The sequence below is a fragment of the Camelus dromedarius genome, chromosome 24 (genome assembly GCF_036321535.1).
Source record: "Camelus dromedarius isolate mCamDro1 chromosome 24, mCamDro1.pat, whole genome shotgun sequence".
NCBI classification, from domain to species: domain Eukaryota; kingdom Metazoa; phylum Chordata; class Mammalia; order Artiodactyla; family Camelidae; genus Camelus; species Camelus dromedarius.
In genome coordinates, this window is record NC_087459.1 from 21744711 (window position 1) to 21877873 (window position 133163).

Consider the following 133163-nt stretch of genomic DNA (forward strand, 5'->3'; position numbering starts at 1 on the left):
ATGACAAGCTGATCTTAAAATTAATACAAAAATACAAAGGATCTAGAAAAACAAAAATAATTTTGTAACAGAAGAACAAGTTGGAGGACTCACAGGTCCTGATTTTAAAATTTACTACCAAGCTACAGTAAGCAAAACAAATGTAGCACTGGCATAAAGGAAGATCGATTTATCTATCTATCTAATCTATCTAATCTAATCTATCTATCTATCTATCTATCTATCTATCTATCTATCTATCTATCTATCTATCTATAGGGAATAAAATTGAGAGCCCAGAAATAAACCCTTATATTTACAGTTAGTTTATTTTCAACAAGGAAGTCAAGAGAATTCAATGGAGAAAGAGCAGCCTTTTCAACAAATGGTGCTGACACAATTGAATATCTACATGCAGAAGAATAAGGCTGGACCTCTACCTCAAACCATACACAAAAATTAACTTGAAATGGATCAAGAATCTAAATGTAAGAGCTTTTAGCTATTAAAAACGTTCATAGTTTATAAAAAAACTTTTATCCATTTTACACTTATACATTAATAACTAAGTTATAAACTTTCTAAGTGTTTGTAAAACTCTTGGATGAAAATACAGGCATAAATCTTCATGACCTTGGATTAGGAAATAGATTCTTAGATATGGCTCTTACAGCACAAGCAATAACAACAAAAATAGACAAATTAGACATCATCAAAATTAAAAATGTTTGTACTTCAAAGGGCACCATCAAGAAAGTAAAAAGACAACCCACACAATGGGAGAGAATTTTTGCAAATCATAAGGAACTTGCATCTAGAATACATAACTCTTACCACTCAACAGCAAAAACTTAACCCAATTAAAAAGTGGGCAAAGGATTTGAATAGACATTTATCCAAAGATGGTGTCTAAATGGCTAATAAGCACATGAAAAGATGCTCAACATTATTTGCCATCAGGGAAATGCAAATCAAAAACCACAAATTAACACCTACTAGAATGGCTATAATAAGAAAAAAGACAGATAATAACAACTGTTGGTGAAGATGTGGAGACATTGGAACATTCATACCCTGTTGGTGGGAAGGTAAAATCATGCAGCCACTTTGGAAAGCAGGCTGACAGTTCCTTAAATGGTTAAACATAGAGCTACCATATGCTTCAGCAATTCCATTCCTAGATATATACACAGAGAATTGAAAATATGTCCACACAAAAATGCACATGAACGTTCATAGCAGCATTACTCACAATAGACAAAAAATGGAAACCCGAATGTCCATCAGCTGATGAATGGATAAACGAAGGTGGTATATCCATAAAATGGAATGTTGTTTGACAATAAAAAAAGAATGAAGAACTGATCAGGCTACAATATGGATGAGCCTTGAGAACATTACGCTAAGTAAAACAATCAGTCACAAAAGACTACATATTGTATGCCTCCATTTACACGAAATGTCCAGAATTGGCAAACCTACAGAGACTGAAAGTAGATTAGCCATTGACTAAGGCTGAGAGAGGAGTTTGGGGAGGAACTGGAATCAATAGGGAGTGACAGCTAATAGGTATGGAGTTTCTTTTGTGGAAATGAAAATATTCTAAAATTAGATTGTGAGTATACTAAAAACCACTGAACTGTACACTTCAGACAGGTTAATTGTATGGTATGTGAATTATATTTTAATAATGCTGTTAATTTTTTAAAAAGTCAGACTGAGTTCTCAGGGAGCAGGAACTAGGGTATGGGATGCTGATGGTGTCAGAGAAGGGGGACCAAAATCAAAAATCAAGTCAGTAGTAAACAAAAGTTCTGCTTCCAACCACCACTCCCCCAGTCTGGTGTCTGTTTCTCTCCTGGAGCCCTTACTTTTAGACTTTGGTCCCAACCTGGACAGGAAGGAGGCCTGGGGTCTGTGCTTGTCCTGCTATGGGAATGGGTATGAGCAGTGAGTGTCCCTGGTCAAACTGGTGCCCTCTTCCTGCAGCCATGACACCCTCGTCCCTGCTGTTGCCATGTGCACACTTCTCACCTTGTTCTGCTTTGGAGAACCAGCATGAGGGCCTGGACATGACAACACTGTGTGAGGCCCCTGACACCAAGGGGATACCTCCAACTTCTGCTCCAGGTGCTACCTGGTGTACCAGTCCTGGGCTATGGCCAGGTACTTCAGAGTCCCCCATGACTGGCATGTGCATCTGGAGATGGGCTGCACATGGACACTTCCTAAGGCTGCCAACTTAGTGGCCTCCAAGTCCACAGATAATAGGATGGGAAGGAGAATATGGTTCACTCTGATTTTTGGCTCTGTTTTGGCCCTAGTGGCTGGAATTTATAGTCCAGAATCAGTTCTTGGGTATCCTTCCAGAAATATCCTATAGGAATTTGAGTACTTATGAGTAATTCAACCCAAATAGGAGCATACTCTACAGTACTTTGCACTTCAGTTTTTTACTTGACATATTTTTTGGATATTGTTCAACAAGACAGATTGATAAGCCTCATTTTTTAAAAACAGTTAAGTAATGTATTTTATAGTGGCTTCATTAAGTTAGTCCTTTGCTAGTGGGCATATGGGGTGTTCACAGTTATCACAAATTTTGCTGCACCGAACAATCTTTTATCTTCAGTTTTGTCACAGAAGTGGGAAAAGAAATCTGTGGTGTAAATTCTTTGAGGTGTACTTGCTGAGTCAAAGAGTTTATGCATTTAACTATTTTTTAAAATGTGTGTTTGATTACTTTTTTTTCCCTCTTCCAGTTTTATTGGGATGTGACACAGCACTGTATGTTTAAGGTGTACAGCATAATGATTTAACTTACATACATCATGAAGCATTTAACTTTTGATAAACATCAAATCATCTTCCCAAGAAGCCATACCAATTTATACTAAATGTGGGGCCTCATTTTTGTTTTTTGAAAAATTACTTTGCAAGGTATGTAGCCATCCAGAGTATGGATATAACTGTAAAGTTATTTAACAGCCTATCCTTTTCCCACTGATTTGAATAATCATATTTATCATAAAATACATTCCCAGGAATAGGGCTGTTTTTGAAGCCTCTCCCTCACTTGGCTGATTAACTTACTCTTCTGTCATTATTTTCCTTTTATTCCAGTGCTTTGGTGTTTGATTATATAGTGTGTCAAATACATCATCACTACTGTTGTTTTTTTTAAAAACATATTGTACAGGAATTTAGAATTTTTATGTTCTGTTAAAAAGTCCTTTTGAATGGCAATGAATTTAAGGATTAAACTGGGGAGAAGCAACATCTTTTAATAATCTTTCCATTCAGGTATACGATATATCTTCATTTAGTTAGGTCTTGTATCCTTCAGGACAGAGATAGCATTTTCTTCATATAGATTTTGCATGTTTTCTGGTGAGGTTTAGTCTTTTGTAGTTTATGGGTTTTGTTGTTATTGTGAATGGGACCGCAAGTATATTTCCTAATTTGTTATTGCAATTTATAGGAAATATACTAACTTTGGGCCTCCGTTTATTATTTGTAAAAGGACAAAAGTAGAAGTACTTAGTAAAAGGTCAAGTATGGACTCAACAAAGTTAGATAGATTTGTTCATTACAGGACTTATCAGTGACTTTAATTACTTTGATTACCAAGAATCCCCAAGAAGGGTACAGGAATTTCCTGTACTTACTTAACCATGAAACCCTTGTCACAAGACATTCTGAAACATATTTGGAGAAAATGATGCACCCCAAAGACCCTTCTAGTTTCTAATTTGTCAGTCCAGGGATCTCCACTGAACCTTATCTAATGCCCAAACTCCCACTCACTTAGCCCCAACCAGAACACAGAAGACAACCCAATGTCAAAGTGAATACTTTAATGAATGCTGCTCAGAGAGCCATGTCTCTTACTAGCTGCTGCCAGCCTCCACTGTCCCCAGCTATTTGTCAGGAGGGTGAGCTAGCTGCCTGGGGTGCAGAGATGGATCTGGAGTCTAAAGAGCGAGCTGGGACAAAGGGATGTTCGGGAGGCACCCTGTAGGGGCTCAGCTCCCAGGAGTGTGGCGGAGGGGGCATGGGCCTCAGGCTGGCCCCTCTTCAGGCATTCCTAGCAAAGCCACAAGAGGCTCGAGGGGTGTGGGGGTCCCGATGGGCACAGGGTGGGTGCGTTCGTGCTTGCGCAGGTCACTGGCACTCAAGAAAGCCTTGGGGCAGTGAGGGCAGGTGTAGGGGCGCACAGAGCTGTGGGTGCGGCTGTGCTTGCGCAGCCCAGCCCGATCTGAGAAGCTCTTGCCGCACTGTGTGCAGGGAAAGGGCCGGAGCTCTGGGTGTGAACGCTCGTGCCGTCGCAGCAACGTCAGCGTGGAGAACATCTCCTTGCACTCCCGGCACACAAACTGTGGTGGTTTCTCGTCCACCTCCTCACCCCCGACCTCGCCTGCCGCCCCCAAGGGACCAGGAGCCTCCCCAACCCCAGCATCTTGGCACTCCACGTGCTCCACTGTCATGCCCACAACTTGCCACTGGGTGGCCACCACACCACCGGATTCTGAGGGCAGCCCCAGCAGCCCAGCTGGAGGGTCTCCTAGCCCCGTCCCTGCTGCCGGGGCCGTGGAGCCCTCCCCTGCCACGCTGACGGGCAGCGCCAGCCCCACTACCAGCTCCTGTTGTGGGGGCGCCCCTGCGGCCTCGCTACTTCGATGGGTCCGCTCATGCTTCCTTAGGCTTGACGAGACCACGAAGGACTTTCCGCAGGCGTTGCAGTGGAAAGGGCGCTCACCTGAGTGCACCCGGCTGTGCTTCGTGAGACTGGCCCGCTCCGCGAAGGCCCGCCCGCACTCTTCGCAGCGGAAGGGCCGTTGGCCCGAATGCACCAACGCGTGCCTCTTGAGGTCCCAGGACGCCACAAACGTCTTGTCACACTGCAGGCACTTGAACGGCCGGTCGCCAGTGTGTACCCGTCGGTGCATTGCCAGGTCGGCCGGCTGCCGGAAGTCCTTGCCGCACTTCTCGCAGCGGTAGGGCTTCACGCCCTCATGCGCCCGCTGGTGGCGCCGGAAGCTCGAGGGGTCGGAGAACATGCGGCCGCAGCGCGGGCACAGGAAGGGCTTCTCGCCCGAGTGAGTGCGCTCGTGGCTCTGGTAGGAGCTAAGCTGAGTGAAGCCCTTGCCACAGGCCGGGCATCGGTAGGGCTTCTGCGCCGCATGGATGCGCTGGTGGCACGTAAGCGAGGATGAGCGGGAGAAGCTCTTCCCGCACTCTGAGCAGAGGAAGGGGCGCTCACCCGTGTGGGACCTGTGGAAGGGCGGAGGCCCAGCATGAGGGTGGCGGCCCATCACCTGACCCCGCTACCTGTCTGCACGGTAAGTTAGGGCCCCTTAACATCGCTGGGGCTTTGGCCTAATCCCCTAAGGGCCACAGGGCTGTGCCCCAGAGTAAGATACCTTCAGGCCGGGCGTCTAGGTTCCAGACCCATCTGTACACACAACACATCAGGCCCCACTCGCTCCTCCTGGACTCCATTAGAGACCCTCTGAGCCGCCCAACTTCAAGCCCCGCCCCCTGTGGTCCAGGAACCCAGGCCAATCAGACCCTAGTTCCACCCTCCCCTATAGTCCCGCCCCACTCATCTTCCTATTGGCTCATTCTGCTCTGTGGAACTCAATGCCTCCACCCTATTGGTACACGCAGCCCAACCCCTTCAGCCGCCCACCACCCAGCCCCACGCCCTCACCGCTCGTGGTTGCGAAGGTCCTTGAGCTCAGCGTAGGCTTTGCCACAGCGCTCGCAGCTGTACGGCCGCAGGCCGGCATGTGTCCGCCGGTGCTTGCGGAACACCGAGGGGTCGGCGAAGCTCTTGCCACAGTCGGCACAGGCGTAGGGCCGCTCACCCGTGTGACCTCGCTGGTGGATCTTGAGCTTGGAGAGCGCGCCATAGGCCTTGGGGCAGTGCGCACAGCGGAAGGGCAGCTCACCGGCGTGGGAGGCCAGGTGCACCCGCAGGCACACAGGCTGCATGAAGCGCCGGCCGCACTCAGGGCAAGGGAAGGGCTTCTCACCTGTGTGGCTGCGACCATGACTGCGCAACTCAGGTGCCGTTTTGTAGGCCTTGGGGCACAGCGGACACGCATAGGGCCGAGGCTTAGCCGCTGCACCTGACACCTTGTCCCCACTGGCATCCTCCACTTTGGGGTCTGTCTCTGGCTTCAGCTTCACCTCGGCCACCTCCTCTGCGCAGTCTGCAGGCCCATGTGTGGCAGCGTGGCGTGCTGCTCGGGGTGCATTCGGAAACGTCTTGGTACAGGACAGGCACTTATAGCGGCGGCCAGCGCGTTTATAGCCAGGGGCTGGGGACCGGTCCTCCACAGACTCTACCTCCATGGCCTTGGTGGGCGGGGCTTCTGTGAGAGAGGCAATGTTAGGCAGAAGCCACACCCCTTTCCCATTCGCCAAGGCCGATCTCCTTACCAAAGCCCTCTGAGGCCTCAGAGAGAACTCTGTCTTATCTGCATTCCCCACACAGGATGCACATCCTTCCTTACAAACATTCCTGCCTCTCTGAGCTCAAGTTTCCTCTCCAGTCTGTTCATTGATGAAAGAAGCTCCACCAGGTGACCTCAGAGAAGCTAAGAGAGGGGGCTGGTGTCTTCAGAAGGTTCACCTGAACTTCCCTCCCCCGCCTCTAGGCTTTTCCAAACCCTGTAGCATTCCCAGAAGGCCCAGGCTCCATTCATCTCACCATCTTCCTTCTTCAGTTCAGAGGCCAAGACCTATGCAAGGATGCAGACACGGAGGCTACCCAGATGTGGATCTGGGCTGAAGGTCTCCAAGTGCCCAGGGAAGACAGAGGTAGGTCCCGAAAAGGGCAGAGCCAGTGGGCTAAATGTAGTGATTAGCACCATCTGTCTGGAAGGGGTAGGTCCCTAGTGTGTATATTTTGTCTTTTCCTTCTGGTTGGTTAGCTTTCACAGGCAGCAACTGTTCACACAGAATTCTGGCCTTGCACAGATGTAAGGTACTCCACCCCAGATAGGAATCCTGGTCCACCCTCTGCTGTGGAATGGCTGTATGGTTCTTGCTCCCATAGCTCTGGTAATGGGGAGCTCAGTTACTCTCAAGGCAGCTTGAGCCATTGCTAGCAGAAGTTAGAAGCCTCTGACTCATACTCAATGCATCTGCTCTAGCCTGGCCTCCTGGGACACTGGCCCTAGCTAAGGCCTCTTCTTTCTCGGTTCAGAGCCCAGACACCCTCCACCCAGCTGCTCCTGGGGATCATGGCTGGGAGGAAATAGGATTAACGGCTGCATTAGTCTTAACACCAGCTCATCCTCCCTAGGGGATGAAGGGAAGAGGATTATGGCAGATCCACTTAAGGAGTGCTTGCAGCAGCTGCTGGGGGCAGAAGGGTGGGGGGGAAGGTCAGTGTTATAGAGAGGGGAGGGGAGCCAGGTGTGCCCAGAAGCTGAGCTGGGAGGCATGAGGCCTGGATTCTCGTGCTCCTTTTCAGGCCTGTTTCTTCATCTGTACATATCAGGGGTTGGTGGCTTCTAAGTTATGACCCAGGAAGGACACAGGAGCCCTTGGGGTGAGTGGCAAAGGCTGTATCATTAGAATCAAAATCCTTCTGCCTGGTGGCCCTGCCTCAGTCCCCCACCCCTACACACACAATCTACTGTGCATAGGCAGCCAGAGTCTTCTTCCTGAAGTACCATGTGATGATGCTCTGTCCTCCGCTCAAGAACTTTCCATGGCACCATCTTATCACGCAAGATTCCAGGCCCTTCCTGGCTGTTACAAATACTTCCTTTGAGCCTCACTTCCCAAAAGAAGCTCTTCTTTCTCCTTTGGTTTTGTGGTCCCCTTCCCACACAATTCTTTTCTACCCTCAGCTTGTTTTTTTCACTTTTCCTACTAAATCCTGAGGCTGGAAGATAAGTTGAAGGGCTTGAGGCCCAACCTTCCCCATGGCTTGAATTCCCCCTACAGTTTCTAGGGGACCGTTCCCTATCTCTGGATGAGGCCCTCACTACCTCCCTTCCAGGCTATCTCTGGACAATCTGACAGATAAAGTTTTTCCTCAATAAAAATGGTAGCTCACATTTACTGAGCACCTACCTGTTAAATAACAGGCTATATCCTGAGTCTTTACATGTATTAACCCACTTGATCTTCATGTCAGCACCATGAGAAAAGTTCTATTATCACTCACTTTCATTGATGAGGGAACTGAGGCCCAGAGAAACAATACAGCATTGTAGTTAAGTGCAGTCTCTGAAGCTAAACTGCCTGGCTTCCAATCTCACCTCCCTCACAGAAAAGCTGTGACCTTGTGTAATTTCCTTCACGCCGTAGGAGCTCAGTTTTCTCATCTGAAAAATGGAGGTAATAATAGTACTTACTTCACAGGGTTGGGTGAGGGCTGAGTGAGATAAGAATAATTACTGCTCTCAATTACTGAATCTTCTCAGAGCCAGACACTCTGCTAAGTGTGCTACCTTATTCTCTCATAGCTTCCTGAGATAGGGATTACTGTCCTCATTTTACAAATAAACTGAGGTTCCAAGGGGGTCAGTGATTAACCCATGATCACACAGCTAGTACGTCATGCGGCTGGGACTTGAATCCAGGTGTTTAATTTGCCTGGCGTTATTGGGCCCTCCCAGACTTGTCTGCTGCCTGGGCTAGTCCCACAGTGACTAGAACCCTGAGCCTTCAGGGTTTCCCCGCTGCCTTCTCCCATGGGAAAACTCTTTTGCATCCTTCAAATACACCTTCAGGTTACACTTTTGCCTTCTCTCATCCCATAGAACTGCATGGAAACCAGAGCCATCATCTTTATGTTTCTGTTTTCCTCTCAGAGGGCTGGACCCATGGGTTCTGAGCTCTGGGCCACTGTTTTCTTACCTGTGAGCCAGAAACCAGATAGCTGAAGGGGTAAATCCCTCCTCTGAAGGCACTTCCTAGGGGAAATGGTAGGGGAGTCCCAGGTTGGTCCCAGCAGGCCCCAGCTCCATGAAGTAGAGGGCCAGGTTGGTTAGGGCCCTGTCCAAAACCCCACCATCAACTCCTCACTTCACTGTTCATGAAGGAATCTTCCACCCACCCACCACTCCCTAGAGTGATTCTGTGAACTCCCTGCGTGACAATAATCATCCAGGGAGTGTGGGGTAGGACTCAGAAATCTACTCTCTGGGTCATTCCAACCAACACTCAACACTTAAGAACCAAAGTTACATCCTTAGGTCTTCACAAGCTTCTAGGAGAGAGGCATTTTTACTAAGTCTCTTTTTCAGATGTGGAGATTAAGGCCCCCATAAGGGGGAAAAAACTTGCATTAAGGATACATAACTAGTCAAGGAGCCCAGACTCAAACTCAAGTCTTCAGGTCCCTGGGATGGGCTCTTTCTTTACTAGCCTTCATTTATTTAAGGTTTATCAGCCAAATCATGAGCCTTTCCACTGTTCCTGGGGACAAAGACCAGTATCTTTTTTCCGTGGCCAGCAAGGCTCTGAACTACAACTCACCTCCCACTCCTCTCCGCCTGGCTCACTACGTTCCACTCACACAGGTTCCCTTTTTTTCCGTCAAAGACCTAAATTCCTTCCCATCTCAGGCACTCTGCACTAGGAGTTTCCTCTGCTAGAAAAACGATTCCCCAGTTATCTTTATGTCGCTATCTCTCTGATTTCATTTGGGTCTCAGCTCCCTGCCACCTCCTTAAAGAAGGCTTTGCTGACCACCTTTCTTAATGCTATCTGCACTCCTGCTGATCACTCTGTATCCGCCTCCTCTTTAATTTCCTTTATGTTGTTCAACTGGATAACAGTCCTTGCAAATTTACCTTGGCCCAGGTATCATTCTAAGCATTTTATGTGTACTACTCAAGCTAAGCCTCACAACCGTCTGGAAGTCTGTTATGGACTGAATACACGCATGCATGGAAGGAAAGCCATGTGAGAACTTAGAGACAAGGTGGCCATTCAGGAAAAGAGCCCTCACCAGGAATTGAATTAGCCAGCACCTTGATCTTGGACTTCCTAGCCTCCAGAACTATAAGAAATAAATGTCTGCTGTGTCTCCCAGTCTGTTATGGTTTTTTTGGTGGGGAGTTGTTGTTGTTTTTGTGGTAGCCCAGACTAAGTTAAAGAGGTCCCCCCCCCATTTTACTGATAAGGATACTGAGGCACACAGCAGTGAAGTAACTAATCATGGTCACAGCCAGTATTCAAAGCCAGGTGGTCTGCCTCCCAAACATCTGCTCTCTGTCCTCTGATTATCACTTTGCTAGTACTTAGACATTTTGTGGTTCAGTTGTTAATTTTCTGTCTCCAGCCCAAGAGTCTAGGCTGGCAAAGAGCCAAGAACCTTTATTATTCTGTACCCTTTACACACAGAACCATGCTTGGTGCCCCAAAACAAACTGAGACGGTATTTGAACCCAAGTCTATAGCCTCTGCCTCCCCCATAGTAGGAGTTTGTGAGAATGTCGGTCAACAATTATTTATTAACTGAATTTCTCTGCCTCTCCCAGTTCACAAAGTCCAAAAATCCCCCCTGTATCCCACAATGGATTCATTGCTTTAGTGAGGGAGACTTGTCTTTGGTTTACTATTGGGCTCTTATGAGGGGAACGACGTCCTGCTGTCTGAATAGGCTCTAAATGCCAGGGATGCAGAGATTTACTTCCCAGAGAGTTTAGCCTAGAACCCTGTGGCAGGGATGAGGTGAAGAGCCACTTTTTATCCTCTCTGTTCCTCGGTCTCCCCATGTCTAAACAAGTAGTCACCAATAGGTCTCACAGGCCATGAGAGATCTGGTGAGATGGCAGAAGGGAACTGTGAACTATGCAGAGATGACAGCTAATCATCTCCTAGGCATCCAATCTGGTTAGTCCACAACCTAATCCCAGTCTACTTTTCCAGCCTCACCTCCAGCGGCAGGGTGCCGCTCCTGACAGCGACCTTAGCTCCAGGCACAATTTTCAAACTTCCCCACCTAAATGCATCTCCACAGGTAGTTCTCATTGCCTTCTCCCGTGGGAAAACTCATTTGCATCCTTCAAATACCTGCTTCCCCAGTGCCCTCAGGAATACTTAATAGGCAGTAGAGATAAGGGCGCCACGGCGCTCTGAGCCTGTTTCCTTATCAGTAAATTGGGGTCTCTGAGGGATGCAGGAGTTTGAAGGGCGTTAGGGTCGAGAGCTGCGGAAACCCTGCCCTTCTCGTTCCCTGTCGGCGCCCCCGCCAGACAGACAGCCCCGCAGGGCAGGGCCCTGGCTGACTCTTCTCGAAGAAGGCCCTTCATCGGAGACTGTGGCAAGAAGGAGTGAACGAAGAATGACAGAATGAACAAATGAATGGACCAAAGGCCGACTGTGGACAAAGGCCTGCAAGATGGCGTTCTCTAGGACCGCGGGAGGGGCGGCCAGGACCTCGGCCGGGGAGGGGGGCTGCAGGCGCCGAGGACCGTGCTAGGCGGGCCGCGCGCCTGGGACAAAAGCCCGCAACATGGCGTGCTCTAGGACCCCCGGGCCCGCAACGCGCAAGGCGGGCAGCCGTGCCGGCGGAGGCCAGGCGTCCGCTGCAGCCGGTCCGCCGGGACAGCCGGCGGGTTCTAGGACCCGCTGGGCCCAGAGCCCGCCCGCGCCCTCCCGGGGCCGCACTCCTCCCGCCCCGCCCGCGCCGCTCGCGCCAGGACAACCCCATCCGCCCTCTGCACCCACAGGGAAACTGAGGCCCGCTCGGGTTGCGTCCGCATTGGGGCTGCCCGGGGGTCCCTGCGGCTTCCCGCCAGCGTTTCCTACCTGAACGGACTTGGGCTGGCTTCGTGGCGTCAGCGGCAGCTCCTCTCATCGACGGATCCCGGGACACAACCAGGGAGGGGCAGGCGCTAGGACCCAGCGGGCGGGGTGGAGGGTGAGGGAGAGGAGGCGGGGCCGGCGAGCGGAAGTGGAAGGGAGCTTTCCCGGCTAGGGAGGAAAGCAAAGTTTCCGAAGCACTCCCAGTTGAAGGTGGCGGAAAAACAGCTTGCAAGGGGGTCTCTGTGGGTGCTAATGACAAGGTACACCAGACAGGCTTACGGGATGCAGCAGCTATTGCTAGCCTGGGGCTAGATCTCCATGAACTAGAAGGTGGGAGGACAGAAAAGCCATGCTCAAGATTTGTAGTACCGAAATCAGCTTATATTCCACAACATTTCCCTTAAGAACAAGGAGTGACTGAAGCTTCCTACGTCTGTCTTGGGAAGTTTTTCAGGCAGCCCCCCACTTTCGTGCAGTGTCTCTAAATTACTGAGACCAGGTCTGCAGAACCCTTTTTTTCCCCTCTTCTGCGCTCAGCCAGCATGCACCGGAACGATTTTAGCGGCTCTTCCCGGAAGTGTGGCTAAGGTTAGTGCAGAAACAACGCAGCATTCTGACCTACGTGGGCGGGGTCAGAGTCGCGCGTCAGCGGCTTTTTACCCAGCGCCGGAAGTGTGTTTGTGTGGAACCGCTGCTTGGAGGCGGGACAGAAGTATTCTCAAGGCGGAAGTTTCGCGGGGAAGCTTTTGAGGCCAGGACACTTCCTGTTTCCTAGTAACAATAGGAAGTGTCCGCGGAGCTGGGGGTAGACTTCTGGCTCGTGCCAGCTGCGTCCTCTTTCCTCTACCTCCTTCTTTCTCCCCCTCTTTTATCCCTCTTTACCTCTCCTCCCACCTCCCAGGAGCCCTGGCGGAGAGTGCGTGTGTGGGAGCGCGAGAGACCCCCACAGCCACCCCTGGGGCGCGCGGCTGCAGTTAGGGTGAGGGTCCCAGTGCGCAGGCGCACTCCCGTTCGCGGTCCCCAACGGACGCACCCGCGGCGGGAACGAGAAGGGGCCACTGGTGCGAGGTAGGGGTCCTAAAAGAAAATTGGCCAAGGAGATAAGTGAGGCAAATGGACCTCTTTGGTGGTTGATTAGGAGAGGGGACTCTTGAACGAAGGACCTTTGTGAGGTGAGAATTATGGGAGCAGGTTCAGTAAGGGGTTTAGAGTCGGAGATAGGAGTTGTATTAGGGACCCATGGATATGAAGAGTCAGAGTCAGAGAAGGCCAAGGTGATGTAGGAGTCATGGGGGCCTGTTATGGAAAGAGCAAGGGCTTTGGAAAGATTGAGTCAGTGAGTTTGCTCATATGTAAACTGAGATAACAGAGACAATTGCTGTGTGTTGTGAGGATTGACACAACGAATATTCTTTACTTAGCATAGTGCCTGGCACTTGGTAATGCTTAGGTAGCACAGGCTGCTGTTGTCATCAGTATTATGAGAGGAGGTAGAAGGAAAAATGAGAAGGGATGGTGGGGGTAAAGCATGAGAAAGAGAAAGAAAGGAGGTGAAGAACCAGAAATGGATGGAATTTCCAAGATGGAAAATAGTTTGGGATCCAGGGAACCCAAGAGAATCTTTCAGAAAGGAGACTTTGTGGCCTTGAAAGGAGTAGGGGAGGTTGGGAAACAAGCCAGCCCTTCCTCTGAAGGTGGCCTCCTAACCTCACCGCTCAGTTCCTTCAGCTGTCAACTGCAGAAAGAAGCTGCTTTTTCAGTGCCTCTAGGCTACTCTGTTTATTTGGGGAATGAAGAAGGGAGGCTTGGACTTATTGAAAATCCTAGAAAAGGCTCAGGTTTCCTTTTAAGACGTCACAGAAGATAGGTTGTTTGTTTCAGGACTACAGAGAGCAGAGAGTTAGGGACAGTAAGACATTTTTCAGAATAGGTCTGTGATCAGAGATAGATTTCATTCCTCTAGATGTTAGTTTCCTCATCTATACCTCTCTCTAGGGGTGAGTTAGGTCTAGGGGAGCTTCCATATTTGGGGAGCTTGTGTGCAGGGAAGCTTTAAATGGTGGTGCTTCCAGAACAGATCTAGTAGGAAGCCAGTCTCTGGGCATTGCTGCATAGGGGACCTCTCTGTGACCTCTGGTGAACTTGTTGCTCATAGAACCAAGAGGCAAAGTTAACTCAAGCCTTCTTTCTGACCACTACCTCCTCTTCCTAGGCCTTGGACCATCCACCAGAGGAAGATGCTGCTGCCACCTGCCTGCTCTTCCTGAACCTCCAGGTTTCTGCCACACTGCCCCATGGAGGACACGCCCACCTCACTTAGTTGCTCAGACTGTCAGCGCCACTTTCCTAGCCTCCCGGAACTGTCACGGCACCGCGAACTGCTCCATCCGTCTTCTAATCAAGACAGTGAGGAGGTCGACAGCATCCCTCGGCCCTACCGCTGTCAGCAGTGTGGGCGGGGCTACCGTCACCCAGGGAGCCTGGTCAACCACCGCCGAACCCACGAGACTGGTCTTTTCCCCTGTACCACCTGTGGCAAGGACTTCACCAATCCCATGGCCCTCAAAAGCCACATGAGGACTCATGCTCCTGAAGGCCGCCGCCGGCGCAGGCCCCCCCGCCCCAAGGAAGCCACTCCACACCTCCAGGGGGAGACAATGTCCACTGACTCCTGGGGCCAGAGGCTTGGCCCTAGGGAAGGCTGGGAAAACCAGAAAAAACACACTGAAGAGACACTTGGCTCTGAGTCTGGGCCTGACCCTAGGGCAGCTCTGGGCACTTGGGAGGATCCACCTTCCAGACTAGGAGAAGGCTGGGAAAGCCAGCCAGATCCTGAGGAAGGCGCAGAGGGCTGGGGGCCCACCACCAACTCTGCCAGAGACCCACCACTCCCCACCCCAGCTAGCAGTCTCCTTAGCAATTTGGAACAGTATTTGGCTGAATCAGTAGTGAATTTCACTGGGGTCCAGGAGCCCACCCAGTCCCCTCCTGCTGAGGAGGAGCGGCGGTACAAGTGCAGTCAATGTGGCAAGACCTACAAACATGCCGGGAGCCTCACCAACCACCGCCAGAGCCACACCCTGGGTGTTTACCCTTGTGCCATCTGCTTCAAGGAGTTCTCTAACCTCATGGCTCTGAAGAACCACTCCCGACTCCATGCCCAGTATCGGCCTTACCAGTGTCCCCACTGCCCCCGCGCCTTCCGGCTCCCCCGAGAGCTGCTGGAACACCAGCAGTCACATGAGGGTGAAAGTCAAGAGCGGCTGTGGGAGGAGAAAGGGATGCCCACCACCAATGGACACACAGACGAGAGCAGCCAGGACCAACTCCCTGGTACACGGATGCTGAATGGCTCCAGGGAGCTGGAGGACAGCGGCCTGGAGGAGTACCGGCCTTTCCGCTGTGGGGACTGTGGCCGTACCTACCGCCATGCTGGAAGCCTCATTAACCATCGCAAGAGCCACCAGACAGGTGTCTATCCCTGCACCATCTGTTCTAAGCAGCTGTTCAACGCAGCTGCCCTCAAAAACCATGTGCGGGCTCATCACAGACCCCAGCAAGGAGCTGGAGAGGATGGGCAGCCATCGATGCTGCCAGCTCCCCTGCCCCTGGCTGAGACCACCCACCAAGAGAAAGATGTACCCCCTACCACTGTGGACCACCGCCCCTATAAGTGCATTGAGTGTGGTCGGGCTTACCGCCACCGGGGGAGCCTGGTGAACCACCGCCACAGCCATCGGACAGGAGAGTACCAGTGCTCGCTCTGTCCCCGCAAGTACCCCAACCTTATGGCCCTGCGCAACCACGTGCGGGTACATTGCAAGGCTGCCCGCCGCAGCGCAGGCTCAGGGGCTGAAGGTCCCCCCAGCCACCTTAAGGTGGAACTCCCGCCCAACCCAATGGGAGCAGAGGCAGCCCCACACACAGATCAGGGGCCTGGGTGCAAACATGAAGGGACGACCACTGATGTTCCCCCAGCAGCAGATCGGACTGCACCACAGATATGTAGCGTGTGTGGAATGCTCTTTGAAGACCCTGAGAGCCTTGAACGTCATGGCCAGACCCACGGCAATGGGGAGGACAGCAGGACGGAGACCAGGGTGTCGCCTCCTCGGACATTTGCCTGCCGAGACTGTGGAAAAAGCTATCGCCACTCAGGCAGCCTCATCAACCACCGGCAGACCCACCAGACAGGAGACTTCAGTTGCGGGGCCTGTGCCAAACACTTCCACACCATGGCTGCCATGAAGAACCACTTGCGTCGCCACAGTCGACGGCGGAGCAGGCGGCACCGGAGGCGGGCCAGCAGCACCAGCGGCAGTGGGGGAGAAGCCAAACTCCCGTCAGGTGGAAACTGGGCAACAGAGCTGGTGGAAGACAGTGAGGGCCTGGACTGTCCCCGAGACCCTCTGGGGGAAAGTCCTAGAGGAGTCGAAGGCAACATGAAAAGTGATGGGGGCTGTTTGCCGGTTGCAGCTGAAAGGGACGAATGTGGGCTTGAGAGGGATGAGGCCTGTTTCCAGGGTGATAAAGAGAGCAGAGGCACTGAGGAAGGCCTGGAAAGGAAGGAGGCCTGTTTCCTTGACAACTTGGACATCCCAAGCGGTGAGGAAAGCAGTGAGACTCGCTTCTGTGATGGCCTCCCTGGGGTAGAGGAAGATCAGAAACCAGCCACTGGCCAGTCCAGCTCCCCTCCCTGCTCTGCCGAAGCCGCTGATGGCTGGCAGGCTGAGGTCTCCCACACGTGTTCTGACTGTGGGCATTCTTTCCCCCATGCCACCAGCCTGCTGAGCCACAGGCCCTGTCACCCACCGGGCATCTATCAGTGCTCCCTCTGCCCAAAGGAGTTTGACTCCCTGCCTGCCCTGCGCAGCCACTTCCAGAAACACGGGCCTGGGGAGGCAGCTTCAGCACAGCCTTTCCTTTGCTGCCTCTGCGGCATGATCTTCCCTGGGCGGGATGGCTACAGGCTTCACCGGCGCCAGGCTCATGACTCTTCTGGCATGACTGAGGGCTCGGAGGAAGAGGGGGAAGAGGAAGGAGCAGCAGGGGCAGCCTCCACCCACAGCCCCCCACTGCAGTTCTCGGAAGCAGAGCTGCTGAATCAGCTGCAGCGGGAGGTGGAGGCACTGGATGGAGCCGGTTATGGACACATCTGTGGCTGCTGTGGTCAGACATATGATGACCTAGGGAGCCTGGAGCGTCACCACCAAAGCCAGAGTTCTGGAAATACTACAGATGAGGTTCCCAGCTTCATTCATCACCCGGGAGAGTCAGGTGATGCCACAGGGATGGTTGCAGATGGCGTCTTTGAGGGCACGGTGACCTCTCTCTCTGGGGAGGGTGAAGACACAAAGTCTGGAGAGGGGGTAGGTGCTGCGCTTGCAGACAGCCTTTGTGCACAGGGTGGAGAAAGTTCTCTGGAGGCCCAGCCCCGCCCCTTCCGCTGCAACCAGTGCGGCAAGACCTATCGCCATGGGGGCAGCTTGGTGAACCACCGGAAGATCCATCAGACCGGAGACTTCATCTGCCCCGTCTGCTCCCGCTGCTACCCCAACCTGGCTGCCTACCGTAATCACCTGCGAAACCACCCACGCTGCAAAGGTTCTGAGCCCCAGGTGGGCCCCATCCCAGAGGCAGGAGGCAGCAGTGAGCCCCAGAACAGGGCAGAGGAGGGCCTTGGGCAGGTTGAAGTGGAGAAGTTCCAGAAAGAACTTAAAGTGGAGCCCCTGGAGGAGGTGGCAAGGGTGAAAGAAGAGGCCTGGGAGGAGACCACTGTGAAGGGGGAGGAGATGGAGCCGAGGTTGGAGACCGCAGAGAAGGGCTGCCAGACCGAGGCAAGCTCTGAACGGCCCTTCAGCTGCGAGGTGTGCGGCCGGTCCTACAAGCACGCTGGCAGCCTCATCAATCACCGACAGAGCCACCAGACCGGCCACTTTGGCTGCCAGGCCTGCTCCAAAGGCTTCTCAAACCTCATGTCCCTCAAGAACCACCGGCGCATCCACGCGGATCCCCGGCGCTTCCGCTGCACCGAGTGTGGGAAGGCCTTCCGCCTGCGGAAACAGCTGGCCAGCCACCAGCGAGTCCATGCTGAGCGTGGTGGGAGTGGGTGCACCCGAAAGCTGACTCGGGAAGATCGGCCCTTTCGCTGTGGGCAGTGTGGGCGGACCTACCGCCACGCCGGCAGCCTCCTGAACCACCGGCGGAGCCATGAGATGGGCCAGTATAGCTGCCCCACTTGCCCAAAGACCTACTCCAACCGCATGGCCCTGAAGGACCACCAGAGGCTGCATTCGGAGAGCCGGCGGCGGCGTGCTGGGCGGTCCCGGCGGGCAGCTGTGCGCTGTGCCCTCTGCGGCCGGGGCTTCCCTGGCCGGGGATCTCTGGAGCAACACCTGCGAGAGCATGAGGAGGAGACCAAAGGTGGTCAGGGAGGCCCAAATAGCCCAGAGGGCGGTGACCAGGGACTAGAAGACAGACTGGGTGGTACTGATTCGGTGCCCCAGTTGGAGGATGTAGCCACAAGGCCAGTGGAGCAGACTCAGAGCCCCATCAGGGCAGCAGGTTCAGAAGCCACAGATCCAATGTCCTGGGGCCCAGGGAAAGCAGATGGGTGGCAAGGAGACGGGGGATCCGTGAATCATGATGGAGACTGGGTTCCTGGGGGTCACGTACTGACCAAGCCAGAAGACAAGTCAGGGTACGGTGTCCCCAGGAGTCCTTGCCACCTTGGCAACAGCCAGCCCAATGGACCTAGTCTGTTTCCCATGGATAGCTGGGACAGTGGAGACAGCAGCCCTCAGCCCCAGCCAGAGAGCCACTCCTTTTCCTGCAGCCATTGTGGCAAGTCCTACTGCCAGTCGGAAGGCCCCTTGAATCATAACACCCACAAGACAGACCATCACTATTGCCTGCTCTGCTGTAAGGAGTTCCTGAATCCTGTGGCCACTAAGAATCACAGCCACAACCACATAGCTGACCAGACCTTTGCCTGCCCTGATTGTGGCAAGGTCTTTCAGTCCCACCATGAACTAGCCAGTCACCTGCAGACTCATGCTAGGGGCCTCAGTCAGATGCCACCCCAGATAGAGGAGGCCAGAGGTCCCAGAGCTGGGGCTGTGGAGGATGAAGTGGATTTCCCTGGTCAAGGGAAAGCCCAGAAGTCTCCATCAGAACCCCCTGGTGCCCCAGGAGAGAATGCCGGGAGAGCTAATGGAGGCCAAGGCATAAAGTCCACAGGGGCTGAGGATGAGGAGCGGCCCTTCCGCTGTGCCCAATGTGGGCGCTCCTACCGCCATGCTGGGAGCCTGCTGAACCACCAGAAGGCCCACACGACTGGACTCTATCCCTGTTCCCTCTGCCCCAAACTCCTCCCCAACCTGCTGTCCCTTAAGAACCACGGCAGGACCCACACGGACCCCAAGCGCCACCGCTGCAGCATCTGTGGCAAGGCCTTCCGGACAGCTGCCCGACTGGAGGGCCATGGGCGGGTCCATGCACCCCGGGAGGGGCCCTTCACCTGCTCCCATTGTCCTCGCCACTTCCGCCGCCGCATCAGCTTCCAGCAGCACCAGCAGCAGCACCAGGAGGAACGGACAGTGGCCAGCTCTGGTACGGGGGCATGACAGGGTGTGGGCATAGGATTGAAGGGTCCCAGAGGAGGTGGGGACACAGTGGAGGGTTAAAATTGGTCCCAAGGTGCGGGGGAAGCAAGTAGCAAGAGGATCACATGGGTCCCAGGGAGTGGCAGGGGGCTGGGATATGGAGAAAGCTAGTTTGAGGATGCTACCTTTTGAGCGGCTGAGATCTGAAGCCCTGGGTCAGGCGAATAGCATGGTGGGCTGGGGCAGTCGGGGGTGGCAGGGAGTGGTCAGGAGCTGCCCAGGCTCCTCTGCCTTGCTGGAGCCAAAGAGGAATGGTCTGTTTGGGGAGGGGAGGTAGCTGGGTACCATCTAGCTGCTATATCTGGAAACCCTCCTGAACCAGCCAGTTAAGTAATAACTTCCAGAGGAAAAGATGGTCTAGGGTCTGCTCCTTCCTAGAGTAGGCAAGGAGGCAGGGAATGAGGAACAGGGCATGGGAGTCCCCAGACTGGACTGCTTTGTGGCTTCCACGCCGACTTGGTCAGGGAAACTGGGTGGCTAGTTGGCACCCAGCTCCCTGTCCCTCTCCCTGCGTCTTATCTCTGCACCTCCTCTTTTCTTGGCAACTAGACCCTTGGCGCTTTCCCACCTATGTTGCCCCACGTCTCTTCTCCTTCCTGTTTTTCAATCCTCCTCTTCTTTCTTTGCTGCATATTTCCTTTTTATGATCCAATCAAATCACCCTTTTTACCTGCACACCCTGCTCCCCATCAGCACACCTTTAACTGGAACTGAGTCACAGATAATTGTTTCTTTGAAGCCAGGCTCAGCTGTAGTAACAGCAGTCATTAGCCCCTATCTCCTGTCCTCTATCAAGGGGACTCCCCACGAAAGGCACCTCGGCCCAGCCTCCACAAGGCTGTGGAGGAGTGGGACAGCCTGTTCCCTCAGCAGGTCCTGGTCTCGCTCTCCACCTCCTCTAGGGGCCCGTAGCCCTTCTCCCAGGGCCCCTTCCATTTAGTGGCCACCAAAGGTGGGTGTCCCTAAGATGGTGGGCCCTTGAAGGGAGACTGTCAGGGAAGGAGGGGACAGTGGTGAGATGCCCCTGAGAGCGCTGACAAGAGGACTTTCAGGATAAAAGATTTTTTGTGACCCTAAGGGAACGAGCGAGGAGCTAGTTAGCCAGGTCTGGGAAGATAATTGGGAGTTCTCATACAGGCCTCAGGGGCCATGGGCGATGGGGAGTGGCCTGCGGGGCTAGGGATGGGGGTACAAGTTGTATGGAGTTTGCCCCCTCAGTCAGTGACCTCCTCTCTCTCTCCCCAGGATCCCCAGAGGCACCAGCGGCAGGCAGAGGGGACCTGTCATTGCCCCCTCCACCCACCCCCACAGCCCCACACCTGGACCCTTCACCCCAGTGGCCTGCAGACCTAAGCTTCTCCCTCTGAACTTCAGTTCTCCAAAGATCAGAATGTGGGGTGGGGGGCAGGTTTGCAGGGAAAGGCTTGATCTCCTTGTTTTGCTCAGGAGTAGTTTGGGCATCCCCAGCTCTTTTCTCCTCTCACCTGGCGAAGAGGACCCAGATCTGGCTTCTTTCCCAAGGAGGGGGTGAGGTCTTCCTCCTGTCCTGTCCTTGAAGGACCCCCTTTCCCCCAGCCTTTGTCACCACCTTCTTCCCTGTGACCAGCTCTGCAAGTAACCCAGTGGCAGGCTCGGCCATGATGCTGGGCCCCCCTCACCAGCCAGATTCCAACACCAGGGAGAGGCAGATTCAGAGAGAGCCGCAGGTGGGAATGTTGCCTGTGGAAGGGGAGCCTTTTACTACAATTTGTAACTTATTTTCTAAAATCTATTTTGTAACAATTTATTTAAGTTTAAAAAAAAAAACAGGAAAATTGCTCCCCCCCAAAAAAGAAATTTTCAAAGTATGAGGCTGGTGTGATTGTTTCTGAGGGGATGAGGAATAGGGAAAGCTGGGGATGCCTGCGTCGGACTGCAGAGCTGGGTGTGGGGGAGCACCCACAGGCCTCGTCTCCCTGTCCTGCAGGGTGGGGAGCAGGGGCAGCTGCGGGTCGGGGCAGGCTCCTTCCTAGAGCCCATTGTGCCCACCTTTGGGCCTGCCTGGGTGTGTGTGTCAGGGGGATGGGGTAAGAGCATGGGAAAAGAGATGTGGGAATTGCTTCCCTGTAACTGCGGCGTCCCAGAGCCACCTGTCAACAGCCGGCTGGTTGGCCTGTCAAGGAGAGGAAGGAGGGTGGGGTTGATCTTGTCCTCACAGCTTCCCTCCCTCCCTCCAAGGAAGAGGTAGGCAGTGCTCCTTAGGCCCCATGACAGATGGGAAGAGTGAGGTTTGAAGAGGTCAAGAGGCGTGCTTCAAGTCAAACAGAGACGAAGAGCCAGGACTTGAATCCAGATAGGTCTGTCCTCTACTCCACCCCACCCAGGGAAGCTCCAGGTGGGTCAGGACAGATCCTGCCCTAGATCGAGGGAGAAGCGATCTGGAGAGGCAGATGTTGACAGGGAGGCCCCAGGGCCACATACTCGTGTTCACAGGGCAGCTTCCAGGCTCAATCTCAGGCTCTGGCTCCTCAGCGAAGTAGACCTGCCAGTCCAAACTGCTGACCCAGTTCTCATAGGTGGGGAGCGCCGCAAAGACAGCAGGCCTTGCAGGGCCTTGGCAGGCATCGCCAAAGCTGTGCAGCCCAGCCAGGAACCACGTGCCCCTCACCTCATGCACCAGCGGTGCCCCCGACAGGCCCTGTCAGGGGTTAAGGGACACTGAGTGACTTCCATTTCTCCCCAGGTAGCTGCAGGGGGCAGAAGGGGCCTGGGCTGAGGCTCTGGCTACTTGGGAGCCAGATGGCAGAAAGGCTGATTTAGGTGAAAGGTGGGTCTGAGCGTGAGCATGGCAGGAGGTCTGTTCATGAGTGGCAGCGTGAGGGGTCTGTGGAGTGAGGTTTGGGGGACTGGGGCTCACCTCGCAGCCAGGCGGCTCACCCACAACACTGGTACACACCATCCCTGACAGAATGGGGATGCTGTCGCTCCCAAGGGCCGCATGCAGGCGGCTACAGGCCCTGGGCCCCAAGATGGTCACAGGCACCGTCTGAGGGGAGCTGGTGCCTGCAGGACGAGGGAGAAGACCCAGCTGCCTCCATGGCCTGTAAACTGGATGCACAGCTGCTGGTGGCCCTGACCTACCTACATACCTGCTCCTTGGCGGGCTAGCCCCAGGACCCAGCCGCGTTCCCCATCAGGCAGGCGGTGGTCATCATAGGGCAGGCATAGGGGCCGCAGGCTGGGACCTAGTGTTACGGGCTGGGCCAGCAGCAGGAGGGCCACGTCGTAGCCCCCTTCCGGGTGGGTATACGCCCCATGCAGGATGACTTGCTTCAGGCCCCGCTCCTCTGGTTCAGCTGCCAGGCCTACAGTCCATTCCTCTGGGGTCTGGCGCCTGTGCAAGGACAGAGTTGACAGCACTGGGTGGCAGAGCTGCCGGCAAGGGTGCAGGCACAAAGATGAGGGAGACAGGGCTCACCCAATGAAGCAGTGGGCAGCAGTCAGCACCACCTCCTCTGACACTAGGGCTCCGCCACAGGCCAGCTTCCCTTGGTGCTTCAGCCTGGCGTCCCAGGGCCATGGGGAGGGAGCTCCTGCCCGAGGGCCTTCTCTCCTCAAGGATCCACAGGCTGAAACAGACAGATTACATCATCTGCCTTCTTGCTAAGTGCTCACTGCATGCCAGGCTCTGAGCTAAGCGTTTCCCACGTGCTATCAAATATCCTCACAATGTCCTTTTAAGCTGAATATTTGTTACCCTCATTACCAAAGTTATCCAAAGTTTCAGAGAGGTTAAGTGACTTTCCAGCTCAGTAACCACCGGCAGGTAGCCGACTAGGGATTCAAAACCCAGGGCCTAAGCTTTTAACCCCGATGGTCCAGTCTCATGGGAGTGGCCTGCTCATCCTTCCCCCACCCCACCTGTCTGCACCCCTCTGGGCTTGGACTGGCCCCAGAACTCCTGGCTCATTAGTGCTTCTCTTACCATCAAGACAGAGCTTCCTTCCTGGGAATTACTTTACATGCAATTTGCATGTTAGTCACTTAATGCCAAAATTAATGCCCGACTGAGCAGGAGCCCTACCCTGTCCAATCTTGCTGAGTCCCTGCTTGGAAATATGTAGCTTACCCCTAAACCATCAATCAGATCTCAGAAATCCCTCCTTACCCAAACTACAAGTGGATAAAGTTCCAAGGCGTCTATGCCTCTTAGCCTCAACGGGGCTCTTCCCATCCTAGGGGTGGAAAGGGGCCTTAAAAGCCTCTTCGTTAGCCCCTGGCAGTGTGTAGACACCCTGTACCAGTTCTCTATTCTGAGCTGAAATTTGTTCCACTGTGGCTTCCACTCACTGCCCGGAAGTCCTCATGCAGGCCTGGGGAAGGTCCCCACATGTCCCATTCCTAACACCTGCTGCTCATACCTACACAGCTGTCCTCATCACTGATCTCCGGGGTCTCAGGGTCCTGAGCTAGGAAGGCTGCCCCCTGAGCTCGAGCCTGCAGCCAGGAGCTGTGAGTAGCCGTGTTGGTCAGCAGCACAGGAGTGTCTTCCTGGGCACAGCTTGATGCGAAACTGATGATCCCAGCTTGAATCCAGTGTCCATCAGGTTCGCGGCACAGCACTGGGCCCCCGGAATCTCCCTGGAGCCAGGCAGTGTTGTCAAGGGCAGACACCTGAGCACCCACCCTGGGTGGACACCCTCTACCTGCGGTCCTCCCACCCGTCCCTGTGGATTGAGGCTAGGCTCCCTCCCCTTCTTGTCCCCTGTCATCCTCCTCAGACCTGACAGGGCCCCTGCACCCCGGGCTGGGGACCCCCACACAGCATCCCAGACCGGGCCGGGCTGGCCAGCAGCCGCTGGTGCAGCCGATTGTAGAGACAGTTACACGTAGGGCGGCTGATTAGACGCAGGTGCAGATTCCGTAGGGTCCTGGGAGCTGGCAAAAGAGAAGGGGTTGGGACCAGAGTGGGCTCTGTGGAGCAAGGGAGACAGGGAACAGGGACATTTGGCAGCTGAAGCTGTGTGACCCTGGGCAAGTTCCTCTCTGGGCTGTAGTCTGGGCCAGCACTTACCATCATTGGTGTCCTGATCCCAGCCAGTTGCCCAGCAGGAGGTCCCAAAGGGGAAGCGATGGGCAGGTTGGGGCAAGCAGATGGGTGTGTGGGCCACGGGGTGGGCAAGCTGTAACAGGGCCAGGTCTGAGCCCTGGCTATAGTGGTTATAGGCCCTGGGCAGCTGCAGAGCAGTCACCCCCACCTCCTCAGCCCCTGGGCTTAGCCCCTCACGCTGCAGAGATCCCAGAACAACTGACCAGGAGTTCAGTTCAGTCACTGCCGCCCTGGAAGGGGAGGGACAAGACCCAGGCATTGAGTGCAAAGGGGGACACCATGGGAGGCAGCACAAAGTAGGTGAAAGAGGGGCCAAAACCTGTGGCTTTAAGCAAAGTCTACCCTTCTCCCAACCTGTTTTCTCATTTGTAAGGCTTCTACCAAAAAGGTTGTTAATAGTTGTTGATAGTATGTACCTAGCACACAGCGTGTTTTTAATAAATGGTACTTCTTTATTCTAGGGGCAGGGCTCAGTCTTGTGGGGTTTGGGGACAAATCACCCACCCTGAAAGCCAGAAACCCTGTTTGACCGCAGCCATGACTCACTTTTCAAAGCAGTGGGCTGCAGTTAGGACCCAGGTGTCCGCCACCAGGGAGCCGCTGCAAATGTGGACCCCCTGCTGCCTCACACTGGCCTGCCACGGCCACTCGCCAGCCACCGTGTTGCCCTCCTGAGGCTCGGGGGGGCCGGGGCCACGCTGCCCGCATGCTGTGGACAGGTGTAGGTCAGGCTGACAGCAGGCCCCTGTTCTGCCCTCACCCCAGGCCCAACCCAGACCCGAGTATGACCCAGGCCCCATGGCCCCAGAGCTTACCACGCTGAGCTGCTAGAAGACCTGGGGAGAGAGCGACACAGGTGAGACTTGGGGGAGGGAGCCTCACCTGCCTGGCCCAGCCTTGGTGGAGGGGACAGGTTTGGGGGACTTGCCTGGGTCCTTGCCTATGACTCTGGGGCTACCTCACCAGCCCCTCCCAGAATGAAAATATTTATATGAGATCAAGAAACAGTTTTTATTGGAACCTATTCAGAGTGTACACTCAGTAATTAGTTCTCTCTTCGCTGTGCTCAGCACTCTTGGGCCCGAGGGGCAGGGCCTGGGGTTCATCTTGGGGCAAGGCCAGCCCTCCTCCAGGCTTCAGAACCCCCAACTCCTGCCCCTGCTGCTGAGTCAGGGAGGCAGCCTGTGCATGTGGAGAGCATTAGCTTAATTGTGCCCTTGGCTGTGGAGGCCTAAGAGGAAGGATTAGAGGCCTGCGTCATGTCCAAGTTGGGGAGGGCGCCGAGAGATTGAGACTCACCCCACCCCTGTTCTGACAACTCAGACTCCCCCACCTTTCCAGAATCTGCCAGAGACTCTACCAAAGGGTTCCCTGCCCTGCCTTTTCCCCATCACAGACACACACAAACATGCCCATTGAACATCTGAGCCAGGAGAGGTGGGTAGTAGGTAAAGACAGGGAGACTGAGGCCAAAGGGCCCCAGAACTTGCCTAACGCCATTCTGGAAGTAGAGAGGTAGACGGGGGCACAGGGTGCACACAGGCGTAATGACAGTTCCCGCACATGTAGACTGTAATCCAGCTCAAGGAAGTCACACCCCTTTGGACACAGGTGGCCATAAACACCTCCCCATGCACAGCCAGACACAGTTATGTGCCAAACTGTCACCCCACAGGCAGGCTCCCTTCACACACCTGCAGGGGCTGCTGGGGCAGAGGATGGCTTGTGAACCCCATACCACTTCCCACCCACCCAGATACGGGTGACTCACCCTCTACGAGGACCACCATTCCCAGGATGAGCAGCCTTGGTCCCCAGCTCTGCTTCATGCTGCTCCAGGGCACTCTGCCGCCTGTGCTCTGGTTCCTGGAGAAGCCACCTGGGTCTTCCTAGCTCCACCTCTGCTCCACCCCCAACTTGCTACGACTCAGGTGTCATTGCTTTTCTTGGGCTGGAAGGGAGCCAGCAGTTCCTAGCTCTGGGGCTGTGGCTGTGACCCTGGGCTCTTCACCACCTCTCCCTGAGCCTCTGCCATGCCCAGACTGGGTTCAAATCCCAGGTCCCCCACTGACTACTTGAGTGACCTTGGACAGCTAACCTGCCTGTGCCTTATCTGAAAAACTCAGAATTGTTGAACATAAAGATGCTTAGACCGAAGCCTGGCAGAGTAAACTTGCTCCCAGCATGGAAGCTGTTCCCCAGGAACAGGTGAAGGACCCTCCCAGTTCTCACTTTTCATTTCTGCTTCCCTGCCTCTCTCCCAGGCCTGGGTCCAACTGGATTTTGCATACCTTCCCCTGCTACGTTGCTTCAGAGGCAGGGTGTGCAGGGCTATATCGAGGTGCCAAGGCTGTTTCCTGCTAGGTATGACACCAGCAAATCTCAATGCCTCTCTGTCACCTTCCCGGGAGACAGGGTTACACCTCATAGGTGCTGGAAGACTCAATTAGGAGGGAAGAACACTTGGCGCACCCTTTCTCCCTTCCTGGCTTCTGACTTGGGACAGCCCAGACTGTTCAGGAACCCTGACCCCAACCCAGAGGCAGCTGTGGCTCCAATTAAGAGTACAGATACTGAAGCCAGATGGCCCTGATGGATTCAAGTCCTGAGGGCTCCCTAACCCCCTCCCCAAAACAAGCTGTGTGATCTTAGGCAAGTTACTTAGCCTCTCTGTACCTCAGTCTCCTCATCAAGATAGGGATACAGTCGGTCCTCTGTATCCACAGGTTCTGCATCTGTGGCGGATTCAACCAAACACAGATCAAAAAAAAAAAAAAAAAATCCAGAAAGTTCCAAAAAGCAAAACTTGAGTTTGCTGCATGCCAGCAACTAGTTACATAGCATTTACATTGTATTTACAACTATTCACATTGTATTAGATGTAAGTAATCTAGAGATGACTTTAAAGTATAACTTTAAGTATATGGGAGGATGTGTGCAGGGTATATGCAAATTCCATGTCATTTTCTATAAGGGACTTGAGCATCCTTGGATTTTGGTTTAGGGAGTGGGTAGGTCCTGGAACCAGTCCCCTGTGGATACCAAGGGGTGACTTTAATAATAATACCTACCTCATTCCGTTGCTATAAGGATTGAATGAGTCAACACATATCATGTTATTAAACAATGCTTCACATGTGGATGAGTGCTTAGTACACATTTGGAGAAACAAAACAAAACAAAACAAAACACTCACAACCTGCCCCTGGCCCTCTAGGGCCATCAAGACTGGCTTGAGGTGGCAAATAAGGCAGCTGGAGGGATTAAATTTAGACTATAGGAAAAATTTCCCAGCAAGCATGCACAGAATCAGAAGCGCAGCTCACCCTTGCAAATGCACGCTTGGCCCTCCCAGAAGACGAGGCCTGGCTTCTGTAGGCAGCAAGGACAAGCTGCCAGCCTGTTTCCTGGGGGTGGGGGCTGATGGCACCCCAGGTCTTGCTGACTCCACATCCTGGAGAAGGGACTAACCATCCTTCCCAGGTGGGCCCTCCTCTCCCTCTGACTCGTATTTTCTGGTCTGGTCCCAGAGGAGGAAAGACTGGAGAAGGCCCAACGCTAAGGTCCCTGGCCAACAGATGGCTCAGACTTGATTAATTAAGAAATTTTATTGTTCTGAAACTTCCCTCCTTGGGCAACAGCAGGAGCTTTAGAAATCAGCCCTTGGGGACAGAGCCAAAGGCACTAACATGGAGGAAAGAGTGTGGCATGATTGGTCCATTGTCCTGTGGGGGAATATGGTGAGGGCAGGCTGCAGACTCTTCTAAGGACCCAGACCTGGCCCCCTTGGGCAAAGGTCACATGCCAAAGCAGAGCAAATGAGATCAGCCTGGCTTGGGGTGAGGGCTCAGTGCCCCTTGACTTTGCCCTGGGGTCTCTGGACCTCCCGGAAGCTGAGCATCATCAGGCCCACATTGATGGCATAGGTGGTGATGCAAACGATGCAGAAATCATACAGCACGAAGAACAGGATCCAGGCCAAGTAGACAGAACCAGCAAGAGACACCAGGGAACTCAGTACCAGGAGGATAGATGCCCAACGGCCCTGTAGGCAACCTGCAAGGCAGAAAGGGGTCAGTCATGAGCTTCAGGGACTGGCCACCTCTAGAACACTGCCATGACTCCCTGACAGCCAGGGCTACTGGGGAAGAGTCTCTAAAATGAGAGGCTCCCACAGGCCCTGCCAAGGCCTTGGTTCTCTTATCTGTTTACCAAACCCTGGGACCCAAATAGTGAATTTTCCTGCTGAGCTCTACATGAAATGAAAGACAAGCAATCCTTGGATTCCCCCAGAAAGGAACTTCTGAGTCTTTTCCACAAAACTGGGCTCCTAGGAAGTCTTTAAGGTCCCATCTAGTTCTGACAGTAAAGATTCCTGTTAGTTCTCGCCTCCAGGGTGCTCTTTGATGAGCAGTTGGCTGTCAGATGTCTGGGTCACCAAGATTGCGAGGGATGGGCCTGGGCTGGCTAGGAGGGGGGGAGCCTGTCATGAGAGGGTGGGGGCCACTCACCTAACAACAGCTGTATTGTGTAGAAGATGCAACCGAATATGCTGTTGGATTGATTGAGGTTGCTGTCCTTGCCCAACACGTGTTCCACCAGTCCAAAGCCCTGGCCCCACCTAGTAGAGGGGAGGGTCCAGGTTAGGAGTGTCAATACAGTGCCGTGAGCCTTGTCCCGGGACGGTGATTTCCAAGAAGCCACCTGGGCTGTCCTTCCCTTTCTCCCCCTTCCCCCAACCCCCATGAGTCCAAGGATCAATGACCTCCTGACATAGCCTCCCTTTGGCCACGTCAGGATTCCATGTCACTGCTCCTATCCCCACTTCAGGCCTGGCCTTGGCTCCCCCATAGGCCCCTCTTTTCATCCTAGACCTTCAATAATTAAGATGTTTTGCTTTGCATAGTTACCAGACACTGGGAAACCAGGGCAGTATCTCTCCCGCCTGGCCGCTGCCTGCTCCCTTCCTCTGCTTTAGGTCATCCCACTACCTAGGACCCTCAAGCATAGCCTGACCTGGCCACCCTATCCCCAGGCACGGCGGCCATCCTTAAGAACATCATCAGTCCCTATATACGGCCCCAGCTCCCTGTCCTGCCCCGTCATTGTTATTCCTTGTCATCAGGATCCATGTGCACTCCCCTGAATAACCCCAGTTCCCAGCACCACCTGCCCCCCTTCCCCACACTCATACTTCAGAAACACCCGTTTCGCCAGGCCACGCCCCCTTGAGCAGCCAGGCCCCCGTGGGTCAGCTCCTTGGGCACCCCGATCTCAGACTCCAGAATCATCTGGCAACCTGGTCGCCATGCACACTTGGTCCACTTGCACCGCTCCTACGAGTAGCTGCTTCCCCCTAAGCCTTCCTCTCCCGCGCAAACCTGGAGGAGAAGACGCGCGAACAGCTGACCGCGGTGCCCACGTCGCAGAGAGCGCGGTAATCCCGGTCTCGGGCGCGCGCTGCCTTCACGTGCAGCGCGTAGAGAGAGAGCACTAAGCCCGCGAGGCAGAGCGCGAGCCGCACCCATCCAGGGCTCCGCCAGGTAGTCCCCATGTCGTCTGGTCCCACCCGAGGCACCAGCGGGAAGGGAACCAGCCACGCAGCAGGCCCCAGGAGCTAGAAGGGAACCTGCCAAATCAGGCCCGGCCTCTCCCGCCACTCGGACTGGGCGATTGGCCTGCTAATCTCGCACTCCCTGATCCAATTGGTTGTTTCTAGGACCTGGCAGGAGTGCTGCCTGCGTAGGAAAACAGTTGAGGAATGCTGGGACTGGAAAACCAGCTTAAGAAACGTGGGTATTTACGGCTTTGGCGGCCTGCCGGGAATGATGGGAGTTGTAGTCAGAGCGGCCGCAATGCCTCAAGGGTAATGGAGTTTCTGGAGTTTTAAAAACTATATTAATCTCAGAGTAACAGGATATAACGCTGTTCTATGCCAAGCCTTGTTCTGACTTTGGAACATCAGGACCTAGAGACCAGCGGATCAGGGAATTTAGCGAATACTGTAATCGCATCAAGAACCTAGCATTTCCCCTGAAATTATTATCAGACACTACTACGGCTATAACCTCCAATCAGCCTAGCTTGCTCAGCCTTTCCCTCCTGCCACATCAGCGCCTCCTGCTGGCCGATCTCTCTCTCTCTCTGTTTCTCCCCTGCATTCCCAGCTCCATCACCGTGGCCATACCTTGAGGGTATCATAACCTGTGTTCCAGTGAAGTGGCGCCTGGCAAAACCTGAGCCCTGGTCAACCCAACTGTCCGTCTTTCCAAGCCTTCCGTGAGCTAGCTGAGCTCTCCCCTTCACAGACATCGCATCTATTGATGACCCATCTCACCCATACCTTTCCTTCCTTCTCATCTGCATCGAAACTTTTCCCCATTTTGGAAGCTGCCACAAATACCCTTTCACATTCAAGTTTTGGGAGGAAAATTTAACGCTCCCATCCTTTACTTCCTTGCTGCCCAGCACACCATAAACTAGCTCCTGCCCCCTAGTACTCTCCTGACAACTAATAGCTGGTGTTAATATAGGGAAAATGGGGCACTAGAGGATGGTCATGTCCCAGGTTTCTGGGATGCTCCCTGCCAAATGAGGGTCCTTGGCTTCACGCAGGAAGGAATTCAAGAGCGAGCCATAGTTGGGTAAAAGTTGATTTATTTAGAAAGATGCACACTCCATAGACAGAATGTAGGCTGTCTCAGAAGGCCAAAGAGGCCATGAAGCGTGGAGGGATGTTAAGTTTAAAGTAAAAGTAGAAGTAAAAGTAGATACTCCATAGACAGCGTGCAGGCTATCTCAGAAGGTAAGAATGAGAGAGGAGGTGCGGGGTTGTTAGTTTTTATGGGCTTGGTAACTTCATATGCTAACAAGTGGGAGGATTATTCCAACTACTTTGGGGAAGGGGATGGGATTGCCAGGAACTGCGCCACCACCCACTTTTTGACCTTTTATGGACCTCCGAACTGTCATGGCGCCTGTGGGAGTGCCATTAACATGCTAATGTATTACAATGAGTGTATAATGAACCTCAAGTTCTACTGGAAGCCAAATCTTCAATTGCTGTGTCATTCCTTTAATGGTTGCACCCTGCCCCCTTCCCTCCTGTCTCAGTGTCACTAGGATGCTAAATTCAGTGGATATTTTTCAGTTCTAATCATGCTTTTATTAACAGTATTAGTCACTGTTGGCCACTCATTCCTGGGAATTCTCTCTTCTTCTGGATTCTGTGATATTTCACTCTCCTGCTGGCCCTCCTCCCTCTCTGGCTGCTCCTCACACCCACTCCTCTTCTTCCAGACAGGGTGGTCAGTGGAATAATGGTCCCCAAAGATGTCTGTGTCCTAATTCCTGGGGCCTGTGAACATGTTACATGGCAAATGGGAATTAAGGGAGGAGGATATATTCAAGTGGTAAAACACATGCCTAGCATGCATGAGGTTCTCGGTTCAAACCCCACTACCTCCTCTAAAAATAAATAAATAAACCTAATCCCCCCCCCAAAAAAAGATGGGGAAAAAATGGGAATTAAGTTTGCAGATGGAATTAAGGTTACTAATTTGCTGAGTTTAAAACAATGTAATTACAAGATTCTTTAAAAATGAAAAGGGCAGCAGAAGGGTCAGAGGGAGGTGTGACTACAGAAAAAAATCACTGAGAGATGCAATGCCTGCTGGCTTTGAAGATGGAGGAAGGGGGTGATGAGCTAAGGAATGTAGGTTACCTCTAGAAGCAGAAAAAGGCAAAGAAATGGATTCTCCCCTAGAGTCTCCAGAAAGGAACTACTGACATCTTGATTTTAGCCCAGAGAGACCCATGCCAGACTTCTGAACTACAGAACTATAAGATAATAAATTCATGTTGTTTTAAGCTACTAAGTTTGTGGTAATTTGTTATAGCAGCAATAAGAAGCTAATACAGAGGACTAGGACTTAGGCTAGTTTCTTACCTCTTCCCACAGTCTCCTGGAATGTTGCTTTTATCTATGGCTGACTTCCCCAGAATGAGTGATCTCAGAGGGAGCAAGTTGGAAACCACAGTGTCTTTATGATTTAGCCTCAAAAGTTACACTGTCACTTCTTATTACCCTATTGGATTGGGTCAGCCCTGTTCAATGTGGGAAGAGGCTTCAGAGTGATACAGCCCACCAAGAGGTGGGAATCATTGAGGATTTATTAGTGTTTGGCAAATAACCACAAACATAATGGCTTAAAACAAAAACAATTATTTTCTTTTCTCTCACAGTTTTTATGGATTAGAAATTTGGGACAAGCATTTTGGCTGGGCAGTTCTGGCTCATATCACTGCAGTCAGATGATGGCTAATGCTGAAACAATGGGAGACTGATAACCTGGCACCTCTCTCCTTGGGGGTCTCAGGGCTATTCGTGAATCCATGTAGCCTCTCTATCCTGATAGAGGCTAGTTTGGGTTTCCTCATAGCATGGCACCCTCCCAGGCTACAACAGGCAGTTTCCAAAATTGTCCTCAATGATTTTCACCTCCATACCATTGTGTAGTTTATTCCCATACTAAATAGGACTGACCTGACCCAATAGGATAATAAGAAATGATGGTTTGTGACTTTGGAGGCTAAGTCATTAAGATATTGTGACTTCCATCTTGCTCCCTCATAGATCACTCCCTCTGGGTGAAGCCAGTTGCCATGTCATTAGGACACTCAAGCAGCCCTAGGGAGAGGTCCACTTAGTGAGAAAGTGAGGCCTCCGGTCAACAGACAGCACTAACTTGCTGGGCATATGAGAGAACCACCCTGGAAGTGGATTCTCTCGCATCAGTTGAGGCTTCAGGTAGTTTCGGGCAGCATCTTGACTGCAACATCATAAGAGACCCTGAACCAGAAACACCTTGCTCGGCTGCTCCCAGATTCCTGATCCAAAGAAATTGTGTGAGATAATGTTTATTGTTTTGAACTGCTGTATTTTTAGGGTAATTTGCCACACAACAATAGATGATTAATATAGGGCAGTCAGATTACTTACCTGGCAGCTCAGGGCCCCAGTAAAAATGCTCTAGGGAGCCAAGTGGAAGCTTTTATGATCCAGCTTCAGAAGTTATCATATAGTAGTCCCTCCACTGTAATCACAAGTCTGCTTAGTTGCAATGCAAAGGAACAGAGAACTCCACTTCTTTTTTGTTTTTTTTTACATTTTTTTATTGAGTTACAGTCATTTTACAATGTTGTGTCAATTTCCAGTGTAAAGCACAATTTTTCAGTTCTACATGAACACACATACATTCATTCAGAACTCCACCTCTTGATGCAAGAAGCAGCAAAGTCATATTCTAAGATGTTCATGTGAGGTGGAGCATCTTTGGAAAATACAGACTGCCACATGAGGCAACATTATTTCCTCCCATGTCTTCTCTTACTCCCTACAGGTCACAGCTTCTGAGCTCTGACCTGAGCCCAGATGTCTCTCCTGGGCTCCAAACCCGATGGTAGAAACATCTCTTAAACGTCACCACCTGAATGTCTCACAGACCAATCAGATGGGATACAATGCACCCAAAACTGAACTCCTTACCTTCCCCAACCCCGTTCCTTCTCTGGGGTTTCCCATTTTAACCAAGTCCCCCCACCCCAATCCACCCAAGTCACTGTTCCTGGACTACTCTCTTACTCCTTGTAATCTATGCAGACCACTACCCTGGTCACCATCATCACCTCCGACCTAGATAAAGGCAGTGGCCTCTTCACTGGTCTTTCAGATATATTTGTCCCTCACCTCAAGATACATTCTCTATACAACAATTGAAATGCTCCTTTAAAAATGTAAAGATGTAGTATTGTCACTCTGCCTTTCAATAGCATCCCATTTCAATAGCTCAGAGGAAAAAGCCCCAAATTTCTTTCATTTGTTTAACAAATGTTTATTGAGCACCTGTTATGTTCCAGGGATTGTGTTAGAAACTCAGGATTAATTGGTAAAGCAGACAGATATTCATACTCTTGTCTTTCATTTTAGGAAAAAAAAAAGAGCAGTTAATATAATAAATACAAAAAGTATACAGTACATTGCTAGTGATAACTGCTACAGATAAAATAAAGGGTAAAACAGAGTGAGGGGAATGGAGGTGATTGCAAATTTTAAATAGGATGATCAGGTTGGGCTTATTCAGCTGACATTTGGATAAAAGCTTAGAGGAAATGAGGGAGTAAGCTATGTGGAAATCTAGGGGAAGGGTGTTCCAGGCAGAGGGAACAGCCAGTGAGAGGCCTTGAGGTGGAATGTGTCTGCTATGTTTAGGGAACAACAGTGGGGCCAGTGTGGTTGGAGCCAGGAGTATGGGGGGTAAGGACGGAAAGGAAAGAGGTGGATGAGTCGTTAAATCTTTCTGGGCCTCTATCCCCTCATCTGTGAAATAAAGATAATAATAGTACGTCTCTCAGAGGGTTGTTATGAAGATGGAATGAATACCTGTAACAAGAGTGCCTGATCAACGGTGAGTGTTCTGGAGGTGGACTCGTGGAGTGCATGTCTAATCTTCACCGCCGGGGGGCAGCAGCGAGTCCCCGTCTGGTACTTGTCCAGCGCGCAGGGTCGAATGGGGTGAGGCCCTTGCTGGATGCCTGCCGCCTCTGTGGCAGCCACAGCCACGGTCTCCCGCACTCCCCGCCACACCGCGGCCACGTGGGCGTTAGAGTCCTGGGACGCTGCAAGCACTCCTTTGCTTCTCTGCGCACGCTGGCATCCCCACCGGGAGCACCCGCCCCACTCCCTTCTTCCGCTGCTTCAAGCCCTGCCTGCCTCCCAGCCGCCTCCAGAGCAGAGTGGCCTCCCAACTTCACTCCAGGATATTGCCAGGATGTGGGGGGAAAAGGGTGGGAATGGTATGCAAAGAGAAAATCAAGACACTCAGGGATCCCCTTCCTGATAATCTATGCAGACTTTCCCCCAATTCCTCAGGCAGGCTAGCTAGTGGTGAAGGTTCTAATTCTGCTGAAGTTTAAAGATCACTTTGGGCTCCAGAGATACCGCCTGCTTCACTTACCCCTTTATTTTAAAATTTAAAGATATTTATATAGCACAAGGAACTATATTCAATACCTTACAATGGCCTATAATGAAGAAGAATATGAAAAAGTATATACATAGATATATATGTATAAATGAATCACTTTGTTGTACACCACAAATTAATGTAACACTGTAAATCGATTATACTTCAATTTAAAAAAAGATACTTAGAAAACACATAACCATGGTAAAGAAAAACCCAGTCAGTCCATATACACACACACACATACACACACCCCCTGAAAAGTCTCTCTCTCATCATCTCCTGCTTGAAAAAAGTCTTTTCACTGATCTCTCTGTATTTGGTCTCATTGATCCAATCCCTACAGCCAGAGTGTTCTGTCTAAGGAGCAGATCTATCCAGTCAAAACCCTTCAGTGGCTTCTTAATCCCTCAGGACAAATGTGATTCCTTACTGTTCAAGACCTGGTTCTGGTCACTCCATTCAGTCTCTCTCCTCCCAGACTCCACATGGTTCCAGGCTCTTCTCTGTCCTGCCATGTCCTTCCTACTCATGCTGCATCTGTACCAATGTCCCAGTCCCCAACTGATGCTTCCATGGCCTCCTGTGCTGCTCTTAGCATGACTGATGACACAGAATTTGTCTTCCTCTTTGGGACAGGGCAGGGTCTATTTGCTTAATTCAACACCCAATCTCTTCTCCTAACATAGAAAAGTCACCTAATCAGTGTTTGTTGCCAGAATGAATGAAATTAATAATAATAATAATAATAATAATAATAATAATAATAATAATAATAATAATAATAATGTGTTAATTTCATGCCTGGCACTATTCTAGGCATTCTACATATATAAACACACAACCTCAAGTTTGATACATCCTCGTTTTACCAATACGGAAATTCAAGTATTGAGCAGTTTAAGTAACTTGCCCCAGATAATAAGTGGCTGAGCAGGGGTTTGAACCAGGCAGTCTGGTTTTCCACAAATGAATCAAAGAGCTAGAAGGAAATGGACTGGACCTCAGGAGGAATCCAGGTGCGTTTTGCATCTAAGGGTCTTTTCCCATTTGTTTCCCAGGGAGCCCATTTTATAGAGCAGAAGACAGAGGCCCAGAGAGACCAGATAACTCCGGGAGCCCTGTGGAGAGAGCTGTGGTATTTATTTGGAGGGGGGGGGGTTCCTGGAGCAGGGTCATAGCCCAGGTGGGCTGGTGCCAGGGTTGCTAGTGCTTCGTTCCGAACTACAACTCCCAGGAGGCACCGGGCTCCTATAGCCCACGCGACGTCACAGCCGCCTAGGGCGCAGGCGGCTCCGCTAGCCCGGCCCGTAGTCTGTTGGGCCGTTCCGCTCGGACCCCGGCCCTGGCTCTGGCCCCGCGGTAAGTGGAGCGACCCGCGCAGATCTTCCCGCAGAGGCTTCTCAGCTTGCGCCCGCAGCCTCTGCCCTTGCGGCCCTTGCGCTGGATCGCTGGAGCGCGCGTGGACCGGGTGTGGGGGTGGGGGGACTGGCATCTACCATATGGAGGGGACCCGGGCAGAACCAAGTGACCCCGCGGAGGAGGGGACCCAGACAGGGACTCCCAAGCCCCTGCTTTCACGCAGCCGACTTCGGGTGCACAACTGTGTGATGCACGTACGCAGGCCAGGCTCCAGCCCGGGTCTGAAGGCGCCGGATTAGGGGTCAGCCCCGCCCCCTGAACGAGGGTTGCTTGGGACCAGAGGGAGTAGGGGCGAGGTTTTTAGGCTGGTTGGTTCTAAGGATCCCCGATCCTCCAGACTACCGGATAGAGCTTCAGGTTGAAGAATAAAAGCTCTGGAAAGCAAGGTTGTCCAGGCTTGGCCTGTGTTTGGGGACGTGGTTGAAGGGGTGGGCAGAGATTGTCCAGGTCTGAGGATACCAGTGCCCACATGGAGAGATCGTGCAGATTCAGATCCTCACAACTCCTCCTTACCCCGCCCTGGTAGATGGGAGCTGCTCCCTGGGGGCTGAGCTTGTCAGCATCCTCGACCGACCCGTGCCCCTGAAGTCAGAGAAGAGCCCCTGCCTCCCCGCACCCCTCTTGCCCCGATTTGGGGTCGCCTCCATCTATCGGGTCTGCAGCCCGAGTGGCCCCCCAGTCCGACAAAGGAGCAGAAGAATGATACTGGCATCGGTGCTGGGGAGCGGCCCACGGGGTGGGCCACCACTCTGGCCTCTCTTGGGTCCCGCACTCTCGCTCCGGGCCCGCTCCACATCAGCCACCGATACCCACCACGTGGAAATGGCACGGGAGCGCTCCAAGACCGTCACCTCCTTTTACAACCAGTCGGCCATCGACGTGGCAGCAGAGAAGGTGCGCAGCTAGGGCAGTGAGGCCTGGGTCCCTAGCTGGAGGGCAGTGTCCAGGGGAGGAGTGGAGCTAATGTGGTGGGGGCAGGATGTTGGAGATCTAGTGCTTAAGGCCCCTCTGCCCCTCTAGCCCTCAGTCCGCCTCACTCCGACCATGATGCTCTATTCAGGCCGCTCTCAGGATGGCAGCCACCTTCTGGTAAGCTTCCTGCCCATATTTTTCTCTTGGCCCCTGGACCTCTGACCCAGCCACTCAGGTCCAGTCCCTAACTTCCCTTTTTCTTTTTTCTAGAAAAGTGCCCGGTACTTGCAGCAAGAGTTGCCGGTGAGGATCGCACACCGCATCAAGGGTTTCCGCAGCCTTCCTTTCATCATTGGCTGCAACCCCACCATACTGCACGTGGTAAGCTGGCCTCAAGGGGACATAGGTTTCCCTAGTAGAGAAGACCTTAGATCAGTGTGCTCACCGCCCAGGGGGTAAATGGGGAACCAGAATGGTAGAGACTTGCCTACCAAAAGGTTTCAGAGCCTTAGAGGACTCAGACCCAAGCCTTCATGGAGGCTTGAGAGGCCATGATGGGGTTTGAACCAAGTGCATTGGAATGAATGGCCATCCCCATAGGTGGGCATGGGTGGCTGTTCTCTACCTAGTGCCCAGAGCATCCCTGTGAATTCCCACATCTCTCCCTTGCAGCATGAACTGTACATCCGTGCCTTCCGGAAGCTGACAGAATTCCCTCCGGTGAGGGCTGGGCCAGGGCAGGGTGAGGGGCTGAGAGGTCAGGGCTGGACCATCCATGCTCATGACTCTGGCCTGCAGATCAAGGACCAGGCAGACGACGCCCAGTACTGCCAGCTGGTGCGACAGCTGTTGGACGACCACAAGGATGTGGTGACCCTCTTAGCTGAGGGCCTGCGTGAGAGCCGGAAACACATAGAGGTCAGGGGTAGCGCGGTGGGGGCCCAGGCCTGTTGGAGAGGCTGGGAAGGGCACAGGGTTTCTGAGGCCCCACTCTTTACAGGATGAGAAGCTCGTCCGCTACTTCTTAGATAAGACACTGACTTCAAGGCTTGGGATACGCATGTTGGCCACACATCATCTGGCGCTACATGAGGACAAGGTGGGGCACTGGGACCTAAGGCCCACCTGGGAACCTCAAGTGGAACAGAGGGGACTGGGCCTGGAGCTCCCTTGGGCCGGGGACCTGGGTTGAGGGCCTGGGGAGAGGCTTGGAGCTGCTTCAGTAGTCCAGAGGTGGCAAGCATTTGGTGGCCAAGGTGTGGATGGAGGTGATCCTGACTTTCTTTTTCCTGTCAGCCTGATTTTGTTGGCATCATCTGCACTCGCCTCTCACCAAAGAAGATTATTGAAAAGTGGGTGGACTTTGCCAGGTGAGGCTAAAACAGCTAAGGGGATGGATGTCTTCGGGCAGTGAAGGTTTGGGTCTGAGCCCTTGCCCAGGGCATGGTCTAGGGCAGGGTTTTTCAACTGTGGCACTATTAATGTTTGAGGCCAGATAATTCTTTTTTGTGGGGGCCTGGCCTATGTTTGTTAGGATGTTCAGAAGGATCTCTGGCTTCTACTCACTCGATGCCAGTAATATTCTGTAGTCGTGACAAGCAAAAACAACTCCAGAGATTGTAAAATTTCCCTGGGGGGCTGGGGACAGCGTCATCTCCAGCTGAGAACCACTAGTTTAGGGCTGAACCCTTGCTCCTATCCGCAGACGCCTGTGTGAGCACAAGTACGGCAATGCCCCCCGAGTCCGCATCAATGGACACGTGGCTGCCCGATTCCCCTTCATCCCTATGCCACTGGACTACATCCTGCCCGAGCTGCTCAAGAACGCCATGAGGTGGGCTGACTGGATATGTTGGAAGGGGGCAGACAGGAACTGGGGTGAGACTGGGGTACCACCACCTACTGGTCTTTCCCCCCTGCATAGAGCCACAATGGAGAGTCACCTAGACACTCCCTACAATGTCCCAGACGTGGTCATCACCATCGCCAACAATGATATCGATCTCGTCATCAGGTTTGCCCTGACTGGGAGTTGAGGTGGGGTAGACAGGGGTTCCAGGCAGTTTCTGACTTGCTCTATGACCTCAGGCCAGTACCTGCCCCATTCTGAGATTTAGTTTCTGGTTGGACAAGATATTTTGCTGTCCTGAGATTGCCATGAGCTGGACATGAATGAATCTGGTGCCAGCTGTGGGCTCTGGGGGCTTGTCTTTGTCAGTAATGTAGGGGCTTGGAGTAGGCAAAGTGTCAGAAATAACCAATCTGTGATGCTGGGCTGAGAATAAATGTCAAGTCCTGCAAGAAGTTAGAACTAGTCAGTGGCAGAGGTGAGGATGGAAAAACAGCTTACAAAAATCAAGGCCCAAGAGTCTAGGTGACCACATTTGAACAGCAGGGTAGACCTAGCACTGTCTGTTTGGGGGTTGGTGAGCCCCACCGAAGCTGAGCCAAGCCTGTTATCGTCATCCTGCCAGGATTTCAGACCGGGGCGGGGGAATCGCTCACAAAGACCTGGACCGGGTTATGGACTACCACTTCACTACAGCTGAGGCCAGCACCCAGGACCCCCGGATCAGCCCCCTCTTCGGCCACTTGGACATGCACAGTGGCGGCCAGTCAGGACCCATGCACGGGTGAGGCCCCACCTGGCCAGAATGGAGGGGTGGGGGGCCCCAGGAGACTCAAGCCTCTGAAGCCCGTGTCCTATCTCCCTGCCCACCCCCAGCTTTGGCTTCGGGCTGCCCACATCACGGGCCTACGCAGAGTACCTCGGTGGTTCCCTTCGGCTGCAGTCCCTGCAGGGCATTGGCACAGATGTCTACCTGCGGCTCCGTCACATCGATGGCCGGGAGGAAAGCTTCCGCATCTGACCCCATAGCCCATGGCCTGCTTGCTTGCCTGGGCTGGGTCATATATCCTGCCAGGACCTTCCAGGCCAGGCAGGGTACCACCCTGCTCCACACACTGCTGCACCTGGGGTCTCAGGGCCCCAAACAGATGGACTTACATGGAGCCAGGTACCACCCTCCTCAATGGGATCCACTGCTTCCCTGCCTCCAGACCTCAGAGGGGAGGAAGTGAGAACCCTTGAGGTCTCCAGCACCAGCTCCATTATTCTTGTTCCTGGGGAACCCCCAACTTGACCTGCTGTTTGTTATTAAAGTTCACATTTTGAATGCCCTCTTGGGCCCCACATATGAGGAAGGCAGGTGAGCTTTTGTTTCTGCCCCCATTCAGGTCCCCTGGGCCCTTTGGGTTTAACAAGTTCATGTCCCAGTCTCTAACTGTCCTCAGAGCCTGTCAGACCAGGAATAAAATTGGCCCCGAGTCTCTTGCACATTAGATTTGGTGGGAGTTGGGATGACTTGGGCAGGTTGTGCAAAGACCTTTTATTCGTTTCATTTACCAAGTGTTTCTGGATCCCGGACAATATTGAAGGGCCCAGGTTGGCCCAGCTTCAGGTCGCACTTCTGACACTTCCCTTCCAGGTAGTCACAGTTTGTGGAGGTGAAGGTCAGCAGACTGAGCAAGTTTCTGAGCCACCTGATTCCTGAAGCTGAGTAAGGTTAAAAAGTGCTGCCTGCCAGCTGTGCCTGCTACTGCTAAGGAAAGAAACACACAAGATTGCGCCCTGGCAGGGAGGCCAAAAGGAAAGGGCTCCAGAGAGCAGGTGGTGAAGTAACCTCCCTGCGCACCTTGCTAGGGAAGGAGAAGGCCTGAGGGCCTGCTTGGTAGGACTGGTGATGGAGGTGGAGGATTCAGGGGAGACAGGGATTATATCTGGAGGTCAAACTCCAGGTGGTGGGAGACTGTTGTGACTTGCCAGGCTGAAAATCTGGCTGGCTGCAGCACAGAGGCTGGAGAGGTAGGCAGCAGCAAGGCTGAAAGGCCTTAAATGCACAGCCAAGAAGCATGGGTTTTATCCTGGAGGCATCAGGGATCATGGAAGGGTTTTAAGCTAGGAAGGGAGGTTTCAGGTTGGAGTCCCTAGAAGCCGCCCTTAAGCGGAGGATTTGTGTCCAGGTGATTTGTAGAGAAAGTGCTCCCAGAAGGGAGCAGGGGAAGCAAGAAAGGGAAGGACAAGAGGCCTGGCGAGAGAGCTAAGCTCCATAGTCACTGATGAACTCCTCCACTTGAAAATCATTGGTTTAATGTCTGTGTTTGAGTGGGGCTGGGGAGGTACTGAAAACTTCTGGGCTGAGAACTTCTGTTTCCAGCTCTTTTGAGGCAAAACAGCTCTATTAGCCACAGGGGCACTTCGCCAAATAAGTCTCTGGTGCTGGCTTCTTAAAGCACATCAAAGGTTACATAAACACAAAGAAGGAACAACAAAAGATTTTGGGGAATCTGAGTGAATCATCATAGTTCTAGGGGTGGGTGGAGAGTGAGAGAAGGTATAATTTTAGTTTTTAATTTTTTCTTGCCTGACTTCTGTTAATTTTTTGTTTCATATGCTGCCAGCCACTGGCATTTATTGTCCCCTCCCAACTCCTTTATTCCCCAAAGCCAAGTTACCAGCACTGCCATTTTCCACAAATACTTAACTTAGATATTTCCTCATCTGTAACCTCATCCTTAGGTCTCGAGCATTCCACCCCTCTTAGAATTGTTTCCAAGCCCAATAACCAAATTACAAGTCAAAGACGACTCAGAGTAGCCAAAAGGAATGTTTATTGGAGGTGTCCCCTGTCTGGCATTGTGCAATACACTTGTTTTATAGGAATAAGAGATAGATACATATATGGTTTCACCTTTATATAGTTATATGGCATATAGTTTAACCTTTAACGATGCTCTGGGAATGGACACACTTGTATAACCAGGGATTCCTCATTCACTAAGCCTAAGACGCTCTCCATTATATCCACTGCCTTAGGCTGATTTCTGTTCAGGGGACATCTGGTTTGGAGAGTCTGGTCCTTTCTTTAGAAAGGCTTGATTCTGTGAGAGTTATTTATTGGCTATCCCAGTACACACTCAGTCCTGATTCCCACACCCCAAATGTCTCCTCCCCCCCCCCCCGAACAAGGAGGGCAGTTTCTTCAGTCTTCAAAAACGGGGTGACTTGTATTTGGCTGAAGGAAATGGGCGGCACCGGGTGGGTGTTGATTCCAGGCTCACCGCCCTAACACTAGGCTTCCAGGGGTGCTGCTCTGGCTCCGCATCGGTAAAATAGGGGCAGCGCCCCCTGATAACTGGCACACCTTGGCTTCCTCAGGCACAAAGGCCTTAAAAAGATCGAGTTGAGGCATCACATCAAGAAAGCCTTTCTCCTGTTTTCAACTCTAGGGTGCAGCCGTAATTCAAAACGTAAAACGAGCAACTTCAGGACAACTGGCACAGTCAACGTCTTCTGCCGCGGAGACTGCCGCACTAGCCAATGAGCTCCTGCCACGTCACAGACCGCACCCTCCAGCCTGCCGCGGGCTCCTCCACGCGTAGCTGACCCGGAGCTAAAGACACTGCGCGGCGCGGGATTCTGGCGTCATTTCCATTACAGCGATGGCGGCGCAGGGAGCAGCTGCGGCGGTTGCGGCGGCGACTTCAGGGGTCGTGGGGGAGGGCGAGCCTGGGCCCGGGGAGAATGTGGCGGTCGAGGGGACCGCTCCATCCCCTGGCCGCGTCTCTCCTCCGACCCCGGCGCGTGGTGAGCCGGAAGTCACCGTGGAGATCGGAGAAACGTACCTGTGCCGGCGGCCGGATAGCACCTGGCGTGAGGGCGGGGCCCGGGGGCGGGGTTTAAGGGCGGCGGCGGGGCCGGAGTAGGGAGAACCGGGAGTTGCGGGCTCTCTCCCGCTCCGCCTACAAACCCCACCACCAGTCGCGCGTTCGCTAAATTCTTCCTGTTGTATCCAGAGCTCCCATTCCACTTCCTTGCCCAATCTTAGGCTTGATTCCCTTTTCTTGTTAACACTGCTTGCTCACTGGTCTCCCTTGTCTCTGTGACTTCCCCTTCTGTCCGTCTCCTACAGTCGCCAGCGGAGAGGACCTCCTAGAACACGAAAATGAGCTTCCCCTTCCCTATGTTGCTTTGCTTCATTTTCACATAAACCCCAAATTCCTTAGAATGGCATTGATCTTTGTGGCTTCTCTGGTTTTTAGCAACCCTAGCAAAGGTCATTGCCAGACCATACCACACTATACCCTATAAAGACTATATGCCTTTTATCGCTGATGCCCTCTGCTTGGAATGCCCTTTCTTCTGTCTCTCCTTATTCAGCTGGCTAGTCCCGCTCATGCATTTAGCATCATATCCCCTGTGATGCCATTCTTGACTCCCTTCAGGCAAAGTGAGTTGTTCCCTTCTGTATGTTCCTGCAACATTTTCTTCATACCTCAGCCACAGTATATGTACCATTATGTTGTTGTCTGTCTGTGTCCTACTTACACCATCACCGTGGGAACTTCTGGAGGGCAGGACCACTCATGATCCATCCTCTGTATCCAGCAGCAACCCAGCACAGGGTCACACATGCAATGGTTGCCACACTCATTTATTGAATGATCTGCTAATTGTCAGGTGCTATACTGAAAGCTTTAGAGGCATTAACTCACCGTTTGAGGTGGACACTGTTATCCTTATTTTACAAATGAAGAAACTGAGGCCCAGAAAGCCAGAATAACTTGTTCAGGTAGATACAGTTAGGAAGTGGGGCTCTCTGATTCCACAGCTAGCCCTTGTGACCCCTGAACAAATGAACGACGGAGTAAAGTAAAACAAGTATTGAATTTGGAACCAGGCCTAAACTCAGTTAAGTATTAGCTGTTAACACTTTTCAAATAGATGAGCCTGGCTAAACCTTAGTTTCCTCATCTCTAAAGTAAGAATAACAGCCCCAGTCTGGCTCATCTCACGGGCAGTGATTGAAGGGACTGGCAGGTATGGGCAGATGAAGTTTGCTTACATTTGGCCCCGGAATCTGGGAAACTGCTCCTGAGTGCGAAGGATCAGCCCTGCCTTCTTTCCTGGTGATCCTAGCCTTTTGCCTTCACAGATTCTGCTGAAGTGATCCAGTCTCGAGTGAATGATCAGGAGGGCCGAGAGGAATTCTACGTGCACTATGTGGGCTGTGAGTGACTTGGGGTATCCAGGTCTGGGTGGGAGGAGGGGAGGGGGAAGGGCAGCCCCCTCATGGCCCATCCTCACAGTTAACCGGCGACTGGACGAATGGGTGGACAAGAACCGGCTGGCACTGACCAAGACAGTGAAGGATGCCGTGCAGAAGAACTCAGAGAAGTACCTAAGCGAGCTGGCTGAGCAGCCTGAGCGCAAGATCACTCGCAACCAGAAGCGCAAGCACGATGAGATCAACCATGTGCAGAAGGTCCGGGTCCCTCCCCTTCCCCAGGGCCCCAGGAGGCTTAACTGCCTCTGCCAACTCCCTTGGGTCCCAGTGCTGGAACCACAGCAGCTTCCATTTCTTAAGCTCCTACAGCATGTCAGGGGCTTTACCACCTCTTCTCGTGTATTCTTCACAGACAAGAAAACTGAGGCTCAGAGAGGACAGGGGCTTGGCTTCAGTCTCACGGCCAGGAAATGGCACAGCAGGGACTGGAACTCGGGCCTCCTGCACCGATAACCTTTTTTGCCCCCCTATTGGCTGTGCCACATTGATAAATCGACTTGAAGTCTATAAAGGGGAGGAAGAGAAAAAGTGATTTGGGGCACTTGCTTTTGCTAAGCAGCTTGCTGACTACTGTATGTGTGTAAGCTCAACAGATCTTTCTTGACAACTCAACACTACAGGGATCATTGTTTCTCTGTGAGAAAAGCAGGAAGCAGGCTCAGAGAGGTTAAGTAACATGCCCAATGTCACACAGCTAGTAAAGGGGTGGGCCAAAATAAGAATAATAATGGCAAATGTTTCTTGGCTTGTGAGTCACAGTATTAGGCTGAGTATTTTAATACATGATCTCATTGAAGTTTCACAGCAACTTCACACGGTAAGCATTCTATATCCCCAGTTTATAAGGGAGATACAAATAGTTTTAGGAACCCAGTCGGGAATTAAATTTGCCAACTAGATCATCCTACCTTGGGGCACAAGCACTTAACTGTGACTTTGAAACATCCTAGAAAAACTCCTGCCATTTATTTCCAAAACTTGGATTCTTTTCATGAAGCCAGCGTGCCCCTGGTGGGTTACCTTCCTCCCACTCTGAGCCTCAGTTTCTTGATTTGTGAAATGGCCTGTGCAAATGAGAACAGGATTCACAGAGCTCTCAAGGCACCCAGTCATTTTCAACCAGGTTGCGATTTCATTCGTCTGAATGTACATCATGGGCTTTGCAGCAAAGGTTTGCAAACTGTGGGGCACAACTGTTAGGTTGCCACATTAGTTCAGTGGGTTGTGACCATTTAAATTTCAAAAATGGAAAAAATGGAATAGGACAGAAAATATCAGAGTGCATTGTACTTTATTAAAGGTAAGTATTTTCAGGACCTTTTATTTCCCACGTAAATACGTGTGTGTGTGTGTGTGTGTGTGTGTGTGTGTGTGTGTGTGTGTGTGTATCAACATGCCCATTGGTTTACAGTGCTGTGGTTTAAAAAAAATTGAAATGCCCTGGATTAGAAAGATCTCTAACATCTTAGGCAGCACTGTCCAGTTGAACATCCTGTGATCAGTGGAAATGTTCTGTATCTGTGCTGTCCAGTACAGAAGTCACTACCCACGTGTGGCTGTTGAGCACTTGAAATGTATTTTGTATGACTACGAGTGCAACTTTATTTGAATGAAATGAACTTAAATTAAGTAGCCACACATAGCAAGTGGCTCCTTTAGTGGACAGCACAGATCTAAGATTTTCTTAGCTCCCCAACCAGGTTGCACTGACAAATTCAGTATCAAAGATATACCCCTAAGCTGGCAGTCAGCAGGGTGGAGGACAATGGGCCAGTGGTGATAAAATCAAAGAATGAATAATCAGCGAGTTAACAATTAGCCAAGTTGTTCAAAACCAAATTAATGTTTAATTCTAAATAAATTGCAGCATTTAAGAAAAGTAGTGTTTTTGTAGTTCTTTACCGCATTTGCAGAAGAGGATTGTGTTTTGTGAGTTGGAAAATGTGTTTTAAAGAGACAGGTGAGGAGGGAAATCTTCCTTTCCTCATCTTTGCAGGGGTTAGGCTTGGAGTTGGACAGACCAGGGCCCCAGGCCCAGCTGTGCTGAGTACCAGTTCTGTGACCACACCTCTTTGTGCCTCAGCATCCTCTTTTGTGCTGTGCAGATAATGAGCACTCCTGTCTCAGGCTCGTTTTGAGGACTAAACTTAAGTAATGCCTCTGGAGTGAGTGCTTGGCACTCGGAATAAATGGCAGCTGGCTAGTCCCCAAGGGCAAGTGACCTCACCTCTCCCTGCCTGTTTACGTTTCTGTAAAATAGAAATAAGAATGCTGTATCTCAGTGTTGCCCAGAAGGTTTTATGAGGCCATCCAGGTGAAGTGCTACATGTAGAGGGTTCTGGGTAAAATGCTGGCTCCTTTCTCCCTTCTCAACTTAAGGGCAAGGCTGCCGTCTACTCTGGCAGAGGTTATAGGCCTTCCACTGTCAGGCTGGACTTGGTTTCTCCTGCAGCATCTGACCTAGGAACAGGGTGTCCTGTGAGTGCAATGTGACTTGTAGTCCCTGCCTTCCAAGGACTTGGAAAATAGGGGAAACGAAGGAGGGGCAATCAGAGGGCACTGTTGTTGACCACTACATTCCTGACTTGGGAAGGAATGTATTCTGCTTCGGAAGAATCCAGTGAGGGCTTCTGGAGGGGATGGGAATGGTGCTGGGCCTTGAAGGACAGGAAAGAGCACTGTAAAAACAATTACATGTGATCGCTTGCAAAGCTCTGCCTCATCACACACTCACCTGGCTCATGCTTAGGCCAGGCTGAGTAATCATTTGCTGGCAGCAGTAGGAGAGGGACGGGCATTCAGGGCGGAAGGAACTGCATATGCAAACGCATGAAGACCGGAAAGAGGAGTGTTGATAGTGGTGTGGATTTGAAGGTGCTAAGACTCGAGGCTGGGTCTTTGCAGAGGCCTGGCCAACTGTCCAGACCTGAGATGGTGGCAGTGGCTATTTGGAGTGGGGCAGAGGGACTGATTCCAGAGATGACAAGGAGGTAGAGTCGACAGGACATGACCATTTATCGAATGACAGGCTGAGAGAGGAGGAGGAGTCCTGAGATTAGGCTTATTGGTCTTGGGCATCTGGACCGAGGGTAATGCTCCCAGTGAGATGGGAGACCCAGGAGGATGAACAGGTTTGCAGGGAGGAATGGCCGAGTTCCTTTCTGGACACCTAGAGTCTGATGTGCCTGTAGGAGGGGCCTCTGGAAGCAGTCCCATGGCAGGAAAGGGGTCCAGGCACATCGGGGAGTCTGTACCAGTTCCTGCAATGGGTGTAGAAGACCAGATCCATTATTTCATCTGTCTCACAACAACTTTGGCAGAGCTGGATTGATCCCATTGTACAGCTGAATCCAAGGACTGGAACCCAGCCTCCTGATCCTGGCCCTGTTCACCCGGCAAAAGGTCCAAACTGGGGCATCAGAGATGTCTGGGTGGGTGGGCAGATGGGAGAGGACTTGGACCAGCTAGCTTTAAAACCATGTAAAACAAGTGTGCTGTTTGTATGGTGATTACTGTCATTCAGGGGACGAGGTCTAGAAGACAAGAGGGATGCACTGGGTTGTGGGACAGGGGAGGGGTAGCCTGACCACCACTTTGATTCACCTCTGTCCACTGCTTTTTCTTGCTCAGACCTATGCAGAGATGGACCCCACAACAGCAGCCTTGGAGAAGGAACACGAGGCGGTAAGCAGGGGAAGGGGTCCTAACTGTGGGCACCCCCTCCTCGCTGCTTTCCTTGCCCAAACTGAGCCACCCACTGCCTGCCACTCCCACCCCACCCACAGATCACTAAGGTGAAGTACGTGGACAAGATCCACATTGGGAACTACGAAATTGACGCCTGGTACTTCTCACCGTTCCCTGAAGATTATGGGAAACAGCCCAAGCTCTGGCTCTGCGAGTACTGCCTCAAGTACATGAAATACGAGAAGAGCTACCGCTTCCACTTGGTGAGGCTGGGCTGGGCCGGGCCTGGTGAGCTGGGTGGGCGTCAAAGCTGAGGGCTGGCTGAGGCGGTGGCGCTGGGGAGGAGAATCAGACCTGAGCTGTTGAGTCCCAGGACAGGCTGCCCCCGGGGCGGGAGACTTGGGTTCCAGGCCTGACTCTGCCTTTGCTGGAGTGACCTTGGCCCACTTGCTGACCCGTCCTGGTCCTCAGTTTCCTCTTCTGTGGGATGGGGACCCTCTGGGGTCCCTGGCTCTTCAGCACATGTTTACCAGGGCCAGGTTCCTCTGTGCAAAAGAGGAAGGAAGCCCAGCCCCGAGCAGTGGGACCACAGGGTGTGGACGGAGGGAAGCACTGGTACACAGGAGCCGCCAGGGCTGCTCAGTGGGGTGTTTCCCAAAGCGTAGACTGCGGCCAATGCATGTGGTTTAGGAAATGCCTTGTCATGGATGCCAGCCCTCCAGAGTCCTCTACAATCACTCTGATCTGGACTTAAAACCATCTAGTTGTGTGCTGTTCGAGCCACACACTTAGCCTCTCTGTGCTTCAGTTTCTCCATCTGTGAAATAGGATGTCTCCTCAGAAGGCTGGGAGGATTGGGAGAATTACTCCACATAGGTAAAGGGTGGAGCCCGGTGTCTGCTGCTGGGGAAGCAGAGGGAAGCAGAGGCCTGCTTCCAGACACACAGGGTGGCATCAGCCCCCCGCGGGGAACCTCCGGGCCTTATGCCTGTGTCTCTGCATCTCCACCCCCAGGGCCAGTGCCAGTGGCGGCAGCCACCAGGGAAGGAGATCTATCGCAAGAGCAACATCTCTGTGTACGAGGTGGATGGCAAAGACCACAAGGTGAGCCACATGGCGGAGGCGCTGTGGGAGGTGGAGGGGATGCACTGGGCACTTCCTGACCATCCTCACTGTCGCCAAAGGGTAGAGGCCAGCCTTAGCATGAGAAGAGGGCTGTGGGCATGTACTCGGCCTGGCACTCAGCCTGTGGTCAGGTGTGCAATAAACACGTGGCCCTGTGGTGCCAGCCTTGGGCACAGGGTTTCCCTTCTGTCCCCGGGGACCTTTCTTCTGATGGGGTAGCTTAGTTTGGGCAGATCTGGAACCCAGAGTGGAGATTGTCTTGCCTAAGGCTGCTCTTAAAAGCACTTTCTCTTTCTGCCTAAAGAAAAGGTGTTTGTTTTTCCTGGGAGCGAATTGCTTTGTGTGAGATTTCCTGCCTGAGAGCTCAGTGGCTCAGACAGCCAAGTTCCTTGTTCCTGGAGAGACACTTCAGTGGGGCAGGGTGGGGCCCTTGGGGCCTACTTTGCTGTCATTGAGAACTTGGCCTTTGCCTAGTCAGTCTCAGAAGGTCTCCCCAAGTGTCCCAGTTTCCCCTGGAAGGGCAGCGGAGTGTGAGACAAAGAGGGCAGGCTTCTGAGTGGCTCCTGGCTTCAAATCACCCTTGTCATTTCCTGGCTGACCTTGGACAAGTTACTTAAGGTTGTTTGTTCCTGTTTCCTCATCTATAAGACAGAAGTCATGGTAACATTTATCTCCTTGGCTGGTCAGTGGAATAAATGAGATAGCACACTCAAGTACTTAGCACAGCACCTGACATGCAGTAGGGGCTTTGTCAGCATGCGCCTTTGTTATTATTGGTGACCTCTTGGCGCGCAGCCAGCGTTGTGATAGATAGCTTGAGGAATATCCATTCTTAGCCTGGCCCGAGCCTTCTGCTCTGTCTTCCTGAGCGTGAACGGGGGGAGTGGCAGAAAGGGCTCCACCAGGAGACGTGGGTGTTCTTTCCAGCTCTACCCTCTCCAGTTTTGAGGCCTCAGGCAAGCACTTCCCAGCCCAGAACCTCAATTTCCTCCTAAGCTAACTGAGTCTAGCAATGCTGGGCTCACACAATTGTTGGGTCAAATGAGAGTGGATGGGAAAGGTGTCCTTAGTCTGTGCCATGGAGCCAACCTCAAGGTCTTCTGACGTTGGTCTCTGGCCTGGTGGAGCCAAGTGGGCCAACAGCGCAGACCTCAGTCAGGCTCAAGGGTCATCAGTTCAGCAAACGTATGCATGATTAACGTTGTGCTGGGTGCTGGAGACACAGCTATGAACAATCAGAAGTCAGATACCAAGTTGATCCAAAATCATGCTAAGGCTCCTTCCAATTCTAAACATGACAGTTCTGGTGAGGAGCCCACTTCTCACTGGCCTGGCACCAGCTGCTGTCTGGAGCTTGGCACTTGCAGGGCAGGGTGGCAGCTCCTGCCCAGGCCTCAATGGGGCTGAGTGGGAGAGTTGTACCTGCTCCCTGAGCCTGCTTCCTTCTCCCCAACCCCTCAGATTTACTGTCAGAACCTGTGTCTGCTGGCCAAGCTTTTCCTGGACCACAAGACGTTGTACTTTGACGTGGAGCCCTTTGTCTTTTACATCTTAACTGAGGTGGACAGGCAGGGGGCCCACATTGTTGGCTACTTCTCAAAGGTACTAGGTTGGGAAGCCCAGGTTGAGAGAGGGAGGGAGGACTGCGTGGGGGCTGAGCCTCCCCAGAGGCCCTGAGCGTGCACCCCTGCAGGAGAAGGAGTCTCCAGATGGAAACAACGTAGCCTGCATCCTGACCCTGCCCCCCTACCAGCGCCGTGGCTACGGAAAGTTCCTCATTGCTTTCAGTGAGTGGTTCCTGGCTTGTCCAGGAAGGGTGGCTGTGGTGAGGGGTGCCAGGGTGGGGCTGAGTCCTGAGGGTCCTCATCTCCATTGCCACCAGGCTACGAGCTGTCCAAGCTGGAGAGCACTGTAGGTTCCCCTGAGAAGCCGCTGTCTGACCTGGGCAAGCTCAGCTACCGCAGCTACTGGTCCTGGGTCCTGCTGGAGATACTACGAGACTTCCGGGGCACACTGTCCATCAAGGACCTTAGGTGAGAGAGGCATCCTGGACCCTCAAGGAGGCAAGGACTCTCCTCAGATTGGCCATGATCCCATCTCCTTGCCCCCTTTTGGTGTCCCAGCTAAACCCCACAAGAGAACCCCCTACAGCATCTGCTCTACTCCCTTCCTGCAGCCAGATGACGAGCATCACCCAAAATGACATCATCAGCACCCTGCAGTCCCTCAACATGGTCAAGTATTGGAAGGGTCAGCATGTGATCTGTGTCACACCCAAGTTGGTGGAGGAACACCTCAAAAGTGCCCAGTATAAGAAGCCACCCATAACAGGTGGGTGGGGGGCTGCCCAGGGTGTGTGTGTGTGGGGGGGTAGGTGTAAGGACTGCTGGGAGCCAAGGCCTCCTTTTTGCTGTCACCTGATCCCAAACCAGTCTGACCAGCTCCCAGGACCGAAGCCTGGGGCAGGCCACTCATTCCTGGGCTTCCCTGCCCCGCCCCCGCTAGGACTCAGCCTGCCCTTGTTCTCACCTCGGGGTGAAACCTGGCCTGGGCCCAGGGCAGAGCAGCCAGTGTGAGCGGGCCGGGCCCGGGGGCCCAGTCCTCCTCTCACGCCTCTTCTCCCCGCAGTGGACTCTGTCTGCCTCAAGTGGGCACCCCCCAAGCACAAGCAAGTCAAACTCTCCAAGAAGTGAGCGGCCTGTGCCCCCGCTGCTGGACCTGTGCCTCCTTGCCCCGTAGCCTGTAAATATGTACAGACCGGTTTCATCATTTTTTTTTTTTAATAAAGTAAGTTCTGCTGGTGGCTGTGGACTTTGGAGGTAGGAGGGAGAGGCTTGGAACCGATGTCCTTCATTTCATGTCACACACACATAGCCGGTTTATTCTCATAACATTTTACTCCTTCCTGCTTCATCTAGCCCCCAACCCCAGATGCGAGTCAGAGCCCAGTTCCGGCGGGGGCTCAGTCCTCCGGAGTCAAGGAGTTAGGGCTCAAGGGGGGCAGGGCAGCCAATGGGGCAAGACTAGGGCCTTTTCTGTCCTTGAAAACATGCTGCCCGGAGGCAGCCCCAGCCCAGAAGGCAGTATGAGGGTGCAGTGATGGGGCTCATCAGGCAGAACGGGACGTGCTGGAGCCAGCCCTTCAGCAGCAGTCGCCTGGGCAGTCTTCTAGAAACAGGTGGGCAGCCAGGGCCTGTTTTCATAGCTTAGGGTCCTTGGGGCTCCATAGGAGCCCAACCAGTAGGCTTGTGGACAGATGGAGGTGGCCAGAGGTCCTCACCAGTACCACAGGCAGGAAACTCCTGTGGTGGAGGTTATAGTCCCAAAGAACAACTCAGAAGAGTGGGTCAGAGGTCAGGGTGGTGCTCTGAGCTGCCACAGGGTCCTGGGAGGAAGGAGCGGCCCATCAGGTCCCAGGGCCAGGGCCATCCTGGGGCCAGGCATTTGTCCTCAGGTGTGATGTGGAGGTCCCGGAAGCAGCTCGGCTCCCAGAGTGAGTAGCTCAGTGCTCGTGCCATGGGCGGAGGAGGCCCAGGGTCAGACCTAGTGGCAGCAGAATGGACCACCCCCAGCCCTGGGCTGGGGCAGAGTTTAAGGCCCCATAGTTGCTGCAGAGGTCGCCATCAGGCTCGGACTCCTGGATTTGGGGCACCACTTGAGGCTGGAGCTCTGCCACTTGGTGGTGAATCCAGGAGGCATAGCTGGAGGTCAAAGTGTACACACCAGGCCTGTTGGGGGCCCCACAGGCATCACCCCAGCTTACAATGCCTGCCAGGTACCAGAGGCCCTCCACAGGGCAGGAGAGTGGGCCCCCAGAGTCACCCTGAGGAGAAAAGCCACACCAAAGCTGTTAGGACTAGGTCCCAGGCCTCTAGTCAGCGCCATCCAGCCCTCACCTCCCAAGACACACGTCTTGTCTGTTCCCCTGGACCCCTTGCAATTACCTGGCAGGCATCCTTGCCCCCGTTCACGTAGCCAGCACACACCATGTCCTGCTGGATAACGTGGGGCTCGTTGGGCTTGGCGTCGATGTTGTAAAGGCAGTTACAGGTCTCACGACTGATCAACGGCACCTCGAGTTTCTGCAGTGGCCTGGGGGCCTGGAGGCTCACTGTCGAGGCAAAAGATGCTTACCCAGGGCCTCCTGCCCTGAGGTGGCTCCCCTCTAGACCTCAGCGCCCACCTCACCTGAGGGGGCCACGTGGCCCCATCCAGTGACAGTGCACTGGAGCCCATTGGGGAAGGAGGCGTTGGCAGCGGGGAGGCAGATGGGCCGGATGTAGCGGGAGAAGGTGACGGGGCTGCTGAGCTGGAGGAGCGCGATGTCACCCTCGGAGCCCTCCTGGAGGTAGCTGGGGTGGGAAATGACCTGCGCCACGGTGCGGACCTCTACCTGAGAGTTGTAGTAGTCCAGCTCGTGGGCCCCCAGCTTTACCTCATAGTGGTCTTTGTGGTAATCCCTGCAGGCGGAGGGGTGAAGGCTGGGACCTGAGAGACCTGTCCCGGGTCCCTGGTCCCTGTTGCCTGTGGCACCCAACCTCAGATTCCGACCTTACAGGTCCCTCACTGCATCCTAGTTTTATCCTGTGACCTGTGACCTCTGGCCTTCCCTCCCGACAGATCCTTCCAGATTTTATTAATAGTCCTCGACTCAACCCAAGAACCCCAACCTCTGACCTAGAGTGACCCCCTGAACTTTCACCTCCAGCCCACTTTTGACTTCCCCACCCTGCCCGCCACCCAGCTCATACCTTGGGAAGCAGTGAGCGGCCGACAGCACCCACTGCTCAGACACGAGAGAACCGCCACACACATGGATGCCGTCGTGGTTGATGCTGACCTGCCAGGGCCAATGGCCAGGGCTTGCATTGCTACCACCTGCAACACGTGCTTGGACGGCCACGCCGCAGGAAGCTGCCGGGGAGGAAGGGGAGGGGGTCAGGCCCTCTGGGGCCCACAAACTGCGTCCTTAGCCCTGCCACTCCCGACACAGCCCAGGAGGTCTGGTTTGGAGCTGGGGAAGTGAGTTCATAGAAGCCTTTGTCCCCATCCCACGGCTCACCAGTCATGGTCAGTTCTGCCCCCTTGCTCTCCTCGACCCAGGACCTAACTAAGGTCTCATCCAGCTTCTCTCCTCTCAGGACTTCCCGCCTTCCATCTGATCCATTCCTTACAAGTCTGAAGATCTTTATGAACCACAAACCTGGCCAGGTCATACCGCTGCTTAAATCCTCCCCTTGCTCTGCACTGCCCTTGAAGGAGATTCCAGCCCTTCCATGGCAGTGCTGTCTACTCCAGCCGTCCCTCTGAACACTTGCTATCACATTGGGCCACACACTTGTTCATCTCCAGACCTTTATTCAGATCACTCTGCCTAGAATAACTTTCCTCACTCCTACTTTGCTCAGCAAACTTCTGTTTGCCTACAGAGATGGTTCAGACATCAGCCTCTCTGCAGCCTGCCTGACCCTGCTGGCTGAGTTAGGTGATGCCTTGGAGCCCTGGTCCTAGGGCCCCTGCTTCCCAGACACGGTTGTTTCTAGTTATGACTGTGCTTCAACCATACCTACTTGGGCATTCCCTAGGGGCAGGGACTAGGGCAGATCCTTGTGTCCCCAGAGCACAGCACAGGGCTGGGCACACAGATGGAGTCACGGATGTGTGTTGAACAAATGAACAGAATAGCTGGGCTCTCAGGGTGTGAACGTCTTGTTTCCAGGACAGCCCCACCCCTGCTAAGGCCGCTGTTTGGAGCAGGACCCAAATGACCTTCAAAAAGTCACCTTCCTAGAAGCAGGGAAAACCGCCCAGCCAGGCTCCTCCTCCTCTCCTCATAAAAGGAACAATAGCTACCATTTAGGGACCAATAGTTCTAGCAATGCCAGGCCCTGAAGGGGCTTTCACTTCCTTTATCTTGCTGACTACTTGGACAGCCCCAGGAGATAGAATCAACTTCATTTTAGAGGTGAGGGTTCGGGCACCAAGATGCATGGTGAAGCTGGGATTACAAACCTGACTGGCAGTGGGGAAGTGTAACAAGGAGACCCTTGGTCTGTTCCCCTCAAAACAAGCCACCTTTGGAGTCAGACCAGGATTTAAACCCCAGCTCTGTCACTTACTGGTGGCGTGCCCTTGGGCAAATCACTTCTCTGCCCGTTTCTTCATCCATAGATCGAGGGCTATAATCACTGCCTCACAGAGATCTCAGGAGACCTAATCATGTTGATCACCACATTACCCAAATCTAGGTGACAGCTGTGTTTCCTCAGGGGCACCTGATCCACAGTGGGCGATCAACGTGATAAGGCAACAGGAGTGGGCGAGACAGCTTTGCAGAGAGAGGGTCAGGCACTCAAATGCTCCAGGGGAATCTGGGTCTGTGGCCCCGCCCCTTCCCCTCCCCCCATCTCCCCCGGCAGCCTCACCTTCGGACCCTTCAGCTCCTGGAGGGAAAGAGAAAAAGGGAGGGTAAGGAGGGAAGTCTCAAGTTCCCAGACCCCTAAGCACCTGCCATTTCTCTGGAGGGCTGCCCAGGAGGCCAAAGCTGAGGGGAGAGGCCAGGAACTAGGGAGGCTAAAGCTAGAGGTTCCTGAACCCAGGATAAAGGGATATGCCCCAGAAAAGGGATAGACCCTCGGCCCCGGTGCACTACCCAGCCCCGCCCCTACCCCACGCTCCCCACCGGCACATACTCACCCATCCCATTCTGGAATAATCCAAGCAAAAGCGCGGTGGCCACAGCCTCCGGCCACCTAAGCCCCAGGCGCACCCTCTGGGCCATGGCCCAGGGACCAGGGGCCCTGGGAAGGGACCAGGCACCCAAGGGAAGGGACCTAGGGTGGGGTTGGAAGGCAAGATCCAGGTGTCGGGACCAGAGGGAAGAGGGAGCAGGCGTCAAAGGCTGGCTTCGGAGGCAGGAACGGGGCACCAAGGGAAACGCTGGGGTCTCTGCCGCCGGCAGTGAGGACACGTCTCCAGCACGTCCTGGGTCTGCAGTACACCTTCCGGAGTGGCAGCTCCCTTGGAAAGGGCACCTACCTGCCCGCCCGCCCCTCCCCTGGCCCCGCCCTCCTCGCTCAGCTTGGCTGGCTTCTTTTGCCGCCACCGAAGTCCTGAGTCCTTCCAGACACCTCGGCTGTGTGTGCTGGTGTGCGTCTGCGTGTGTTGGGGTTTGAGCAGCCCCAGGCAGGGCTGGAAACCCTGATGGCTGGACTCCCAACCCAACTGCTTTTGGGTCCTGTCTTTCTGGTCTCCCGGACCAGTTATGCCCCCCAGCGCCTGGCCCAGACTTTGTTATTGTGGGGCCACAGCTGCTCCTCCCTCCTTCCCTCCGGAGGCCTGGCATTTGAGCCCAGGACACCTGGGTCTGCCTCCGGGCTAGGGCCCTTTCAGGCCCTTCTGTAGAGCCTGCAGCCTCATCTGCATGTGGTGAAGTGTGAGAATGTTTGGCAGTGCTAATCATTCCACAAATATTTACTGAGCGCCTAGTATGTTCTGGGGCAGAGGAGACCGAGCAGACACCCTCCCTGCCTTTCCTGAGCTCATAGTGAAGTAGGGGTGACGGACTTGAATCATCTAATCACATCAGCAATTACAGAATAATTTCAAACTGGGAACTGTGGTGGAGGAAGAATGGGGGCTCTAGAAGCCACTTACAGAGCTTGACCTCGGCTGGCATCAAGAAGGTCTCCTGGGAGAGACGGTTAGCTATAATAGCTCAGTAGTAGAGTGGGTGCTTAGCATGCATGAAGTCTTGGGTTCAATTTCCAGTACCTCCATTAAAAAAAAAGGGGGGGGCTCCTCCAGGAGGTGCATTTAGAATAAGGCAAAGATGGGTAAGGGTGGTCCAGGTGAATTGCCCTCACGTGGAGGATGCAGGTGGCGCGGGTTCAGGGAAAGGAGGCCCACGTGCCTGGGTTGGGGGTCAAGTGCATCCTCTGTGAGTGTATGAATCTGGGGCAATTGAGAATGCATGTTGGCTTCAAGCTTTAGAAAAAGAGCCCCACTTCTCTACCTACCTTCCATAAGACTAGGTGTGTGGCCTTCTAAGCCAGGACTTCAGGGCCTGGGCTGGAGGGCAGGGAATTCCTGGAGTGGGAAAGGGGACAAGGCTGATTCTGGAAGGGGTCTAAGCTGGGGAGCAGGGGGCAAGACCCTGGACATTGTGAGAGGACTTGTGTAGATTATGGGGTATATTAAGAGTCTGTGGTATATGAGTGACTGACCAGGGATGGGGAGCAGGTTAGGGGTGTGTGTCCCTGTGGTGATAGGTACAGGGGAATTCTCTTTGGAATCTGGCAGCTAAAGATAAGCCTGGTCATTTAAGAACCTCTGTCCATCTCACTCTCCCTAGAACTTCCAGCTTCCCTGAAGTCTCTCCTCTCCAAACTGCTGCCTACTCAACCCAGAAATGGTGACTCCAGCCCCAGAGGAGACCCCTCTGCCACCCTCACCAGCTGGTTTCCACCCCACACGCCCCTCCTGCCCCCGATGTGTCCCCACTGCCCTTATTCTATGCTCAGATATCACCTCCTCTATGACTTTTTCCTGACCACCAGCCAGGGGTGCCCACGTGTTCCTTACTATATTGGGAGCATTTTGCAGGCTTGTCAAAGCCCCTGCTGTGCCATGACTTAGCAGTTAAGAGGGAATGTGGTTGAATTAATGCAGGGAGGTGCCCTGGTAAGTGGTGGTGGGTGAGGTAGTAGCAGATACATACAAGGGACTTTTGATGGGGCCCAAACCCTGGGGGCACTGGGCAGGATGTGGTGGACACTTGAAGGGTACAAATGTCGTGTGTGTACTGGACACTGGAGGTATACACTTTAGAGCACTATCTATAGGGTATGTAAATGGCAGTGGCTCCCTGTGGGTATAGGATACAGCAGACAGACGCTAGGCCCCCAGACTCCTGGACCCTTCCTCTGACCTTGACTCTCAGTCTTCCTTGCTCTAGGGGGAGGGGCAGCAGGGCCAAGGTGACCAGCAGGTGCTGGGGATGCTGATTCCACTGAGGAGGGGGTGACACAGAACCAGCTGTCTGCCCAACCTCCCCCGCCCTGGGGCAGGAATGAGGGACAGCTGCCACGTTATCAGGGACAAATTTCCTGGGAGCCCAAGGCCTGACTCACGGAGGCCCAGGAGGGAGGGGCCGATCCCTGGGGCTTTCCCCTGGCCCCTCAGCCTGCCCCCAGCGATGCCACAAGGCCACATGTCTGTGTTTACACCTTTATTGTCTGCTGCCTCCCACTGCCAAGGATGCCAGGGCCCAAAATAGCTGGGCTCTGAGGCCCGATTACCAGAGCCGCTGCAGTCTAGGTGGGTGGGGCGCCTTGGAGGTTCCGGGTAAGAGAACAGAGCCAGTTGGGCCACATTCCAGCCCCACTGGGCGGGAAGTGGTGGAAAGCTGGAGGAGGTAGGGGAGGAGAAGGGAAGGTGATGACGAAGGTAAGGTGGCCCAGGGACCCAGGCCCCATCAGCCCTGGATCAGGGGGGTCAGAAGCAGCAGGAAAATAGCAGCCTGAGGGGAGCCTGAGGCCCCAGCCATGTCTGGGGGGCAGAGGTCACTGCTTTCAGGGGGCCAGAGGGGGAAGCCACTGGGGGGCAGGAAATGGGCCTCCCCCACTGTCTGGGAGATCCAGGTCTCTTCAGGGCCAATGGCGGCAAAGAGCTCCCGGCTCCCTCGAATAGCCATGCCCACGAGGACCCAGGAGCCTCCCTCAGTCTGGCACAGAAGCGGAGGTGCTGAGGTCACCTGCAGTGTAAGAGCCAAGGCCAAAAGGGTCTCTTACCCTCTTACCCTTCCCCTGGTCCCCTGCATCTTTCTAGGGTCCAGTCACAAAGCACTGCTTATTGCCATCCTCAGACAACTTGATCCCTAGTCTCTCTCAAAATCCAGCTTTCTTCCCATTCGGGGCCCAGGGCCCAAGAATTCCAACCTTGCTCTCTCTCTGGGGTCCAGCTGCCTAGCACTGCCTCTCCCCTCCCTGGCCCAGGATACACAGCCCCCCACCACCCCCGTACCTCACACCTGTCCTCCTGCCCCTCTGCATACAGAACACAGAAAGTTCCAGGGGACAGAATGCCCTGATAGAGGCAGTGACAGAGTCGCGGTGTCAAGATGGAGACAGAAGCAGCCACAGGGACTAGAAAGAGGAAAGAAGATTGTCCTGGGGATGCTGGCATCCAGCTGCTTCTTACCCCCAGGACTCAGGGCTCTCACCTCGGTCCTGGGGGTCCTTCCAGCCCAGCACCCAGCAGCTGGACCCCAGGGGGATACCCCCTGGGTGAAGGCAGATGGACAAGGCTGATGGGGAGGGCTCCACCCGGGAGCTCAGCTCTAGGAGGGCCAGTGGGGGCCGAAGTCCCAGGTGCCGAGGCAGGCGGATGCTGATGACTGACCGGGATACCTGATGGCTCTGTGGGAGGGGGCTGGCCCCCGCCCGGCCCAGGTACACTTCAATATAAGGCACTGTTGTAGAGCCTGGCCTGTTGGAACAAGGTCCAATGTCACTTCATGTTCCCCCCTTGCTGATTAAATCCTTCCCAGTCCAGGGGAAAGGGTGGAATGAATCTCCAGGGTCATTCTACTAATTCCTTCATTCTTCCTCCTTCCATATCTCTCTTCTGTCTCAAAACACTTCGTAGCAGTTTCCCTGTGCTATAAGAACCCTAAAGGGAGAACATCCCACTATCATAAGAGTTCTTTGGTCCATCTCCCAATTCTTTCCTCTGGCCCTTAGGGAGATGGGTGAGACCCACCTGAGGACACAGTGAGTGGCTGCCAGGACCCAGCCTGGAGCCACGAGGATTCCAGTGCAGACATGCTCTCCAGCTACATGCACCTCTGCCAGCCAGGGCCACAGGACCCCCACTGGAGCGGGCTCTGGCTGCAGGCCACAAGCTAGGGAGAGGAGGTGACCCCCTCAGTGGGGGCCCCACAGCTGACCCCCAAAGCCTCTAACCTAGATCTAAGCATCCCCAGGAGCCCCTAAGTCCCCCTCCTCACCACCATGCTCTGTGTGCGGGGGACAAATGTGTGTCTCAGTCTCCTCCCCCTCAGGGCCCCAGTCCCAGGCCAGCTGGTCCTCCAGGTAGGCTCCCCGAGTCACATGGCTGATCCACGGGCCGTGGGTCTGCAGAGGGTAGAAGACTCTGGGACGTAGGCAGTCGCTGGGGAAGTTTCTGATTCCAGCCAGGAACCAGGTCCCCTCTTCCCGGCACAGAAGGCTCCGATGAGAGTAGTTCTGCAGAGAGTGTGTTACCAGCCTCTACGGGTGTGTGCAAGTTGATGAGGGGAAACCAAAGCTCCTGGGGCTTTCCTGGACTCCCCTGTACTGGGACATAACAAGTCCCATCTCCTCCAAGCCAGGCTCCAATACTAATCTGTGTAAGTCGGCCCTCGCTATAGGAGTCATTTTAAACCTAGAGGTAGCGAGAAGTCCCACGGTCCCCCACCGCCGGTCTCAGCCCCTCCCCGAAGTCTTTCAGGGCCAGGCCCCGCCCCCAGGGCATTCCGGTCGCGTTAACCCGGTCTCCGCCCCCCAGAGCGCGGCGCCAAGTTCCCCTTCCCTCTCAGGCCCCGCCTCCAGCCCGCCCCTCCCTCCTACTCAGGCCCGCAGGTCCCGCCCCTGCCGCTCACCCAGCAGCGGCCTGCCACCGCCTCCTCTTGCTGGTAGGCGGGGCAGAGCGCTTGCGGGGGCTCTCCCGGTGGTGGCACTGTCGCCTCCTGGCGGCCGTACAGGCAGTGACACCACCAGGTCGCCAGCAGCTCCGCCTCGAGCAGCGAGCTGGAGCCGGGTGCGGGTTCTGGGAGGGGAAAGGAGGGAACCAGCGCTACGGCGGTGTCCGGCCCGGCTTCGCCCCGCCAGGCCCACGGCGGGCCCCTACTCACCCCCGCGGCCCCAGTGTGCCAGGCGGCAGCGGCTCCCGGGCAGGAAATAGTGGTCTGGGTGGGGTAGGCACACTGGCCGCGGGGCCGCGCCCAGGTTCACGGGCTCGCGCAGCTGCAGCAGCGCCAGGTCCGAGGCGTCGTCCCACGAGGCGTTCTCGTGCGGCACTAGGCGTGCCACGTGCTCCGCGCGCGGGCGCGAGGGCAGTAGCACGCGCCAGTTGTCCAGGTCTCCAGGCTGGTGGTCTGAGCTGATGCGGCTGCGGGATGGGGAGACTGGGGACGTGGGCCGGATCCCACACACTCAGCTCAAAACCTCGCGCCTGTGGCTTAGACTCCGAATCTCTTGGCAGGATTCTACATCCCTGGCCTGAGAACTGTGCTCTCAGACCCCCACGTCCTGGGTCGAACTTACATTACCTCTCTGTTTGCCCCAGAGAGACTAGGACCCTGATTTTCTAGCTGGATCGTGCACCTCCCAGAGGAACCCCACATCACTATCCCTACCCCAACCAGGGAAGGGGCTGGGGCCAGTTAGTGTCTCAGACTGATGAATAAAGGGGCAAGAATCTGCCTGAGACTGGGTTTTCACTCACCCCAGAAAGCAGCTGGCAGGTGCCAAGACCCAGCTTTCAGACACCAGTGCCCCATAGCAGGGTCTGGATCCCGGAACCATCACCTGTGCTTCCCAGGGCCAGGCCCCTGGCCGCGGGGCCTTACCGCACTCTGAGGGGTGAGAGGCCTGAGTCAGGGGGCCTCCTGAACTCCCCAGCAATTTCTACACAAACTCCAATTTCCCATATCCAGGTGACATCCAGGGGTCCTGCTCCCCTCACCTGGAAGGGCGATGGTGCAGTTCTCATCCGTGGGCTCCGAGAGGACTGACTGGGGCTGCGGGGACTGGGAGGGAAAGGTCGGTCCAGGCTCTGAACCCATCACCTGTTCCCTTATCCATGCCTCATAGGGAGCCACAGCAGTGAAGACTCCGGGGCGGTTCCTCCGTCCACAGCCAAAGCCAAAGCTGGTGATTCCTGCTTGGAACCATCTGCCACCTTCCTCGCAGACCAGGGGCCCTCCAGAGTCTCCCTGATGATAAATAACTCAGTGTCAGGAGGTCAGCCCAGGGACACACCAGCTTTTACTGGACCACCTCTCAAAGGTTCTACACGTCTTCTTCTTGGCCCTGCATGAAGCCACCTTCTCCTAGAAACCTGTCGTTGGCTGTGCTTTGTCCTCTGTATTTCCTACAACTCTAAACAGAAGAAAGTCTTGTAAAGCAGAATGGCTAATGAGTCGCTGAAGCAAAGAGCACAAAGCTAATGCATTAAGGGACATGCCCGCCAGACAGGGCAGCAAGTCTCATTCAGAGCCAAATGATTCTTGCTCAAGAAATAGTTTAAACAAACCCTGTCTTTGGTTTCTTAGTTGTTAGAGTTCATTGTTAACTTATTAAAGCAAATCAGAGATGCCACCATTCAGGAGGAAAAGTCTGTCAGAAATAGGCTAAGAGAAGGGGGAGTATTATTAGATCAGTGGTAGACTGCATGCTTAGCATGCACTATGTCCTGGGTTCCATCCCCAGTCCCTCCATTTAACATTTAAATAAACAAACAAATAAACCTAATCCCCCCCCCCCAAAAAAAACAGCAAAGAAGAAATAGGCTAATAGAAAAGCAGCAAGAAGCGAAAGTTGAAGGCAAGTCAGGAGGAAGAACTACAAGGAACAGATACTAAAGCAATGGTTCTGGGGCCATTTAATGCTGGAGCATTGCTCCTAAGATATCAGTGTAATCCAGGCCAGGCATCTTAGTGACCTGAGGAGGGTCACAAAGAATCATCTAGAATTTGTGCTGTCCAATATGGTAGAAAACTAGCTGATTTAATTAAAATTAAATGAAATTCATCAGTCACACTAGCCACATTGGCTATTGAACATTTGAAATCACTAGCCACATTTCAAATATTCAGAAGCCTAGTGACTAGCACACTGGACAGTGCAGATATAAACTATTTCCATCATCATAGGAAGTTCCATTGGACAGCGCTGGCCTAAAGGAAGTTGAATTGTTGGAATTCAAGAAGGCAAGGATTATGTCCATATGTCCTGGAGCCTCATAATTGGGAGGGACACTGAAGACCATCTATCTTGAATCCCTATCAGCACCATGCATGCTTGAACACCCTCAAAAAGTGTCTCATTTGAAGACTATTTCTGGGGAAAAATGGTTTAGGCCTTCAGCAGCTTATCTGGAAAATTCCCTTCTCTGAAGGATTAGTTCATTTTAAAAAATACTTATTGAGTATCAACTAAGTAACAAGTACTGTGCAATAGGCTAGCATATGAAATGATAATAGCTAATACTTATTTAGCTCTTACTAGGGACCAAATTTTTTTGTTTGCTTGTTTTTTTGGGGGAAAGTAATTAGGTTTGTTTGTTTGTTTGTTTATTTTTGTTTTTAACAGAAGTATTGGGGATTGAACCCAGGACCTTGTGCATGCTAAGCACACACTCTACCACTGAGCTGTACCCTCCCTGCCAATCTTGTCCTCTTTGTGCAGACGAGCCTCAGAGATATGAGAGAGATGGGATTTGTCTATTCCTCATATTGCCTCCAATGGGTTAGGGCTCTGCCTGGCCCCTCACCTGGCAGGTGTCCCTGTGGCCCTCTGCGTAGCCAGCACACAGCATCCCCGGCAATAGCTGGAAAGTGAGATTGAAGGGACCGGGCCGGCTGTAGAGACACTGACAGGCAGCCTCTCCCAGCAGCCTTAGCTCCACCTCTTGTAGCACCCAGGGTAGAGGCAGCGGGTCTGTGGGCAGAACCAGATAAGAAATGCTGTGAGGCAGGAATGGAGTTCCCTGTTCCCCAGTGCTCAGCTTGGTCCCCTTCAGCTGCCTCCTGGACATCTCTGTCTAGATGCCCCTGGCACCTCAGCCCACCACATCCAAAACCCATCAGTCTCCTCCCACTCCTCTCTGCCCTTCTTCCTACAACCTCAACTCCAGAATGACCCCATCAAGCATCCAATGAGATCTGCCATGGATGGTCCTGTACTGCACAAAGGTATCACAAAGGATTCAGGTAGGGGTGAGAATCACTGAGCTGTCAGCCCTGAAGGGGCAGCCCTTTCTGCAAAGATGTGTATAAACTATGTGTGGTCCCATACTGAGTTTCCAAGCATGGAATCTGGGGGTTGCCCCTGACCCCTGTCTCATCTTCTCCCCAATCAGTTCTCAAGTCTGGAAAGCCTCTCATTTGTGACTTCTTGGCATTTTCATGGCAAATGCCCTGAAAGTTCAGGAGGCATGACTTTGGACCAGGACAATAGGCCCAGTTTCTCACTGGTCTGTTCCTCAACCCAGCATTTACTTGTTGCTGCTAGAGGAATGTTTTTAATGCTCAGCTCTGATCTTACCAAGAACAATCAATGGCTCCCAGTGTCTAAACCTGAGGCCTCAGTCCTTTACTTATGTGAATATACTTTTGATGGAAACAAAAAGGGGTGGGAGAAGTAGACAGAGTTCCTTCCTTCCCCATCCAGAACCCTGAGTCAGGTGACAGCTGAGGCTGTACTGGAGGGTCAGACAGGGAGGTTTGGGGATTGGCCTGGGGCTCCCTGGAGCTGGTGGGGTACCCTGATCCTCAGTCTATCCTTGAGGCCTTCATGGACCTGCCCCAGCAGCTAATGCAGTCTCTGTTGCTGCTGTCCCCCGACTCTAGCCTGGCAGCCTGGCCCTTCTCCATCTAATATGCCTCATCTGGGTCCCCAGGATGGCCTCCATCTCCTCCCACATTCCTGTAATGCCAACTTCTATCCTCTCTTCACAAACAGTCCCCAGAATCTCCCACTCTGGGGGCCCATTGTCAGGATGACCTGGCCCCATCCACACAGACTTCCTAAGTGCTCAGAGTGATCCTCCTATGTCACCTCCTGCCCTGATGGAGTCCCTGCAAGCCAAGGTTGTGGCAACTCCTCCTGAAGCATCCTCCCCAAAGCCCCACACTATGCAGGTCTGATCACAGCAGGTTTGGAATTGTGGGGGCCTTGCAAACAAGGGAAGGTAGCAGGGGATGATGGGAAATGGAAAAGTGGTCTGTTTCCCCCTACACCTTCTAATATAAGTGCTTATTTGTTGGCTCTCTGTCTACCTACTAGAATGTAAGCTTGAGAAGGCACGGATTTTTACTTGTGTTCATTGGTGTATTTCTAATGCCTCACATAGTGCGGAATGATGTAGTACTCAAGAAATATCTGTTGCATGAATGAAAAAAGGTCTGAATGAATGAGTAGGGAGAGGACAGGAGCAGAGGGAGTAGAGAGATGGTGGAGAGGATAGAATGGGAGGAAAAGGGACAGGAAGAAAGGACAAAAGCTGACATTTGCTGAATGCCTACTATATGCCCAGGACTGGGCGTTAGTGCACAGATGACCTACGGTAAAATATCTAAAGTATATTAATTACTGCTATGTCAGGCACTGTGCTATGAACTTTACAAGTTTTTTTCTCATTTAATACACTCAACAACTCCATGAAGTGGGCACTCTTGGTCAATTTTCACAGGAGGAACTCGACCCGGTGAAGTGCTTTGGCTGAAACAGCAGAGCTGGGATGGGAACCCTTGCCAGATCCTAAATCCAAGAAAGAAAAACTGAAAGGTGATTCAGTAGTCTTAGTTTGATAGCTGTTGGCGAGGAGATAGATGGAGATAGATAGGCACGTTACTTACCTGTGGCCTAGCAGAGTGCCCCTCTCCAGGCCCGGCCAGAGGCCAGGTCTGGTGGATTCCACCTCCCGAGGCCCCGCCCCATGGGCCCTCCCACCCGAGGGCCCAGCTTTTAGGACACGCCCCTGAGGTCCAGCAAAGAGGAAGGCTCTGTAGGTTCTCAAATAACCCTCCTCCCCGGACGCCCCCCCTTACTCACCCTCCTCCTGGATGTCCCCCCAGCCCGTGGCCCGGCAGGCAGTTCCATGAGCGAAGCGGTGCGAGGCGCGGGGCAGGCAGACGGGCCGCACGGCAGGGCCCAGCCTGGCGGGCGAGGCCAGGCGTAGCAGGGCCACGTCGGCGCCCAGTTCCACGCTGCTGTAGTTGTCCGGCACCAGGATCGCGGCCACTGCGCGGACGTGTGCGCCATCCAGGGGCCCGTCCTGGGAGTGCACGCCCAGCACTACCGTCCACTCGGCGGCGGGCGCCAAGGTCCCGTTCCTGCGCCGAGGCCAAGGCGGGAAGGGGTTAGGTGGACCCTATGGAGGGAGCAGGCCCTCGTGGGGGTCAGAGCTTAGAGCCAGGGAGAAGGTGGGGTCAGCGGGAACCCAGGAGGGGCGGAGTCCGATCCAGATTTGGGGCTGGGGCCATCGAGGTTGAGACAGACTTCTAAAACCGGGAGGAGCGGATCCGATTTGGAGGTGGTTGATTGGGGGCATTGGAAAGATGGAATTCCGACTCCGATATTTGGTGGAGTGGTGGGAGTAGTCGGCCGGCGGCCTCACCACACTCAGAACCTGGATACCCTGCAGAGCACTTGGCTTCGGGGGAGGGTGGGGAGGCGGGAGCAGCTAGGTTCCAAGTTAGCCTTGAGTATGCAAGGTCAGCTGCGGGCAGGCTTGGCTTTTGAAGAAGAGGAGAGGGGCTGGAAGTGGGCAAATACTCACGTCACAAAACAGTGAGCAGCGGAGAGGACCCAGGAGGGGGCTATGAGGGAGCCCCCGCAGATGTGGCCTCCGCCCTGATGCAGGCTCACCTGCCACGGCCAGCTGCCCGGCTGTGCATCTGAGCCCCCCATGATTCGGGCAGAGGGCTCAGGGCGACCACAGTCTGCAATGGGGTACCATGGAAGTCATAGCCCACCCCTGTCCCCCATGCCAGAGGCCCAGGTAATTTAGGACAAAGCCCCATCTCCCACCCTGCTTCAGTCTGCCCCTCTGATCAAAGAACAAAGAGAATTTCTGATCACTTCTACCTCCCTCATTGCCTAGCCAGCCTTAACCTCCTTTAAGATCTGAGGACACCACACCTCTTCCTTACCCAGGTCTTCAGGTTCTTCTTGGGTAGGACTGAAAGCTGGGAGTCAGAGAGTAAGGAGAGGAAGATACTGGTGACATCCAGCCCCCATCTTCCTGCTCTCCATCTCCCACCCCCTACCTTCTTGTTCCTCATTCCCTGCCCTTTCAGCCCCCCTGCCAGCACCCATACTATCCCTCCCATCTTTTCTGCCTCTGCACATGACATTCCCCCATCCAGCTGCCTTACCTGAGTCTGGGAAGGCTCCAGGGATGGGGCTGATGGCTGGAAATATGGAATCAGGAAGAGGTTGGAGACTTACACTTACGCAGTGCCCTCCCTGATACAGCACACACACACCCCCCACCCCGCCACCAAAGCTTTATAGGTACTCCATCCCTCCATGGCAGGCAGGTCTCCTTTCCCCCTCCTCTCATATACTATTCCTCTCCCTCCTGACACCTCACTCCCACCTTTTTCTGATGTCATCCCACTTCCCAGGCAAAAACCAGGAGTCCTGCTTTCCAGATCCCCAGATGCTAGGACCCAGGCCCCTTGCAGCCATCGCCTGTCCCCTGACGTTACCGAGGATCACAAGTGGCAGGAGCAGGTGCTGGGACATGGCGCATTTGAGTCAGTTGGAGGCACAGAAATGGGTGAAGATCTGCTCCTTGCCACAGCTCTGTCACTGCCTAGGCAGCCCGTGACTCCTGATGGTCTGAGGAACAGCCCCACCCACCCTGGCTGAAGCCCATCTCTGGGAATCTGAGTGGATCTGGGGCTGGAAGGAGGAAGTAGGGAGCCAAATGCCCCACCTAGAGCCCTGTGGGCATCTCACATCTCTAGAGGCCCAGGGTGGGGGCAGGAGGCAGATGTCCCAGCTCCTGGACACCTATTGGGTGGGGGAGTTGAGTGGAAAACCCACAAAGGTGGAGGGAGAGGACAGCCAGGGGCTGGGAGGCTGATGTTCTGGGTCCTTGGTGAGGCAGGGCTGCCAGTCAGCAGTGGCCCTTGGGACAGGGAAGGTGGTCCCTCAGTGGCGTGACTCACCTGAGACTTCATCTCTGTTTGGGGTGCGTCTACCTCAATGGCTTGGCCTTTTCTTCTCACACAGCTCTGGTTACTGGAGTTGCTGGCCAGGTCTGGGACGGGAGCCCTAGGGAATTCAATCCCATCCCAACAAAAGGATCAGAGATTCCGGCAAGTTGGGCAGGGCATAGGATTCTCGGAGGAGGATGGGCAGGCTGGTAGCCGAAAAAGACTCCGCCCTGTCTCTGCCCTTCTTTGTGTTAGAGTAAGTAGCCTCAGGTGTTCTGCTACCTACTCTTTGTATGACCTTAGGAAAGTCACTCAACCCCTCTGCATATATGATAGGAGTCTACTTAAGAAATATGGTGCTTCAAAGAGGAGTTGAGGAGAGTTTAATGAAGGAACTATTTACACAGGTGTAGTCAGGAACAAGGGAAACCAACAGGGATGGTGAAGCACCTGGGGGCTAGCAATAATCTGAAGGGGCAAGGAGAGGGAGCAGATACTGGAACTGGGAAAGAGAGATACAAGGCTGTAGGAGAAGGCCAGCCGATAGGAGTGCCTTCAGTGGAGGAATGCAACCTTCATCAACCTGTGGCTCAGCAGGGAGGGAGCTGGGAAAGAAAAGACCCTATCTCATCACCCTTCTTCTAGCCTCTGATCAACTGCCAGCTCTTCCCATCATCTGAAAACTACCAGAAGTCAAAAACAAAAACAAAAACAAGCAAACAAAACTACCAGAAGTCAGAGTGCAAGGGGGCCCATGATGTGGCTCATAAAGGTCACCCTCTGTGAGAACAAATCAGGATGGAGAAAGGTGGGGAGTGGAAGTGGAGAGTCAGACAAAAACTATCCACACACATATATCTATTTTCTTATCAATAATATGAGCTAATAATAACAACAAAAATAATAATACTCTGTTAGCCCAGTTTCCCTAGAAAAGAGAAGCTTAGGCAAAGCCTACATGCTTTTGCCTTTTTTGGGAGGGGAGGTACAATCCCAGGGTAGCAAGAACAAGGGAAAAAAGAGAAGTGATTAGGGAGGGAGGAAATGGAAACACAGGGACCCAACAATTGACTAGATTCAAATGATAATCTTGCTAACCTTAGCTAGTCTGTGACCGACAATGAAAGTCAGCATGGTGATGTGAAAATTTGTAAAGGGAAACCTCACTGAAATGGAGTTGGGAGAACAGCAGGGGGAGCTCTCATGCCCGTACCACTTAACGGCAATACGGATCCCAACAGGAAGACACAGAACTTTGCATCTCCAGCAGGATGTGACACTACTTTCCTACCCCTAGCAGGAGGAAGATTTTCTCCCTGCCTGGCAACAGCTCAGCCAATGAGAGACTGTCACAACTCAGCCAATGACAAGCCACTATACTCTGAACTCCCAGTTTCTTCCAATGAACTTTTTGTTTATAACAGCCCTCTCAACTTCCCCCTCTCCTCTGTAAAAGAGTTAACTCTCCTTTGCTTTACCGGGCTTGCATGTGGTTTGCCGCCATATTTGCATGTTCTGAATTGCAATTCTTTGTTGCTTGTGAATAAATCCATTTTGCTGGTGAAATGACTGGCTGTTGTATTGTTTTAGGTTAACAGGGGCAACAATTTCAGACTTTTTTACACAATCCTGGGGTTTCTAAGCCTTCTCAGGCACTCATTTGTAGGCATTTGCCCCTCCAAAGATAAAACCCTGTAATTTATTCAACAAACACTCAGAAAAATGAGGCAATGGGCAAAAAAAGTCAGAAGATGTAGAGAGTGGTTAATGCAAAGTATGAATACCATGAAGGTCCTCACCTATGAACTGCTTCCTCCAATTCAGCAGTTCTCAGACGTTTGGGTCTCAGGACCTCCTTACGCTGTTAAAAATTATTGAGAAATCTGAAGAGTTTTTGCTTATGTGTGTTATATCTATCAACATTTACTGCATTTGAAGTTAAAACTGAGAAATACTAATTATTAACTCATTAAAAATCCATTATACATTAATGTAAAATAACATATTTTTATGAAAAGTATTTTCCAAACCAAACCAAAAAAAAAAAAAATGAGTGGCATTATTTTACATTTTTGCAAACCTCTTTAGTGTCTTGATGAATAGAATACAGCTGGATTCTCATATCTGCTTCTGCATCCAGCCTGTTGGGATATCATGTGTCAAGGATCCTTTGGAAACCTACATTGTACACTTGGCATCATGAAAATAGTTTTGGCCTTAGGCGCCCCTTGAGAGAGTCTTGGGACCCCGCTGGGGGTTCCCAGACCATATTTGAGAACTGGTTAAGAAGTACTAAGGAAAAGACAAGACAATTCAAATTTTTTTAAATGGCAAAATATTTTATTTCAGTTATCTACCGCTGTGAAATAAACCAGCCCCAAACCTAAAGACTTAGAACCCATTTTGTTATCTCTCTTGGTCATGTGGGGTGACTGGGCTCCACCGGGTGGTTGGGGTCCCTCATGTGGTTGCAGTTAGATGCAGTTGGGGCTGGAAACATCTGGATGTTCACTTGGGATGGCTGGGCTTCTTGCTTTGCTATGCAATGTCAAGGTCTCTCCTCTGATATAGTCATGGTCTCTCCAGCAGGGTAGCTGGACTTCTTACTGGTGGCTCAGAAGTCCCTAGAGCTCTAAAGCAGAAGCTGCCATGGCTCTTAGGGCTTAGGCCTGGAACTGGCACAGCTCCACGCTGCAACGTTCTGTTGGTTCAAGTGACACAGCTTAGCCCAGATTTCAGCAAAGAAGGGGACTAGAAAGGTCACGAAGGCTCGAAGGCATGGTTCCTTGAGGGAGTCGGCTTTGGAGCTGATCTACCTCAGGCTTTAACAAGTACTAAAAAAAAAAAGGATATCCAATTGCCAGTATGCATATGAAAAGTTGCACAAGATCACCTGAGGGGAAATGAAAATATAAACCACCAAGAGATGCCACCAAACACCCAGCAGAATGGCTAAAATTTAAAAAGCTGTTCAACACCAAATATTGCTGAGGATGCAGAGCAAGTGAAATGCTCATACATTGCTGTAGGGTGGGGAGGGTGGGTAGAAAATTCTTTGGCATTATTCATTAAAGCTGAACATACACCTGTGTTATGACCCAACAACCATACTCCTGTGGTTAGACACAAGAGAAATGAGTGCACCAAGAGACGTGAGCAAAGCAGAGTGTCTGTAGAAGCTTTATTCATAAGAGCCAAACTCAGAAACAATACAAATGCCCAGTAACAGGAAAATTGATAAATTGTGATATATTCATACAATGGAATATTATGCAGCAATAAAAAAGAACGAATTACTGATATGGGCATCAACATAGACGACTCCAACAGAACTTATGTTCAAGGAATGTAAGTATCATACTGTATGATTCTAATTTTATAAAATTTAAGAACAAACAAAGCTAATCAAGGGCCTATTATATAGCACAAGGAACTATATTCAATACCTTGTAATAGCCTGTAATGAGAAAAGTCTGAAAAAGAATATATGTATATATATTGAATATATGTATGTATGTATGTGTGTATATATATATATATATATATATATATATATATATATATATATATAAAATTGAATCATTTTGCTGTACCCCTGAAACTAACACAACATTATAAATCAACTATACTTCAATTTTAAAAAAGTGAAAATACTAATCAATGATTGTAGAAGTGAGAATAGTATTTCCCTCTGGTGGAAGTTATTAACTGGGAAGAGCACAAAGGTATTTGCTGGAGTGCAGGAAAGTTCTATAGCTTTGTTTTAAATTCCTTTTTTTTGGGAAAGTCCTGTAACTCGATCTAGGTGGTGGCTACTCAGGTGATACACATGCAGAACTTCACTGAGATGTAAGGTTAGCACACTTTGCACACTTTTACTGTATGGTTGTTACGCCTGAATAAAAAGAGGAAGAAACACATTTTCCAGTTAAATGGATTCCAGGGTCAGTTAAGGAAAAACAACAGAGACAGCTCCAAAAATTCTTTCCTAGACCACAAGCTTTCATAAAAGGTAGAGCATTATATCAGATACACCAAAGCAGGCATGTTATGTAGTTTCTGAAAGTTTAACCAAAAGAATGAAGTCTTGTAGCAATTGGGGAAACAGTAAAAACATGCTTAAGCAAAATTGTTGCTATTACATTCCTGATAACAGATAATTTAAAAAAAATTTGGTAACAAGTTACTTTTTTTCTGAACTGGCTTTCTCAATAAAAAGGCTGATTATCACTGACCTAGAAAAAAAGGACATTCTTGAGATAATCCTTAAAAAATACTGTTTCTCTCAGCCAAGCTTTTGAAAGATACTGAACAGAGGGAGTAGAAGATAGTTCCAACAGGTTAAGGGCAGAGCCACACCCACTCCTCCTGAGCTAAGCTGGACAGTGCTGCATTTCCTTGTGAAAAGAGGATGTGCGGAAACGAAAAGAATCTGGGGTGCCTGCTCTAATGCACACCAAAAGGGTGACATTACAGAGCAAGGCTCCAAACATTTTAGTTTGGAAAACTGTTAAAAGTATATATAACCCCTGGTAAGGTTGTCAGGTAAAATAGAGGACATTCAGTTAAATCTGAATTTCAGATAATCAGTGAATAATCTTTTATGTATAACTATGTTCCATGCAATAGTGGGAAATCATTATTTGTGTTTATATGAAATTAAGATTTCATTGGACAGCCTGCATTTTTATTTGCTAAATTTGGCAACCCTATTCCCTTGGCCAGAATATTGTCTTACTGTGTTGTTGCTTCTCTGCTTAGAAGAATGAGACTTTCTGGAGTGTGCTCCAAAATAACTTGAGGTGGGGTCTAAAATGCACATTCCATGTTACTGAATGGAGTGACCCTCTGAGTGGGAGTATTTGAGAGACAATTGATAAAGGTTCACATTCTGACAGGACTCTGTACCAGAAGCCAAGTTGACTGGTATGGTCAAGATGTGCCCCCTGAAGCTCCCACTTGTGGCAGGAAGAGTAGCTGCTCTTCTTTCCATTTTACTCTGCCAGGCACCCCCACCCCTTGCCTCTATCACCTGATCTCTAGGGGCCACGGTGGCACAAAGTCACCACTTGGGTCTCTCATCCTTTCCCCAGTAGAGCCCCTGATCAACTGAGTCCTATTGGAGCTAAAAACTGCTCCAGGACTCATCGCTTTGGTCTCAAATGAGCAGCCCTAGGGTATAATGCAAAGAAACAATTACTTTAGAACACATTCTGCTAATAGTTGCACAAAATAAATCCAGATAAAGTACAGATGCTCCCAGACTCATTTCAAACCTATGGCAGCTTGATGCTGAAATGCTGAGTGTAGCTGCCAAGGAAGGAGCTCGGTGGTGCCACTTTCACTGTTTGGGGTGGACGCTGCCTTTGTAACAGCTTGCTGCAAAACAAACACTGAACACTATTTTCACTTTTTGCCTTTTTTTTGTAAAAGCAAAAACCCTCTTTGGATGTCTTTCGGTTAGCAAAAACACGTTCTAATGTAGATCTTTTGTAAAGGTGACTGGCACAAAGTGAACTTTCAAGAACAAGGTTTACTTCATTTTGTTTTATTTTATTATCTCGATGTAATGATTCACCAGATTTCACGCAACAGAACATGTTTTATCTTTAGGTCTGTGCCCATTCGTCCTCTAACCTCTTTTTGAGATATACAGTGTTTCCAGGGTACAGAGATTAAAAATTAAAGGTCTTATTCCTCAGAAATCTTAGAGGCTAAAGTAACAGTCTGAATTATTGAGAACCGCTAGTTAAAGTAGGTCCTGCACATCTATTTACTTTTGCTAATGCAGTTGACCCTTGAGCATCTCAGGTTTTCCTGATAAATTCCAATTACTCTCTGGTACTTGAGTATATTCAAATGCTTATCATGTTCTTTAGATAACACCACTGAATAAGAGTTTTAGAAATGAATTTAAGATTACACAGGAAAACTCTTACCCAGAGAGTTTATGCGAACCATTTCATTGTAAACACTACTTCTTGTCTTGGACTAGTAAAAGAAAGTTCTGAAATTCACAGACCATGGTGAATTACAACCCCATCATTCCACTGTGGTTAGATATATTTTGATATGATTATCAGCAAATTTCCACACAATTTTGGTACCGGTTCAGAAGGTTTTTCCTATTGTCATAGAAAAAGTGGCAGATAAAAATTATATTGAGCAGAATTACATTATTTTTCCCTGTGGATGAAAATAAACCATGCCTCTATCTCCAATTTTACACTCATTGGTGGTTAGAGTTTTGGGTGACAGGATAATGTGTTTCTTCTTCTACCGCAGAGGAGAAACGCATCTTCACATAAAAATTACTAAAGCCATATTTACCCAGAGAAATGTCTTCTAATGTCAGTAAGGATCATCAGGTAAGAAAACTCCTGAAATGAGAAGCAAACCTCCCAATCTTACTAAGCCATTTTTTTCACACTTTTTATTTTTTTATTCAAAAATTTTTTCACACTTTATATTTTTTAAAGCAAGGTTTTTCCTAAGTTATTTCATGTGCAGCTTTCAATAAAGAAAGGAGTTGCTAAATTCTCTGGTTTCTAATCAGCTAAGAGGCAGAAGTCTTAGGGCAAAATTCTTAAAAAAAAAAAAAAAATCGCAAACCTGTTTAGTTGGAAACAGAAGAATTTATTGTGGAAATTACAACAAAAGCCCTTTCAGATGTGTGCATGTCTGTGTCTGATGGTTTATATGTTCTTGGTGTGTGCAGTCTGGCCAAGCTTATGTTGGAGACCCACCAGATTTGAAGACTTAATACAAAAAAAAAAAAGTAAAATATCCCACTGATTTGTTTTACTTATTAAAATGTTGCTCCTAGAAAATTTTGGAGTACAAAAGTGGGGGGAGGGTATGTATAGCTCAGTGGTAGAGTGTATGCTTACCATGTATAAGATCCTGGGTCTCCAGTACCTCTATTAAAAAAATAATAATAATAAAATAAAATCAATTTTTAAAAAACTACATAAGTGGATCTTACTGCTGTAGATAGTTCCCATGAGACACTTATTTTTAAAAGTTTTTTAATATGTGTAATTTTCATTTTAGTTGCCGCACAGACAAAGTCAGGAGACCTCTTCTATCTTCCTCTTAAAATATGCAAATAAGTTTGAAAAAGTATATCTTTGGCATGTTAGGGTTCAGGTCTTTGTATAAACAAGGTCAAGCACAAATAAGTGTCTTCAGATTTTTTGCATATTTCTCAGGAAGTCCTTGTCCTGCTACCTTTTCTCTGCCCTTCTCCTTTTTCCTTTGTCTTCAGAGTGAGAGACCCTCCCTGACAGGCGATGATGTGGAAATGCCACCAGAGCCGCTTATGTGTCATTTTCAGGAACCAGGTACCAGTATTTGGGGCTGGCCAGTTTGTTCCCCTGGAACCGCTAACGCATTTGGAAGTGGACGTGCTACAATGACGGGACAGTTGTGCCCTTTGGCTTCACCATGACCACCAAAGTCCTCGCCCGTGCCCTTCCTGTCTCCTGGCCCTGCCTCCTAGGAGACTTTCTGCCATTCTTGGTCAGACCTAGTGAACTGTGTGGCTCTTGTCCAGCTGGTCCAAGCAGGTTCTCTCTTAGTGCAGCCCAATGATCTGCCCAGTATTTATTTTCCCGATTCTGTTGACCATGACAACCTCCCATAGAGACACAAAACCTGAATAGGCACCCTCCCCCACCTCACCCAGGGGCATTTCCTGTCCTGAGTGCTGCCCGAGGAAATAATTAAGCAATAATTCCTTACTTTAAGCCGTGCATCTTGAAGGACAGGTGAGAGAGGAAACGACATCGTGCAACTATGTTCTAAGCCCAGTTACAGATGCTCTGCAGATGGAAATATCATTTGATTTTCATGTTATACCTACAAGGTCACTTTCTTTCATTCTTGTTTTGAGTGACATAAAATAGCAGAGTCATCTTATACCTTAGGACCCCTACTTAGGGTGGTGTCGGTTTTGTCCTGCAAAAGTGTTGTCTCTGAGAGCCAAATTGGGGCTGAAGGAAATTCAGCTCCCACTCTACTTGCTAAGCCCTGGGCCCTGCATGGGCTGCATCAGCCTAGAGGAAGGGACATTTTCCCAATTCATACAAAAATGCACTGCAGCCTAGAAGTACCGAGGTCTGGCCCAAAGTCCCCGCTCTGTCCCTCTCAAGGCTCCTGAGAAGAGGGATGTTGCCTGCTCTCCCCCACACCCAGCAACCCGGGGCCCTGTAGACAAGGACCCAGCCACAGTGCCAGGAAGACAGACCTGCGGTCAAGTTGGCTCCTCCTTCCTTCTTCTGTTCATGCCATTCTTGGGCTGACAGATGCTTTGTTCACCTGGTAGACTCCCAGCTGACATGCCATCACATCAGTTACAGGGAAAGCTGATCCTCCCCACCCTACTCACTGCAAAACTGATCAGCCCTCCTTGGCCCCACCCTATAACATCCTCTTTCTGCCTATTGATTGGTTTCACCCTGTGACATCCTCTTTCTGCCTATTGATTGGTTTCACCCTGTAACATCCTCTTTCTGCCTACACTATGCCACTCTGTAAGAGATAATTTCTTTTTGAATTGGTCAATATACATTCACGGTAAAAAATTAAAATATAAAGGAGGATGCAGGGAAAAGTAAGTTTCTTTCGTACACTCAGTCCCAAGTTTCTCAGACTTCTCCAGACATAACCACTGATACTAACTTTTTCTTCTTCCAGAGGTATTTTATGTATGAACAAACATATATATCAGTTACTCTACCCCCTACACTTTAAAACCCAAAGAATAACATATTACACACATATTGCGTAGTACCTTGCTCCTCTCTCCCAGTAATAATAGAGCTTAGATAGTTTTTATATCTCTGCATTTAGATCCACCTCATTAAAAAAAATCTCATGATATCTGTACACTTAGATCCATCTCATTTTTTTAATCTCATAGTATGGCTGTATCACAGTGGTTCTCAATCTGAGGTGATGATGTAACTGCATCTCCAGCCAGGAGACAATTTTGGTTATTACAATGAGGGATTGTTACAAATACCTAACACAGATAGAGGCCAGGAATGCTGCTAAATATCCTCCAATACACAGGATAGTCCCCCACAGCAAAGAATTATCTGGTCTAAAATGCCAAGAGTGCTGAGATTGATACCGTGTTCTGTATAATAACTAAGTTAACCAGATCCTCTGTTGGTAGGCACTTAAGTGGTTTCTAACAGTTTGATATATAGACAATGCTGCAATGACAGTTGTATAAACTGAAGTTCTTGGTTGTGATTGTGGCTGATATTAATGGCAATTGACACTGGCTTCCATGTCAGGAATAACAGGGAGTAAGGGAGACTCTGGTCAATTGCACGCACATGCCCAGTTGCTTCTTGTTTCAGCTGCCCCTTGTCCTGTGGGAAAGTGGAGTGCAAGTTGCAAGTAAATTTGAATTTTACTTTTTGTCCTTGCTCTCACAGGAAGTGAACAGGCTTCAGAACACTGTAAAGTGTTCATATAATCAACAAAAGGAATGTTTTGCAGTCACACATGCCTGGATTTGAATTGGGACCCCTGATCCTTAGTTGTTCTATAACCATGGATTGTACTTGGCCTCTCTGACTCTCACTTTTCTTACCTATAAAATGGAGATATCTTTACTTTCTTCATGAGACTGTAATGGGTAAGCAATTAATTATGCATTTTGAAACAACTTAAGCCCTATACAAGTATCAGTTACTAGTGGCTCTCCATATTGGTTCAGGAAAATAAAAAGTAGCCCTCTATCAGTAAAAGGCTGGGAGATTCCAGATTTAAACTAAACGCTCTCTGAAATCCGGAGGGCTTGGGTTTTTCCATTCCATGGCTACTCAGGGGCTAGGCCGTGAGGTTGTTGGTGGGTGATCAGTGCTTGACCAGACTAGGACCCAGGGGTCCGGGCTAAACTCTATGCTTTCTTTCATATCAAACGTCACAATCCACAAACCCTGGTAAGGACTAAGGAGACGCAACCCTGAAAGACGATGCATGAAAACCTAGACGTAGGGAGAGAGTCGGTGTGTGTAGTCGGGGGAGGAACATTAGAGTTGGCGCCGGAGGGAGGAAGAGTCTGAAGCAGTGGGAGAGCAATGGAGCGCAGGAGCTCCCCATCGTGAATGAAAGTGGGGCCCAGTGAAAGGAGCCAGCCAGAGGAATTTCGGTTCCCGCCCCACGACTCCCAGCTTTGACTACAGTTCCGCCCGCAGACGCCCTCGGCCCCTCGCCCCGCCCCCGGGGGTAATCGGTCCGTACCATTATGCCCTCATAGGGGTGGACGTGAATCGTGAGGCTAGTCCTGCAGAGGAAATCTAAGTTCTCTGACAAAAAATAGGATTATGTATGTTATTGCAAGGTTCTTAGTTATTAAGTTTCCTTTCTCCCTGATAGGATCCTCCATCCTCCCTGAAGGGTGGCAGGAGTCCGGCCATGCTTCTCCCTTTCCTTTCCGCATTTGGTGCATTCCTCGGGATACGTAGGCGGGGAGGCGTACATAAACCTCGACGCAGGAGGCGGGGTTGCTCAGTCCTCGAGGCGTCGGTGCTCTGTAGCGTTGGAATTTTACTGCTACTCGGCCTGTGCGCGCGTGCGCGGACATGGCCTCAAACGGTAGGTGAGGGCGCGAGGCGGTGGTGGCGCGCCGGCCCGGGGCCTCGTTCCCTCCCACTTGGGCTTTTGTTTTTCGGTGGGACTCAGGCGGCGATCGCGTGTAGGATCTTCTCGCGTCGCTGGCGGGGAGCAGCGAGAGGGGTTGAAGGGGGAGGCCAATGTCGCCATTTTGTTTCCCTCTGGCGCCTTGCGCGGGGCGGGAGGTCCCCCCTTCGCAGCTTTTTTCCTTGAGGTGGGGGTTGGGAGGGACTCTTCTTAGTGATTGGAAACGTGAGAAACGGATGGAAATGCTCAGCCCCCGTAGCCTTTTCTCCCCGTGGTCCCCGGGCCCACGCTTGGGCCCGCTTTGTCGCAGTGCTGCATCCGGGCACTCGGTGCGCGCACGCGCTCTGCTAGCCCCTCCCCCCTTTCTGGCGGCGCGAACCCCCCTTCCCGCCTCGTTTAGGCCGGGCTTTTTGTCGCGAGACCCTCGTCTTGAGGCTCCGCGGCGCGCGTCCCGTGTGGGCCTGGCCCCCGGGGTCCCTCGGGAAGGGGCGGGACGGCCTGGTTCCCGCCTGGCTTGCCACGCGGCCGGGGGTGGAGGATCGGGATCAGGGCCGCGTGCCCGCTTAACGGCATGGGGGGGGTCCTCCTGTGGGTTTGAGGACTCGGCCCGAGGCTTTTCCCGCCTAAATTTACTCTTGGAGAGGTAGGAACTGAAAGGAACGGCCGCCTGAGGCCACACCCTCTCCCGATCCTTTTCCTTTTCCTGCGGGGGAAGCGCCTCGTTTCCTGTACGGAGGAAGTGATTTGATCTGGTCAGTGCGTCTTCCATGTGGCGTTTTAAAAGCGCTTTCGCTACCTTGGGTTCCCCGAGTCTCCCCACAGCTCCGGGGCAGGCAAGGGAAATGAGAAACGGACTCGTTGGGAGCCATAGGGCCGGGGACTTGAGTACTGGTTAACTTGCCTCCCGAGGCAAGCGCTTTGACGATGATCTCTGTCGTTTGGGATCAAACAGCTCTCTTCTGATCAGCTGGCTTTGCACTAAAAGCCCCCTTTTCCGGTCTCCCAAGACTGGCAATGGATGAAGAATGGCCTCTTTTGAGACATTCTTGTTCTTTGGGTTGAGAAAGTGGAGGCTGCATTCCAAATTCTGCCTCTGGCTAGAATTAAAACCTGTCCTGCTGAAGCATGTGTGTGACTTCAGCCTGATTGTTGGTGACACCTTCCTCGTTGAGCAGGTGTGAGAAGTAAGTGCTTGTAAATTTGTGCAGTTCTTGACATCAGTTTAAGTTGCAGAAAATTGTAGCTGTCCACCAAGACTCTTGGTTTTTCCAGTACTTAAGGCTTCTTGGTCTGTCTAGAAAGGCAGTTTTTCTTTGCGGTTCTTTATTGTAAGAAAACTTGACTTTGGTCTGCCAGCTTACCCCTCTCAACTAGGGTTTCATGAGGGAATTTATGCCCTTTTGGGTAACATAGTTTTGTTTGTTTTCTTATCTGGGAGCCCTGAGGCTGGATTAAGGCCTTTAGTTCTAGTCTACTCTCTTAGGGATGGCTGAAGGTAATATAATCGTATTTTTCTTTTGCAGACTATAGTCAACAAGCAACCCAAAGGTGAGTGTCATTCCTGGGCTTCCAGAGTTTGTAGAGGGCCAGGGTGGCTAAAGTGTCTTTTCCTGAGAACGCTGTTTTTTTTTTCCTCCAGCTATGGGGCCTACCCTACCCAGCCTGGGCAGGGCTATTCCCAGCAGAGCAATCAGCCCTATGGACAGCAGAGTTACAGTGGTTATGGCCAATCACCGGACACTTCAAGCTATGGCCAGAGCAGCTATGGTAGTTCTTATGGACAGACCCAGAACAGTGAGTCTCTTTTTTAGTGGGTCACCCCGCCTCTTCCTGTTGTTTCTGAATGTTGCTTTTCTTAAACCTAAGCAGTGCTGAAGTGTTGAAACTGTCCCATGTTGTTTTTCCCTTAACGAGTCTATGACCCTTAAAGCTCTTTGGAGTTTGAGTCCTTTCAAACAGAAAGGAAACCAACCTAATTGGGTTGTAATTGTTTTCTTTTATTTTGTTTTGACTTTTTATTTTTATTTATGCTGCACTTTTACTATTTCCCCTAAGCATGAAAATGAAATGTGAGTGAGAGTATTCCCTAAAGGGAGAAAAGTTCTAGGCATTTGATACTTAAAGGGAGAAAATGATTTGTTTGATGTTTGAAGTTAGACTGCTGTATATTACATGAAACACAAGGAGATGGAATTTTCCCTGAGGTCCTGAAGTGTAAACAATATGGGTTGTCCTATTTGTATTGCACACAAACAGGCAGGTTAAATGCTGTTAATGAGTAGGGATTTCTTGGGTTGTGATTTAGTGGTCCTGGAGTATGGCTTTGGTGCGGGTGGGATGAGATGGGAACTCTGGAGCTGGTAGACTTTGGAACGTTGGCTTCGGGTAGAAGAGAAGGGTAACTCTGAGTTGCAGGGTTTCCAGGCAGCTTTTTAGAGGCTGACTTTCAAGTATGGGTAGCATTAGGTCGTATATAATGTTTTCTTCAACCCATTCCTTGCCTCTTTTTTTCCCTCATGGCTTTTGTGATTTCCTTTTCTTTACCTTGTAGCAGGCTATGGCACACAGTCAGCTCCCCAGGGTTATGGCTCAACTAGTGGCTATGGCAGCAGCCAAAGTTCTCAGTCGTCTTATGGGCAGCAGTCCTCATACCCTGGCTATGGCCAGCAGCCAGCTCCTAGTAGCACCTCGGGAAGGTAAGGAGTTGTTGGGGGGGAGAAGGAGAGGACCGAAAGGTTAGGGGTGACTTAGTAAGGAATGATTATGTGATCAGCAATAGGAGTAATCATGGGAAGTAATTGGGAGGGAGGGGTCTCTATTGGGTACAGAGAATGGACTGTGCCAAAAGTGAAAGGACGTTTTGGACATGTTGACATTATAATTCTTTTTCTTTTTCCTTAGCTACGGTAGCAGTTCTCAGAGCAGCGGCTATGGCCAGCCCCAGAGCGGGGGCTACGGCCAGCAGTCTGGCTATGGTGGACAGCAGCCGAGCTATGGACAGCAGCAGAGCTATAACCCCCCTCAGGGCTATGGACAGCAGAACCAGTACAACAGCAGCGGTGGTGGAGGGGGTGGTGGAGGTGAGAAGGTGTTTTCAGCTTTTTCTCATACCTGTTTTCTGTAAGGGTTTGTGTTTTGTTTGACCCTTACCCTAAAAGTGTTCTTGAAAAATCTTACGTTCTTGTTTCCTAGCTTTCTTATTGTTTTCTGTTACCATTTATCTCTAGGCACTGTTGAATTGATTTGTGCCACTTCGCAGTCTTTTTTTTTCTTAAAGCATCCTTTCTTTCCTGACAGGTGGCTATGGCCAAGACCAGTCCTCCATGAGTGGTGGCGGCGGCGGTTATGGCAGTCAGGACCAGAGTGGTGGCGGCGGTGGCTACGGGGGAGGCCAGCAGGACCGTGGGGGCCGCGGCCGGGGCGGTGGCGGCGGCGGTTACAACCGCAGTGGTGGTGGCTATGAACCCAGAGGTCGTGGAGGCGGTCGTGGAGGCAGAGGCGGCATGGGGTAGGTGTCTTGTGAGCCAGGGAGTAACATTAGTGGGAAGTGTGGAGGGTTGCATGAATCTCCCTTAAAGCCAGTCTGTTAGTGCATGGTTAACCTTATTCTAGGGATTTCTGAGGGCTTTGATTTGGGAACATTGACTGTTTCTTCTTCATACATCCCCGTTTTATTTTTGTGAGAACTTGGGAGCCTGAGCTTCCACACCCACACTTCTATATAGAGACCTGAGTACTGACATCTCAATTTCTAAAGAAAAAGGAAAAACCTGGGGGTATGTGGATTGGAGTCATTGATACGCTAGGCAAGAAACATGGAAGTAAAGGCTTCTTTCTTTGCAAGGGCAACCGATGATCCCACTCCTGGTAGTAGGGAAACTTGTTACTTGTATTCCCACGTGTCCTCTAAGGGAGTTAATGGTTGACCTACTTGAGGTTCCGGGAATTTGCTACTCTCTCTTCCCCTATTCTGTAGTCACTTGAATCCACGAGCTTGATTTATTTGCACTATTTTGACTGACAGTAATGATCTGTGTGTGACTTGGTTTATGGGTCTATCTGAAGTGTGCAGACCTTTTGGACAAAATACAATATGCTTGACAGTGGTATCCCACCTATTTGCTCCACTGTCCCCCTTCCCCTGGTTACTTGTCCAACTGGACCTTCTTCCCCTTCCTGCTGAAGTTGAAGTAAAACCTTAGATTTGATGTTAAAGCATTTATCAAATCTGGTAAATATGATTTGAAGGACCCTACTCTGTCTCCCTTGAGAAGGGGAGGAATGTCAGTGTGTTACTCTTTTTTGGGAAAAAGTAGGATTTTTTAAGCGAATTTGTATATGGTAAGTATTCAGAGGTGGGTGGGGGCAGTCTCAAAAACTGTACAAAACTGAGGAAAACTCTGTTGTGTGCGTGTGTTTAATGCAAAACTTTAAAAAGAAAAACAACTGTTATGTGACTGTTAACTTGCTCTGCATTTTATGTGCCACAGGTATGAAAGGTGACATTGCAAAATACTCCGCTCTTCTCGCAGTGTAGAAGGGGTGACCCCGGGGGTGGGGAGAGATCAAAAACAGCTCAGTAGTTAGGGTAGGGCTTAGCTAAGTTTGTCTCGCTTTAAGGGGAAATTGCCTTTGGTTTTGACTTTTTATGGAATAGGGTTGGGTCTGCTTGCTGCTTTCAAAGCAAAAACCACAAAAATGTGTTCAGGGCTACCCCAGTCTGGTGTGAAATGTCTTCTGGGTAAATCCGGGGGTGTAGGGTTTTTAAACCAACTACTGGGTTGTCAACCACTCGCGACAAGAGGAAAAAACATCTGCTACATCGGAAGAACGACCAAGGAAAACGGGTCTTTTTTTTCCAGAGGAAATAGGCATATAACCTTTTAAAGCAAGAATTCTTAAAAATTGTGTCTGAGAAATTGCACACATGTGTGTGACATGCTCAAAGGTCAGACAAGGGGTGGTCAGGAAGGGGAATGTATTTTAGTAGCCACTTTGTATCATTTTCCCAAAACACCTACCCTTGTTTGGGGAATGTTGAACAAAATCAAAAAACGCCCTTTGTAGCCGTTGGAAGCTTCATGTCCTTTCTTCTAACTTGTCTTCTCCAGCGGAAGTGACCGAGGTGGCTTCAATAAATTTGGTGGTAAGTGAACAGAGTTTCCAAAATTCCCAACTCCCAGCAATGCTTTGTCTGATTGTTCATTTGCAGATGTCTTAGCGTGTTTTAAGTGTCAAAGGTTTGGAAGTGTCCAGAACACCTCTAGAAAGGTGTGGGGTAGAATGCCACCTGCTGCCAAATGTGTGCTAGCCTGGAGGCAGGCAAGGGTAAGACTCAGCAGTCATCTGGTACCAAATTGGTTTGACCCAGGTTAATAAGAGGCGTTTAGTAGGCCTCTGACAGGAGTGTTGCCACACCTGGCACTTAGTGATCACCGTTACGAGAAACTGGAGAGAGTGTGCTGGAACACGTGGTGCCAACTTGGCTTTAGGATCCTTTTGATCAGTGTGTCCAAGGCTAGTGTGTGTGTGTAACAACCTCCAAATGTTTTAATTCTGGACGAGGCATGTGAAATATTGCCCTGCCCTGAGGATGGTGATGTTGGTATATATTTATACGTTAAATACTGAATGGTGTCAATGCAATTCTACATACATGTATTTAAACTCAACTCAGATGGGCAAATAGAAACTAGCTCTGGGAAGGAAGGTGTGCACTACTTCCAAGAAAGGTTGGGAGCATGTGTGGCTCACGGGAAATAACCAGGTCTTATAACAGCACAAACTTGAATTCATGGAAAAATGGCAAATTTGAGAAGTCTCCCAGTAAGCTGGAACTTTTCTGGTTTGGTTAACTAACAAAAGGTTTCTTGATTTGTCTCAACATTTAAAGCCAAAGGCTTGGGTTCATGATTTAGGTGTCATTGAGTGTGGGTACAATACTTATATATGGTGAATTCAGATAAACTTTGGTCAAAGATGGTCTCTGGAAAAAAAAATAGAGGCTGCATTATGGAAATAAGATTTCTGGTCTGTTCCCTGGGACATGCTTAAAAATACAATAGCTATTATGTATGATTCTTATTTTCATGTGGTTTTGGGGGAAACAACATGGTTTTAAGAATGGTTTCTAAAGATGAAATTAAAAATTGTTCCACGAGAGATAAGTGTCTTTGGTGTTAAAAGTTTGGAGAAACTGGACGCATATCACATTGCTGGTGGTGAGCCCATTTCTCTCGGGTGAGAGAACAGGGCCAAGCTATGAGTTGGTTTGTTAACTTCAATGGATCTCCCTCCTGGCCCTCCCAATCTGTGCTGAGGACATTTACCAGCCTGAGCTGGGGGAGGCAGCATTTTCTGAAGTGTGGAGTTGTCCCTGTGGGGACTCAAGTTACATACAGATCTTAAGAAAAGGGGCCTGTGTCTTCCCCAGACCTGCCTAGGATTTTCTCTGGGCGGGCAGCCCAGGACAGGGTTTGGAGTGAGGCTGTGAGCACTTACCCGATACTTTGCAAAAGTTTGGATTTGATGTTATCTTTTTTCTTGAGGTCTCTACCTGTTGACTGACGGCTCCTCTTTCCTTGTTTTTTGTTTTTTGTTTTTTTTTTTGTTTTTTTGTTTTCATGTCACTTAAGGCCCTCGGGACCAAGGATCACGTCACGACTCTGGTAAGTCCACAGGTGGCATGAAAGAATGGCTAAGCTGGTAGCAGGACTTTGACTGGATGTTCTCTGAAACTTAAAAAAAGGAATCTGAAAAAGCAGGAGTAGAGAAGAAGGGAAATGCGGGGAAGAGAGTTGAGGTGTAGTTGTACTTAGCAGTGGTTTATAAATGAGCATGTATCAGAAATAACTGATAGGGTGATTTTCTTACCCAGCAATTAAGTAGGCCTGGGAGGAGCTGAGAATTTGCATTTTTAACAAGTCTCAGGAGATGCCGATGCATCTGTGTGTGGACCGTAATCCTGAACTGCTGGTTTAATTAGTGCTTTTGTGAACATGGATCATGACCAAATTAGTGAGCGAAAAAGACATAAAGGGAAACATTTAGTGTATTTTTTGTTTTAATAATGTTTGTATACTGGATTTTAGTGTAAGATAAGTTTCTTAACTTGGCTCTTCAACTGAAAGTTGACAAACAGTGGTGTACTTTGTGGTCTTGGGCAGGTAGCTCCTGAGCCCTGTTTTTTTTTAATGAGCAACATGTTTCAAAGGGTAGTTGTAAAATTAAGCTTTAATTTGTGAAGTGGCTAGCATACAGGCACTCAGATAATGGAACATGAGGAATGGGGCTTTCTTTCATTTGTCTGACTTAAACCAAAATATATTGCTTGCTTTCAGAATTTTTTTCTTTGAAAGCTTAGTATCAAGTATTCCTTAAAGTTAGGTTATTAAGAGTCACTGACTTGTTTTATCTTTTTTTTTCTCTCTTCAAATTCATGTTACCTCCTGCGTTCTACAAGCAGAACAGGATAATTCAGACAACAACACCATCTTCGTGCAAGGCCTGGGCGAGAATGTTACAATTGAGTCTGTGGCTGACTACTTCAAGCAGATTGGTATCATTAAGGTACCTGTGGAGCAGTGGGTGCTTTCTCTCAAGTGTTGCAGGCTTTTGGATTTCACACCTTAGTAAGAATGAAAGTCTTAAGGGCTGCCTGCATAATTTGTTGAGGAAAGAACATTAACTGTTGCCATTTTTAAAAAGACATCACCTTTTAACCCAAAAAGGCATAACTGACTCAGTTGATAAAAAGGGAATGTCTAAAACTTGAATTTGTAGTCTATAACCTTTAGTCTCATCTTTTAATATTGAAGTGAGAAACAATTATAGTTGATAGCTTTAAGTTACAGGTGAGATACGGAAGTATGGTTATGATAGACCTCAGGTTGTGGAGGTGGAAGGTGGGTAGTGCTATATCCTGTAAGACTGATGTTATCTCATGTTGCTTTCTTCAGACAAATAAGAAAACGGGACAGCCCATGATTAATCTGTACACAGACAGGGAAACAGGCAAGCTGAAGGGCGAGGCAACGGTATCATTTGATGACCCACCTTCCGCTAAAGCAGCTATTGACTGGTTTGATGGTATGTGTTGTGAGGAGGCTGGCAGTGGCGGTGGGGGATCGGGCAACCAGCATTGGGAAGCAGGCTACATTTTGAGGATTTCTTTAAGTTGTCTAACACTTTCTACTATTCTGGTGTAGTCTTATTTTTGTTTGTCTCATGAGAGTATGAACTTAAAGGAAGTCCACTTAAAGGAAGGCAGGGTCTTCCCTTGATTGTACCGTGTGCTTTTGGAACCACAGGTCTTAATATATACCTCCTTTATTTCTTTAGGTAAAGAATTCTCTGGGAATCCCATCAAGGTCTCATTTGCTACTCGACGAGCAGACTTTAATCGGGGTGGTGGCAATGGTCGTGGAGGCCGAGGGCGAGGAGGTGAGAAGCTATTTCTGCTGCTCATATAATAGGTGATGGGGAGAGAGGGGAGGCAGGGTGGGTGTTAAGGGCTTGCGTGGAAAAGGTTAGCTTAGCCATACTTGGAAGGGGAGCAGATCCATACTTGTATCTCCACTAGGACCCATGGGCCGTGGAGGCTACGGAGGTGGTGGCAGTGGTGGTGGTGGCCGAGGAGGATTCCCCAGCGGCGGTGGTGGCGGTGGAGGACAGCAGCGAGCTGGGGACTGGAAATGTCCTAATCCGTGAGTGAAATTTCTTTTTCTCTCAGCCCTCTTACCTGTGTGCTCTTTGATATTATGGTAGAATTTGTTTTCCAGCTAGTAAATGTCAAGGCTACGCTGATGGGGACAGGCTTACCTAGGTAAGGTGGCTATAGTGGGAGAGGCACTGGACTAGGTTCAGTAAGCCACAGTTCTTGTCTGGCTCTGCTCCTGAGAAACAAGCCTTTTTTTGCCTTTCTGAGGCCTCAGTTTTCCTTGTGTGTCCTTAAATTCCTTGCAGTCTTCCTTATTCTAGGTCTTGGCTATTCCCCCTCCCCCAAACTAACTGTCTTATTTTCTTCAGTACGTGTGAGAACATGAACTTCTCTTGGAGGAATGAATGCAACCAGTGTAAGGCCCCTAAACCAGATGGCCCAGGAGGGGGACCAGGAGGCTCTCACATGGGTAAGGAAGAGGCAGAGCTGGTAAGAAGAGTTGGGATCAGATAGATCTTACTGTTTAGCAAGGAGGCTAAAGGGAAGGTAGGAGGGATTTGGGGGATATGATACGGGGATGTGATACACCCTGTTTCTTTTTCCCTAGGGGGTAACTACGGAGATGATCGTCGTGGTGGCAGAGGAGGCTATGATCGGGGCGGCTACCGAGGCCGAGGAGGGGACCGTGGGGGCTTCCGAGGGGGCCGGGGTGGTGGGGACAGAGGTGGCTTTGGCCCTGGCAAGATGGACTCCAGGTAAGTCAGACTCTAAATTGAAGTGAAAGTAGAGCAACTGAACAGAAGTCATGGGATTGCAAGGTTTTTAGAAGGTGGTTTGGTTTTGAGGGCTAGGTTGGAAAGCTGAGACTGTAACCACATTGGGTGGGGGAGGAGGGAAGGAACATTGTCTGGGGAACTTATCTGTAGACCCCCATTTACACCCTATAACGTATAGAGATGAAGTATTTCTTGGGGTTAGGTAGCAGGGGCAGATAGGATTTTGGGGGTGGGGTGGGTGGAGAAGTTGGTGACTCAGACCTAATGGATGCTCTTTCTTGCAGGGGTGAGCACAGACAGGATCGCAGGGAGAGGCCGTATTAGCCTGGCTCCTGACGTTCTGGAGCAGCTTTTCTTCCTGTACCCAGTGTTACCCTCATTATTTTGTAACCTTCCAACTCCTGATCACCCACGGGTTTTTTGTGTCGGACTATGTAATTGTAACCATACCTCTGGTTCCCATTAAAAACCATCATTTTAGTTAAATTTTCTTTCTCTTCCCCCTCTTCACTCTGCTGGAGGTTTGATGTCCAGGTCAAGAATGTGGGGAGTTTTCCTCTGCAGGTCAACCTGCCTAGCAGGAACTGGAATAAAGTGTTCGATACTTGGTCCAGGGGAGAAGAGGTCAAGTGGTAGCCTTGAAAGTAGAGATCAAACTTTCCTGTCATGGCAAAAAAATGGATGAATGAAAGGGTAAATGAAAAAATACACGATGTATTGCCCCAGGTTTGTCCAACTACATGGAGGTTTTCCTTTTACCGTGTTAATTTATACACTGATTTTAGTGAGTTTATTATTTATAGTGGTTTTGTTTTTTTGTAAGGACTCTTGGCTCTTGTGACACTTTATTGAGGGTGGGGCTCAAACAAATTAGGGTTCCTTTGGGGCAGTATTCAAGCTTCACTCTGACTGGAGCACGATGTTAAGCCAGTTGGGTTTTTTACAGGAAGGAGAGCACCTACTTAATGGTAGGTGTTCTGTGGCTTTGCTCACTCTACTCCTGGCAGAAAGCGAAGGGCATGGGTTATGTGACTCAATCAGAAAATGGTAGATGCTGGATTGAGTCTGTGCTGACTTCATTTTCATTGGCATTTCATTCTGAAATCTTTCTTTTGAAGGGGACAGACTCCTGTCTCAAACATTGTTCGGTTAGGCCTTAAGAGGATGCCAGGTTTTAGGGAAAGAGGCTTGGGAATGAGAGGAGATGAAAAGGGGGCAGGTTATCTGGGAAACTGAGGTAGAGGCAGTTTTTTCTGTTTCAAGGTGAATGGGCTCGCGGCCCCCGCCCCCCCCCCCCCCCCCAATTTTCCTTTGGTAGGTATCTGCTGTAGGGAGACGATGGTCTAGTTGGGTAACGTTCACATCCTGCCTATACACAGAGGACTGTCATTGGTATTTTGAGAAAGAAAGGTGGAGCCGATGAAACCTCAGAATAGTGCCCCTCCACTTTGCATACTTCTGCTGACCCCAGCCGTCCCTTCTTTTTTTTCAGCTCAAACTGTTTAAAAAACTTGCCCAGGCCTTCTGATCAGTTGTGCAGCATGAATTTTAGTTACATAGAACTGAAAATTAACAGCCAGCAGCGGAAGAAAAGGCTCTAAGCTGTTGGAAGCACAGCTTTTCAAGTACCTGGGAGCCCTGGTTGGGAAGTGCTTTTCTCTTTGTTTAATAAAATAGTCCAGTGTGCTCTTTGGAGGAGTTGATTTCATCCTCAAATCTCTGTTGACTGGAGATGGAAGTTGCAGCTTTGTCAAAAGGAATAGCTGCTTTCCCCTCCCTGCTGAGTAGGCGTGCTTTACCAAGAGTAGGTGGAGAATGGCTGACGTTCTCCAGGCAGCCGTTTGATTAGGCGCAGTGAGCTTGGTACACGTGAGAAGCCAAGGACGTGGCTGTGGCGGTGGTTCTCTCCCTGTTGTGGTCACGCTGCCTCTGCTGTTTTGTTGATGTGCTGCTGCTTACAACGATGTTTTGTTTGAATGGTTTGATCCATGTCTCTTGAAAAGTTTTTTACGTGTTCACCTGGTAGGGGTTAGGCTTTGGTTGTGTTTCCTTCATCCCTGCTGCTAGTAGTGAAGGGGGGTTGAAACTCTTGGTGAGACCTGAGTACTGACTGGGACTGTTAGCATTTAGTTCTTATGTCCTTTAAAGGGCTTCAGTGATTGATTGGCCTGACGCTCAAGTAAAAGAAAACTGGGCCCCAGGTACCTAGTGGGTAGATCCAGTTTGGCGGGCTTTTCCAGGAGAATGGATGAAGACAACAGAATGTTGGTTCTGAGGCATTGATTCTGGTGCCAACTCATCACTGGTGAGAAAGTAGGCGTCTCACCCCCCAGGGCTTGGATTTTGGGCCCTCTGCTCTGCTGCATTCCCTTGTAAGCACTAGGCCAGTAAAAAGCCACTCATGTTTCTCTGATGAGGATCCTAGGCTAATCTCTTGAGTTGTAAAGAATACATTATTCTTACTGAATTATTGAAAATGGTCTTCAGTGTTGGAGCACTAGGTACCTGGCTTTTTTGAGACAGGCTAACTAGTAGGAAGAAGTGAGGGTGGGATGTGAATGGGGAGAAGTGTGCTGCAGATCTCTGCCTCCTGATTTAGTTCTCCAGTCTTTCATCTATTTCAGTAACTTGGATATAGGGCTGAGGTTAAGTCATGGATGGGTCCAGTGCATATGATTCAGTACATCACATCTTTATCTAGGCGTGCTGCTTCCCACTTCAGTCTCCAATCAGTCATCCACCAGGGGTTTTGAAACCAAGCCCCAATCCCTGGACTAGTCTGCCAGATGCTCAACTCAGTGTGATGTGTGGGATCCCACCTGCAGCCATTCCTCTCCAGTCTGCAGAACTCAGACTCCCTTTTGTACCTTTGGGCCTTCAATACTTAGCCTCTTTTCTTTCATCTTTAACTTTTTATTTTGAAATGACTCAGACTTGGAAGATTTCCACAGAAATCACCTTGTTTACCTCCCCATGCGGACAGTAATCTTTGTGGTGCTGGGGCGTGAGAGCCAGGGAAGTAGTGTCAGATGGATCTTGCCAGGAGATTTGATTTTAGGGCTGGTAGGAATTGGCCCTCAGTCCTGTGGTGGTAGCACAGGTAAGGGCTTTCAAAGACCATTGGATCTAAGATACCCAACATTCTTCAGGCGGGAACAGACAAGCACGCATCACTGAAGGGAGAAGGAGCCGGGCTTTCCAGGCAGCGCCCTGCACGTGCACCGCAGGGTGGCAGTGTTGCACAGCTGTGCTGATTCCCTGTAGCTGTTCTGTGCAGGATTCTTAGGGCTTGGCTGCAGGGTGGGGGCCTGTCTGTCAGATCTGTCCCAATGGGCTATTTTCTTCGTTTCGTTTTTTTTCAGAAGTTGAGGGAAAGCCAGCCCATCCTGTGTACTGTCTTCCTGAGTGAAAAGCAAGGCAAATCCCTCTGTGGGAAGACCTCTGCAGACCTGCCACAGTCTGAGGTGGCAGAGCTAAATCCTCCCAGTAGCAGTGTGTCTTAAGTTGAATACATACGTGAATCTCTTGGCAGTTTGGTTAGCATGTGGATTCTGATTCGGTGTATGGGTCCAGGTGAGGGGCAAGCTCTCTGGCGGTGTTGACACTTGCTGTTTCAGCAGCACACTTTTAGAGTCTTGCTCTGAAGTTCCGCAGAGACTCCGGTTCTGTATCCCCTCCACCTTCCCTGTGAAAGGGAACTTGATTCTGTATGTGGACAGTTTGAGCTGGGAGCTAAGAGGAAGGTCACTCACAGAAGGCTGGCTCCTTTGGGTTTTCTAATTCTCACAGGCCCAGTGAACACTGACTATTGTTTGTTGTCTTGTGATGCTTGGAGATTTGGGCAACAAATGTCAATTTTTGTTTTGAGGTGTTACTCTAGGAACACAAACATCCTAGAGATCGTTGTTGACACTAATGTACTTGCTGCAGGCCAGTTGCTGTTCGGTGGTGAGCGGTCCAGTTGTTCCTACTTCATAGAAGGGGATGCTGAGGTACAAACTAGCCTTAGTCTCATAACTAAGGGTGAGTGGGGTAGAGTAGGGATTTGAATCTGTCCTTTGGCTGTGGAAGTTGTGTCCTTAACCACCATGCAGTGGCTGATAGAACTCTTAAAGCTCCCCCCCCCCCCCCCGCCCCACCATGAGAAGGAAAAATAAAGCCCCCAAGAAGCCTTTGAACTTAGGGAGCTGTTTCTTCCAACCGTTTCTTTTGCCTCAGGTCTGCACTGGTTTTTGCAGCTGCTCTGCTTGAGAATCAGTGCAAGGAAGTGGTAGCTCCATCCCATGAGAAGTATTAGGTTCCTGTGGTTTTAAAAGAAATCCTGTTAGACACTAGAGATACACAGTGACTTATTTTTTACATCCAAGGCACCGTACAGAGGTTGAAAAGACATCTTTATGGGGCGCACTCTAACGGAAGAGTCCTGTGTGAAAACAGACATGACAGTTCGGTTCGCTCTACCACAGACCCTGTGGGAAGTGCCACTGGAACGCAGAGGAGGGCCGCCTTGGTGTGCTGGGACGGCTGGATTTCAGGGTGTCTGGAGTTACGGGACCAGCATGTGCTAGGGCGTGGGGCGTGAGCAAGTGTTGGGATCGTGGGGTAAGTGAAGAGGCAGATGAGAGAGGTTCAATGGGATCCTTAAGGGCCAGGCTGGAAAGGGGAGCCTCAGTGTCCTAATGTTAGACGTGAGACAGTCTATTTCCGTGATCAGTTTTGATCACTCAGGCCCTTGAAGGTGGTTGACTAGAAGCAGGGAGAGTCAAGAGATCTGTTGTAGGTAAAAGACACGAAGGCATAAGACAGGTGGGAGCTGTGAAGTTGAGGAAGAAGGCAGTTGGACATGGAAGAGCTGGCATCAGCAGGATAAACTAAATCTGGGCTTTATGGAACATGTCAGGGTTTCTTGTTTTCTGGTTAGGCTGCTGCTGTTGCCATATGTCAGGATACAGGGATGGTGAGAGGAAGACAACTTCAGTTTGGGAAATGGTAGGTCCTTTCAGAATGTTCATCTCAGGGATTGAGTAAGTCTTAGATTGTAAGACTCAAGAAGATTTGGTAGAAAAGGGACGGAATGGGGAGCATCAGCATTTATTTTATGGGGTGGCTGGCTAAAGAAGATGCCCCCACAGGATCCTGAGTGTTAGGGATTGTTCCCACTTTTCGGGAAGCTCAGCTTTCCTCCTGGAGTCCTGAACAGCATTAGGAGCAGTCCCATGTGACTGTGTAGCTTTGACAGTGGTCATGTTCTTAGCTCCTAGATAGCTTCCTTCTATCACTGTTTTTTCCTGTTGCTCTGGTGATCCAGTAACCAGAATAGGGAAATGTTACACAGACTGTGTGGTGCTGGTTGGGGGTTGGGGGTGGGATGTACATAAACACTGCATTTGCTAATTGTGGCATCTAGGGAGTGAGGGTGTCCCAGGTGGAGTCTTCAGACAGCTTTGTTCATTCTGGGCCAGTGTGTCGTCGTGGATGGCACACCTTGTACCCTCAAACGTGGATTCCTGTGTTTGATGATCTGACTGCTTAGGGTAGGCTGGCTTTCTTGGGGGCCTCCCTTTGCTTTGCATCCTTCTCCGCTGCTGCCCAGGCTAGGTGCCTATTTTACACAGGGTATTGTCCTAGGGTCCTGGTTCCCTGAAGGGCTCTGGAAAGACCCTGGGGAGTGCTGTTTTCTGGAGAGAAATGCTATGTTCCTTTGTTGGCCAAAAATCCAAAAATCTATCAAGAGAAGAAAAACTACTAGAACTCATTTCCTAAAATTTTGCTTTTATGATTGGCATGTTTTCTGAGCAAAAGAAATCCCTTTCAGCAAGTGGGAGGGAGCAGAGGGAGCAGTGAAGCCTGCTAGTGTCCGTGCTGGAAGAGGCCATACAGTGACACTTGGTGGCCTGTGCTCTTCTGTCCTGTGTATACGTGATACTCTTGTCTCTTCCCCTGAAAGTTGCTCTAATTTTACAGTTTTTTTTTCCCCCTTGGAAAATGAAAGAGAAGCAATGTAGCTGAGTCTGTTTCTAAATGCATTTGAGAAATCTGGCCCTCCACAGTCCCAGATCCTTTGTACATATCTCTGTTTTAACCTTTAGACCTTGGCCACAGGGCTAACTGTATTGTCTCAAGGGCAGACCCTTGGGGGTAGCATTTGGAGGAACCATTGTATGGTGACTGGGGCAGGAAGGATGAAGTGTGGAGCCTGCTGCACCAGGAGAACGGGCAGTGAAGTAGAGGGTCACCTGAGCCCTGGTGGCATCTAGATACGTAGCTTAGCTCTGTGTGTGCTTTCAGGCTGGAAGTAGGAAAACACAAGTACGAGCTGGTTTTTCATGTATTGTAGATATAAAAAAAATTAGATTCCAGGTAAGTTGGATGGAACAGTGAAGGGTCATATGTAGGGCTGCTGCTGGGGAAGATGCTCAGCTCCGCTCCAGGTCATCCACCAGGTAGGGCTGGGTTTCCCTTAGGCTCTGAAGGAGTAGATCCTTGCAGGTCGTGTTCCAGGCTGGAGCAAAGCTGAAGAGCTTCCTCATCTTGGTTGGGTTGGTGTGCTCTGCCCGCACTGCCTGGTACTGATCTTCTGTCAGGACCTTCCCATACAGGGAATCCAGCACCCCATCCACGTCTGTGACCCGTGCGATGAGGGCCGCCCGATGCTGGTCCACAAAGTGCGGTGCTGGGGCAGGAGGGAGGAGAGCAGGTGAGCTGGCACCCGGCGTGGGTGCTGGGGCCTATCCCTGTTGAACACTGCTTTCTTCAGAAGTTGCCTTGAATGCACCCCTAAGGGACAGGGCTCAAGGTGGGCATTCCCCAGGGCTCTGGGTATAGTGGGAATTATGTAACTTTGTCTCCCTTTCTCCCAGCCAGGCTCAGCCCCAGGAAGTGTGTGAGTGGGTTGGTGGGAAGGGTTGGCCTAGTGTCATGCTCCCTGGGTGTTCTGGGCCTTGTGACAACAGGTAGACTGCACAGGAGTGCAGTGGGGTGCATCTGGGGAGGTGCCCTGGCAGGTGATCTTGGTTATGAAGGCCTCACCTGGCTTGGCTGCTGCCTGGGGAGGGGCCTTGATCCCAGCTGGCTTTGCTCCGGGGGCTGTAAGAAAATCAAATGATGTCTACAATCTCTGGGGTAAGGGGCCCCTTAGTCCGGAAGCCAAAGTCACTACCAAATGGGGGAAGCCTCCTTTCCCAGCAAGAAGAGCTTGTATTAAGGGGTAGGAGGAACAGGAAGTGAAAGAACCCGAGTGGGTTGGGAGGAGGGTGTAGGCAGGATACTAGAGAAGCCCTGGGGGTCTGGATCTCTGCGGAACGTGGGGGTGGGGGTGGGGCACGCTCACCCTTGCGCATGGTCTCCTGCAGCTGCTCTGCCACCTCCTGCATGCCCATGTCACGGAGCACGAGCGCCGTAAGCTCGGCGCCATATGGCTCCAGATAGTAGCTGACCAGCTTGTCGGTGAGGTCCATGGCATCCATGGGCAGAAGTGTTCCCCGCGGGATGCGCCCATAGCCGTCGCGCAGCGGCACCGAGAGCAGCTTCATCTTGAACTTCTTGAGCTCGTCGGCGGTCAGGCTCTCCAGTGCATCTAGGATGGCATCGCGCGTGCACCCCATGGCTCCAGGATCCCCGCTGGTGCCTCTCACCTCGGGTGTCTGCCGAGCGGGAAGTCTGCTCCAGGGCGGGACCTGAAACTCCCCGCCTTCTCTGAACTCTCAACTTTGTCCCAGCCCATTGCCCTGGGGTGTACCCCGTTCGTTTCCATCCACTCCTGGCCGTCGGGGGGCGCCCAGACCACTTCCTTCAGCGGGTCCGGGAGGTGGGACCCAAGAGACCAGGTGGAAAAGGGCTTGTGGCTGGTGCCTGCCTCTCCAGGCTTGCACTAGTTAGGACAGACTAGGAACCTAATTTATTGGAGCACCAAGGCTTAGAATCTTTGAATTCTAGAACGCTGAAATCTCCATATTTTCCCAAAGCTTAGCATCCTCTCTCACATGTCATAGAATCAGAACCATAGAATCCTAAGAGCCAGAACCATGTAGCTTCCCAAATTTCACATGGGAGAAATAAAGTGTGAAAAAGAGGGTAGAGATTAAGTGTATGTGCTCTCTCTCTGAGCCTGTTTCCTTATCTATAAAATGGGGATAATAACACTTCACTGAGCCACTTAGTAAATATACCAGCATAACATGGGCTACCTGATGGTGCCTGAAACCTTCCTGGGAGAGCCAGGATTTGGTTCCTGAGGAGCTGAAATCCTTGGGAAGTGATGACAAGAAACACTTGCAATGGTTGAGAAAATTGTCTATTGGAGGGAAAGTCATGGGTGGAGAGCTACTCTGGGGCTAGGGGGCTTGGCCCAGAAGAGAATTTGGAAGTTGGCATGGGTTGGCATTGGAAGCCAGACTGTGCCCAGAATCCTTAACTTGCTCTTAACATGGCTCTGAAGGCCCTGCTAGTCTGCCCCTCTGGACCTCACCCAGCCTTGCCTTGCACCACACCCTGCCCCGCCTCCATCTCTGAGTTCAACCACACTGGCCTCTCAGTTCTTCAAACGCTCCAGGCTCCTTTGCTTCTCCAAGCCTTTAAACATGCTGTTCCCTCAGCCTGGAGCTCTTTTTCCTCACTCTTTGCCTGACAAACTCTGGAGGCTTTAGGTCTTAAGTTAAATGCTGCTTCCTCCAGGAGACCAGGTTTAGAATCCCTCCAGTTCAAAACACCTACTTATTTGTAGCTCTCATAGCAATTGTGACTAAATTGTAACTAACTTTGTGTATTTGTTTAGCATTGGTCTTCCCTGACAGTCTGTAAATGTGCGTGTCCAGATCATCGTTATATCTGTGGCATCCGGAAGAGTGCTGGGCCTACAGCAGGTACTCACTAAATCTTCATGGGATCAATAATGGATGAATAGGCCTTGTGGCTCAATGGGGATACCAGGAACTGAAGGTGTGCCTTCTATATAAGGAAGAGGCAGCTTCCAGAAGCGGAAAGACTGGACTGAAGCCATACAGTCTCGACTGAATCCCGAATCTCCTTCCTCGGTGGGTATTGGGAAGCCTTCCTTTTCCCCTCTCAGCTGGGTTGTAACAATCACCTTTCCTTCTAGGGATGTGATCCTGACATTTCGGACATTCATTTCTTCACTGGGCATCCATCCACCACACGATCCCCAGCATCAAGAGAGTGCCCGGGACATAGGAGGTGCTCAGTGAAGAACTGCTAAATGTCGAATGACTGAGGCCATGCTGCCTGTAACATGTTTTCAAGGGCCCTGCTCCCCATCCTTGCGCATTTTGCCCAATCCCGTCTGGGTCGTACTGTGTGTCAACATCCTTGGTCCCACGGCCAGTGTTCCCAGGCACATGGCTGTTTATTGTGCCTCGTCACTGGTCCTCATCCTTTCAGAATCTCCATTGTGTGCACTGTGGCCAGAAGGCTGCATCTTCTTAGCCCACACGTTGATCCTGTCCCTCCCCTGCTCAGAAACCTGTGACCCCTCAGGGCCCACAGAATCAAGTCCAAGTGTCTTGGCTTGGCCTTCAAGGCCCTTGCCAACTTTCTTGGCAGCACCTTCTACCCTGTTGGCCTCTGGACCTCTGCATATGTGGCACCTGCCTCTCTGCTTGGCCCCTTTTCCCTCCTGATCTGCTTGGGGATTTCCTGCCTGTTCTCCAACATGCATCAGGAGTCACATTTTTAAAGAAATAATAAAAATGTGAGCCCCTATTTATACAGGCTGTGATCCTTCACATGCATTTTTTCTAAGCCTTACAACAATCCCTTTGGTTTAGGAAATAGTAGCCCTATTTTACAAGGAACAAGGTTGAGGCTCAGAGAGGTTGAAGGATTTGCCCAAGGTCACAGAGTTGAGGGATCATACAGCTTGTCTGGAGAGCTCCTGAGTCTGTCCTCTGGATACTCTTCGCTGTTGAGATTTCTAGCCTCTCTGCAAAATGAATTATTCCTTGGTCATGTCTGCCGGATGTCCCTATGATGCCACAGTGTTTATCACACCATGAGTGTGTCTCTTCACTCTGCTTTTCCCACCAGACTGAGGACTCCTTGAGGACCCTTTCAGGTCCACAGCACCCACACAGGGCTTGGCACAGATCCAACTTTGAGAAGCCTTTATGGAATAACAAAAGTATCCTAGAATGTAGAATCGTAGAAACCTGCTCCTTTCACATGTGTTAGAATCTTAGAAGCTTTGGGTGTTTGATCCCAATTTAAAAAACAATTGCCTGATTCAACGCCACAATGAGCAGGGATCCCCTTGAGCATATATATGGCCACCATTTGACTGCATCTCTTGAATGCTTGTTCGGATGGGGTGGCCTTGGCCTTGAGTGAAACCAAAGTCACACATTTCCATGGAAACCTTGGGGCTATAGGAAATTGCACTTGGGAGACTGTCTCATGACTCAGAGGAGGAGATGGGCTTCCTGGAGGAGAGGGAGCTGAGTACGTGTGTCATGCTGTGACGCAGTGTCCCTTTCCTTGTTCCTGTGAATCACCACCCAGGACCCTTCCTCTTGGGGGCCCAGCTTTCCCCTGGCATCTGACCCCAGTCACATTCCTGCTCACACATGTTCAGACTGAGACAAGATCCTGGCTGTGATTTTCCATCTGATGTCACTTCAGAGCAAGCACCAGCACTTCAGTGTGATGTCACAGGGAGGGAAGGGACAAGGAGCTGACAGTGCAGGCGCGTCCTCTCATAGAAGTGGAAGCCTCAGTCCTGCAGAGGTTTCGGGCCAGAAGTCAGTGAGGACAAGTGACATATTTTTGGCAGGTGGATGTGCTCCAAGAGCACACTGGAGCCTCTGAACTCAGAAGGGAACAACGTTTTTGAAGAATCTATTTTATTTTAAAAAGATGCCCAATCTCATGGAAGTGCCATGGGAGGCTAATAAGAGTAACCACAGTTTCCAGCTTTCGAATGTACTAGATTCCAGGCACTATGCTAAACACTCAACGTGCACAGTCTCATTTAATTCTGCCAACAGCCCTGTGGGGTATGTGTGTTATTTCACCTTACAGAGGAGAAAACTGTAGTTTTCAGAAATTACTCTGGAAGCCTGCACTAGCAGTAAATGAGGAAATTCAGACTGAAGCATCTGACTCTGGGTCCCAAATTCCAACCTACGTCCTAGAAATCCCACTCTCTGTCTTCAAGAATGGACAAATGGCTTGGAGAGATAATGTATACGGAAATGTGTGCCTCCTCCAGGCTGTCTGCACACACCCTTAGGAGGGCAGATGTTGCAATAATAGCAACAATAGTATTAACTTCCTCCTCTTTGCAGAATGCTCTAGAATTCACAATTTAGAAGATTGTGGAATAGTGGGGAGAGCAGGAGATGAGGGGTATCAGACCCACTCAGATTCTAATCCCAGACCCTCTACCTCTTAGCTTGTGACTTGGGGAGGTCACAGCCCTTCTCTGGGGACTGCATCCTGTGTCAATAATGCACTCACATCACCAGCCACAGGGAATTGGTGCCCTGAGAAGGGCAGCAACTTGTCCAGTGTACCCCAGGGAGGTAAGCTCAGAGCCAGCTCATTCCTGGAGACCGCAGTGCAGCTTCACCCCTGGAGAAGAGGGGAATAAGAGCCTTGGGCAACTCTCCGGGAAGCCATGGTAATCCCTTCTACTTTGACCCTCTTTTCTGGGGGTAGTACTCAGAGTTCTGAGCTTTGATCCCTGGCAGGAAAGAACTTCCAAGTCTCACCTCAGGCCCACCTTTGGTCCCTGGACTAGACCAGAGTGGTTGGTGGTAAGATGCTTCCTGGTTGTGATCTACCACTGTCCACCCTCCCCAAAATAACTCTGCTGGAGACAGATTGCACTTCCCAGGGCCAGAAGGACCATAGACTGCCAGGACTTTGGGCAAGTCACTTAATCTCTTTGTGCCTCATGGCTTCCTGATAAGATAGGAACAATGATGGGGGTTATTAAGAGGTTCTGAGGTTATAAATGGATTAAGAATTATGAAGTGCTTGAAACAGACCTGGCAGCATCTAGCAGGTGCTTTTGTTATTGTTAAAGTTTCTTAGCCTCAGTTTCCCAGTCTGTGAAATGGGGATGATGTTATTGAATTTACAGGGCTGTAGGGAAGATTCATTGGAACAATTGGTAGTAGTAATATCACTATCAACATTTATTGAACATTTTCTACGAGTCTGGCATTGTGCTAAAAGCTTTATAGGGATTAACTTATTGAATCTTCATAACAATCCAATAATCTCGAGAATAATCCTGACATGATCCCCACTTTACAGATGAGAAAATCAGGTTAAGTGAATTGCCCAAGGTCACACAGCGAGGAAAGAGCAGAGGCAAGATTTGAACCTAGTGGTGGCAGTCACCACTTCCAAAGCCCTTGGGTGCCAGCACACTGTCCCTGGTGTTGATTTAGTATATTATCTAGTTTCATCCTCATAACAGCCCTACAGGGATGGCATCATTATGCCTACCTATCCTTATATTGTAGCTGAAGATGCTGAAGCCCAGAAAAGCAAGTGGTCTTCCTGGGGGCACCAGTAGGAGCTTGTGGCACCAGCATTCAGGACCTGCCTCTGCAGTGGCCCTGACTGGGGGGTTTCTGGCTTCTATTTGCATTTACCCTGTAGGAGGAGTTCTCACCTCCCACGCACTTATCACCCCAGCTGTTAGGAAGCTCTCCTTAGGAGAAGCTGAAATCTGCTCCCTCTGAGCTCCAGGCCTGAGGGACCTCACAGAGCTCTGTCTTAGGGTCAGCAACACTAGTCCTCACCCCTTCTCCCCTGGGCATGGTTTCAGGCCCCTTCTCGTCCTCCAACCTGCTGTAGATGATCAGTGTCCCTTCTTGGGTCGGAGGTCAGACCTGGCTCATCTACAGTAAGGGACTGAGTTGACTGTCACCTCCCTGTACTGGGCACCCACTCCTAGTGACCAAAACCTTCAGCCCTAGCCTGGCAGAGGTGGAAACTTCAGGTGAGATCTACTTTCGGATGCTGACTTTTTGAGCTGAAGTGAAGTGGCTTGTGGTTTCAGAGACCAAATCCAGATGTGCTCTCATCCCCAACCCTCTCCTGTTTGGGGCAATCGACCTCTGGATTTCTCAGGGTTCCGATAAAAAGCACTACCTTCCTGAGACTCTTCACATAGCCAGGATAGTTAATTGCTCTGATCCCAAAGAATAATAAAGCTTCTCTTATCTCTTCCTGAGAGGCCCAAGTGATTACAGCCTGAACAAAGTTTCTAGGTTAAGCCCCCAAGGTGCCAGGAAGCATGGAACAGCTTCCTAGGAGAATCAGCATGCAGTATGGAAAACTTTAAGCATTTAAGAAGGAATGAGCCCCAGAGCTTGGAAACAAGTTGTAGAAGTAAAGACTTGCTAGGAGCTACCTGGCTGGCTCTTGGGGAGAGTCATTTACCAAAAAGTTGGAGTAAGGAGACCTTTGTGGGGTAGGGTGCGGATCCTACAGGATGTTGGGTGGGGCCAGGTCTTGGTGCCAATGACCCAAGCAAGATGTTAGCCTCCAGGAAGGAGGGTTCACACAGATGAATACTTCCTGATGCCACTGCGTGTATGTCCCTAGGGTGAGCCATGGCCACCCACTACCTCCCCAGGAGATCCTCCCAGACCAGCAGGTGATAAATTGCAATTTATATTCACTAATATTGAGCGTAAGCATCCTGAGAGCCCATTTACGTTTTCCCTGTGCCTAAATGCAGCCAGGGACCGTGAAGTGTGAGACAGTGCTCCTCATCTTTAATGCCCAGCAGAATTTCAAGAAAATGTTAGGAAGACCAACAATTTTTTGCCTTTTCTTGCCAATGTTCAGAAAGCTTTTGCTGCTATGGTTTTTAATTAATGTGTAAATAATATATAAAAACCATTATACCCTATCGTGTATCTCTTAAAAAAAGATCTCATTATTCATTGTTTGTCTATAATCTGTATTTTTGTAACATTTTGTGTGCTGTATTTCTTTAAATTATTTTAATTAAAATTTTAGGAAAGAAAAAAAAATGAGGGGAGGGGGACAGCTGCCTCCTTCTCTTTTATAAGCAGGGAAAATAACTTTTCCTCATTTCTCACCTGTGGGATTCAGGCTACTCTTATAGGACAATTGACCCGGCTCTCTTGGAATCATCCTAGTATACGGGGAGGGGGGCAAAATATTTACTATTTACTGTGAGGTATTTAATAAGAATCCTGTCTCTGATCCAGAACACCTCGTGTGCACATTTGGAATAAAATTAATAAAAATGATCATAAGAAACCCAAGAGAGAGGCAAAGAGAGGGTCCAAAGGGCAATTTAAGAGACTGAAACAGAAACAAAAACTCAAACTAAGAGAGGCAGAGAATGGTGGAGGGAGAAATGAACAAATCCAGGAAAAGGCTGAGGGATTGTGACTGAGAGGCAGAAGAGAAGCACCGAGTGAGTTTGTGTGTTTACTCATTCATCGAGCATTTATTGAGCACCTGCTGTGTGCCACACACTTTATTTGAAGTTGGAGACAGTGAACAAGATTTATGTTCCGGTAGGAGGAGACAGACAAGAAACCAACAAGTGAAATATCTCATGTGTCAGATAGTGATAAATGTTATGAAAAAAAATAAAGCAGGGCAGGGAGATGTGAGATTTAAAATCAGGGAGTTAGGAAAAGCCTCAGTGAGAAAGTGACACAGGGTAGAAAGATCTGAGGGAGGTGAGGGAGGGAGGCATGCAATACTGGGTCTGAGAGAGTGTTCCAGGCAGAGGGAGTGGGAGTGCAAAGGCCGAGGTTGGAGTGAGCAGGGGGAGGGGTGAGTGATGATGGCCTGTGAGGACTTTGGTTTTTATGCTGAATGAGATTTAAATTGAGATTTAAGGGATAAGCATGCAGGAAGGCTTGAGGCTTCCAGGGCAATACTGGACTGCAGGCTTTGGATTCAGTTCATTTATTTGTTCAACTTTCCCTCTGTCATTCATTTTCCAAGGACTTAGGGAGGCCCACTTTGTCCCAGGGCTTATGCTGAGCACCCGATAGACTAACAGGGAAAAGACTCTCCCCTCAACCCTGCAGGAAGAAAAGCTTTCAGGGTTGGGGAAGTCCTGTCCTCTTGCAGATGGAGATAATACTGCCAGCGTGAACTTGGAGAGCCTTAAGCTTGGGGAAAAAGTGGGTGACAAGCTAGGGAGGGGGCCATGGGCAGGGAAGGAGGGGCTGGAGAATGCGGAAGTGGGGGACAAAGGGAAACCCCCTCCAATCATGTTTCTGTCTTTTCCATGGTATGAGAGGCCCTGTCTCTCTGCTGGCTCTGAGCTCTGGCTCCAGGCTGGGCAGGGGAGATGACAGTGGGATGGGCCAGGACAGGTGGCCTTGACATGTGATGCTTCTCCGCTGACCACTCAGTCCTCACTTTTAGAACGGTTTCCAGAAATGATGGGAGGGGATGGGCAGGGCAGCTAAATATAGTGCTGAGGCTAGGGCTCAGTCTGGGAGGGTCTGTCTGCTATTCACTGGGCACCCATCACCCGTGGTGTCCCCTGTCCTTGCTCTGAGCTTGCTGTTTGCCTCTTGCCTGTCTTCAGGCACAGCTCTGATCCCTCTTCGGTTAAGCCTGACCTTGACTGGGCCTCTTGGGAGTCTCTTTTTGCTTAAGATCTCCAATCAGACCTGTAAGTCCTGTGGGTCCTGTGGGCCTGGGGGTATGGGGGAGGGGAGGTCTGTGGGTACTGGAGAGGTGAGAGGAAGGTAGGGGGCAGGTGTTCTGGTGAATTTGGGGTTAGGGCTGAGGCCCGGGGCAAAGTCACGAGAAGGACAGTGGGTAAGACCTGTTTGCAACTCAGCCTTGTGCTTAGGAACCGGAATTGAGACCAGGCCCCTGACAGGGGCTATTTTGGGGGCTGGGGCTGAAAACTGCAGTTAAGGCTCCTTTGGGACTGAGAGGGAGTCTGCTCTTCCTCCTTGGCCAGAACCAGAGCCCTTTTCTGTATGAGATGAGAGGCCTTTATAGGAAGGGGCAACTCCCTTCGGGACTGCAGACCCGGCCTGGGGCTGAGGCTGGGCCCGGATTGTGGCCCCGCTAAGGTTCTCCGACTGACCCCTCCTCCCTCCAGGCCTGCCATGTCGGCTGCGCCCGGCCTCCTGCACCAGGAGCTGTCCTGTCCGCTGTGCCTGCAGCTGTTCGACGCGCCTGTGACGGCTGAGTGCGGCCACAGCTTCTGTCGCGCCTGCCTGAACCGCGTGGCAGGGGAGCCCGCGGCGGACGGCACGGTGCTCTGCCCGAGCTGTCAGGCACCCACGCGGCCGCAGGCGCTCAGCACCAACCAGCAGCTGGCGCGTCTGGTGGAGGGGCTGGCGCAGGTGCCGCAGGGCCACTGCGAGGAGCACCTAGACCCGCTCAGCATCTACTGCGAGCAGGACCGCGCGCTCGTGTGCGGCGTGTGCGCGTCGCTCGGTTCTCACCGCGGCCACCGCCTGCTGCCCGCCGCCGAAGCCCATGCACGCCTCAAGGTGCGGGCCCTGGGGTGCCTCCTGCGGGGGCGGGGTTGGATGGGATTTTTGGACCGGTCGCGGCCGGCCCCATCCGGGGCCTGGCCAATCCGGAGGTCGCTGCCTTGACTTTGCATCTGAGCTTCAGGGACCAGGATGCCTGGAGTTGCAGGGGACGAGGGTGGGGCCCGGCGGCTAGGGAATTGGGGACTGATGAGCTGAAGACAGAGTCTGGTGGAGACCCGAGACTTGAAGTCATGTGCGCGGGGACTGGCCCTGGAGGGATGGGCGCAGCCGCTGGAGTGTGCCTGGAGATGCGGAGGGCGCAGATACAGAGCTGAGTCTGCGGATCTGGGGGCCGAGCCGAGGACTGAGTCGGTGCCCGCGGCCCAGGGGCTCAGGCTCCGCTGCTGGGCGTAGGTCGGGGTAAGAGGGGCTGGGCTGGCCGAGGCCGCTCAGCTGCTGGGCGGTAGCCCTCGCGCCCCTGGAGCCACGGAGCTTTGTGTGCGCGTGATGTTACCATATGGGGCCTAACCCGGGAGGCCAGGGCACGCACCTCTGTGCGCAGTCCCAGGTTGGCACCAAGACCCAAGTCCAGGCTGTTTTTCTAGTTGGAGCCGGAAGTTCCGAACACTTCCGGTGCCCGCACACACCTGTGCGTGCCCCGAGGTTTGCGATCCCCATGGGTGCCCACCAGACACCCAGACACTGGCAAATGGAGACGCAGGTACCCAGGCTCGGCCTTGTCACATGTGTGACAAATCACACGCATGTAGCTACGGGAGGGTATGTGTCTACACAGGCCCAAGGAGATCTGTCATGAAGCATTTATAGGAAGAGTAAACGACAGGTGCTGGGGCGGGAGGAGGAGGGGTCTGGAGGCAGGGAGCAGTTCTCAGTACCCGCGGTGGAGAAGCTGCCACCATCTTCTCGTGATTGCTGCTGTGCTTCAGGAGTGGGGATGGGGCAGGGAGGGGACTTCTGTGAGTTACCTTTGCCCACAAACTGCATTGCACTGCACTTCTCATTGGCCCCCTGATTCTTGTCCTTAGGCTGGCATTTGAGGCCCTCAGACTCCTCCCAGGGGCCCAGCCTCATGGTCCCTCTGACTCCAGCCTTGCCAGTCCAGCCGGGTGCTGGCTGGTGGTCTCCTAGCCCAGCGCAGGCACCTCCTCCTCCCAGGAGCCCTCCCTGCCCAGGCTCACCTCTGCTGATAACCCCAGAACTCCCAACCTTGTCCATTTTTTATCTGCTAAGAGACAACAGAGTCCGTGAAATGGGATGGGGCACCAAGTGGCCCAGGAGCCTTGAGGGGGCAGGTGGGTGGGATAGTCTGTCAGGGTCTGCATCAGCCCAGCCCTAAGCCTCAGGAAAGGGCTAGCTGGAGGTCTGAAGCGGGGATCTCTGAAAGGAGACTAAAGGAGGAGGGGGCAGGAAAGCTGGGGCAGGACTGGATGCCAAGGTCCTTGGTGAGGAAGAAGGGCTGGCTCCAGAGATGTTGTGCCAAGACTTGAGTGGTTGAATGGGATCTGCTAGCACACAGGGCTCGCAGCCCCCTGAAGCCATGCTGCCTCCTCCTGTGTGCCTGTGTCATTAGCAAGACTGCCGTGAGCTCAGTACCCGCACCGTAGTCCTCGCATCCCACCCCTGCCTGCCCTCCACGGGATGTTCCAAAAGCCTTTGCCTAGCCACAAACTTTTTGAGCTCATCTGTGGTCTTGAGGTTCTCCCAGGCCTCCAGGATGGTGTCGTGCTTGGTCCCCATGGCTCAGCCCTGTCACCCATGAACCTCCGATGGCTGAGAGCCACCAGGCCCACCCTGTCCTGCAGCAGATGGGGCTGTCACCCTGGAGGATGTCTCCTTTGGGGAGGAGACTGACCTGGCTTCTGGCCATGAAAGCCCTTCATCCAATTCTGTGGCTCCCACGGAGGCAGGTGAAGGGACTCATCAGCAAACAGCGCTTAGAGGGTCTTCTAGTTTCACTAAGTGGGAGCGGGGAGGGGGCAGCCAATTTGTCAGAACCACAGGTGATGTGGAGATGACTGTTCCCATCTTGCAGAAGAGGAAACTGAGGTTGGAAGCCATGGAGGCAGGGCCGTGCACCTCCCAGCAGAGTGACTTTAGCTGGAGGTATTCGGAACTCCCCTTTTGGGAGTCAAACTGACAGACCTAGGGTAGGAGCTGGCCCAGATATGTTTGGTTTGTCCACGCAGAAGATATTTTTATTAGATTGCCTACCCCCAGAGACTACCGGTGTGCAGGGAACATTTTGCTAAGGGTCTGCTTTTAGGTATAGGGTGAAACCCAGGAATAAGGGGAGGCTGCATTTTTTCTTTACACATCCTATGCTAACCCCAGAAGCCTACTGTGTGCCAAGCCCTTACCCCTATGGTGGAGGGGACCAGGCTGCATTTGTGTTTGTCATCTTCACAAAGACCTGTTCTGGAGGGCTGCTTGCTGAACGGATGGAATCAGGGAAGGCAAAGCGAGGGAGGACTTACCTACTTAGACAATGGGAGATGAGGCATTCGAGCCATCAGGATCAGTACTGACAAGGGCTTCTGACCAGTGAGTGTATCTGGGGAGTGGTAGGATGCCAGCCTGGCTGGAAGAGGAGCAGGCATGGAGGCTGAGCCCGAGGGAGCAGGTTAATGTGGGAGGTATGGGTTAAGGTGGGGGAGGTGGTAGCAACGTCACTTCTTTATGTCTTGCCCCCCAGACACAGCTCCCACAGCAGAAGCTGCAGCTGCAGGAGGCATGCATGAGAAAGGAGAAGAGTGTGGCCGTGCTGGAGCATCAGCTGGCAGAGGTGGAGGTGAGGGGCTTAGCATGGAAAAGCCTGGGAACTGGGAGTCCAGGCTGGGGGTCCCCAGCCAAATGCTTTTGCCTATGTGCCCCCACAGGAGACAGTACGTCAGTTCCGGGGGGCAGTGGGGGAGCAGCTGGGCAAGATGCGGTTGTTCCTGGCTGCACTGGAGGGCTCCTTGGACCGCGAAGCAGAGCGTGTGCGGGGTGAGGCAGGGGTCGCCTTGCGCCGGGAGCTGGGGGGCCTGAACTCTTACCTGGAGCAGCTGCGGCAGATGGAGAAGGTGCTGGAGGAGGTGGCAGACAAGCCACAGACTGAGTTCCTCATGGTGAGCAATGGACAGCTTCCCTTTCTGCCCCTCAGCCAGGGTTCAGGCTTCAGAGACCTCATTCCATTGTCAGACAAGGACCTGAGGTCTGGAGAGGGGCAGGGGTGAGCCAGGATCACACCCGGAGGAGGGGTGTGCCCCAAGATGGCCATTAATGGTTCTTTAGGTTGGGCACTGCACAAAGACACTGTAAGTGAGCACCATTCATACCACAGATGTTGTAGGTTTGCCTATTTCTTAGGACAATTTTTACCAGATTGAATTAGTTTCTTGAGGAAGAGGGTACCTTTTTTTTTTTTTTTTTTCCTCTTCTAATTCACACAGAGGTAAAGGTAGAAGGTAGCTTTGAATTCTGGGTTTCTTTTGTCTTTTCTGATTTTTCCTGACCCTATCCTCAGCCTTTCTGGTGGTCTGCCCCATCCTCAGAAGTCCCTAGTATCCCACCTCCTCCACCTTGCCCCACCTATATCATCTCCATTCTCTTTTTTTGTCTTTCCAGAAATACTGCCTGGTGACCAGCAGGTGAGATCAACCTGGCCCTGCCCCCTTTCCCACCTTGCCCTTGTCTTCCCGGGACACTGGCTGGCTCACCCTCTACTCCCATTCAGTCCACTGTGATTCCCCTGCATTTCATGTGCAACATAGAAACCTGATTTGTCCTTCTCCTCAGGGACCTCCCAGACTGGTGCTGGAGACAGACGTGGGTAGGGACACAGGCATCACTGTGGGCTCAGTACTGCCATGGGGGAAAGAGGGTGGCCGGGGCAGGCTTCCCAGAGGTGTACACCTTAGAGTTGGATGATGAAGAAATGAATGGGAGTTAGCTAGGTAAATAGCTGGTGGAAGAGCATTGCAGGCAGAGGGAATAGCAAGTGCAAAGACTGATAAGAGTGAAGGAAGATGAAGCTGTGGCAGGAGGGGCCAGACTGTGAAAGGTTGGAGGAGCTGGACCTTAACCCAACAGATTTTTTTTTAAAAATGTGATAAAATATACATAACATAAAATTGACCATCTTAGTTACTTTATAGTAACTAAATGTACTTTTTAGTACATTTTAAGTTCAGCAGCACTAAGTACATTCACGTTGTTGTGCAACCATCACCACCATCCATCTCCACAACTTTTTCATCTTTCCAAACTGAAACACCAACAGAAGAGTTTTAAGCCAGGATGTGATGTGGAGGAGATTCTGGAACTCCACCCCAGCCCCGTCCCCCTCTCTTCTGGGGACTGCCTCTTGCCCTGGCCCCACTGGTGCCTCCTCCTCCAGGAAGTCCCTTTGCAGACATCTCCCCCTACCTCCTCACCTCCAGGCTGCAGAAGATCCTGGCAGAGTCACCACCCCCTGCCCGTTTGGACATCCAGCTGCCTGTCATCTCAGATGACTTCAAATTCCAGGTGTGGAGGAAGATGTTCCGAGCTCTGATGCCAGGTATGGGGAGGGGCTCACCTGGGGGTTTTGTGTTTGTAACTGTATGGTTGATGGGATGCCCCAGCTACATACAGAGAGGTCTCCCAATCCTAACTTTCCCCTGGGGTTTCCCTGCATCCTTGTAACTTGTGCTTGGAGAAGGGCCTTGGAGGGCATGGGGTCTCCAGGTGGGTGACCGACGTGGAGAGGACACTGCTTACTGAAAGAGTGCTGCTGCTGACGGCAGCAGGGGAAGCTGGGACCTGGGTTGGAGCCCTGCATGAGCCGTGGCCAGTCCCTGCTCCTGCTGGACAGTGGAGATGATAATCTCTGCTAATGGGGGGCTGAGGACCTGCAGAGCTGGAACCCTGGTGTCAGGGACTGACTTGTGGCTGTGGCTGTGGAGGCCCAAGGGTTCAGCCTCCTTTCCCCAAGAGCTAGAGCACACTGGGGCGCTACAGGTCACAGAGCACCGGGACATGCACACATGACTGGTGCAGCCCTCACTGGTGGGAATGGAGGGATCTCTGTTTTATCCAAAAGAAGACTAAGGCCCAGAGACTGGATCAAGACTGATGGAGGTCACACAGCGGAGTGAGGTAGGGACTGACCTAGGACAGGTTTCTTGCTTGTCTCTTGCTCTGGGGCTTTAGATGGTGAATTACACGCCTTGTATCAACTTAATCCTTTCTCCCCACAACACTGGAAGGAGGCAGTTATGGCCTGGTTTTACAGCTAAATACACTGAAGCCCAGGGAGGTGTGATCTTGGGCCCAAGCCAGTAAGCAGAGAGGGGTTCACTTCCCAGGGGTGCTGGGAGGATTGGAGGAGAACAGGTGGGTTGGGAGCAGGCTTGGGGGAGCCAAAGACGCAGTGGCTTGACCCTTCTCCCTCGGCAGCGCTGCAGGAGCTGACCTTCGACCCGAGCACGGCCCACCCGAGCCTGGTGCTGTCCGCCTCCGGCCGCCGCGTGGAGTGCTCGGAGCAGAAGCCGCCGCCGGCTGGAGACGACCCGTGCCAGTTCGACAAGGCGGTGGCGGTGGTGACGCACCAGCTGCTCTCCGAGGGAGAGCACTACTGGGAGGTGGAGGTGGGCGACAAGCCGCGCTGGGCCCTGGGCGTGATCTCGGCGCAGGCCGGTCGCCGCGGCCGGCTGCACGCCGTGCCTTCGCAGGGCTTCTGGCTGCTCGGGTTGCGCGACGCCAAGATCCTGGAGGCTCACGTGGAAGCCAAGGAGCCGCGCGCGCTGCGCACCCCGGAGAGGCGGCCGACGCGCATCGGGATCTACCTAAGCTTCGGCGACGGCGTCCTCTCCTTCTACGACGCCAGCGACGCCGACGCGCTCGAGCTGCTCTTTGCCTTCCACGAGCGCCTGCCCGGGCCCGTGTACCCCTTCTTTGACGTGTGCTGGCACGACAAGGGCAAGAACGCTCAGCCGCTGCTGCTCGTGGGGCCTGACAGCGGCGGGGAGGCCTGAGCTTCCTGTCGGGTTGGGGAGGGGTGCGGGGTCCTGCCCGCCTGGCAGGAGATGGGGTCAGGGGGGCCAGGGTTGAAGGCAGGGCCAAGGGGGTTGGGGACGGGGGACTCCAAGCGTTCTGAGAAGTTGGGGGTTGGCATGAACAGGGACTGCCAGCAAGGGGTTGGGGTGGTGGCAGGGAAAGGGGGATCTGATGTCAGGTCAGTGGGGGACTCGGGTTTGGGAACCAGGGGACCAGGGGTTCCAGGAAGAAGGAGGTGGGGTTGGGGAAGGGAAAGAGTACTGAGGGGAGGAGCAGGAGAACTCAGTACAGTAAGGAGACCCTGCAGCCTCCCACTCCCCTCTGCCGTGGGGGCCACTGGTGGGGTCCAGACTCACCATACAGAAAGGCCTTCCACTGGGTGATGATCCTCCAGCTTGATCGTGCATCAGAATTGCCTCTTCAAAGCACCTAGCAGTGACCTGTTAAAGCACGGATTGCTGAGTTCCTGATTCCGTAGGTCAGGTGCAGGCCCCAAATTTGCCAACAAGTTCCCGAGTGCTGCTGATGTTGTAGGTCACAAGCAGGCTCCCACCTGAGGAACTGCTGACCTAGCCATCATCTGTTCAGTCAGATCTCGGTGGTACAGAGTCAGTTATCACAGAGCCACCAGGCACAGAAAACCCAAAATATAGTCCTTCATTCAACAGCCATCTAAAAACTGCCAGAGCCTGTGCTGGGTGAATAAACTGACCCCCAACTGATTGCCCTTGGCCTCTGGAATATGTTCACTGAGTGTCTCGGACTTGGAGGAAATCCCTCTAGTTCCCAACCAAGAGAAAGACCCTGATGCCAGCCCCACCCTGGGCCGGCTGCTTGTGGAGGATGGAGGGCTCCCTGCCTCATTGCCATGCTCCTCCCTCAGTTGGCTCATGGCGGCTTACTTGCTGGTTTTAGCTCAATGGCCCATTTCTTGGGCTCTTGAGTAACCATTGAGGCCAGGAGCAAGAGTCCCTCTTCCCTGGAGGGAGAGGCTTTTGGGGATTCAGGCTGGTGGGATGGAGGTTGCTGCCCCTCCCATCCTAAGGGAGGGTGAAGGCCTGGGGCCATTTGCCATCACCAGCGGGGATGCTGATGTGTGAAAAGGTCTGGTGCCAACGTGGGAATTTTCCTGTGGGGGGTGGGGTGGAGAGAAAGGATTATGGTCAGGGTAGAAAGACCTCAAGGTCTGGCTGGGGGTGCACTCCTGGCTGTGTCTCCCAGGGGAGGTCCTGTGGAACCCTGGGTATTCTGAGACACAGAAGAGAGGTTTAATTTGAGAAGCTCTTTCATGCTAGGAAATAAAACCGTAAAGGAAAAGGATTATTTGGTTGTAAAATCCAGCAGCATTAATAAAAGCGATTATATTCTGACCCCTTCCTCATTAAATCTGTGTGAGGAGACAAAGGACCTGTTGCTAAGCAGTGACCTCTCATTGTCTGCCCAGCCTTTGGTCTTGACCTATCAAACCTTTCTGAAATCCCAAGTGTGGTCGTGGGATTCAGTTGCTCAGAACTTTTCAACAATTCCTGGCTGCTGGCAGGAGGAAGCCCGAGCCTTCGGGAACCCTGCTACCCTCCGGCCTCATCTGTGCCTTATGCACACATACGTCTACACTCTGGCCCTACGGAACTCTTGGGGCCCTTGCACCCCCCCATCACACAACTCTCTGCTAGGAATGCGTTTTCCCTCCCACTTATCCTACAAGATCCTCCTGAAACCTCACACTTCTTATCCTCTTTGGAGCCCAGCACCTCCTTCCAACCACTGCACTGAATCCTCATCATGGGTGTCTGGGGGAGGGGTGGTGGTGCCCAAAGGCCCCCGGCCCCTTTTTGAGGAAATGGTACTCTGGAAAGCAGATGCCAAGACAGGATTAAATGTGCAAGGATTTTTTTGAGGGGTAGACACACCTGTGTGAGAAAATGGGGCTGTCAGATTGTGAGGTCCATTCGATCCCGAGTGAAGGCGAGAGGGAGGGAAGGTTGGGTGGATGTGTCCTCGACTGTTGTGGGCACTCCTTCAGAGAGCTGCCCTCTGTGAGGAGCCCTGCGTGTCCCTGGACTGGGCCTGCCTTTGGGTCTTTGCCAGGCTCGGTCATTGGCCAGGAGCAGCCTGCCAGAACTGGGCTCAGCACAGATACAGGGACGGGTTTCACATCTCTTCAGCTGCTGCTTCATGTGTTGGAGTTATATTGGGAAACTTTCTTTTATTGGAGTTACAGCAGGAAATTTCCTTTTCATAGCCTCCACAGATTCTTTCTGCGTGGCTTGAGCTTTGTGCATTGAGGGGAATGACACGGTGACCTTGCCCCTGGCTGACTGAGTGAGAGACAGCATCCCTGAGCCAAAGGCAGTCATGTGGCAAGTTTATGGAACCTCTGCCTGATCAGGATGTTCCTTGCTGGATGCGGGCCGCCTGGTCCAGCCATAACTTTCCTGGCGGTGTAGGAAGGTGAGATGGGAACAGAGATGTGGATCCCTCCAGCAAAGAATCAAAATCTCCTCCTTTAGTACTTGCCCCTCATGGAGACTCTGGGAACCCAGCGCAACTGGCTGCAGAGAGGTTTCCTGTGCTTCCTGACTTCCCCATGTGCACGAAAAACTGACACCTGCCAGGGCCAGGGTGAACCACAAGCAAAACCACTTACTGAGAGCTTGTTATATGTTAGTGACTTTATATTCCATATCTCATTTCTCTCTCTTATCCTCACAACCCTTGGCCTGATGCTAGGCTCGCTTGCTGTAAAGGACGGACCATGGGTGCACAGTGCATCCTGGAGCAGCATCTTTAGACCAAGATTCTTCTTGATAATGAAGGCAGTGGTGGGAAAGTTGTATAAGTCAACCAATAAGTTGATTAAAAATATCATGTTCATATCAAAAGAAACATATTATGGGGTCCAGAATTTACATGAATCTTTGGGATTAAACAGATGTCCAGAAAGTTTTGCACTGACGATGGCTGTTTGGAATCTAGACTTTCAGATCCTTAGGGATGTGAGTTCTTAAAATTATTTTAAAAATTTGAAAAATAGTGCATGAATATACTTAATATTTTACAAGGGGCAAGTTCTCTGACCAGGCTCCCAAATCCTAATTTCTTCTCTTCTTCTCTCATCAGAAATAATCCCTGTTGTCTGTATGGGGGGTAGTTTTCCAGTACTTTCTGTACAGATATGTGTCCCACAGAAAATATATTATACTGTTTTTCTTTCTGTATAAATGATGCCACACTCTGTATGAATATGACATTATTCTACATATTCTGCAACATGCTTTTTTCATTCAGTCATACAGTCAGGAGATCTGTCCATGTTACTGTACAGAGTGTACCTTCTTTTTAACTAAGATATTTCTAACTGGAGTTTGAACCTTGGACCCTAGCTTGTTTAGAACCTCCTGGGTTCAATGAAAGCACGCCTTACACAGGTCGTGCTTCAGGACGGTACAGAGTGCTTTCAAATCTGTGCTGATCCTCCTGGAGGACTGCGGGGAAACTGAACTTTTGTCTCCATCTTACTAGAGAAAACTGATAGATGGTGCCAGGTTTGGAGCCCAAGTCTGTTTCTCTCCAAATCCTGGCCTTTCTTCATCTGGTCCCCCACACAGTCATTATTTAACCCTCATCTTAAAAGAAATCTGAAGAAGTTTTGGAAGGAGGGATGTGACAGGGACTTTGAAGTCCTTAGAAAGAATACTGTGCTTGTGAAATTGAAGGTAATCATAGCCAACCTAAGCTGTTGCTACTGGTTTAGGGGCTTTTTCCTGAGAACAGAGTCTGAGCAGAGAATGTAAGAAGGCTGGGGGGAGCCGGCAGTTTCAGGAAAGGACTCAAGAGCCAGGAAATACCCCTTGTTCAGTTGCCCAAGGCCTGGATGAATGTATAGAAACAATTTCCTCTGTGTAGATGTGTTTTCTTTACCTTCAAACCATCATGAAACTTTGTGAACCAAATAGTATGAGATATAATGTCAAAGAGTTTTTAGTGAAATGGGACATACTCATGATATAAGTGAGAGATAACAAAAAAAAGTGTTATCTCAAATTATGTATCCACCATGGTTACAGTTGTGAGAAAAAATTTCTCTGGAAAAAAAAAAAGACAAAGAAATGGCAAAACATGTCGCCAATGGAATTCCTGGTGATTTAACTTTTTTTCTTTCTATTTATTTATTTAAAATTTTTCTTCTGTATCTGCTGTCTCCCCATTTTTGGTGGTGAGCAGGTGCCACCTGGATGTCCACAAAGTGGAGGAAGGAGGGCTTAGAGAGAGATATCCCATGGGACCACACTCAAGCGTGCTTTTGGGCGGGGACCATCAAAGCTTGTTTTTCTCCCAGACCAGTGAGGTTACGGACACTCAGAGATGGTAACACAAGCAGGAAGTGGTAAAGCTGATTCTCTCTAACTCAGAGCTGGTTTACAGCTCAAGGCCATGAAGTAAATTCTGTTTCTGGAAGGGATGTTCTCCAACGATAACTTGATGGTTTTCCTGGGACAGCCTTGGCATTCATCAGTGACTCACCCATGAAAACGTTATTCTCTTTTTGGTACGCCCACAATCCTGCTGACTCAGTCCAGGAGAAGGGCTTTAGGTCCTGCTCTTGGAGACCTGAGGGACTCGTAGGTCCTTAGCATCTCTTGGACGCTTACTCATTTTCATAATGGAGAATGAGTTCATCTCAGGCTCAAGAAGAGTCTTTCAGGAATTTAATTTTATTTTGTCTTCATTATATTTATTTTTACCATGACCTTCTATTCAAAACCAAATGACACTGGTTTTTATTTATGGTTTTGATGTAATATTAACTTTAAAAATACACTGTTTTCGGGAGAAAGCACTCGCCTCCTCCCCCCTGAGGGTGAAGGATGTGGGCACTGGACACTGAATCTTGTCAGCCACTGGTGGAGGGTGGCTCCACGGGGTTTCATCCCCCTGAGCTTCTAATCTGCTTTCATAAGGGCAAGGTCACCTTCTGAGGCTTCACAGAAAGCCCTCAGGCAGAGAGAAGCAGTGATAGTGTTGGGAAGTCCCCAAGCACACTGAGGTGTGAGGCCCAAGGGACCAGTGGATGTCAGTCACACCCTCCAACTCCAACTGGCTTAGAGCCTCTGAGCCTCACAGGGCTTCCTGAAGTTAAAGTGGCTGCTAGGGGAGGTCTTCTAGAGGATTCTCAGTTCTTGGATGTGGGCAAGAGAGAAGCGGAGAGGCAAGGGGACATGTTGGACTTACGTGGGAGGGACATAGCAGCAAAGCAGGCTCCCTGGGCGTTCCCTGTGGCTGAGCCACCCCTGCTGTGAGGACCGAGTTACCTCTCTGGCCCTGCTTGCACCTATGTCCTGGAGTGACACTGCGGGCCTGGAGAAGGGAGTGTGTAGGTGGCTTCATGCACCACTAGGCCTTTCCCTGGATCACAGGTCCTGAAGGCAAAATGGATTTCCCAAGAATGATTAGGGGCTAGGCCAGGACGTCTGGGTTTCTGGGAGGGGAAGGGAGACTGAAGGGCAGACGTTGAGTCTGGGGACCTGGCAGATGGGCTCAGCACTGCTTATACAGGAGTGAGGAAGCAGGTCGATGTTCTGGCTTTACATTATGATGACTATTATAAATGCTGTTCATGGCTGAGCTATGTAATGTATTTTGATTTTGTTTTCTTTCTTGCGTAACGTTAAAAAAATATATATATAGGTACGGGGGATTGAACCCAGGACCTTGTGCATGCTAAGCATGTGCTCTACCACTGAACTATTTCCCTCTCCGTCGTTTGTCTTTTTCAATGGATAACTTTCTGTTTTCTCTCTGGTGAGTGATTGTCTTTTTTTCTTCTCCTTAGTTCTCTCAGTGGCTTTCACTAATTCAGTCACCAGTTGTCTGAATCTCCTCGAGGTACATCCAGACACATCGGGGGTTCCAGCCAGTGTGGTATCTGTCGAGCTCATCTTCTATCTCCCTGTCTTCTAGGCCACAACCCCCAAGGTCATCACCCGCCCTTGTCCTGGTACAGAGACCACAGCTTTTTTTTTGTTTTTTAGCTTATTTTTCAAGCCACAGCAGTCTGGTTTCCACATGCCACGCCTCTGCAACCGCCTTTTGGTGTTTGTGTTGCTAAACTCAGTGGACATGCTTCTGTTTTCATCCTTATGTCTCAGCGTGTTTCACATGGCAGACAGCTGACATCCTTGAGGCAGTTTCTTCACTCTTGCTTTTCATCTGTCTCTGCCTTGGTTTTCATCCTCCCAGCAACAGATCCTGAGACAAGGACTCAGGTCTAAGGAGGGAGGTGCAGGGATCCCTGGCTGAGGGGTGGGGAGGGAAGGCAGCCAATAAAGGGTGCACTTTTAAGTTTTATTTAATTTTAATTTTTATTTATTTTATTTTTTAAACTGAGGTATAGTTGATTTATAATATTAAATTAGCTTTAGGTGTACAACAGTTATTCAAAATTCTTATAGATTATACATCATGTATAGTCTTTATAAAATATTGGCTATATTTCCTGTGCTGTACAATATATCCTTATTGCTTATTTGTTTTATATATAGAGTTTATACCTCTTAATCCTCTTCCCCTCTTGTGCTCCTTCCCTCTTCTCTCTCCCCAGTGGTAACCACCAGTTTGCTCTCTATACCTGTGAGTCTATTATTTCCTTTTTGTTATATTCACTACTTTGTTTTATTTTTTAGATTCCAGAAAGTGTGCAGTTTTTCTCATCCCCAACCCCCCCAGTTTTATTGAGGTATAAGTAATAAATAAAAACTGTATATGTTTACAGTGTATAGTAATGTTTTGATATATGTATACATTGTGAAATGATTAACCATAGGCAAGCTAATTAACATAGCCATCATCTCACATAGCCATCTTTTTATTTTTTTTGTGGTGAGAACATTTAAGATCTTTCTCAGCAAATTTTAAGTATACCAGATAGTATATTAACTGTAGCTACCAAGCTGAACATTAGATCTCCAGAAGTTATTCATCCTGCATAATTGAAACTTTGAACAAAAGATGCATTATTAAGTCAGTCACCTCAGTGAGTCACTGGACCTCAATCCAGAGGGAAAACTCTGGGAAATAATAAAAAACACATACCTCAGAATTATCCCTTCTAAGGTGTGAGGGAGCTAGGTTATTGATATACCAACTTCTGAAATTAATTGGTTGAAAGCCACTTTGGGGAGGGGGTGGGTGTTGATTTCTCTGCATTTCTAACTTAATGGGTTGTGGGCCTAGCAGCCATCTGGAAGTTGACCTGCAGGGTCTGCGGGTGTTAAGATCTGAAGGATTTGAGGGCAGGGTGCTGACAGTGTCTGCTACACTCCCAAAATAGAATGTAAAGTCTGTGAGGGCAGGGACTTTGCATTTTTTGCTCATTTCTAGATCCTCAATGCTTGGCACATAATAGTTGCTTAATATGTAGTATTTGATGAATAAATTGATGAGTCAATAATTCATGAATTCAATTGTAAGGGTCCAGCAAGAGATTAAGCAAACTACAGTAGTAGATACTGTGGAAGCTAAACATTTCAGGTTAATAAACCTCACTTTTATATGGAAAGGGGAAAGCAAGCAGTACCTTTATAGTAGTAAAGAGAAACTTAGGAACAATTCAGTTTTGCAAAATCACGGAACTCGTATGAAATCGCTGAGTCCTTAATAGTGCCACTGAGCTGCTGGCTACCCAGCTCTGGAGACCCACTTCTGGTTTTTTGTTCTGTGATCTGCTATATTGGCTATTGTTTGAATTGGGATCTCTATTAATTTGCAGCCCAAAGCAACCCAACAGATATAAGCTCTGTTGTAAAAACTTGGTATATAATTACACAACTTTTATGGGCTTCAGTTTCTTCACCTGCAAAATGGGGACAATAATATCTTCTTTGTAGGATTTCTATGAAGATTAGATGAGATAACACAAGGAAAGCACTTAGAATTGTGCCTGGCACAGAATGAATTCTCAGTCAATATCAGTTGTTGTTAGTGTTTTATTATTATTATTTAAAATTAAATTTATAAAAATATAATTATTTAAAATTATAATACATATTTAAAATTATAATTATACACATAATTTTATAATTATATATAATTATAAAATTATAATTATACACATAACTATGTGTTAACTATTTGTTCTAAGTTCTTACAATATTTAATTTTCAAAATTAGGCATTTTTAGTTGCATTTTTGATATTTTCTAATTTTTAACCTTAACGTATAGTGATCAGAGAACATGGCATGTATCATTTCTGCCATTATGTGGCATGAAATTGGAATGGTTTTTGTAAAATGTGCTTTAGTGCATAAAAAACTGTATGTCTAAGAGTTAATCTTCCACATACATCTATTAATGCTACCTCATTAGTTGTCTTGTTCAGATCAATCACTTAAATCCCATATCTAGAACTGAACCTGAACTTGTTCTCCATTTCTACTTTCTAAATGTTTCCAAGATCCACCTCTCCCTCCTATGTTCTAACTGGACATGATCCTAACATTTTCTCAAATTCCAGTTTGTTTCTAGACTCAGTAATTTATCTCTGAGACCCTCCTATTCTCTACCACCAAATAACTTTTTTTTTAATGAAGATACTGGGGATTGAATCCAGGACCTCGTGCATACTAAGCATGTGCTCTACCACTGAGCTATACCCTCCCTGCTCCCCCCAATAATTTTCTTTATCAAGATTCTGGGGGAAAAAAACCTCCAGCCCATGGCTTTTCTATCACCAGTGGTGGCCCCACTTTTAAACCAAACTTCCTCTTGCTGTGTCTGTGAGCAGGAAGTGTCTAAAACCAGATGTTCCTCTTTTCTAGATGCCATCAAGATCCAGCCTCCTCCCCTCCCCTGACCATTGCCCTGACACTCAGCTTTTAACCACATGATTGCTCTAGTTTGCTGTTGCAATGGTTCTTACACTTTTCTAACTGCAGAGCATTTTTTTAGAGTAAAAACCTCTATGAAACCATCCACTATTGCTTAACTAGGCTTTGTTGGCATATTTATGACCAGAGAAAGGAGTTTTCAATGTGAACTAAAGAGGTAGGGGCTAAACCGGTCCTGCAATAGGATCTTCGATCCTTCTTGCTATTATTTCCTTCTTTCTACCCCTTCTTTGCTCCCCGGACAAGTGGAAGGTGTTCTTTGTCTTGTCCAAGGCTGAAGTTTCAGTTACTTATTTATTCCATCAACATTTGCTAAGCTCCTTTTAATGTGGCATGTACCATGCTCAGTCTTGGGAATGTACATTTAGATAATTTAAAATTATTGCCTTCACAGACTCACAGATAGAGAACAAACTAGTGGTCACCAGGGAGGGCAGGGAGGGACAATACAGGGGTGGGGAAGAGAGAAGTACAATCTATTGGGTATGAGATTGGCTACAATTGTACAACACAGGGAATATAGCCAATATTTTGTAATAACTGTAAATGGAGTGTAACCTTTAAAAATTGTATCAAAAATGTTATCTTCAATAAGCAAAATAGTAGGAGAAATAGTTTCTTAAACAATAAGATCACAGTGTGAGAACTGTTAACAGAGCTGTACGCAAGACAACCTGGGTCTGAGTAGGAAAATCAGGCAGGCTTCTCAGAAGAGGTGACAGCTTGAGTTTGTCCTTGGAGAGCAAGCAGGAGTTTCTGAGGATGACAAAAAGAAGAGAAGGAAGGCACTCTGGACATGTTCAATGGTGGACTGTACTAGTTTTCTAAAGCTGCGTAACAAATGACCCCAGACTTAGTGGGTTAAAATAACAATAATCATTGTTAGTGGAAATGCAAAATGGTACAGTCACTTTGTGAGATAGTTTGGTGATTTCTTACAAAACTAAACATACTCATGGTGCAATCCAGCAATGGTGCTCCTTGGTATTCACCCAAAGGAGTTGAAAACTTGTGTCCGCACAAAACCCTGCATGTGGATATTTATAGCAGTTTTATTCATAATTGCCAAAACTTGGAAGGAACCAAGATATTCTTCAGTAGGTGAATGGATAAATAAACTGTGGGGCATCCAGACAATGGAATATTACTCAGTGTTAAAAAGAAACAAGCTATCAAACCATGAAAAGACATGAAGAAACCTTACATGCATATTACTAAGTGAAAGAAGCCACTCTCAAAAGGCTACATACTGTATGATTCCAACTATATGACATTCTGGAAAAGGAAAAACTATGGAGACTGTAAAAGTATGACTGGTGGAGGATGTTGATTAAGGGGAAGCTGTGCATATGTGCGGGTAGGAGGTATGTGGGAAATCTTCATACCTTCCCCTCAATTTTGCGGTAAACTTCAACTGCTCCAAAAAGCAAAGACTTTAATTTTTTAGAAAAGAACTCCCAAACTCAACAATAATTATTTCTTTTTTTGGAGGGAGGGGTAATTAGGTTTATCTATTTATTTATTACTTTTAATGGAGGTACTGGGGATTAAACCCGGGACCTCATGCATGCTTGGCATGCACTCTACCACTGAGCTATAACCTCCCCCCAACAATAATTATTTCTTATCTCCCATGATTTCTGTGGGTCAGGAAATTGGGGATGGAGTGAGTAGTTCTAACCCAGTGTCTCTCATGGGGTTGTGGTCACATGTCACCCAGGGCTGCAGTCATTTGAATGCTTGACTGGGGTTGAAGGATCCACTTCCAAAGTAGCTCACTCACATGGAGTGTGAGTTGGTACTGGCTATTGGTGGACAGCCTCAGTTCTTTTCCACCAAGGTCTCTGTACAGGATAGCTTGAGTGTTCTCCCAGCATGGTGGGTGGCTTCTTCCAGCCTCCAGAGAGAGAGGGAGGGAGGGAGAAAGAGAGGGAAGGAGGGAGAAAGAGAGATAGAGAGAGAAAGCATAATCCAAGGGAGCAAGACCAAAGCTGAAAAGCCTTGGGAGTCACACACCTTCACTTCTGCTGCATTCTATTGGTCACACAGGTCAGCCATGCATCAGCTTGGAAGGGGATTACACAGGGGTATGAATATTAGGAGAAGAAGATTGTTAGAGGCCATCTTGAATGCTGGCTACGATATACGGCATGCTAAGTGTAACTGATATATTATGCTTGGGGTGTAAATGATTAGAAATGAGTCTGAAAGCTATTTGTGAACTAAATTGTCAGGATCTACTGAGTCTGGCTTTTAGCTGTTGGTGGTAGGGAAATATTGAAAGATTTTTAAGAAGGCACGTAGAGGGTTGAATTGTCCTTTTTCTATCTAAATTTGGCAACAAGAACTGTCCAATAGTCTAAATAAGCCCCCTGATATTCTCTGCTCTTTCTTTGGGTTGTTTGATACCTCATGTAGGTTTACACACATCCTGTCTTTCAATTTTGGGTTGGACTGCCTTTTGGAAACTGTGTCATGTATCTGCTTGGATATTCTCCCACTAGATAAAATTTAAAATCTCTGTATCAATCTCTGTACTTTTGGTTACAAATGAAAAATTCAACTCAAAATGACTTAAGGAATGAAAAGAATTCATTGAGTCATGCAACTGGAAAGTCTAGCAGTGGAGAGGCTTTCAGGTGTGGTTTGATCCAGTTTCATATTTTCAAGAAGATTCTGGCTCTATTTCTGTGATGTGTTGGTTCATCCTCAGGTGGACTTTCATTACAGTAGCAGAAAGGGCCACAGTCATTCCAAGTTTAATATTACACTGGAAAGCAAAAGCAGCGTCTTTCTCAGATCCACTTTGGTCTCTCTTAGGTCACCTGCCTATCCCTAAACCAATCACAGAAGTCGAGGATGTGGAATATACAAACTGGCTTGGTTTAGTTCACATGCTCCACCCTTGGAACTGGGGATGAAGTCATTTTTTCCAAAACCACATAGTCCTCCAAATGGGAATTGAAAGTTGCTGAGAAGAGGGAAACTGAACACTAAGGAGGCAAACACAAGTGTCCAACACAAAATCAAAACTGTGATGTGGGTCATCTAAACAACATGTACTGAACACCAAAGATAATATTGGGCCCTGGATAGAGCCAATATCCAAGTGAGGTAGAGTATATTATTCTCTGGGAACATAAACTCTCTGAGGGTAGGGATTTCTTCCTGTCTTATTCACATCTATATTCTCAGAGCCTGGAGCAGCACCTGGCACCTAGTAGGTATTTAGTAAATATTTGTTGAACGAATAGTCTGGAGGAAAGATAGATGTATGTGTAATTCACCATACCATATAAGATCCAGCTCTGGCTCTAGGGACTTTGGGAGGACAGGGCTGTGATCTACTCTTTCACTTCTCCTCCTTCTTGTCTCCCTTCTTCTGGTGTAGCTCCTCCAGGTGAGAGACTGGGAGGAAAGAGTTGGAGAGATAGCAGAGAGTTCCTCATGAGCCGGGCTGCCTATCGGTGGTCGGAGGTGCCCCCAGTCTCACTTGTGTGCAGGCTGGGTCCATCTGCTCATGGTCCTCAGGATCCGAGGTTCACGGTGTTCCTGGGGGTGATATTTAGCTTTACCACAGGCCCCTTCTTTGCTGAGGAGCTGCTTGGAGTGGATAATTCCTGCCTCTCCAGGCTGAGCCATTCTCTAACCCTTGTTCCTTCATTTGGAACCATGAAGTCCCCATTTCTCCCTGTTTCTTGGTCTTATTTAAGTCACACAAAACTTTTCTGGAGGAAACCTCTTTTACATGGAGCCTTTCTTCAAACCCCAAAGCCCTGAATATGGAGGCCCTGAAGCCGAATGTGACAGTAACGCTACAGCATCGGGTCAAGGATCAGGTCAGGAACAAGGTTATTTGTCAAAGGGGACGAGATGTTTCATCCAGAAGATATTTAGTAAAATGGTAATGATAATGTGGCAGAGACAGCTAGTTGTCTCCTAGTAGCTGTCTTCCTCGTCTTCCTTTAGTAATTCAACTCCAAATTTTAGCCAGGAATGTGGCTATTTAGAATAAAGACTATATTTCCCAGCTTTCTTTGCAGCGGTGTGTGGCCACGCGACTAAATTCTGGACAAAGAGATGGGAAGGAACATGATATGTGTAACTGTTGGGTCACACCCTTAAAGGAAAGAGTCACACCCACCACGTTCTCTATTTTTCCTGCCAGCTGAAGGGTGGACATGGTGGTGGGCCATCTTTGATGGGGTAGATGAAGAAAGTACCTTGGGAGCAACTTGCTAGAAGGAGCCTGGCTCTCCACACTGTGGCTCCTCTCTACCTCCCTGGACTGTCAACAGGACAGTCTGGCTTAAGCCTCTGAGATTTTGGGTCTTATTACAGCAGTTGAATCTCACCCTCAACTAATACAATGACCACTGGTCGGGCACATCCTACATGCCAGGCACTGTGCTAAGCTTTTCACATACATTATTTAATTTTATCCTTACAATTTTGTTGTTGTTATGTAGTGCATCAGTTGGAGCCTTTGGGGCAAAAATAACAGAAACAGACTAACAAGAAAAAAATGGAAGGAAATAGGGTGACTTAAAGAATGGAAGAGAGGGTTAAAAGACACAGACTCAGAGAGGACAGAAACCATGGCTTTGGAGGTCCTACCAGGAGAGGAATACACCAAATGTTATTTTCTACCGTTGCATCACTGTGCTCAAAATTCAAATTAAAACTAGACAGTCTGGCGGGGGTGGGTGGAGAAACAGCTCAGTAGAGCGCACACTTAGCACGCAAGAGATCCTGGGTTCAATCCCCAGCAACTCCACTGAAAAACAAAATTGTTAAAAAAAAAAGAGAGTCTGCTTGGCTGAGCTTTGGTCAAGAGACTACCCATTTAGTTAAGGAAGTATGAGGCACCTTAACTTACCTTGACTTGCTGTCGCACTACGACTGTATACAATGGTGGAGAGGTAATTGGCCAACATAAAATTGGGTGTTATTAGTTAAAGAAAGAAGGAATAGATATTGAGTAGCCTAAAAACAACAAATGTTCACTATTGGTAAGTAATATAATTTCTAATTGTATTGTAAGGATAATGAGGCTCAGAGAGGTGAGTCACACAGCTAGTAGAAAGCAAAGCTAGCGAATGAACCAGAGTCAACTGCCATGCTCTTAGCCATGATGCCGTGTGGCTTTCAGCTGACTCTGACCAGGTATATATGTGTTTCACTCTCCACAGAGCAGTTCTGTGCCCAGTTGGCTTTCCACTGACTGATGGTGCTTGGAAGAGGGTATAAACGTGGATCTAATGGAGTCCTTTTCCCTGTTGATTCTTGGCCTCATTTGGCCACACACTTGGGGCACGCTTTAACAACAGAACAAAATACCTGAAGTGGGGATTGTTGAATCACGGACATGTGGTTGTCATTCCTACAGGCTGCTTTATCTTAAACACCGCCTGGAAGGATACACGTGGTCCAGACAGCGATCAATGGGCTCCCGGTGTATGAACACGTTCCTCTTCTCTAGTGCTTGGCAAAGAACAAAACCCGTTAACTGCCGGGATCCTTTGAATCCACCAACATGGAATAGTAATTGTGAGAAGAACAGCTGCAATTCCTGCAGGCTTGATTGTCTGCCAAGAATAGAGACCTGTCCGAATTTCTACAGGAAGATGGGGGCTTGGTGTGAAGATACCTGGGGCTCAGGTGTGAGGATGTGTGGGGGATGGACTAATAACTGAAAAGCACCCCCAGAACCAGGCTGTTCTTCACCTCTTTCTCAGAGGCTGTGCTCCCTCACAGCATCTCTACTCCTCGCTGTGAACAGGCTCCGTGCCCTTTCTGTTACTTCTGCCCCTTTGTAACTCAGTTTGCCGCAGGCAGTGCTCCCGTATTCTAGGCGGGGCATTCACGGAGGGAGGCGTCAGGCGCTCTGTCCATCAAAGCCGTCCTTACCTCTCATTGGTCAGAATGGGGTCGCATGGCCCCTTGCTGCGGGGCGGGCTGGGAAAGCCGGTAGACAGCTGTTCCGGCCTCCATTGGAGAGAAACACAGGAACGCGGGATGGAGTTGACTTGTATAAAGCACCTTGCTCTGGAGGTGGAAATCCAACCAACCTTCCCCGGGTGGTTGAGACAAAATTTATAAAATGGCTCAAAACTATAAAACTCTGCAAACATTGGCTTCAAAATAGAACGCATGTGGTACAATCCATCTGGGGAGTCGTTTGGCATTATGAACCATCCCGAAGTGTGCATCTAACTGGCCCCAGCCATTTCATCTTAAAAATTATACCTGAAGAAAAGAATTCTAAAGATGTAGGAAGATCTATATCTGTATCTATGTCTATATCTGTATCTAGATCTAGATCTAGATATATAAAAGCTGTATGTAGAAAGTTGTTTAATGAAGCATTGCCCTAAAATAGCCAGATACTAAAGTTTCTCAACTTAATGGAATTTTTTTTTTTTTTTTTTTTTTTTTTAGATTTTTAAAAAATTGGAGTGTAGTTAATTTACAATGTTTCAGGTGTACAGGAAAGTGATTCAGTTATATATATATATATTTTTTTTTTCAGATTCTTTTCCATTGTATGTTTTTATAAGAAATTAAATATAGTTTTCTGTGCTATACAGTAGGTCTTTGTTGTTTATATATTTTATTAATGGAATCTTTTATACCCACTAAAATGATAAGTACTGTAAAACTACGTGAAATATTTGTGCTAAAATATTAAGTGACAAAATTGATCCAGAATCAAACCTACCCTATAATGACACGTTTGTAAATAATATCTGTGCTGAAAAGCTGATATATTTTGGTGGTGGGACTGTGTGTGTTTTTTGTTGTTGTTGTTGTTGTTTTCTTTAATATTGCCATAATACTGTTTGTATAGTTAATACAGTTAGAAGAAAAAAATAATTACAGTGTCTTCCTAGGCCTGCCCCAGCCTCTCAGAGTTTGAACAGAGTCAGCTCCTAGGACATATATGACACACTCTCTGGAAATAACCTGTCCTGCAGGGCTGGGGAGTTGTGGTTGCTCTTTGACATTTGCATCTATCCCTCTCACTTCCAGGAGCAAAAGAATCTGCATAAAAGAACTTCTTGTTCTTCTCCTCCTGAGTAGGAAGTACTACTTTCTGTTCTAGTCCAAGATTAGTAGTTTTCACCCCTGTTCTGCCCAGGTCAGGTCCTGAGTTACTTCTGCTTTCAAGAATAGGAAGCAGCAGAAAGTATTTCACAGGTGATGGGAATGAACGCTTGTCCCTGCCCTGCAAGTGACCTCTGGCCAACTGTGCTCTGTCTGTGATTTTGGTAGAAACACGTAAGACTCCCACGCAACCTATGGTAGGGCTTTTTCTCTGACCTGCCTGACATTTGATTGCTCCCCCCCTCAACTTGGATAACTGAAGGAGCAGGTGGAAAAGTCTAGAATGCTTCCAACAGAGCAACAGGCAACTCTGAGGCCAATATACCCTTTATGTGTCATTGAGGCCATGCCAAACATGTGGTCAATCCAAGACACTGTGGGTAGAATAATATAGCTAATGTTGACTGAATATTCCCCACATGTACTTTGACACCTATTATCTCATTTAATCATCACAACAGTCCCGAGCAGTGAGTACTATTATTGCCATCATTTCCCAGACGGGGACAGTAAAGTCCAGAGAATAACTTGCTCAAGGTCACAGGCTTATAGAGCTGGGATTTTAACCCCCCAAGTCTGGCCCCAAACATCAAAGGCTAAACAAGATTGTTGAGGATGACATTCAGATGGAACTTTTCTTGGCAATTCAGTGTAATGGAAAAACAACATTCTGTTGTTGATACTTCCCAGAACCTTCTCAGGAGGGTCGATCCTGCGCGGCCAGTTCCTTTGAAGGTGGTACGTCAGGCAAATCGGAGAGTTCAGACAGAGGTAAATTGTCTGGGTAGGCGAGGGGAAAGAGATTTGGAGAGACTAGTCTGAGAGATTGTGTGGCGAAGGGAGGAGCCATAATCCTGTGGGGCAAGGGGAGATGGAGACCCTGCTGCCTTCGTTCTCTTGAGGGCAAAGCCAGAAAAGTTTGGGAGAAGAAACATGGCACAACAAAGCTGCTTGCTGGAAGGAGATGAGGGAATAGTCCAATCAGAGGGAACAGCCAAGTGCTGGCCTTAAGATGGAAGTGTGTCTGGCGGGCTTGAAGAACAGCTTGGAGGCTGGTGTGGCTGGATGAGAGATCACGTAGGGCCTGCAAGATTATGGAAAGGACAGGCTTGGACTCCTAGCGAGGTGCCGTGCCTTTGTAAGCTTTTGAAAAGAGGAATAATATACACCTTGTGTTTTGAAAGGATCCTTCTGGCTACTGTGTTGAAAACTGACTTTCAGGTGTTGTGGGGAAGTAGAGAAGCAGGGGGCACAGACAAGGCCTGCTGCCACAGTCCGGGGCAGATGTTGGTGGCTTCCACAATTTTGGTAACAGTGGCGTTGGTTAGAAGGGGTCATATTTTTGGCCATATTTGAAAGTAGAGCCGTAGGATTTCCTTATGACTTTTGGTGGGAGCAGCTGGGAGGATGCAGTGGCCATTGATTGAATGTGAGGGAATAGCTCCATGGTGGTGCCCTGGCTACCTGGCATTGCCACGTGGGCCTTTTTTTTTTTTTTTGAGAGGAAGAGATGGTACTGTCCTTTTTGATGTGTGGGACAAGAACCATGGGGAAATGTGGTTCTGCTGTCTATGGAAGTAATAAACTGTGTGAATCTACAAGTGGCTCATTGTATCTTTACAGTCAGGTCCTGGCCTGGCCTTGTCTCGTCTGCTTGCAGCTGAGATGGGCCAGGTGAGGGGAGCAGGATGGGGAGTGAGCAGGAGTTCAGTTCTACACATACTTGTCCTGAGAAGCTTGTTAGACGTGGGACGGGCAGTTGGCTATCTGAGTCTGGAGCTTAGGAGAGAGGTCTGGGATGGAGAGAGAAACCTAGGATCACAGCACATAAATGATGTTTACAGTCCTGGGGCCACCTACAGACAGAGAGTAGGTGAAAAAGAGGCCCAAGGACTGAGCTCTGGGATCCCCTTACGAGGTCGAGGAGAAAAGGAGGGACTGGCCAAAGAATCTGGGAGGAGGGACAGAGGTGAAGGAGGATCAGAAGAGCAGGGGTCCCGGAGGCCAATGTACAAATTACTTCCAGGAAGGAGTGGGCAGATGTCAAAAGCTGCTGCGGAATACCTTAAGATGAAGATCAAAAATCGACTTAACCACGTAACCTTGGTGACCTGGACGAAAACAATTTTGGTGAAGTGGAGGCTGGAGTGGGGCAAACGCTTGATTGGAGTGGATTCAAGAGCGAGTGGGAGGAGCAGAACTGGGCACAGCAAGTACAGACAACTTTTCTGGAACCTGTTTTGCAAAAGGGAAGCAATAAAATGGGGCAGTGACTGGTGGGGGAAGTAGGATCAGAGAAATTTTGTTTGCTTTTTCATTAAGAGAAATATATTAGTTCTGATGCGAATCTCAGATTCCAGTATTTACACCCAGTATTCATTCTGTTGGTCCTAAGTATTTATTCCAGAACCAACATCATACTTTCGCTCACTCAGCCTTTAGGGTACTGCTGTGATGTGAGTGTCTGCCTATGGAATGGAGTTATGTAATAAGATATGCTTCATAGTTTTCTAGGCTGTTCTTGTGTGTTTTCTCTTCCAAGTGAAGTTGAGAATCAGTCTGTTAAATTTGATACTAATCCTGTTTGGTGAAGTTACATTGAATTACTGAGTAATGTGATGGAGAATTGACATCTTTGTAATGTTAAGCCTTGTCATTCATGAATATGGTGTATCTCTCTATTCCTTTATGTCCTTCAGGAAAGCCTAACAGTTAAAAAAAATGGTTCTTCCATATTTCATGTTAGATTTATGCCTAGGTGTTTTATAGCTTTTTGGTATTTTGAATGGTGTTTTTCCTATTGTATTTTCTAATTAGAAAATTAGGCTTAGCTGAAGAAGAAATGGATTAGATTTTTATCTGTTGATCTTGCTGAATAAGATTAGTTCTAACAAGTTGTCAGTTAATGATCTTGGATTTTCATCTTTCGCAGATGATGACTTTTTTGTCCATTGAACCTGCCTGCCGGTAGGAAATAGAGTTATGATTGGATGTTACTACTACCCACCATTTTTGCTCTTGGGGAGGCAACAAAAGTTTCCTCCCTTTGAAGTGGTTTCCACAGAGTTGGGCTGTGGGTTCTGGATACCCAGATTTACTCAGACTTAAAGAGAAAATAATTGCACGGGGGTGATATGTAATCCTCGAATCTTACATTATATTGACTTGGGTAGAAAACAGATAGGCAGTAAAGAAAATATTTGACAATATAGGGAAGTGAAAGCAAAATTTCTTTCTAAAGCTTATTTTAAAATCTTTTCAATAAATGGAACAGGAAAATTATTTGTTCACATGGACAAAAATGAAATTGGATTCCCTATATCACACCACACACCAAACATTCAACTCTACACAAAGGAAGAAATTAAAGAGCAAGTAAAACAAGTATTTGAGAAGAATATATTGGTGATAAAAGTTTTTCTAACTTTGAAGATTTCTTAAAGTCCTGGAAAAGGCTAATAGTAAATTTGGCCACATCAAACAGGAGACTTTCTGTCCAAGAGAAATGGCAATTATAATTAATAATAGCATCTAATTCATAGCTTGAGTGTGACTACCAGAGGAGATTCTGTCTGTGAAAGTGACTTGCAAATTGCCAGGCAAGTGGTGGTTGCTTTTACCTTTGAATCCACCAGCGAGGTTCCTTATGTTCTATTTAGATCGATTTGATGTTAGGAACACTGGTTCACTCAAATTTGTTCAAGTTTTAAAGATTTTGTAGTTAGAGTTCCATGATAAGCCTCAAGAACAGATTGGTTCCTTAGTGCCCACACTGGCTCCTGCAAGTTGGATGCAAGCTGCTCAGAGAAAGTTTGCTATGGGGCTGTACGGAGTGAGGGGTTGGTAGCTGCTACCTTGCTAAGAGCTGAAATACACTGAAATTAACCACAGATCTTTGAATAGACTCCAGAGCTCCTAAATAGTTAACATCAGACAGATTCTGCCAGTACAATTGCTGTCTAGGTGGGGAGGAAGGATTCTTGATGCTTCTTACTCTGCCATCTCCCTGGAATTCTCTCTCTGATTCAGTTAATTTCCAGGGGGATGTCCATTATGAACCAGGCACCGTTCTTGGCATTGGAAATAGAGTGATGAGCAAGACAGGAATCTCTGCTCTCCCAGAGCTTATGTACTCTATTTGGAGAGTCAGACAATAAACTAAATGAATATATAATTTCATGTAATGATAAGTGCTATGAAAAAATACTTGCATATCTGTAGCAGACACTGCCATTCACGTTCCATCAGCTTTTATCGTTCTCATGCAAGCTGGCTAGATTTCTAGCTGCCAGCACCTGCAGCTGCCTACCTGTGGGCTCCTTCTGTCTCCTGAAGCCTCCTCGGCTGGGTGCAGGGCAGGTTGGAGGCACCAGAGAAGTGAGGCTTCCCTGGAGAGCAGCCTTCAGCTAATAGCTAATAGTTGATGCGAGTTGTAAATAAGGATCTAGCCCCCTCGCCTCTCAGGTGGACAGCTCTGAGGCATGTTCTCCCCTGGCTTCAAGAGTTCCTTAGTGTGTTGAGCTCCGATCGTCCACAGTGGTAACTAACTTGATTCATCACACATCTTTTATGGGCTCCTTTCTGCCCCCATTTCTCCACTAGTGTTTCCTGGATCACCTCCCAAATAAATTACTTCCACTTGAATCCGTGTCTAAGGGTCCATTTATAGGGGAACCTAAGCTAAGATTTTATCAAGAGTAGGAATAGGGGATGCATGGGATGGCTGAAAGCCTACATCTAGGTACCCACTTGTGGGCACCTGTTCAGGTGCACACTATTGGCGGAGCAGTGAGATTTTGCCTATGCCTTTAAACATAGTGGGCTCTTGACCACTGTTCAGGGTGAGGAGGGGCCCTGATGGCCGAGCTATAGCAGCTTCTTGTGGTGGTCAGTGTGGGAAAGCTTTTTATCAAAAGCAAATCCAGCTTATACTTCTATCAAAATTCATCAAATTGTACATCTGTAACATGTGTAGTTTACTGTACAGGAACCACACAATAAAGGGATTAAAAAAGATCCTCCCCTGAAAAAAACCCCAAACCCAGGTTGTTTATTAAACTGCTCCCCACACCCTGGTACCTATTCATTCTGGGCGGATGGCCTTATTGGTTTGTGCTCAGCCCCTTTTCCTGCTAACAAGTATAGGCACTTTGTTGTTTAAGTTATTTATTGGTGTTTTTATTTTCTTTCTGATTATAAAAGTCTTTCTTTTTTTGTCTAAAAGTTTTAAGTACAGAAGAAATATAGAAGAAAATTAAAATCATCCTGTGGCAGATTAAAGCTGACCACTTTTCTCTGACACACCTCCTACTGAGAAGTGTGATCTATGTCCCCTCTCTTTGAATGTGGCCAAGCTCTGTGACTGTGTGGCCAGTAGAGTCAGGTGAACTTGACTCTGTGACAGTTTCCAGATCAAAACCTTAAGAGACCGGAAGCTTGCAATGCTTGCTGGAATATTTGCTCTTGAAATCTAACCACTCTGCTGTGAGTAGCTCAAGCCACACAGAGAGGCCACAAGTAGGTCCTCCAGCTGACTGTCCCAGCCGAGCTCCTGGCCTACAGCTGGCACCAACTTTCAGCCATGGGAGTGATCTATTTTAAAAGTCAGAAAGGCCCAGCTGAGCCTTCAAGAACTCCAGCCCCAGTCATGATCTGACTGCAGCCATATGAGATTCCGTAGTGAGAGCTAATGAGGCTGGACAATCCACAGGACCATGAAACAGTAAGAATTTGCTGTTTGAAATCACTAGGATTTGGAGAGGTCTGCTGTGCTGCAGTAGAGTGGAGCACACCCGTAGTCCCACCTACCAGACACAACCGCTGTCAA

At 50.2% G+C, this 133163-nt stretch overlaps 11 protein-coding genes across 25 annotated transcripts; 5 read left to right on the top strand and 6 right to left on the bottom strand.

Annotated features, from left to right (window-relative positions):
• Nucleotides 1–3821: 3821 nt before the first annotated feature.
• On the bottom strand, nucleotides 3822–11922 carry ZNF668 (zinc finger protein 668). Its single transcript, XM_031432854.2, has 3 exons — nucleotides 11764–11922; nucleotides 5693–6359; nucleotides 3822–5253 (listed from the first exon to the last, which is right to left on the bottom strand). The coding sequence occupies exons 1-3, from the start codon at nucleotides 11810–11812 to the stop codon at nucleotides 4041–4043; spliced, it is 1929 nt and encodes a 642-aa protein (XP_031288714.1). The 5' UTR covers nucleotides 11813–11922; the 3' UTR covers nucleotides 3822–4040.
• ZNF646 (zinc finger protein 646) lies at nucleotides 5198–21271 on the top strand. 6 transcript variants are annotated; one of them, XM_064478572.1, is made up of 3 exons: nucleotides 5198–5321; nucleotides 13973–19371; nucleotides 20670–21271. In XM_064478572.1, the coding sequence occupies exons 2-3, from the start codon at nucleotides 14055–14057 to the stop codon at nucleotides 20789–20791; spliced, it is 5439 nt and encodes a 1812-aa protein (XP_064334642.1). In that variant the 5' UTR covers nucleotides 5198–5321; nucleotides 13973–14054; the 3' UTR covers nucleotides 20792–21271. The 6 variants fall into 6 exon arrangements, with proteins under 6 accessions (XP_064334642.1, XP_031288713.1, XP_031288711.1 ...); XM_031432853.2 differs by lacking the exon at nucleotides 5198–5321 and adding an exon at nucleotides 11910–12020; XM_031432851.2 differs by lacking the exon at nucleotides 5198–5321 and adding an exon at nucleotides 12210–12348.
• A 113-nt stretch (nucleotides 21272–21384) lies between these two features.
• PRSS53 (serine protease 53) lies at nucleotides 21385–27998 on the bottom strand. Of its 7 annotated transcripts, none has more exons than XM_064478575.1 (11): nucleotides 27840–27998; nucleotides 27190–27248; nucleotides 25060–26464; nucleotides 24478–24743; nucleotides 24187–24377; nucleotides 23825–24044; nucleotides 22882–23032; nucleotides 22553–22797; nucleotides 22321–22466; nucleotides 21885–22101; nucleotides 21385–21576 (listed from the first exon to the last, which is right to left on the bottom strand). In XM_064478575.1, exons 3-11 carry the CDS (start codon nucleotides 25311–25313, stop codon nucleotides 21557–21559), a joined length of 1710 nt encoding a protein of 569 aa, XP_064334645.1. In that variant the 5' UTR covers nucleotides 25314–26464; nucleotides 27190–27248; nucleotides 27840–27998; the 3' UTR covers nucleotides 21385–21556. The 7 variants fall into 7 exon arrangements, with proteins under 7 accessions (XP_064334645.1, XP_031288720.1, XP_031288718.1 ...); XM_031432860.2 differs by having other exon boundaries at nucleotides 24187–24341; nucleotides 25060–25222; nucleotides 25329–25349; nucleotides 26285–27998; XM_031432858.2 differs by having other exon boundaries at nucleotides 25060–25222; nucleotides 25329–25349; nucleotides 26285–27998.
• A 104-nt stretch (nucleotides 27999–28102) lies between these two features.
• On the bottom strand, nucleotides 28103–30325 carry VKORC1 (vitamin K epoxide reductase complex subunit 1). Of its 2 annotated transcripts, XM_010996129.3 has the most exons (3): nucleotides 29895–30311; nucleotides 29025–29134; nucleotides 28103–28569 (listed from the first exon to the last, which is right to left on the bottom strand). In XM_010996129.3, exons 1-3 carry the CDS (start codon nucleotides 30065–30067, stop codon nucleotides 28361–28363), a joined length of 492 nt encoding a protein of 163 aa, XP_010994431.2. In that variant the 5' UTR covers nucleotides 30068–30311; the 3' UTR covers nucleotides 28103–28360. The 2 variants fall into 2 exon arrangements, with proteins under 2 accessions (XP_010994431.2, XP_031288721.1); XM_031432861.2 differs by lacking the exon at nucleotides 29025–29134 and having other exon boundaries at nucleotides 29895–30325.
• Nucleotides 30326–36780: 6455 nt separating this feature from the next.
• Nucleotides 36781–41066, top strand: BCKDK (branched chain keto acid dehydrogenase kinase). The gene is made up of 12 exons (XM_010996126.3): nucleotides 36781–36899; nucleotides 37486–37853; nucleotides 37980–38048; nucleotides 38142–38252; nucleotides 38544–38591; nucleotides 38670–38789; nucleotides 38872–38970; nucleotides 39168–39241; nucleotides 39577–39705; nucleotides 39796–39885; nucleotides 40346–40504; nucleotides 40597–41066. Exons 2-12 carry the CDS (start codon nucleotides 37659–37661, stop codon nucleotides 40739–40741), a joined length of 1239 nt encoding a protein of 412 aa, XP_010994428.1. The 5' UTR covers nucleotides 36781–36899; nucleotides 37486–37658; the 3' UTR covers nucleotides 40742–41066.
• Nucleotides 41067–42980: 1914 nt separating this feature from the next.
• Nucleotides 42981–52613, top strand: KAT8 (lysine acetyltransferase 8). Its single transcript, XM_031432848.2, has 11 exons — nucleotides 42981–43584; nucleotides 44867–44941; nucleotides 45021–45196; nucleotides 48629–48682; nucleotides 48784–48948; nucleotides 49700–49789; nucleotides 51272–51412; nucleotides 51504–51597; nucleotides 51693–51843; nucleotides 51987–52141; nucleotides 52439–52613. Exons 1-11 carry the CDS (start codon nucleotides 43374–43376, stop codon nucleotides 52501–52503), a joined length of 1377 nt encoding a protein of 458 aa, XP_031288708.1. The 5' UTR covers nucleotides 42981–43373; the 3' UTR covers nucleotides 52504–52613.
• A 75-nt stretch (nucleotides 52614–52688) lies between these two features.
• On the bottom strand, nucleotides 52689–56840 carry PRSS8 (serine protease 8). The gene is made up of 6 exons (XM_031432849.2): nucleotides 56507–56840; nucleotides 56236–56253; nucleotides 54562–54724; nucleotides 53999–54270; nucleotides 53755–53921; nucleotides 52689–53633 (listed from the first exon to the last, which is right to left on the bottom strand). The coding sequence occupies exons 1-6, from the start codon at nucleotides 56589–56591 to the stop codon at nucleotides 53313–53315; spliced, it is 1026 nt and encodes a 341-aa protein (XP_031288709.1). The 5' UTR covers nucleotides 56592–56840; the 3' UTR covers nucleotides 52689–53312.
• Nucleotides 56841–59031: 2191 nt separating this feature from the next.
• PRSS36 (serine protease 36) lies at nucleotides 59032–68405 on the bottom strand. Its single transcript, XM_031432844.2, has 15 exons — nucleotides 68289–68405; nucleotides 67953–67988; nucleotides 67728–67763; nucleotides 67355–67517; nucleotides 66628–66908; nucleotides 64346–64512; nucleotides 62537–62786; nucleotides 62297–62426; nucleotides 61704–61960; nucleotides 61452–61618; nucleotides 60819–61056; nucleotides 60572–60713; nucleotides 60033–60298; nucleotides 59834–59955; nucleotides 59032–59564 (listed from the first exon to the last, which is right to left on the bottom strand). The coding sequence occupies exons 1-15, from the start codon at nucleotides 68323–68325 to the stop codon at nucleotides 59286–59288; spliced, it is 2571 nt and encodes an 856-aa protein (XP_031288704.2). The 5' UTR covers nucleotides 68326–68405; the 3' UTR covers nucleotides 59032–59285.
• A 10862-nt stretch (nucleotides 68406–79267) lies between these two features.
• On the top strand, nucleotides 79268–89321 carry FUS (FUS RNA binding protein). 2 transcript variants are annotated; one of them, XM_031432835.2, is made up of 15 exons: nucleotides 79268–79355; nucleotides 80924–80948; nucleotides 81040–81194; nucleotides 81952–82096; nucleotides 82302–82480; nucleotides 82698–82908; nucleotides 84512–84546; nucleotides 86036–86068; nucleotides 86866–86969; nucleotides 87359–87488; nucleotides 87741–87842; nucleotides 87982–88105; nucleotides 88428–88528; nucleotides 88667–88814; nucleotides 89120–89321. In XM_031432835.2, the coding sequence occupies exons 1-15, from the start codon at nucleotides 79343–79345 to the stop codon at nucleotides 89157–89159; spliced, it is 1545 nt and encodes a 514-aa protein (XP_031288695.1). In that variant the 5' UTR covers nucleotides 79268–79342; the 3' UTR covers nucleotides 89160–89321. The 2 variants fall into 2 exon arrangements, with proteins under 2 accessions (XP_031288695.1, XP_031288696.1); XM_031432836.2 differs by having other exon boundaries at nucleotides 79271–79355; nucleotides 81955–82096.
• A 5824-nt stretch (nucleotides 89322–95145) lies between these two features.
• LOC105089723 (apoptosis-associated speck-like protein containing a CARD) lies at nucleotides 95146–96513 on the bottom strand. Of its 2 annotated transcripts, XM_010980820.3 has the most exons (3): nucleotides 96166–96511; nucleotides 95865–95921; nucleotides 95146–95508 (listed from the first exon to the last, which is right to left on the bottom strand). In XM_010980820.3, the coding sequence occupies exons 1-3, from the start codon at nucleotides 96437–96439 to the stop codon at nucleotides 95252–95254; spliced, it is 588 nt and encodes a 195-aa protein (XP_010979122.1). In that variant the 5' UTR covers nucleotides 96440–96511; the 3' UTR covers nucleotides 95146–95251. The 2 variants fall into 2 exon arrangements, with proteins under 2 accessions (XP_010979122.1, XP_010979123.1); XM_010980821.3 differs by lacking the exon at nucleotides 95865–95921 and having other exon boundaries at nucleotides 96166–96513.
• A 7582-nt stretch (nucleotides 96514–104095) lies between these two features.
• On the top strand, nucleotides 104096–112065 carry TRIM72 (tripartite motif containing 72). Its single transcript, XM_031432834.2, has 7 exons — nucleotides 104096–104481; nucleotides 104923–105319; nucleotides 108018–108113; nucleotides 108202–108432; nucleotides 108932–108954; nucleotides 109747–109865; nucleotides 110744–112065. Exons 2-7 carry the CDS (start codon nucleotides 104930–104932, stop codon nucleotides 111319–111321), a joined length of 1437 nt encoding a protein of 478 aa, XP_031288694.1. The 5' UTR covers nucleotides 104096–104481; nucleotides 104923–104929; the 3' UTR covers nucleotides 111322–112065.
• The last annotated feature ends 21098 nt before the right edge of the window (nucleotides 112066–133163 follow it).

What these genes read in the sequence shown, in the direction of transcription:
- BCKDK (XM_010996126.3), top strand. Translation starts at nt 37,659, where the DNA reads ATGATACTGGCATCGGTGCTGGGGAGCGGCCCACGGGGTGGGCCACCA. An exon ending in AGAGCCGGAAACACATAGAG is followed by an intron (nt 38,790 to 38,871) that starts GTCAGGGGTAGC and finishes CACTCTTTACAG; the next exon opens with GATGAGAAGCTCGTCCGCTA. An exon ending in GATATCGATCTCGTCATCAG is followed by an intron (nt 39,886 to 40,345) that starts GTTTGCCCTGAC and finishes TCATCCTGCCAG; the next exon opens with GATTTCAGACCGGGGCGGGG.
- PRSS36 (XM_031432844.2), bottom strand. Translation starts at nt 68,325, where the DNA reads ATGTCCCAGCACCTGCTCCTGCCACTTGTGATCCTCG. An exon ending in GCTGCTCACTGTTTTGTGAC is followed by an intron (nt 66,909 to 67,354) that starts GTGAGTATTTGC and finishes GCCTCGGCGCAG; the next exon opens with GAACGGGACCTTGGCGCCCG. An exon ending in GGCACACTGGGGCCGCGGGG is followed by an intron (nt 61,619 to 61,703) that starts GTGAGTAGGGGC and finishes TTCCCCTCCCAG; the next exon opens with AACCCGCACCCGGCTCCAGC.
- LOC105089723 (XM_010980820.3), bottom strand. Translation starts at nt 96,439, where the DNA reads ATGGGGTGCACGCGCGATGCCATCCTAGATGCACTGGAGAGCCTGACC. An exon ending in GCAGGAGACCATGCGCAAGG is followed by an intron (nt 95,922 to 96,165) that starts GTGAGCGTGCCC and finishes ATTTTCTTACAG; the next exon opens with CCCCCGGAGCAAAGCCAGCT. An exon ending in CCAGGCAGCAGCCAAGCCAG is followed by an intron (nt 95,509 to 95,864) that starts GTGAGGCCTTCA and finishes CTCCTGCCCCAG; the next exon opens with CACCGCACTTTGTGGACCAG.
- KAT8 (XM_031432848.2), top strand. Translation starts at nt 43,374, where the DNA reads ATGGCGGCGCAGGGAGCAGCTGCGGCGGTTGCGGCGGCGACTTCAGGG. An exon ending in AGATCAACCATGTGCAGAAG is followed by an intron (nt 45,197 to 48,628) that starts GTCCGGGTCCCT and finishes TTTCTTGCTCAG; the next exon opens with ACCTATGCAGAGATGGACCC. An exon ending in CTGTCCATCAAGGACCTTAG is followed by an intron (nt 51,844 to 51,986) that starts GTGAGAGAGGCA and finishes CCCTTCCTGCAG; the next exon opens with CCAGATGACGAGCATCACCC.
- PRSS53 (XM_064478575.1), bottom strand. Translation starts at nt 25,313, where the DNA reads ATGGGGCCTGGGTCATACTCGGGTCTGGGTTGGGCCTGGGGTGAGGGC. An exon ending in GCAGCCCACTGCTTTGAAAA is followed by an intron (nt 24,744 to 25,059) that starts GTGAGTCATGGC and finishes CTCCCCTTCCAG; the next exon opens with GGCGGCAGTGACTGAACTGA. An exon ending in GCTGCCCACTGCTTCATTGG is followed by an intron (nt 22,798 to 22,881) that starts GTGAGCCCTGTC and finishes GTCCTTGCACAG; the next exon opens with GCGCCAGACCCCAGAGGAAT.
- PRSS8 (XM_031432849.2), bottom strand. Translation starts at nt 56,591, where the DNA reads ATGGCCCAGAGGGTGCGCCTGGGGCTTAGGTGGCCGGAGGCTGTGGCC. An exon ending in GCCGCTCACTGCTTCCCAAG is followed by an intron (nt 54,271 to 54,561) that starts GTATGAGCTGGG and finishes CTCCGCCTGCAG; the next exon opens with GGATTACCACAAAGACCACT. An exon ending in GGGGCAAGGATGCCTGCCAG is followed by an intron (nt 53,634 to 53,754) that starts GTAATTGCAAGG and finishes TTTTCTCCTCAG; the next exon opens with GGTGACTCTGGGGGCCCACT.
- ZNF646 (XM_064478572.1), top strand. Translation starts at nt 14,055, where the DNA reads ATGGAGGACACGCCCACCTCACTTAGTTGCTCAGACTGTCAGCGCCAC. An exon ending in ACGGACAGTGGCCAGCTCTG is followed by an intron (nt 19,372 to 20,669) that starts GTACGGGGGCAT and finishes CTCTCTCCCCAG; the next exon opens with GATCCCCAGAGGCACCAGCG.
- VKORC1 (XM_010996129.3), bottom strand. Translation starts at nt 30,067, where the DNA reads ATGGGGACTACCTGGCGGAGCCCTGGATGGGTGCGGCTCGCGCTCTGC. An exon ending in TCGCGCGTCTTCTCCTCCAG is followed by an intron (nt 29,135 to 29,894) that starts GTTTGCGCGGGA and finishes CCCCTCTACTAG; the next exon opens with GTGGGGCCAGGGCTTTGGAC. An exon ending in CACAATACAGCTGTTGTTAG is followed by an intron (nt 28,570 to 29,024) that starts GTGAGTGGCCCC and finishes TCTGCCTTGCAG; the next exon opens with GTTGCCTACAGGGCCGTTGG.
- TRIM72 (XM_031432834.2), top strand. Translation starts at nt 104,930, where the DNA reads ATGTCGGCTGCGCCCGGCCTCCTGCACCAGGAGCTGTCCTGTCCGCTG. An exon ending in CACAGACTGAGTTCCTCATG is followed by an intron (nt 108,433 to 108,931) that starts GTGAGCAATGGA and finishes TTGTCTTTCCAG; the next exon opens with AAATACTGCCTGGTGACCAG. An exon ending in GTTCCGAGCTCTGATGCCAG is followed by an intron (nt 109,866 to 110,743) that starts GTATGGGGAGGG and finishes CTCCCTCGGCAG; the next exon opens with CGCTGCAGGAGCTGACCTTC.
- ZNF668 (XM_031432854.2), bottom strand. Translation starts at nt 11,812, where the DNA reads ATGAGAGGAGCTGCCGCTGACGCCACGAAGCCAGCCCAAGTCCGTTCA. An exon ending in GCCAGCCCAAGTCCGTTCAG is followed by an intron (nt 6,360 to 11,763) that starts GTAGGAAACGCT and finishes CCTCTCTCACAG; the next exon opens with AAGCCCCGCCCACCAAGGCC. An exon ending in GACCTTCGCAACCACGAGCG is followed by an intron (nt 5,254 to 5,692) that starts GTGAGGGCGTGG and finishes GCCCTTCCACAG; the next exon opens with GTCCCACACGGGTGAGCGCC.
- FUS (XM_031432835.2), top strand. An exon ending in TTATGGACAGACCCAGAACA is followed by an intron (nt 81,195 to 81,951) that starts GTGAGTCTCTTT and finishes TTTACCTTGTAG; the next exon opens with CAGGCTATGGCACACAGTCA. An exon ending in ACCAGGAGGCTCTCACATGG is followed by an intron (nt 88,529 to 88,666) that starts GTAAGGAAGAGG and finishes CTTTTTCCCTAG; the next exon opens with GGGGTAACTACGGAGATGAT.